The 140,810-nt window shown below is 47.4% G+C and overlaps 7 protein-coding genes and 2 long non-coding RNA genes across 24 annotated transcripts in view; 4 read left to right on the forward strand and 5 right to left on the reverse strand.

Moving 5' to 3' along the window:
• Positions 1 to 21,357: 21,357 nt before the first annotated feature.
• Positions 21,358 to 34,554, reverse strand: MATN4 (matrilin 4). 4 transcript variants are annotated; one of them, XM_028827425.2, is made up of 11 exons: positions 34,164 to 34,531; positions 33,323 to 33,429; positions 32,042 to 32,611; positions 31,204 to 31,326; positions 29,158 to 29,280; positions 28,939 to 29,061; positions 28,724 to 28,846; positions 26,024 to 26,437; positions 25,772 to 25,924; positions 21,796 to 21,903; positions 21,370 to 21,713 (listed from the first exon to the last, which is right to left on the reverse strand). In XM_028827425.2, the coding sequence occupies exons 2-11, from the start codon at positions 33,393 to 33,395 to the stop codon at positions 21,655 to 21,657; spliced, it is 1,869 nt and encodes a 622-aa protein (XP_028683258.1). In that variant the 5' UTR covers positions 33,396 to 33,429; positions 34,164 to 34,531; the 3' UTR covers positions 21,370 to 21,654.
• An 86-nt stretch (positions 34,555 to 34,640) lies between these two features.
• On the forward strand, positions 34,641 to 47,638 carry RBPJL (recombination signal binding protein for immunoglobulin kappa J region like). 7 transcript variants are annotated; one of them, XM_077951856.1, is made up of 12 exons: positions 34,641 to 34,795; positions 35,991 to 36,099; positions 37,385 to 37,510; positions 39,411 to 39,481; positions 39,651 to 39,766; positions 40,036 to 40,210; positions 41,259 to 41,396; positions 41,831 to 41,940; positions 42,209 to 42,361; positions 44,146 to 44,301; positions 44,436 to 44,539; positions 44,645 to 47,638. In XM_077951856.1, exons 1-12 carry the CDS (start codon positions 34,774 to 34,776, stop codon positions 44,916 to 44,918), a joined length of 1,554 nt encoding a protein of 517 aa, XP_077807982.1. In that variant the 5' UTR covers positions 34,641 to 34,773; the 3' UTR covers positions 44,919 to 47,638. The 7 variants fall into 7 exon arrangements, 6 of the variants coding, with proteins under 6 accessions (XP_077807982.1, XP_077807981.1, XP_015004432.3 ...); XM_077951855.1 differs by having other exon boundaries at positions 40,070 to 40,268; XM_015148946.3 differs by having other exon boundaries at positions 44,436 to 44,546; positions 44,645 to 44,914.
• A 693-nt stretch (positions 47,639 to 48,331) lies between these two features.
• On the forward strand, positions 48,332 to 49,099 carry LOC144332179 (uncharacterized). The gene is made up of 2 exons (XR_013399985.1): positions 48,332 to 48,462; positions 48,936 to 49,099. It is a non-coding gene; the product is annotated as an uncharacterized LOC144332179 (long non-coding RNA).
• A 4,431-nt stretch (positions 49,100 to 53,530) lies between these two features.
• Positions 53,531 to 75,242, reverse strand: SDC4 (syndecan 4). The gene is given in 5 exon segments (NM_001257434.1): positions 53,531 to 54,568; positions 57,531 to 57,729; positions 60,173 to 60,219; positions 62,679 to 62,817; positions 75,153 to 75,242. Coding segments are annotated over 5 exon segments (597 nt in total). The 5' UTR covers positions 75,213 to 75,242; the 3' UTR covers positions 53,531 to 54,416.
• A 9,369-nt stretch (positions 75,243 to 84,611) lies between these two features.
• LOC107000389 (uncharacterized) lies at positions 84,612 to 90,160 on the reverse strand. The gene is made up of 2 exons (XR_003720139.2): positions 89,809 to 90,160; positions 84,612 to 86,600 (listed from the first exon to the last, which is right to left on the reverse strand). It is a non-coding gene; the product is annotated as an uncharacterized LOC107000389 (long non-coding RNA).
• SYS1 (SYS1 golgi trafficking protein) lies at positions 89,840 to 100,980 on the forward strand. Of its 3 annotated transcripts, none has more exon segments than NM_001194746.3 (4): positions 89,840 to 90,056; positions 90,270 to 90,434; positions 92,049 to 92,116; positions 93,307 to 94,516. In NM_001194746.3, coding segments are annotated over 3 exon segments (471 nt in total). In that variant the 5' UTR covers positions 89,840 to 90,056; positions 90,270 to 90,272; the 3' UTR covers positions 93,548 to 94,516.
• On the reverse strand, positions 99,981 to 104,781 carry TP53TG5 (TP53 target 5). Its single transcript, NM_001194416.2, is given in 5 exon segments — positions 99,981 to 100,375; positions 101,405 to 101,918; positions 103,603 to 103,733; positions 103,930 to 104,004; positions 104,577 to 104,781. Coding segments are annotated over 5 exon segments (873 nt in total). The 5' UTR covers positions 104,625 to 104,781; the 3' UTR covers positions 99,981 to 100,270.
• Positions 104,782 to 129,842: 25,061 nt separating this feature from the next.
• Positions 129,843 to 137,370, reverse strand: LOC144331512 (uncharacterized). The gene is made up of 6 exons (XM_077949067.1): positions 137,233 to 137,370; positions 136,686 to 137,135; positions 136,149 to 136,252; positions 135,008 to 135,062; positions 133,942 to 134,097; positions 129,843 to 130,405 (listed from the first exon to the last, which is right to left on the reverse strand). Exons 1-4 carry the CDS (start codon positions 137,368 to 137,370, stop codon positions 135,050 to 135,052), a joined length of 705 nt encoding a protein of 234 aa, XP_077805193.1. The 3' UTR covers positions 129,843 to 130,405; positions 133,942 to 134,097; positions 135,008 to 135,049.
• Positions 136,500 to 140,810, forward strand: part of DBNDD2 (dysbindin domain containing 2) — a 4,471-nt gene continuing 160 nt past the window's right edge. The window contains exons 1-5 of one of the 5 annotated variants that reach the window (XM_015148945.3): positions 137,057 to 137,178; positions 137,307 to 137,433; positions 138,894 to 139,040; positions 139,235 to 139,372; positions 140,297 to 140,810. The exon at positions 140,297 to 140,810 is cut by the window's right edge and continues 160 nt beyond it. In XM_015148945.3, the coding sequence (XP_015004431.1) occupies positions 138,902 to 139,040; positions 139,235 to 139,372; positions 140,297 to 140,502 (483 nt within the window). In that variant the 5' untranslated portion in view covers positions 137,057 to 137,178; positions 137,307 to 137,433; positions 138,894 to 138,901 and the 3' untranslated portion in view covers positions 140,503 to 140,810. Of the gene's footprint in view, positions 136,657 to 136,805; positions 137,179 to 137,306; positions 137,434 to 137,929; positions 138,220 to 138,893; positions 139,041 to 139,234; positions 139,373 to 140,296 lie in introns of those variants that run through there. The other 4 variants (XM_015148944.3, XM_028828447.2, XM_015148942.3 and 1 more) reach the window with 4 other exon arrangements.

Here is a 140,810-nt window from a genome sequence, read left to right on the forward strand (position 1 = left end):
GAGATTCAAACTCAAGAATCTTAGGATGTGGCCTTCTGCTCCCAATCCCCAAGTAACCTGCACTCTCAGGACACCGATCAGAGGAGCTGGGGTAAAAGGAATTCTTAGGGAGATCCTGTGGTCCTGGTTTTAGCTGACTCCTCTTCACCCCATTGGTGAAGGAGGAATTTCTGACCTAGGGTTATAAGGATGGCCAACCACATGACACCCAACACTGAATAGATGAAGTCCATTGCCGTTTATTATTCACATCCCAGTCTGGGGGACAAAGATACTGCATGCCACCCAGGGCCACACGGAGATTGCACTTGGGAACCCCGTGTGCCACCAGGGGCTGTGAGAGGCAAGGTTTATAGTGTCACAAGGGTGGGATGTTCTCTGCCTCCCACAGGAGGGTATGACTGGCTTGCTTGAATAATCCTGCAGCCTGTCAGGAAACTGAAACCCATTCATCAGGAATAAGCAGGACCTGTAGCTGCTCCCTTAATAAGGAGGTTGTTTAGCTAGGAGACTTTTCCCATGGGAGTACAGTAAAGAGGGAAACCTGAGGTTAGAAAATTCCAGGTACCTTCTGATTTTATCAGATGTCACGGCAGCAGATAAGATTGAATTTGAATTTTAAATTTTGGACCACATCTCCTTGAACAAAATTGTTGAGATGATGAGAAAAAAACAGTGTTGAAGATAGCAGTGCCAGGCAGATACTGCCTCTAAGGGATAAATAAGCAGGTGACCTCTCTTATGGATGGCCCAGGGCACCAGCAGTTGTGGTCATAAGTGAGTTACATGAAGTCAGCCTCTCCTGGATTTTTCACAATGTGAATACATGCTTTTCCAAACATGCCCTTACAGTACTAGAATTCATCTTAGCACTGACCTTTCTTCTCACAGTTGTTTGGGGGTTTGGGCATCACATACTGGCCTCTGGTACTTTCAGACCTTCAGCATAACAAGAGAGAGCCAGACCATATGTCATCCCTGTCCCTAGGATTCTGCCCCACCACTTTCTGTGGATGCAATCAAGCCTAGGATTGCCTTCAGGAACAAGCAACCACCCTGTTGGCCAATGTTGAACTTTCCTTGGTAAGACAACCCATAATGTTAATCAGCTTCTGGTCTATTTGCTTCCATGGACTTGTAACCAAAGCCAAGTATCTTGTTCTATAGATGTTAATTAATTCATTATGCTCCATATTTCATGTATGCTTTAGAGGCAATCACTCACATCTTTCTTTAATTCTTTAAAAAAATTACTCTCCATACTCCAGCCCCAGTAGAGGTGAACCCTTAGCCAGCTCCCAGCTCCAAGCAAGTTTCTTTGGGAAGGGCAGGGGGTTCTTTCTTAAATGAGGCCCTTCTGGCTGTCCCCTGACTCCACTCTGAGGCCTTATTTCTCTATCAGGGCTTTTTAATCTAAGGTCCATACACCCCTTCTGGGATCCCTAAATCCCAGGAAATGATATGCCATTGTCATGTGCATTTTTCAGAGGAGTGAGTTCCTCAGCTTCTCAAAATGGCTTAGATCCCAAAAAGATTAAGACCCATTGCTGGAAGTCTAGTTCATCCCTCTATCACTTAACTTCTGATTTCCTTATCTGTTGGCTGCTCCTCTGATGTTCCCCAACCTTCTCCTTTTTTGCTCTACATTACATCTACCTGTTAATCTGTATCTCCCTGGACTGGACTGAGAGCCCTTTGAGAGTAGGGACTGTATCAATCTTTTTCACCTCTGTATTCATAGCAAACTAACACATACCCAGTACCAAATAACTAGGGATGCTAGCTCCATGAATGTAGGAACCTTTTGTGTTTGGTTCATATCTTTATCTTAGATGCAAGGCATAGGACCTGACACATAGTCAGTGCTCGATAAACATTAGATGCAGACAAGAACTTGTGGAATGAACAAATGAATGCATTCAGAAAGAAGCCACTTCGCTCTCCATCTTTGCCCATCCCTGGGACCCCTAAACAGTGTTTGGACATTTATGGTTTTCTCTGTTCCTAATTACAAGGGTCCTTTTAAAATGATAACTTATACCAAGTTGGGATAAAGGCACTGGCATATCACCCCCAGTCTGGGGTCAGGCAACTGGGTTGGTGGCCAGATGCCCTCATGGTAGTGTTGGCCACAGTGAAAAAAATCTCTGCTAAGCTGGATGACAAAGAGAAAGATTGGGAAATGAGGAAAAATAAGGAAAGATCAGATCATTCAAATCCTCCCTGATAATCAATGGGTGACAGATGACAGATGGGACTGCAACATCTCCTCCTACACAGATGACAACCGTGTGGTCCAACCACTCCCCAGCTGGGGTTTTCCCACCTAAACCATTCCTGACTTGTACTTGTTAAATTTCCCCCCGCCCTCAATGATTTCCCAGAATAAAATTCTATGTAGGCTGGTAAGAGGGTGCTTCTCCTCAGAGATGAAATCCCTACAGAGGGGAGCTTGAGGTCTCAGGGAAGATGAGACCTCGAACCTGAGGCAAAGACAGAAAAGGTTTGTGTTAGAAGATAGGGAAAGAGACTGGTAATGGGGGAGCTTGAATGAGTTCCACCAACAATCACCCCATAAATGATTTGTGTCAGAGATATACTGGGGCGTTTCTGGTAATCTCTCAAGAGTTTAGAGGAAGGCATCCCATTTAAGCAAATTGCTAATGAAGGAAGCTGCAATCTGTCATGAGGAATTGATGTTTGGAGCTCTGACAAGACCTTGAAAAAAAGATCATTGGAGATTAAGTGTCTGTCAACCAGAGCTGAACACTATCCACAAGAGAGGCCTGGGACCAGAGGGGGATTCTCTAAACTATTAAACCCTAAAGCACAAATCATTTTTGGTTCTATCATACATGTGATTTACATTCAATAAAATGCATGGGTTTCAAATGTACTGGTTGATGTGTTTTAATAAATGTATACACACATGTAGCCACTGCCCCAGCAAGAGACAGAATATTTCTATCACTCCGGAATATTTTCTTTATGTTCCTTTATAAGTAACTTTGCTACCCTCTAGGGAATAAATCCCTGCCCTAGGCAGCCACTGATCTGCTTTCTTTCACTATTGATTAGTTTTGCCTGTTCTAGAATATCAGATATATGCAATTATATTGTATGTAATCTTTTGTCTAGTTTTTTTGGTTAAACATAATGTTTTTGAGATTCATCCATGTTGTTGCCTGTGTTGACAACCTGTTCCTTTTTATTGCTAAGTAATATTCCATTATATGGATATCCACAATCTTTTTATCCATTCTCCTATTGACAGGCATTTGGATTTTTTCTAGTTTAGGGCCATTATGAGTAGAACATTTTTAAATATTCTTTTCAAATCTTTATATGGACACATGCTTTCATTTTTCTTGAGTAAATGCCTAGGAGTAAAATTGCAAGTCATAGGGTAGATGTATATTTAACTTCATCATAAACTACCAAAGTTTTCCAAAGTGGTTGTACCATTTTGCATTTTCAGCAGCAATGCATAAGAATTCTAGCTACTTCACATCCTCACCACCACTTAATATTGTCAGTTCATTTTGTCTTAGCCACTTTAGTGGGTACAAAGTAATGTCTCATTGTGGATTACATTTGCATTTTCTGGTAATTAACAATGTCAAGCATCTTTTCATGTGCCAATAATGACCATTCATGTATCTTCTCTTGTGAAATACCTATTTAAGTCTTTGGCCCTTTTTTGTGTTTTGTCTTTGTGAGACTGAGTCGTAGGTGCTCTTTATATATCTATATTATGTTAATATACGCACGTCCTTTGCATAATATAATCATCCATTGTCAGGTACATGTATTGTGAATATTTTCTCCAAGTCCTGGTGACTGACTTTCACTTTCTTAATAGTTTTTTTTTTTGAAGTGCAGAAGTTTTAAATCTAAAAATCAACTGCAGCCTGAAAAATAACAGCTCCCAAGGCCATCCAACTGGCTGTCTGCCCCAGGTACAAAAAGAAGATAGACTCTGACGTCAGAGTAAGCTGAGGTCCAATTCCACATGCTATCTCTCATTTAATTTTCACAGTAAATTTTACGAACTAGCTACTTTTATGGTCTTGTTATACCAATAAGAAAACTGAGATGTAAGGATGTGTTCCTATGTCACAGTTCAAGAGATATTTCAGACTTGAGGCAAAAGCAATGGTATCCATGGCCACTTCCATGGTCAAAGGAGAGGACTGTTGGGAGGGGTGTTGCCTGCAGTTTTCCTGAAGCAGATCTTGGAGAGACACACTTGACAGTGGCATTGTGTGCCAAAGCACAATGGTAGACAGTACTGACCATCAAGGGCTAAGGAAAAGGCTATTGCTCTGATTTGAAGGGTCCTAATAAACCTTGAGATTCTTGTAGGAGCCAATAGAAGTGGGAGAGAGACTCAATGATGTAAATGACTTATATACCACACCAGTAGGTGGGGTGGGGTAAGACAAGATTTAATTTAATTTAGAAAAAAATCAAACAAAACATTTCTTACATCCAAATATTCTAAAAAATATATATATAAATATATAATATATAAATATATAAACATAAAATATATCATATATATAATATAATATAATATATATCATATATATATATATATATATATATATATATATATATATGTTCCTTACAGGCACTTTCCAGTTCTCTTATGAACCCTTCATAAACATCACTTTCATACCCACATGACATTCCATCCAGTAAAAATGTCCACCACAGTGTACTTAGCCAGTCCCCAACTGCCTGTTCATGTTATTTCTAGCTTTCCCTATTATAAAAGCCCTAACATAAATATCATCTCATCATGCACAAAACTTTTTCCTAAATTTTATGTATTTCCATTGGTCCATATTTCCTGGGGCAGATGTTCAGAAGTAAAACTATGATGTCAGTGAATACCAATATTTATAAATTCCTTGGTGTTGATTGCAAGACTATTTTCCAGGAAAACTGTACTAATTTGCAGTCCCATCTGCATGTCTGAAGGAGACTCAGCAACATTCTCAGTGACTGATTGGGTTTTCCATGTACCGTAATAGAAGGAAGGGCAGGGGACAGGCTCCAGACCTCATACTTGAGTGTTGAGAACAGAGGTCAGGTAGATACTCCATGGAATAAATTACTAGGGTATGTTCCAGACTCTCTCCAGGAGTGGCAAGAACTCTGGGCTTGATTTCAGCTGACTTTGATTCTAGGTGTCACTTGCTAGTTATGTGTTCCTCAGCAAGTCACTGCTTCCTCTTTCAACCTCCCTTTAACTTATCTGCAAAACGGAGACAATAATGCCTCTATCTGGAGAGGATCGCAAAGAGCAAATGATGCCGTGTATGTTCCCACTGTGTTATAAACCACAAGCTCCTGTGTAGGCTTGAGTCTCCTCTGTACTTGGTTGATGCACTCCATTCCTAGAACATCAGCATCTCCAATGAAGCTGCTAAGATCAAGTTTGGGAATGAGAAAAGTTGAAGACTCAATCCTAGACCCGGTCAGGTGCAGTGGTTCACGCCTGTAATCCCAGTACTTTGGAAGTCCAAGGCGGGCAGATCACCTGAGGTCAGGAGTTCGAGACCAGTCTGACCAACATGAAGAAACCCCATTTCTACTTAAAATACAAAAATTAGCTGGGCATGGTGGCACATGCCTATAATCCCAGCTACTCGGGAGGCTGAGGCAGGAGAATTGCTTGAACCCGGGAGGCAGAGGTTGCTGTGAGCCAACATTGCACCAATGCACTCCAGCCTGGGCAACGAGAGCAAAACTCCATCTCCAAAAAAAAAAAAAAAGAAACCTCCTAAACTCAGGGGTTCCACCACAAAAGCCCAACATTTTCTGCTCTTAGCACAAACACTTCAAAAGTCTGAACTCAATGTTTCCCCCTTCCCACCTTCCCGCCTTGTGTGTGTGTGTGTGTGTGTGTGTGTGTGTGTGTGTGTGTGTGTGTGTTTGTGTAAAGAGAGAGAGAGCTCTGAGCACTGTCTACCCTGCACTCCACTCAGGATGCCCCCCACAGGGTGGGTGTTTCCATGTTAGTGCCTTTCTCCTTTTCTAATAGGGGAATGAGACAAGACTCACTGCTGGGCTTTCCGTTTTTCCTTACACTGCCCCCCTTAGCAGTGTTAGGAAGGAAGGAAAGGAAGGAAGGAAGGAAGGAAGGAAGGAAGGAAGGAAGGAAGGAAGGAAGGAAGGAAGGAAGGAAGGAAGGAAGGAAGGAAGAAAGCGGGCATTTTACGTAACAGGAGCAGGAGCAGGAGCAAGAGAGAGTAGTGTGGGGGTGGGGGTACTATACACTTTTTTTTTTTTTTGAGACGGAGCTTCAGTCTTGTTGCCCAGGCTGGAGTGCAATGGTACACTCTCGTCTCACTGCAACCTCCGCTTCCTGGGTTCAAGCGATTCTCCTGCCTCAGCCTCCCTAGTAGCTGAGATTACAGGCACCCACCACTACATCCTGCTAATTTTGTATTTTTAGTAGAGACGGGATTTCACCATGTTGGTCAGGCTGGTCTTGAACTCCTGACCTCAGGTGATCCGCCCGCCTTGGCCTCTCAAAGTGCTGGGATTACAGGCGTGAGCCACCGCACCTGACCACACACTTTTAAACGACCAGATCTCATGAGAACTCACTCGCTATCATGAGAACAGCACGAGGGGATGGTGCTAAACCATTCATGAGAAATCCACCTCCACGATCCAACTACCTCCCATCAGGCCCCACTTCCGACACTGGGGATTACAGTTCAACATGAGATTTGGTGGAGACACAGATCCAAACCATATTACCTCCCATCCTCTCTCGCCTATGCCTACTCCAACCAGTGTGACCCCACCACCATCTTCTCATCACTCCACCGCCAACGTCTTTGTCAAAGTTACCACTGTTCTCCAGCTTGCTAAGTCCATGGTCAGTTCTCATCTCTAGTCCTAGCTGGCCCACCAGCTGCACTTGCCATGGGTGATTGCTCACTCTTCCTTGAGTTTCTTTCTTCACTTAGCTTCAGGACAGCATGATGTCTTGGTTTTACTCCTTCTTCATGGATTGCTCCCTTGGTCTCCTTTGTTGATTCCTCCTCTCCTCCCCAAAGGCCAAATTCTGGGAATCCCTGGGCTCAACTCTTGATCTTCTTTTTTATCCATACTAATTTCTTTTCTTTTTTAACTATTATTTTAAGTTCAGGGGTACATGTGCAGGTTTGTAGTATAAGTAAACTCATGGCATAGGGGTTTGTTGTACAGGTTATTTTGTTACCCAGGTCTTAAGTCTAATACCCATTAGTTACATTTCCTAATCCTCCCCCTCCTCTCACCCTTCATCCTCAGGCAGGCCCCAGTGTGTGTTGTTCCCCTCTATGTGTCCCTGTGTTCTCATCATTTCGCTCCCACTTATAAGTGAGAACATGTGGCATTTGGTTTTCTGGCCCTGCGTTAGTTTGCTAAGGATAATGGCCTCCAGCTCTATTCATGTTGCTGCAAAGGACATGATCTCATTCTTTCTTTTCTCACCAGTATCATAGCTTCAAGTACCAGCTGAATGCTGATGACTCCCACATTTGCATCTCCAGCCCAGCCCTCTCACCTAAACTCCAAACTCAGATATCCAGCTGACTTCCTGATGTCTCAACATAGATGCCTCATATACATCTCAAACTTAGTAGATCCAAAACTGCATTCCTGAGCCTCAATTTCTTTGAATGATGACATCATCCTTTCAGTCACTCCAGCCAAAAATCCTGACATCATCTTTGACTCCTCACTTACTTTCACACTCCATATCCAATCCGTTAGGAAATCTAATTCATCCTATCTTCAAAATGTGATTATAAAAGTATATATGAAGTACCTGTAATTTCCTAAATTGGAATATTTTTAACCCACACAGTGGGGTAGGGGAAGGGGTCCACCTTTCCCTCCGTCTCTTAATATTAGGATGTAACACAAAGTGACCCTGGAGTCCTTCCCAGCTTGAATGCTGCCTGACCCCAGCACATGACTGTAGCACATTAGCCTCCAACCCTCTGAAGTTCTAGCTCTACCCCGCCCAATTTCTATGTCCTGTACTCACTCTGATGTGCCCTTCATTCCTGCCCCAGCCTGGGCTACCACCTCCCTTCCTGCCATTTCCTCCCTGTTCCTTTGCTCTTGGCTACCCTGGCTCCCTCCTGTTCCCACAATGCATACATCTTCCCATATACTTCACCTCTGAAATAGGAGGTGTCCCCAGCTGGCCTCTCATCCCAGATTATATGCCAATCTAGACAAACCTCCTTGAATTCTTTGCCACTGCCAGGTCCCAGAAAGTCTCTTTCTAAGACCTTACAAGCCAATGAGGTTGTCCCAGCTTCTCTTCTATATGGCTCCCATTTATCGAAGCTGCACCAAGAGGTGAGTTCAGGTCCTAGCTTTCACCTTCCTAGCTGTTTAATGGGGAAAATAACAACACCTACTTCATGCACCAATTCTGAGGATTAAATAAGATGTCTGGCACATAATAATCACGCAATAGGCATTTGTTGTTGTTACCTTGCTGTTACTACTGCCCTCTGCACCATGCTTCATTCACATGCATGCTCTAATATAATCCCTGCGCTGTGGGTTGAGATTTACAAATCAAGATGTACTATCATTTTTTTTTTAAAGAAATTGAGGCTCAGAGGGGTTTCAAATGAAATTTTTTTCCAACACACTGCAGCTAGAAAGTGGCAAAGCAGAGATTCAAACTCGGGTGGGCCTGGCCCTAAAGTGTTAGCCCTTGCTATATGATATACTGTATCCTCAAAAGGACTTTCTCTGGGGAAGAGCAAATCCATAAAATGTACATACATGCACACTCCTTCTAAAAAGTAATGAGAGGCCAGGCTCGGTGGCTCACTCCTGTAATCCCAGCACTCTGGGAGGCCAAGTCGGGTGGATCACTTGAAGTCAGGAGTTCAAGACCAGCCTGGCCAACATAGTGAGACCCCATCTCTACTAAAAATACAAAAATTAGCCAGGCATGGTGGTGCATTCCTGTAATCCCAGCTACTCAGGAGATTGAAGCGGGAGAATTGCTTGAACCCGGGAGGCGGAGGTTGCAGTCAGCCGAGATCGCACTACTGCACTCCAGCCTGAGCAACAGAGCAAGACTCTGTCTCAAAGGAAAAAAAAAGAAAGAAAAATAGAAAGTAATATGGAAATATGTACCAAAAAGTCTTACAGATGCTTGTACAGTTTATAAAATGCCTAAATAAAACAGTTGGAGTTATGTATAACAAGATATTATTAGTTTCTTGTTTGTGGAACTGCACGTGATGTTTTACAGTCAATTACTGTTTCTGCTATCTCAAGACCACTCCTGGCCAGACTCAGTGGCTCACTCCTGTAATCCCAGCACTCTGGGAGGCCAAGGCAGGTGGATTACTTGAGTCTAGGAGTTCGAGATCAGTCTGGGCAACATGGTGGAACCCCGTTTCTACCAAAAAAAAAAAAAACTAGCTGAGTGTGTGTCCGGAGCTGCGCGCCCCGGCCATAGCGAATGATAGCTGACGATTGGGAACGCCTGAGCTCTATTCATTTCCACCTTCTACCTCCTCCCTAGATTTACCTTTTTCCCTGTATTAATACCTCATAAAAGATGGCGCTCTTCCTGCTTCTTCTTCACCCATTTTTCCCGCGCCCGTGAAAATTACTACCTGACAGCGCAGGAGCAACATGACGTTCGACCAGAGAAACCAATACCTATCTGGCCACGCCTCCACTATGAGATCATTTTCGCCTTGGCCCAACCCCTTTCCCTCCAAGTGTATATAAGGCACTGCATTACCGCCATTAAAAGAGACTTGATCAGAGCACTGTCTTGTCTCCATTTCTCGTATCTCTTGTTCCCCAAATTCCCACCCCCTCCTCCAGGGCCTGCTTCGACTATCCCGCGGGCCGGGATAAGTGTGGTGGTGTGCACCTGTAGTCCCAGATACTCGGGTAAGCGGATCACCTGAGGCTGGGAAGTAGAGGTTGCAGTGAGCAACAGAGCCACTCCACTCCAGCCTAGGCAACAGAGTGAGACTCTGTCTCAAAAAAAAAAAAAAAAAAAAGATAAAAGACCACTCCTTTCTCTGGGTTGCATGGCATAAGAAATTACAATGGGTATACAAGACATCAAGGAACAAAGAGAACACACTTCCTCTGTATGCCTCCCAGGGGCGACATGACTCTGAAATAGATGTGACACCCTCTGGGGGAGGGGGACATGAACAATCTCTGTTGGAGAAAGTAACTAGGGTCTTAATTTTCTCATTTCTGTTGCAAAATGTCATCATCCAGAATTCTTTCCAATAACACATCAGCCCCTTTGAATTTACCTCACACATTTTTAAAGGTGGTGTTTGCTTACTGTTTTTTCCTTTCTACTCTCTCTCCTATCCTGTTGTTTCTATATTTGATACAAATATTTAAATTAAACATAGTCGAAGAAGGATGGTTTGCATTAGGGCTTCTGTTGCACTTGGCCATGATGCCCAGGGCCCAGGTGCAGGTCCCTCCAACAGCAAGGCAGACACCTGTTAGCCAGTGATTTTTTTATAAGAAAAATAATACAAGAACTTCTGATTAAAGATGGCAAAATGAAAGTGATGTAGCTCCACTTTCTTCTCTGAAACCCACAGCCTTCCTTCTTTGATGAAATTAGAAAGCAGTTTCAATCCTGGGCCGCAGTTGGTTTTGAAGATCTGGATGGGAGGGTAACAGGGAAACCCATTGGGAAGGGTTAAAGTGCACCTCAAGTGAAAACAACAGAGGTGAAAGCCCCAAGCACAGACCCTGGCACATAGTAGGTGCTCCATGACCCTTATTCATGAAGGACGCTTGTTTTCTTCAAGCAGAGGGACTTCTAAGCTTGAGCCAGGCTAGGAGGAAGGGTGTAGGGAAGAGCCAGCATGAGTGAGGGCCACTGCCAGGAGAGGTGCCTCTTTCTCTCACATACACACACAAACACACACACAACACAAACACACACCAAAACACACATACACATGGAAACACACAAACACAATACACACACAAATATACAACACAAACACAATACACACACCAACACACACATGGAAACACACAGATACATACACATGTACACACACACAAATACATATACACACACACAAACGCATATACACAACACATATGTATATACACAAATACACAGAAGCACATCACACACACACAAACACATATACATGGAAACACACACACACACTTTCTCCAAGAGAAGGAACAGAGTCCAGGCCAAACCCATGGAATCAGATCCTGGGGCAGAACCAGCCACGAGTCAGCCAGTGGGAGGGGTCAGGGAGATCTGGAGGACATGTGGATGACTTGGGGGGTGGCCCCCACTCAAACCAGACCCCTCTGTCTTCTGACATCCCCAGCCTTCAGGCAAACCCTCTGCCCGGCACCCAACCTGAGGTTGGAGAGAGGGTATGGCTGAGTTTCAGCCCTGACAAAGGCCGCACCTCTCTGCCAGCCACAGCTGTGGCCCATAGATCTCGGGCTGGGGCCCAAAAGGTCTGATCCCACCCAGCACAGTGATTATCTTGACATGTTAACTTGGGCAAGTTACTCTCCCTCTCCAGTCCTGAATTTTCCCTTCTGTAAAATGGGAATAGCCACATTGCCTTGTCTTCCTCCAAGGGGATGGTTGTGTGACTCTGCTGAACTATTCACAAAAGGAAATTGCTTTGCGACTCGCCCAAAACATTAGTCACTGTGATTATTAGCATCATCATCGTTATTGTTCCTCAATCCACATGCCAACTGTCCTCCACCCTCTCTCTCCTCTTGCCCTCTGGAATGCAGCTGAGTTGACAGTAGAAGGCTCTCCAGCACTCCCACGAGTCCTTCCCTGACTTACCTCTCTCCTCTAAGAACCTCCACCTTTTGCTGGCTGGTATTGAGTCAAGGGAAGGACCCTGCTTTCACCCCAAACATTCTCCCCACTACTGACCACCCTGATAAAGTGGGAAGAGCCCTGCCCATCAAGGGGCTCACTGATTGTTTGGGGGCACATCTCATCCTCTCTCTGACCTCAGCTGCCTCATCTGTAGAGGGAAAGTTGATGCAAACCTCACAGTGTTGGCATGAGCACTACACAGGATCATGTAAGATAAAGAGCCCATTTCAGGCCAGACGCAGTAACTCGTGCCTATAATACCAGTGCTTTGGGAGGCTGAGGTGGGAGGATCACTTGAGCCCAGGAGTTTCAGACCAGCCTGGACAACATAGTGAGATCTCATCGCTACAAAAAATGAAAAAAATAGCTGGGTGTGGTGGCATGCACCTGCAGTCCTAGCTACTCAGAAGTCTAAGGTGGGAAGATCACTTGAGCCTGCGAGAGCAAGGCTTCAGTGAACTGTGATTTTGCCACTGCACTCCAGCCTGGGTGACAGAGCAAGACCCTGTCTCCAAAAAAAAAAAAAAAAAAAAAAAAAAAAAAAGCTGGTGGGGATAGGGTGCAGGTGGGGGCTGGAAATAGGCTCTGAGAAGCTTGTCATTGCATTTGTCTGTGTAGTGTAGAATAGCTAAACTATCCAGATATCCATCAATAAGAAATGATTAAGTGAAATACAACACATACACAGAGTAGAATACTACGCAGCCCTTAGAAAGAATGGAGCAAGGCATGGTCAGACTTCTTGGTTGCAAGCAACAGACATGCCACACCTGGCTGATATCAGAGAGACCATTTCATAACTCCAGGGTGCACCATCCACACTGGGTTCCATGTAAATACCCCCCTCCTGCTATGTTTTTTGAAACTGTGCAACTTTGAAGCTTTGCAAAGATACCAAGGAATTTATAGAAATAAGGATGAGAGGCCGGGCGCAGTGGCTTATGGCTGTAATCCCAGCACTTTGGGAGGCCGAGGCAGGCAGATCACAAGGTCAAGAGATCGAGACCATCCTGGCCAACATGGTGAAACCCCGTCTCTACTAAAAATACAAAAAGTAGCTGGGTGTGTTGGCGTGTGGCTGTAGTTCCAACTACTCAGGAGGCTGAGGCAGGAGAATCGTTTAAACCTAGGAGGCGGAGGTTGCAGTGGGCCAAGATCACGTCCCTGCACTCCAGCCGAGAAACAGAGCGAGACTCCATCTCAAATAAAAATAAAAATAAAATAAAATAAGAAATAATGATCAGAAACCAAGAAATTCAGCCAAAGTCACTGGAAAGAATCAACTGGTCAGGATTTTTTCAGTGGCTCTCAATATCATCTCCATCGTAAATGACTTTCCAGCTGTTCCTGCACCTTTGCCTTATTCTCTCAAGACTATAACCCTGAAGAAAAGGCATAGAATAATTAAACCTCAGCCATGCATTGTATTTATTAACAGACACTCATGTTTGTACATACTGTACGCCAGGCACTGTTGTAAGAATGTTAAGTAGATTGTCTCCTGATTGCTTTATTTGAATTAATTTAATCTTCACAACAATTCTATGAGGTTGGTGCTATTATTAACTTCATTTTCTGAATGATGACACTGAGACAATTTGTCCAATTTATTTGACAAATAAGCAAACCTGGGATTCTAAACCAAGCAAACTGGTTTCGGAGCACTACGCTAGCTGCCTCTATAAGCATAGGAGACAACTGGAAGGAATCACAAGAAATCATTCTGTGGTAATCTCTAGGGAATAGGATTAACGAGAGCAGGGGATCTTTTTTTCACTTGATAGGTTCTATGCTACATAGGAGTTATTTGTTTATTTATTTTTTGAGACAGTCTCACTCTGTCACCCAGGCTGAAGTACAGTGGTGCAATCTCAGCTCACTGCAACCTCCACCTCCCAGGCTCAAGCTATCCTCCCACCTCAGTCTCCTAAGTAGCTGGGACTACAGGTGCATGCCACCATGACCACCTAATATTTGTATTTTTAGCAGAGATGAGGCTTCATCACGTTGGCCAGGCTGGTCTGAAACTCCTGAGCTCAAGCGATCTGCCCACCTCGGCCTTCCAAATTGCTAGGATTATAGGCGTGAGCCACTGTGTCCGGCCTAAGTTTTATTTTAATGATGACCCTGGATGGCTTGTATGGTGAAAATATTTCTAATACAAAGGTTTTATCTATCTGATTTTTTTCGTTTGTTTTAGTCTGTGTATGTGAAGCCAAAAACTGAGCTAGCTCTGAGGAAAGGAGGGCTAGTGTGCGCAATGAGCCACCAAGGAATTCTGCCAGGGTTGGAGTTGGAAGGACAATTTGTTGGGGGCCTGAGATGAGAAGGAGGAGGAGGAGGTGACTGCCGCCAGTCTTCTGCAGTTGCTCTTAAACTTGAGCCTGCATCACAGCCACCCGGAGGGCTTTTGGAAACATCGCTGGGCCCCGCTGCCAGAGCTTTGAACTAGTAGATCCAGGATGTGGCCCAAGAATGTTCATTTCTAACGTGTTCCCAGATGATGCTCATGCTGCTGGTCCAAGATCACACTCAGAACCACAGCCCTACCCTTATTGGCAGCACTGTACTTTTTTTTTTTTTCTTTTTTAGATGGAGTTTCACTCTTGTTGCCCAGGATGGAGTGCAATGGCAAGATCTCAGCTTACTGCAACCTCTACCTCCTGGGTTGAAGCGATTCTCCTGTCTCAGCCTTCCGAGTAGCCGGGATTACAGGCGCCTGCCACCACACCTGGCTAATTTTTGTATTTTTAGTAGAGACGGGGTTTCACCGTGTTGGTCAGACTAGTCTCAAACTCCTGACCTCAGGTGATCTGCCCGCCTTGGCCTCCCAAAGTGCTGGGATTACAGGCATAAGCCACCGCGCCCAGCAGCTCTGTACAATTTACAGAGCATGTGCATGTCACCTGCTCTCATCTAGTCCTCCCCACAACCCTGAGAGAAAAGGGGGCAGGCAAGGGCAGGGCAGCCATACCTGCTGTGTTGCTAAGGGGAACGAGGGGTGCCCACTTCGCCACAGCCTGCCATGCCCCAGTTATCCGGTCTCCACCACCCCTCCACCATCAGCTCCCACCACACTACCTCACCCACTAAATGCCAGCCCACAAGACTTCTCTCCGTCCCAGAACTTCCAGCTTTGTTTACCCCCGAAGGCCCTGCACTCTCTCCCCCCTGGAACAATGGAAGGCTGCCTCCTTCTCAGACCTCACTTCAAATATTGCCCCCTCAGGGAGTCTCCCCTTGACCACCTCACTTAATCACCTCTCCCCTTCCCAGGTGTTCTCTATACCTGTGATGAGTGACACAGTGGCCACAAACCACATGGGGCTATTGAAATTTAAATTCTCTAAAATAGAACTTAAAATTCAGTTCCTTGGTCACATTAGCCACATTGCAAGCGTTCCACATATTGACTGCTATGTTGGACAGCAAGGATATAGAACCTTTCCACCAACACGGGAATCCTACGGACAGCGCAGCTCTCTACCCTTACTCAATTTCATCATCTTCCCAACAATGCTCACTAGTTGAAACCTTATTCGTCTACTTATTTGCTGCCTGCCCTCTCCTAGAACACAAGTTTCTTAAAGACAGCGTAGGACTCTTTCACCACTGAATCTCCAGTGTTTAGCACAGTACCTCACATATTCCCAAAACAGGTATTCAAGAAACATTCACTGGAATGTTGGAGCAACTGCCAAGATTCGGAATTGGAGTCCTGTAATAGGGAACAGGGGTCACTCAGATTATCTTGTTCATCTGGGAGAAAATACACCTCAACTATTATCTGCATAGTGTAGTTAGTTAGTTGTTTAGTTTTTTTCCGTCTATATTCTCTATTAATTTCCATCCTCATCTCAGCTGCTGGGAAGAACACACATGCCCTGGCTGCCCAGAGAGGGATGAAGAGCAGCAGTTCCATTCACCACTTCAGGAAAAAGAATCATCTTGGACCTAGGAAAGAGCAGAGCAAGGGATGAGGTGGGCTGGAGATGGGATTGTCCAGGGCAGGATGAAGAACAGAAGGAAGCAGTGGCTCATGAATCCGGGTGTTTTAAGTGTGCTTGGGATACCCTAGAATGAAAAATCAGTGCCCAGCTCTGGACTGACACAGTCTGGACTTGAGTCTCTGCTCCACGGCTTATTTGCTGTGCAAATTACTTTCTGGGACTGGATTTCTTTGTCTGTAAATTAAGAAATAACAATGTATTTTTCTAATTAAGATGGTCATGGGAATTAAATGGGTTCTTCATAAGTCCTTAGAATGTCAGGCCCTTGGTATACATTCTTTTTTGTCACCCTTTCCAAAGCCCCAGGGCTGCCACTCACCTCCCATAACAAAAAAAATTGCTTCCCAGCGGTTGCTCATTATACCTCCCCTTCCAGCCTTCCCTTTCCTCTCCAGTACATGTCTCTGGACTAAAACCCTTGTGACTGAACCTGTCTTCTCTGCCCAGCCCCTGGGGACTCCTAACAAAGTTGTAATACTTGCCCTGGCATTCACATTTGCTTTCCCATTTGCTGTTTCTCAGCTTAGCTCCTCACATCTGCTAATTCGGGGCACAGGGTCTAGTACACGCCCACACTCAAGATCCTGAGACCCTAGTCTGCTCCTCTGCCTGGTGGAGGACACTGAGCCCTTGCCCAGCTCTCATGTCCATCACCAGAAGCTTTGTGTCTCCTTTCTTCCTCTGATCACTTGCACAGTGTCACCCAGGAGCTGGGACAAACAAAGATTCCTGGGCCCCACTGCAGGATGCTGCATTTTTAACAGGCCCTCAGGTGATTCATAAGTCCATGAAGTCTTGTGGGTTAGAGCCACTAACCCACAAGCCCTTGTCATGGGATGCAGCATGATCCACGTTGGGGACTGAGGGCGACTGTCTTCTCCAACCTCACCCTCCCCACATGCCCTTGAAAAGCCACTCGAGCCCTGTGCCCAGGAGCCCTCTCCTCCTTTATCGTCTGGGGAATATCTACCCTTCCTCGCTGGTGCAGCTCACTTGCCACCTCCTCCAGGAAGCCTTCTTGGGATCCATAAAGCTGAGCTGCTCATACCCTCCTCTGTATATTTAACAGCAATTTGCTTTTCATTGTGTGATATGGCCCAGCTTCTTCATTGGGCCTGGGGATCTGAAGCCACACCACTTCAAATGAGTGGGAGGGTGTGAAAAAAGGGCAAGTAATGGCCTGAAAAGAAGGGGGACCTTCCTGATCATCCACTGTGCATGTTCACATTCATCAATGACTTTGCTCTTTCCTTTTAACCTGTGAGGTTGGCATTGCCCACAGGTTGTTTGTTGTTGCTATTGTTTTGTTTTTTGGTTTTGTTTGTTTGTTTTTGAGACAGAGTCTCCCTCTGTCACCCAGGCTGGAGTGCAGTGCCACGATTTTGGCTCACTGCAACCTCTGCCTCCTGGGTTCAAGCGATTCTCCTGCCTCAGCCTCCTGAGTAGCTGGGATTCAGGCACATGCCACCACACCCGCCTAATTTTTGTATTTTTAGTAGAGATGGGGTTTCACCATGTTGGTCAGGCTGGTCTTGAACTCCTGACTTTGTGATCTGCCTGCCTCGACCTCCCAAAGTGCTTGGGATTACAGGTGTGAGCCACCATGCCTGGCCTGCCCACAGGTTTTACAAGAGGGAACACTGAGGCAAAAGCGTCCCGTGGAGGCTGCGCTGCTGACGAATGGCAGAGCGGCTCCTGCCATTCACCTGCATTGTATCTTGGAGCTTTGCTTTGGTCTGCTCCATAAGCTTCCTGAAAAAGTTTTCTTTGAAAAAGTCCAAATTTGTCCCTAATAACTGAAGGGTAGAAATGTGAAATGGGCCTACTCTGGGATCAAGACCATCTGGGTTCAAACCCTAACTTGGAAGCTCTGGGCCTTGGGCAACTAACTGGCCTCTTTCAAGTTCGTTTTTCCTCCTGTAGGTTGAAAGGTTTCAACAAGACAATGCAGATGAAAGGCACAGCCTGGCCCCCAGCATGCGGGCCAGTGTGGTAATTGATAGTTTTCTCTCCTGTTTCACTATCCTAGGTCCAAAGAGCCAGAAGAGGAGACTGCCCTTGGAGACAGCAGCTGTGCCAGCTGCAGAAATGGAGAGAGCTGTGAGCTAGAATAGAAGAAGAGAAAGGCCAAAAACCACGGAGAAACAGAGCCAGACAACACAGAGGTGAAATTCAGAAAGGGAGTCCAGCACTTGGCTGAAGTTACAGGCCTTTCCTGCCCTGCACTTTCCCACCCAAGGCCATATCTAGTTCATGCTATTAAGTCTAAGTAACAGCTTCAGAAGTGGCATCTTTGCCAACCACTAGGGAAGATATTGCCCTTTTTTTAATGATTCAAACTCTCCAGGGAACCAAGGGGGCTGAGGGCGCTAAGTTCCCTCCACACAGCTGGGCTCAGGACTCCCCCAATATGTATGTGCTTTGTTCCTGATTTTAATCGGCTCTGGGAGTCACATAAACCCCTGCTTGCCTGAGCACCAAGAGACCCAGGCCCGGGGGTCTTTCTTTGGGCTCAGTGCCTTCTGCATCTAAGCTTTCTTGGCAGTTTTACTCTCCTCACACTGTTTCTTGGGTTCTCACTTTCTGTTCTTGGGTTAGTGGATGTTTGTTTTCCTGAATTCATAAGTCCTTTGTAAGTCTTCTATCCCATGACGTAAGATGGGGGTATAAACAAAGAAGCAAGGGCTAGATGACCTTATGTGGGGCATGGTTAGGGAACAGGAATTCCATTATATCCAGCAGGGTAAAGGGGGTAGGAGGAAAAGGAAAAAAGTTCCCAAGACAGGGAACCAGCACCTGTCAACACCAACACACACCTGGTAAGTAGCAGGGCTGGTCTTCAAATCCAGGACTATGGGGCCAATGCATGGAAACAGAAGCAGCTTGTAGACTTCGGCGGTGGGGCTGCCAGAGTGGGGGAATTAAAGAAGGACAGGCTCTGCAGCCCAAGTGCCAGATGCCAAAGACCTGCAAAGGCTCTAGGACCTAGTTCCAAATCAGAGCTCCAGACACCATCCAGTGGCCACTAGTGAGATTGCAGGAGAAAAGAACATGAGAAAAGAATCCCCAGAGAAGCCAGTGTCGGCCACCTCCAGGGAGGAGGAAGAGAAGGAGCCTGGCCTTTGCTCTCAGTGCCCGCTATCAGTTGACTACCCTGCTCCAGTTTGACCTCCCCACCAGGTTTCTTCCTGGTGCAACTGATGTTTTCTCTCTGTGTGATCTTGGGCAGGCAACTCTGGCCTCTAGGCCTCAGTTTCCCCAACTGTAAAATGAATGATAAGGCAAGGTGAGGTCACATGCCAAGTCCATAGGTCTTTAGCTCATCTGATCCTCATGACCAAATAAGATGATCATTCCCATCCCGCCATACTCCAGACCCTCCTGACCACACATAGTTCGTGCTTCACTCACCTGTAAAGTCCTCCATGGCCTCCTGCAGAAATTCCAGCCACCATTTAAGGATCACCTCTCCAGGATTTCTCCCTCCTCTCATCTGAAGTTCCCTTTTTCTGCTACAGGTGTAGTCAGGTGGACCTCAGCCCTTCTAGCCCGGAGCTCCCTCAGCTCAAGAGTTTTTCTCAATCGTCAGTTTCTCCCTCTTCACCAAGCCTAGCAAGGTGCCCGGCACAGAGTGCTTAAGAGCAGCTGCTCTGAAGTCAGTCAGCCTGGCTTCAAGCCTCATGTGGTAGGCAGAATGGCCTTCCCTGCAAAGATGTCCATGTTTTAATCCCTGGAACCTGTGATTTCACCTCTCATGACAAAAGGGACTTTGCTGATGTGGTTAAGATAGAGAGCTTGAGGCCAGGCACGGTGGCTCATGCCTATAATCCCAGCACTTTGGGAGGCTGAGGCAGGCAGATCACCTGAGGTCGGAAGTTCAAGACCAGCCTGACCAACATAGAGAAACTCTGTCTCTACTAAAAATACAAAAAATTAGCTGGGAGTGTTGGCACACACCTATAATCCCAGCTACTCAGGAGGCTGAGGCAGGAGAATCCCTTGAACCTGGGAGGCGGAGGTTGCAGTGAGCCGAGATCACACCATTGCACTCCAGCCGCCTGGGCAACAAGAGCAAAAGCTCCATCTCAAAAAAAAAAAAAAAAAAAAAAGATAGCTTGAGATGGGACGATTATCTTTGATTATCAAGGTCATGCCAATACAGTCAGAAGGGTCTTTATTAGACAGAGACAGGAAGCTCAGAGTCAGAGAGAGATGTACTGATGGAAACTGAGGCTGAAGTGATGTAGGGCCATTACCCAAGGAATTCAGGTAGGCTCTAGAAGCTGGAAAAAGCCAGGAAACAAAAGCCTCCAGAAGGAATAAACCCTTGCCAACATATCTTAGACTTCTGACCTAAAAACTGTAAGGTAATAAATGTGTGTTGTTAGCCACGCAATTTGTGGTAACTTATTAGAGCAGCCACAGGAAACATCGTGGTTCAGCTTCGTACTGGTTATTTTACTGCTGGAAACTTAACCTTTCTATGCCTCGGTGTCATCTGTAAAATGGGGATGATAAAGGCAATAATTCTTATTTCCCAAGGTGGTTGCAAGTATAAAATGAAAATACCCGCAAATCAGTTACAATAACGCCCAACACTAAATATGTTAGCTGTTACTATAAGAATAGTTAATAGCTACCATTAATTGAGGGCCTGATAGGTACCAGGCACAATGTCACATGCCTTAGAAGAATGTCCTTGATTCTCCCCATCACCCTTGGGGTAAAAATTTCAATCTCCCCTTTGCAGATGAGGAAACAAACACAAAATAATTTTCCCCAAATCACTCTAGGACTGGAAGCATTTTAAACTTCGTGGTTTCTTGCATGCACCTGGGAAATGGTATTGGTTTGTGTTCTTTGCTGATAGAGGTGTTTTGGGAGGGGTTGGCAGGGTGACAGAAGGAAGGCCACAGGCTGGGCAGACAGGGGTCCTGATACCTCCTTCTCTTCCTACCTAGTACAGGAGGGAGTTAAAATCGGGCAAAGCTCATCTATCCACTTCCACCCCATCCATTTAGGGGTTCAATTACTGCCTCTCACTTTCCCACCAATGCCACCCCCACCCCGCACCCCCACCAGCGCTCAGTCCTAGCAGCTTTTGAGCCAGATTTGGGGGCACTATGGGATAGGCCTGGCCGGAGAGCGAAGCGTTCAATCCGCCGGGGAATGGGATGGCGCAGGCTTGCCCAGACCCCAAGGATTCCTGTTGAGCCCCCTCCCTTCCTGCAGCCTGCATAAGGAGCCATCTGTTCTCGGCTGAATAAACAAGCAGGGGGAAGAAGCAGCCCCGGGTCTCCTGCCCCCGAGCCCGACCCCCTCACAATGCGCCTTTCTCCAAGGAGACGCCGCCCGGGCGCCGCCAGAGTGCGCTCCGTCTGGCTTCCCCTCCCCCTGGCGGCGCAGCAAGCCCCAAAAACGAACCCTGTGGAAATCAGTTTTTTTTTTTCTTTCTTTTTTTTTTTTTTTAAGAAAACAAATCCAACAAAGAACTGAGCGCAGCACGCGGCGAGGGCATGCCGGTCTAGCACGTGCCCCTTCCGCCACCACCCGCTATCCCCCTGACCCAGCAGTCCGCCTAATGGTCCGGGCGAGGCCAGCTCAGCTCAGTGTCGGAAGCCCGCCAGCGCCTCCGCCCCGACAGCCCAAGCCCGACGGGCCCAGGTTCTGCCTGGCCCCGGCGCACTGTCCATGGTGCCGCGCCTCAGCCCGGGTCTGGGCCGCCCGTGGCCCTCACTTCTGGTTGGCCAGTTGGTTCTCCAGATGCTCCAGGCGCGCCGTCAGCTGGGCCAGTGAGCGGTTAAGGAGGCCGTTGGGGTTCGCCGAGGTCCCTTCACTTTCCCTCCAGCCCGCGCCACCAGCCCCAAAGGATATGGTTCAGCGTCAGGCTCTCGAGCGCCCCCAGAGTGCGGCCCTGGAACTCCACGAGGCTTTCGCATTCGCATGGGCTCCGAAGCTCTGTCCCTGCGCTGATGCCCTCCTCTGTAAGCCGGGCACAGACGGTCAGGGGGATGAGAAATTGCGCTAGCTTTGGCCCTCTGATTTCCCTGCACTGGGCCTATGGTTGAGTATATGGGCTTTGGATTCAGAGAGACCTGGGCTGAGTCCCAAGCTAAGTAGCTGTGAGATCCTGAAAAACTCATTAATCTTTCTAAGCTCAGTTTCCTCATCTATAAAATGGATATAATGAAAGAATGTATGCATTAGTGGCTTCGATGATTCATTCATTTGTGTGTGTGTGTGTGTGCGCGCGCGCGCACACACACACACGCGAAACTTACAAGACTGTTTATCAAATCTTAATGCTCATTGGAATCATCAGGAGAGCTTGTTAAAATATAGATTCTGATTCAGAATGGAGAAGGAGCTCAGAAGGTACATTTCTAACAAGCTCCCAAATGATGCTGATGGTCCTGGTCTGCGGACCACACTTTGAGTAGCACTCTCCAAATAAAATTTTATGCAACGATGAAAGTGTTCTACACCTGCCCTGTCCAAAGCAGCAGCCACAAGCTACATGTGGCTGTTTAACACTTTAAATGTGACTGGTGCTACTAAAGGACTAAAATGTATCTTATTTTAATCAATTGTAATTAAATAGATACTGCCTACCTTTGTGAAAAAGCACAGATCTAGAACACTGCCTTGTTCAAGTAAATACTTTACAGCAGGGGTCCCCAACCCCCAGGCCATGGACCAGTACCAGCACATTACATGGACCAGTATCAGTACATGGCCTGTTAGGAACTGGGTCGCATAGCAGGATGCGAGCAGCCAGCAGGCAAGGGAGCTTAATCTGTATTTATAGCCGCTCCTCATCACTCCTATTACAACCTGAGCTCCTCTCCTGTCAGATCAATGGCATTGTTAGATTCTCATGGGAGCACAAACCCTATTGTAAACTGTGCATGTGAGGGATCTAGTGCATGCAGCCTTCTTATGGAAATCTAATGCCTGATGATCTGTTTATTACATGATTGTATATTACAAAGTAATAATAGAAATAAAGTGCACAATAAATGTAATGTGCTTGAATCATCCCAAAACCATCTTCCCCACCACATCATGGAAAAATTGTCTTCCACAAAACCACTCTCTGGTGCCAGAAAGATTGGGAACCACTGCTTTATAGTGTATTTCAACTAGACCAGTGATTCTCAAAGTGTGGTCCTTGGACCAGCAGCATCAGCATCGTGTAGGAATTTATCAAAAATGCAAATTACCAGGCAACACCCCAGACTTACTGAATTAGAAAATCTAGAATTGAAGCCCAGCAATTTGTGTTTGTTTTTGTTTTGTTTTTTGAGCTCTGTCACCCAGGCTGGAGTGCAGTGGCGCAATCTCAGCTCACTGCAACCTCCACCTCCTGGGTTCAAGTGATTCTCCTGCCTCAGACTCCCAAGTAGCTGGGATTACAGGCGCGTGCCACCATGCTCTGCTAATTTTTTGTATTTTTAGTAGAGACAGGGTTTCACTGTATTCGCTAGGATGGTCTTGATCTCCTGACCTCGTGATCCGCCCACCTCGGCCTCCCAAAGTGCTGGGATTACAGCCGTCAGTCATCGTACCCAGCCGCAATTTGTTTTTAAAGGCCCACCAGGTGATTCTGGTGTGACCTAATCTTTAGGAACCAGTGACCCTGATCCAACTCTATCTCCCCACACATCAGCATCTTGGGGGTTGGGCAGGAGGTCTTACAATTAAAATTGGCACGTTTTTTCTTAGCAGTACATAAAATAGTGGTGAATCTTAAAATGAATGGTATCTTAGATTCACTGAAATTCTATAAGCATGTGCCATTGTTAAGATTACAGGGAGGCTGAGCGCAGTGGCTCACACCTGTAATCCCAGCACTTTGGGAGACCGAGGCGGGTGGATTATGAGATCAGGAGATCGAGACCATCCTGGCTAACACAGTGAAACCCTGTCTCTACTAAAAATACAAAAAATTAGCTGGGTGTGGTGGCACACACCTGTAGTCCCAGCTACTCGAGAGGCTGAGGCAGGAGAATCTCTTGAACCTGGGAGGCGGAGGTTGCAGTAAGCCGAGATCGCACCACTGCACTCCAGCCTGGGCAACAGAATGAGACTTCATCTCAAAGGAGAAAAAAAAAAAAGAGAGAGAGAGAGAGATTACAGGGAATAACGCAGAAAAAAAAATGCTACAACAAAAGTACCTTAGGAAAAAAAGAAAAAGGATTACAGGTAGTGAAATAATAAACACAATGCCTGCCATTTAACCTTTGAAAACACTGCTGTAATGATTTAAAAGTTGTGTCTTCATCTTAGTCTTATATGTACTATGAACAAACTGCTGTAAGTCTTGTTATTGATAACAATCCACAAAGACCCCTAACTTCACAGATAGAGAAACAAAGGGTTGGAGATGGGGAACAGTCATACCACCAATTGGTAAAGAGCTTTGACCACAGAACCCAGACTTCTCTTAGAACTCAAGAGCTACAGGTAACCTTGGACAGCTAGTGCCTCCCCTGTTACAGAAAAGTTAAGGTAGGTGTGGGGGTAAGTGACTTGTCCAAAGTCACACTGCAGGGCCTGTAAGAGTCAGCACAGGAAGAGCTCTGAAAGAGCCCCTAATCTGAAAGAGCCACAATAATTAGAATTAGCTGGGAGGCGGGAAGGGAGGAGAGTTGGGGAAAGGAGTGTGTGTGTATATTTGTATATGTATATACATGCACGTGCGTGTGTGCGCACACATACACACATATATATTATATAATACAGCACATATAGCATATTATATATACTTTTTTTTTTGAGACAGGGTCTCACTGTGTCACCAGGCTGGAGTGCAGTGGTGCAATCTCAGCTCACTGCAACCTCCACCTCCCAGGTTCAAGCAATTCTCCTGCCTCAGTTCCCGCCACCTTGCCCAGCTGATTTTTATATTTTTTGGTAAAGACAGGATTTCACCATGTTGCCAAGGATGGTCTCGAACTCCTGATCTCAAGTGATCCACCTGCCTCGGCCTCCCAGAGTGCTGGGATTACAGGCATGTGCCACTGCGCCCAACTCCACTACATATATTTAAAAAAAAAAAAAAAAAAAAGACAGATTCTCCAGACCCAGACCAGCCCTACTTAGTCTGTTTCTGGAGCTGGAGGCCAATAAACTGGAAGAAGAATCACATCTTAAGCCTGGGTTAGTGTCTAAAGTCTCTAGAGTAAAAGTTACCCTGGAGATTTCCCTATATCACCTAGAGCACAGTACACAGGACTCAAGAGCCCCCTTCTCCTCCACAAGTAGAGTTAGTCTCCTTTTCCTCTGCTGAGCACCAGATGATGAAGTAGAGGGATTGCACTTATGAGGTATGCTGTCCACATAAAAAAAAAAAAAAAGAAAAAGAAAAGAAAAAAACATGCCTTTGCATACTTAAAATATACCCAGTCCTGCCACTTTGCCAAGTTCATAGGGTTGAATTCTAACAAGTTCAGGGGATATATGCTGTGACTCCACTTACAAATGCTGTCTGCTGTGCCTTCAAAAAAAAATTCCCAAATTATTCTGAACCTCCACTGATTTGGGGGACTGGTAGCCTAGTCTAGGATTTCTTAGACTTTAATATGCTTACAAATCACCTGAGAATCTTGTCGAAGTGCAAATTCTGATTCATTCGGTCTGGAGAGCACCAGAAACGCCTCAGTTCTAAGAAGCTACTGGGTGACCGCCCTGCCGCTGGCCTGCGGACCACATCTGGAGTAGCAAAGCTCTGTCTAGTAAGCCTAACCTCTGGCTATAACTACAGAGGAGGTAGGGATTGAATAGGAAGGGGAGATATCAGAGGGCGGGCAACGAGAGAGAGGAGGAGCCCCGAGAGAGATGCGCTCACCTGGGCAGATGCTGCTTCTGAGGTTCCGCAGCAGGTGCGTCATGGTGCCGAAGTCCGGGGCGTAGGACACGTGCAGTTCAGCTGGCTCCGAGGCGATCTCACGCAGCTCCGCCTCCACCGCCTTGCCCACGCCCACGGCATACATGGCGATGCCTACAGGGCCGGGGACTCAGAGGGTGCCCTAGGCCTCGGGAAAGCTGCCTGCCCGCGTCTGACCCAACCCCAGCCCACTGTGTCCCATGCCAAGCCCACCTTCCTCCTTGGCACGCGCTGCCCACACCGAGATGTCATCCTGGGAGCGGCCATCTGTGAAGACCAGGCCAACGCGAGGCACGTTGAGGGCACGGGGCCGCGCACCCTGTGCCTCTGAGAAGCTGTGCTCCACCATGTGCCGCAACGCCAGCCCTGTCATGGTGCCGCGTTCCATGTACTCCACAGCCAGGACCGCCTGCTTCACCTCGGCTGCGGTGCCGTAGCGACCCAGAGGGAACTCGGTGCGCACGCGGCTCGAGAACTGCACCAGTCCCACGCGCGTGCCCTCGGGGGACACGTCTAGGAAGTCCACAATCTGGTTCACGAAGCGCTTCACCAGCTCGAAGTTTTGTGGACGCACGCTCTTGGAGCCGTCAACCAGCAGAACAAGGTCCACGTGGCCTTCCCGGCACCCTGCACAGCCAGAAGAGCTTGAATTGAGGGACTAGATTCTTGATTGGCAGCAGCTGTCTATCCATCTAGTCGTTCATTCGCAAACATTTATTATATAACAGATAACATTTCCTGAGTCCTTCCTGTGCCAGGCAGTGTGCTAAATAATAATAATTATCAACATTATCATCGTCATCATCATCGCCCTTGACATTTATTCAGTGCTTAGAACAAACCAGACACTCTGCTAAAAGCATCTTTTTAACAATCATAATGACCACAATAACTACCATTTATTGATCATCTACTATGTATCAGGCACACTTCTAAGCACGTACCAGTATTAACAATAATAATAACAAAACCATTATTTACCAACAGCTTACGATGTGCCAGGTACTGGGTGAAGTGCTTATATATATTCTCAATCCTCCCAATAAGCTTGAGTATTGTCCCCATTTTCTATAACCTGAGGTTCTGATGGATAAAGTGATTGCCCCCGATTTCATAGCTAGTACTGACTAAGCCAAGACATGAAGCCAGGTCCGTCTGACTCCAAAACCCATGCTCCTGAATGACTCTACAATGTCACCTCCCCTATTCCGAGCCAGGGAATTTGCTAGGACCAAAATGTGGTGTGTGTTGGCGTGGGGAGGTTTTGAAACGTTTTGAAAGAATTAAAACATAATCCTGATCCATGAGGACGGAGCAGAGCAAGTCAGACACGCCATATGCTCTGGTCAAGGAAAGTGCTAGAAGAGAAGAGCATTCAGGGACCCCAAAGTAGGAATAGTGCATTCTTCCTGGAGTTGTTAAGGAAGGCTGCATGGAGGTGATGGCATTCTATCTGATTTTTGTTATAAACTGAATGAGTGTGTTTTCCAAAATTCATTTGTTGAAACCCTATGTTTTAATTTTAGTCTTGGGAGGTGAGATCTGTGGAGGTAATTAGGATTAGATGAGGACATGAGGGTACAGCGCTCATGAGTAAAATTACTGTCCTTATAAGAATCTGAAGAGGTCAGGCTTGGTGGCTCCCAGGACTTTGGGAGGCCGAGGCAGGCAGATCGCTTGAGGTTATGAGTTTGAGACCAGCCTGGCTGAGATGGCAAAACCCCATCTCCACTAAAAATACAAAAATTAACCAAGCATGGTGGTACGCACCTGTAGTCTTAGCTACTCTGGAGGCTGAAACAGGAGAATCAGTTGAGCCCCAGAGGCGCAGGTTGCAGTGAACCGAGATTGTGCCACTGCACTCCAGCCTGAGAAACAGAGGGAGACTCAGTCTCAAAAAAAAAAAAAAAAAAAGAGTCTGAAGAGGCTTGCTTCCTGTCTTCACCATGTGAGGACACAGCAAGAAGACTGGTGTGTGTGTGTGTGTGTGTGTGTGTGTGTGTGTGTGTGTGTGTGTGTGTTGGCGTGGGGAGGCTTTGAAAGGTGTGCCATCTAAAAATCAGAAAACAGGCTTTCATTAGACGCCATATCTGCTGGCACCGTGGTCTTGGATTCCTCAGCCTCCAGAATTGTGAAAAATAAATGTTGTTTAAGCCACCTAGTCTATGGTACTTTGATATAGCAGCCTGAATGAACCAAGACAGTCTTGAAAGATCAGTAGGAGTTTGTCAAAGCAGTAAGGGACAGTCTAGAAGGTGGGATGCAGCATGTGCAGAGGCTTGGGATCTAGGGAGTTCCTGACACATCCAGGGAGGGGCAGGCCAGTAAGACTGAAATGTTCAAGTGTGGCAGGAGATGGGCAGATGGAGTTGGCTGAAGCTAGATCGTGATGACCTAAGGCAGTGGTTTCAAAATTTTTATCACAGCCCACAGTAAAAATAATAATAATGATAATACATCATGAGACATTTCACATAGAACTAAAGTTTCAGAAATAATATAACTCTACAGGCAGTAAACTCTATATTGTCTTCCATTCTTTATTTTTTTAATGTTGGTTGTAACCCAGAGATTTGATTTCATTATTCATTAATGTGGTTCTGCTCACCATTTGAAACACTTAGGAGTAAGTCATTTGATCTTTCTTCTGTAGGCATTGGTGAGCCATATAAGGCTTGTGCACGAAGGAGGAATGTAATCTAGTATGTATTTTTTAAATTAACATTGACAGCAGAATAGAGGATTGTAGAAAAGAGATGGAGGCAGGGAATGGCATACCCTCCAATGTCACCCCCACCACACACACACATTCACACCACAGCCTAGGGGCCACAGCAAGGGCAAAGTCAAGGACACTCTGAATGTGGGCAAAGGGGCAGAAGCCAATAGAACGCCCTCCCACCCGTTACTCACGGTCGCAGCTCTTGCCATCTGCCTGAAGTTGCCGCCCCTCGGGGCACAGGCAGCGGTAGGAGAGGCCCTCGCTCACACACTGGAACTCACAGCCATGGTCCACGCCATTGCAAAGGTCCCGGACTGAAGGGAGAGACAGGTCAGGATGAGTCAGGATGGACCCCACCAGCTAAGATCTCTTACCCCTCCCGCAAATGTAGGAGAGGCCGTCTCACCCTGACAGCTCCTCCCATCCGGCTGCAAGTCATGGCCCTCTCTGCAGTGGCACCGTGGCCCACCAGGGGTGCTAACACACTCATGCTGACAGCTATGGTTGCCAAAGCTGCAGTAGTCAATGGCTGGCAGGAGGGAAGAAACAGCAAGATGTTGCCTCTGATTGGAGCCCTCAGAGGCCACAGTCCAGGGTGTGGTGGGAGGGCGGGGGTGTTGCTCACCCCTGCAGCTCCTCTGGTCCTGCTGGAGTACAAAGCCAATTTGGCAGCGACAGAAATAGGAGCCCGGGGAATTGACGCAGTGGTGCTCACATCCATGGGTTCCTTCAGCACACAGGTCAATGGCTGAGGAAGAGATGGGGTCAGTCTATGCCCAGGGCTGCCCTTCTCAGCTCTGGTAGCACAACCACCTGCGGAAATTTGTAAGAATACCTATGCCTGGGCCCCAACCCCAATAATCCTGACCTAATTAGTCAGGGCCCCTGTCCTCAAGATGCTCTCTGACTTACAGAGGACAGGTTTGGCCACTTTACCTGCCTGAGCCTCCATTTTTCTATTTGCAAAATGGGAATATAATGGAAAAGAATGATTGCTATTCACAGCTTCCTTCTGTGGAAGTTGGGGAACTATTGCCCTGTTGAGCATCTTGATGGTCTGGACAGGTAAAGATGGCCGAGAGCTGGACTGGAGACATGATAATTACCCTGTATAAAAAAGTGAGTATTTGGGGTTCCTGGAAAGGAGATGAGAGTGGAGAGAGAGAGAGAGAAAAAAAAAAAAAAAAAGAACAAGAGAGCCAGTATGAAGATGAGTAACTCTGTGGGTTGAGGCTGCCCGTGAAAAATCCCTTGTACTGGGCTGACTGAGGACTTTTAGAAACAAAGCTGTCTAATATTCAATCATAATGAGTTTTTCTGTGTGTGTGTGTGTGTGTGCTATGAGTTACTTAGCACATACACACTTGTGTGTGCCCCTGCATACAAGTATATAAACCAAAGAAGAGGTTGATGAACATGCATGGAACAAGAACAGCATGTGCAGGGTTGAGAAATGAGAGAGGATCCATAAATCAAATGAATTTAGCAGAGGCTCACAGCAAGAGGTGACCACCAGAACGTAAGCACTTGGGGGATTTTCAGAGGTCTTGGAGAGGGATTTGAATGTTAAACAGTCATCAAATCAGAGTTCAAGCCAACTTTTAGTTTCTGGAAACAAGAAGACCCCGGCTGACATCTGGGTTATCAGGATTACATGATTTCTTTTCCCAGGTTGTTGTGAGGCTGAGAGATAATAATGTGTGTAATGCTCCTAGCACAATGTCTAATACTAACTTGGCACTCAGTAAAACACCCAATTGCATAAGCAAGGTATTCTGTGCCATAGCTTTTCAGAAGACAAAAATGAAGAACCAGCTCAGACCTGTAATCCCAGCACTTTGAGAGGCCAAGGCGGGAGGATCTCTTGAGCCCAGGAGTGTGAGACCAGCCTGGGCAACATAGCAAGACCCTATCTCTTAAAAGAGAGAATCTTGAAAGATTTTCAAGGGCAGAGGGGAGCAGCAAGGGCAGCTCAGGTAAGCAGCACACAAAGAGCTCACGGGCGGCATGAGTGGGGAGTCCCACCTAACTAAAGACCCCCCAACAGTATCTAAGAAGAGAAACTGTAAGGACGTGCCTGTAAGAAGACAGGAACAGCCGGGCGTGGTGGCTCATGCCTGTAATCCCAGTACTTTGAGAGGCCAAGGTGGGCAGATTACTTGAGGTCAGGAGTTCGAGATCAGCCTGGCCAACATGGTGAAACCCTGTCTCTACCAAAAATACAAAAAATAGCTGGGTGTGGTGGTGGATGCCTGTGATCCCAGCTACTTGGGAGGCTGAGGTACAAGAATCGCTTGAACCCAGGAGGCAGAGGTTGCAGTGAGCCAAGATCACACCATTGCACTCTAGCTTGGGCAACAGAGCAAGACTCTGTCTCAAAAAGGAAAGGAGAGAAGAGGAGAGGAGAGGACAACAGAAACAAGTTTGGGAGGAGAATTGGAGACTGGTCTGAAAACATCGAGAAAGAGGGTAGAAAGCACACTGAACTGTGGGCTCCCATCAGGGACTTGTGTGAACCCAAGCAATACCTTTCTTTCTTAGGTCTGTAAAGCGATGGATGTGTGCTTTTACTGCCAAAGGCCCTTCCAGACTCATTGGTCTGATGTTGGGGCAATGGAGATTTAAAGAAGGTTCAGGAGCAGTGAGATTGCAGGACAGGGGTAGCTCTCACCCAAACAGCTCTTGTTATCTGCTGCTAGCTTGTAGCCCAGGTTGCAGGTGCAGTGGAACGTGCCCAGGGCATTGACACATTGGTGCTGGCAACCATGTCCCGGCTCAGCACACTGGTCCTTCCCTGAGGACACACAGGACTAGAATCAGCAGGGAACAGATGGGCAGAAGTCTCCAACAAGAGAGAGCTGGATGGGGATGGGGTCAGAGGCAGGCATCACCTTCAAATGGCTTTCAGAAGTAAATAACTAATTTGAGAGAGGCCATACCAAATGGGAGGGCTTAGGGAAATAATAAGGCTTAAGGAGCCCCTGTGAGTAGGCTCAGAAGAGGAGGCACCCAATTAGACATGTCAGTGGGCTAAGACAGGACTACGCAGGGGCAGGAGTGGGTAGGAGGTGGAGAGGTGTTAAATCGAGATGGGCGGAATAAACTCAAAACGTGACTGGAACAGCTCTTGTAGCATTTGTGGGAGGAGCTAAGATGATAACGGAAGAAGCCATCCCCATGTGGGAGGGCCATGACTCTTTGGAACAGCCCATCTCTCTTAGCTTTGAGAATCACTGGTTCCTTGTGTGCAGGGGATTGGTGCTGGAGTTTGACATTAAGCCTGTGGTAAGCTGTGGCGGGCAGGGCAAGAAACTATAGTTTGCTCCTTGTTGATGGAGCCTGAGCAGAAGTGGTCAGCGCTGAAATCTGACACAGCCTGCGGTAGGTCAGAGCAGCTCTAACTGGAAAGCGCGGGGCCACCCCACGGGATGGGATTTACTGTGGTGGGAAAGGAATCCAAGCATTTGGATTAAGAGTTCGAGCTTCACTCCAGCACCCTCCTAACTCACCACACAGCCGGCTCTGGAACTGCAGGCCGAACTCCTGGATGAGGTCGAAGGACTCTACGAGGAAGACGTGCTCGTCTAGCGGGGGCGATGCCATGGCGCGCAGGGAGCCCACGTCCGCGCGCTGCACCCCCACCGCGTAAATTTCAATGCCGCGGGCGCGGGCCTGTGCCGCCACCTCGGCCACGCGGTCCTGGGGCCGCCCGTCTGTCACGATGACAGCGACGCGCGGCACACGTTCCTCTGGCGGGCGCGCGCCCTCGGCCACGCTGAAGGCCACGTTCATGGCGTACTGGATTGCCAGTCCCGTCATGGTGCCTTGCGCCAGCGGCACCAGGTCACGGATGGCGCGTTCCATATCCTCGCGGCGCGAGAACGCACGGAGAGGGAAGACGCTCTGCACTTGACTCGAATACTGGATCACGCCAACGCGCGTGGCGTTGGGACCCACGTTCAGGCCTCGGAGGAGGCCCACGAGGAACTGCCGCATGGTCTCGAATTCGAAAGGGCGCACGCTGCGGGAGCTGTCAATCACGAACACCAGATCCAGGGGCCCAGTGTGACACCTGGGACCTGCGGGGAGATCAGTGAGGACTCTCCTAGGTCAGCAAAGCCTCACCTCCGAGGAGAACCCCAGGGAAACCCAGAGGAAATGCTGCTATGCCGGCATAACAGCGCCCAGCACAGCAAACGCAGATTAGATAGATGCACGCACTCGGCATGTGCCTAGTACCTGGGCTAGGAGATTTCACAAATTCCCTCATCTTACAGCTCTGAGGGCTATTCTGAGGAGGTATTACCCATTGACGAGGGGGCAAGGAAGCGTCGCAAACTCAAAGCCTGCAGGGACCAGGCAGGGAACATGGATGAACTGGTTGGGTTAGGGTGGTGGAGACCCAAAGAGCCCCTATCACTCCTAATTGGGCAAGAAGCTCCATCCAAATGCTGCCATGCGCCTGCAAACTGGATGTTAGCAGATTCCTGGATTTTTCAAGAGAAGTACTAAACAGGGATTTTTATGTAAAATTTCCTGTTTTTTTCATGTTTTCAAATAATTTTTCCAAATTAAAAACCCAATGGGCAGTTACTGCATGTGCCCAAAACTAAGCCACATCCTACAGATGAAGAAACTGGGGCCCAGAAAGTTGAAGTGGGAAACTTAAACCCAGTCCCATATGTTGCAAAGCCCTTGCTTCCCTCTCCCCAGCAGGAGGAGCTGGCTGCAGAAGAAGGACCTGCTTCCGCTCCCCTCCTCCCACTGGTGAGGTCTGGGCCCCAGTTCACCTGCCAACTGGAGCTGGCTTTCCCAGGGCTGAAGAAGGAACAGCAACACGAGCCAGCAAAGAAGGCCTCTCATGGCGCTTGGGGACAGAGAATGGAGCTGTTAGAGCCTGGAGGGAGGAAGGAAAACAGAAAAGAAACATTATTTACAGAGCTCTTATTCTGGGTGATAGGCACTTGGAGGGGGAAGAGAGTTAGGGGTTTATTTTACTAATCTCTCTATTTTTGTGCATGTTTGAAATGTTTCAGAATTTAAAAATTCTCATCACAGTGGAATTGGTGGGAAACACAAGAGATTCTTTTTTTTGTTGGTTTTTTTTTTTTTTTTGAGATGGAGTCTTGCTCTGTTGCCCCAGCTATAGTGCAGTGGTATTATCTTGGCTCACTGCAACCTCTGCCTCCCAGGTTCAAGCGATTCTCCTGCCTCAGCCTCCCGAGTAGCTGGGATTACAGGCTCCTGCCACCACACCTGGCTAATTTTTTGTATTTTTAGTAGAGAGAGGGGGTTTTGCCATGTTGGCCAGGCTGGTCTCCAACTCCTGACCTCAGGTGATCCTCCCACCTCGGCCTCCCAAAGTGCTGGGATTACAGACATGAGCCACCGCGCTCAGCCCACGAGAGATGATTTGTGGAACTGCAGAATACTAAATAAGAATAGATACATAGATACAAATACAAAAATTCAACAAAAAAAAACAGGTCTTTCTTAAATGTCAGGCACAGTGTTAAATGCTCGTCACGCATTGTGGTATTTTATCCTCTCTGCAATTTTAAGAGTAAGGCTGTGATTGTCCCTATCATACAGACAAGGAAATTGAGGCTCAGAAAAGTTAAGCGCTGGTACCTAAAGTCATTCGGCCAAAAAATGGCTGCGACAGGACAGAATCCCACGCCTGCAGGTTTCTGTGAGCCATTCTGGGCGTTTGGTGCCTCTCCTCCTGCCAGGCGAATCTCTGCAGACAGAAGCCCTTCTCCACCTCGGCCCACTCCCCTACACACACAAGGTTCTGTGTGGCTGTCTTTGCAACTCGCCAACACCCCCACCCGCCAGACTCCTCCATACACACGAACACAGACACGTACTGCCCAACCGCAGGCGGCGAGGAGGGGCTGCGCCCTGTTGCGGAGGTTGAGCGCGGTGGCGCGGCAGCGAGTGGACCAAAACCCACCGCGCACAAGAACGCGCGGCTTGGCGCCTGTTTCCCGCCTGCTCTCAGGAGCGACCGCCAGGGGACGCCCGAGACGGCAGGGGGCGTGGGAAGCCCACATCTGCCCAGCAGGTGCGCCAACCCCGAGCAAACACGGGGCTGGGGCCCGGGGCCTTGGAGATAAGGCCTGGACAGGATATATCCCGCGCAGGAGCTAGGGAGCAGGGGTGTGCAGGGTTCCAGCCACAGCAGCACTGGACTCGTCCAGGGGTGACGAGTGAGCAGCTGGGGCCCCGTAGAGTCGCCATGGACACTGCAGGGGCAGCAGGTGAGCGCTCACCCTCCCGTGGCCCGCAGACGCCCCGTGAGAACTACGAAGGATCCCCCCCCCCACCTCGCCCCACTGTACAAATAGGAAAACTAAGCCCCAAGAAGGCAGCCCGCCGAGCTGCAAAAGCAGGATTAGAACCTAGGGCTCCTGGTTCCCCTTCTCCCTCTTGAGGCCCCCTGGCGCCTAGAAGTCACTAAACCTCTTTTCCTTCCAGTTCCTACCCCACCCCCGCGCCCCATGCTGAAGCTGTGTTAGCCATTTTTCTGTTGCTGTTTCCTGGCAGAGAGAGCCAGCCGCCCCTAACCCAACCGCAGCCCCGCCCCCGCCCCCCAATTCCGTGAATGCGCCTATTCTGAGCAAGGCCAGTGCCTGCTTCTCACTCCAGGCGACCTTCTCATCCTGGATTCTTCTCCCCTTTCCCCTCCCAGGCCTGGTAGAAGAACAGAAATCCCTCTGGCAGGGCCGGTCGTGGGAGGGTGACCAAGCAAGATGTGGCAGCACTGGTGGAAGTGGGAGGGCGGGGAACCCTTCTCTGGTTTGGGCCACAGGAGAGGCCAGCATCCCTGGGCAGCATGAGGGCTAAGGCACAAGGGGCCTCTGCCACCTCCCATACTTTCCCACCCGGAGATACCTCTGGGCCCCCAAATCTTGGTTAAGGTTCCCCTCATCCCATTCCTGGTCTGAGCCAACTTCTCACCTGGCACCCTGCCTCCACCCCAGGAATCCTAGAAAGTCACAACAGCGACTGCCTCGAAGTTCATCACCTTTCCAAACCCCTCATTCTACAAAGAAAGGAACTAGGTCCAGAGAGGGTAGTGTGTTGCTGAAGGGCACACAGCGATGTCTGGCAGGATTGACACTAGAACTCGGGATTCCTCTGAGGAATTAATCCTTGCATTAAAAAGAAAGATTCAGAGATGCCCTGAGGTGGGGCTGAGAGAGTGGAGCAGCAAGGGAGGAGAGGCCTGTAAATAATTTCTCAAATGTCCCTTAGGGACATTTCAGGGGGTTCCTGGAGGGACGAGAGTAGAAAAGGGATGACCCTATTTTGATGGCTTTGCTGGTGGGGGCTCGATTTGGAAAGGACCCTGCAGAAGTGGGGAAGGGCACTGCAGGTCAGACAGGGCACCATAGGCGGTGCCTCTGCTAAAATACAGTTGCCTGATCTGGCTTGATGCCTACTCCCCTGCAGACCCCTCAATGCCTCCCAACCCTTTGACTCACCTGAGCCTGCCGGACAGATCAGAGATGCAACTGCAGAGCGAAGCCGACAGGCGGAGCCTCCCGGGCACTTGGACCAGGTAACGATGTGGCAGCGTGCCCTAGGTGGGGACTGCCAGGCAGCTGGAGCACGCAGAGGCGGCGGCCGCATTTAACCCAGGGCTGGTGGGTGGGGAGGGGAAGCGCAGGCTGCAACCCCTCCCACTGGCAGGGAGGCATCCCCCCTTCCTCCTGAGGCGGGGCGAACCCAGCACCCCCTGCTCCTACCACCCTTGGAGCTGCAGACAGGGCTAGCTGCGGGCCAGGCTGGAATTCGGCTACAGCAGGAGACTGGGGAGACTGGGGCAGCCACACTCCGCAGCCGGAATTCATTGGAAGCTTAGAAGGCACTTCCCTAAGGAGAGCCCCACGGGGTGGAGCGGTTCTGGCTGTGGCTGCTGCCTGTCTGGCCTGGCTTTCGAGGGTGCGGTCCTACGCTGTCCCCTCCAGGAGTGAGGAGAGACTCCGGTCCTGCCAAGAGGATAAAGGGCTCAGAAGGACAGCCTCAGTTTTCATGGCTCTCCTGGCCTCAACCTGCTAACCCCCCAAATGTCTCCCACCTCCCCTCCTCTACTTACTCCCTGCAATTGCTTGAACCCACCCACCCACACCGCTCAAGAACCCCAGACTGAGAAGCCACCAGGCCTCTAGGCTCTAACCTGGCTAACTGCAGAACCAATGTCATCTGCCTTGACTTCTGTAATCAAGGGAAGGAAAGCCAACACAGCAACAGGTCACTTCTCATGGGAGAAAAGGAAGAATATGACTTTGGCCTCAGAAAGGCTCAGATTCCCCCAGGCCACCCCCCATCCTGGGGACAAGGTTTTGGGCCCTTTTCTGTTTGCAGGCAGGAGGCTAGAGAGCGCTCCAGGCCAGGAGCCCAACAAAGGCTCCCCCTTCCCCTCCCTGCTGCCTAGGATGGGGAAGCTTCATCTCTACTAATTCCATCAGCCCTAAAATACTCTTCTCCATCCCAAGGCCTGTATAAGTGTGGCCTTTGTGTCACAGCCACGTGTCCCTATGGCCCTGGGCTCCAATGGGCATGGTGCCAGACCCGCAGAGTGGAACCTGGGTGGTCCCGTGGGCTCCATGCAGGCCTCATTGAGCACCTCGCAGCCTAAATATTTAGCCTGCAATCTTCAGCCAAGTCTCCTCCTTACCTAATGCTTCCTCTTCCTGATCCCACGGGGGCAGAATATAGAGCAGCCCCCCCCCCACTTACTCTAACCCCCTGCCCACTTCATTTTACTCAACCTGAGTACTTGGACCCTGTGCCACCTTGACCCTTCTTCCTGTGGCCGGTCGACCTGCCTGCCCCACTCCCAGGTCATCCCCAGAGCACACCACCATTCTGAGGGGAGGCGTGCGCAGGTGCCTGCAGCAACAGTGTGAACAGACTGTGCGGATCGTGCATGCCAAGGTGGCCCAGAAATCGTACGGAAATGAGAAGCGGTAGGTGCCTCGGCAGCCCCTCCCAAGTCTCTGCAACTGTCAGCCCTATGCACCCCTCCATCCACCCATTGGGCCTCTTTTAGACCCAGAAGAGGCCTCAGGGCTGAAATCTCAGCTATTGGTCGACCAGGGCCTTGACCCTCAGCCATCATTAGCCCCCACTTTGGTCTATAGTTCTATAGCAGGAGATTTCCTGTGAATCTCCTGTCTCCATTCATTCACTCATTCTCCCATTTATTCACTTATTGATTCATTCAACAACTACTTACTGAGTGTTTATCATGTATGCACCAGGTACTGTGGGTACTGCTGGGCACTGGGCATACAGCTGAACAAGACAGAAACAGCCCCTGCTCCTTAGCCCACACTCTCACTCAAGTGTGGAAGAGACAGACAGTAAACTCCCCACAAATCAGTAAACAAGACACTTGCAGATTATGATGTGCACTAGAAGGAAAACTGGACAAGGCCATTTGACAGAAACTGGAGGCAGGGGAGACATTAGCTAGAAAGGTCAAGGAGGTCAAGAGACCTTTTGGGAGGTAACATTGGAACTGAAACTTGAATGTTAAAATGGAGCCAGACAGGAGAAAATCTGGGGAAAGCATGCTACAATTAGAAGGAACAGAAGGGCTGGGCACAATGGCTCACACATGTAATCCCAGCAATTTGGGAGGCCAAGGTGGGCAGATGACCTGAGGTCAGGAATTCGAGACCAGCCTGGCCAATATGGTGAAACCCCCTCTCTACCAAAAATACAGAATTAGCTGGGCGTGGTGGTGAGAGCCTGTAATCCCAGCTACTCAGGAGGCTGAGGCAGGATAATTGGTTGAACCCAGGAGGCAGAGGTTGCAGTGAGCCGAGATCATGCCACTTCACTCCAGCCTGGCAACAGAGCAAGACTCAGTCTCAAAAAAAAAAAAAAAAAAAAAGGCAACAGAAAATGGGAAGACCTTGAGGCTGTACCAACTAGGCCTGTTTGAGGTACAAAAGAAGTCACAGTGGCTGAAATCAGAGAGAGGAGTTGTAGGAAACAAGTTGGAGAGGGAAGCAGAGGTCAGATCGCAGGAGGACTTTTAATTTTTAGCCAGTGGAGGATTTTAAGGAGTTAACATGATTTGACTGACGTTTCTAACAAAACATTCTGGCCAGCCTGGTGGTTCATGCCTGTAATCCCAGCACTTTGGCAGGCCCAGGTGGGCAGATTTCTCGAGCCCAGAAGTTCCAGATCTGCATGGACAACATGACAAAACCATGTCTGTACAAAAAATACAAAAATTAGATGGGTGTGGTGGCTCGTGTCTGTAGTCTTAGCTACTCAGGAGGCTGAGGTGGGAGGATCAGTTGGGGAGGCAGAGGTTGCAGTGAGCCGAGACAGCCGAGATCAAGCTACTGCATTCCAGCCTGGGCAATAGAGCAAGACCCTGTCTCAAAAAGTAAAAAAAGAAAAAGAAAGAGAGAAAGAGAGAAACAGAGAAATAGAGAGAGAAAGAGAGAGGGAGGGAGGGGAGGGGAGAAGGAGGGAGCACTGTGGCTGCTGTGTGAAATGGGAAGGAGATAGAAACAGAACTTTCTGGAAATAAACCAGTTTGAAGGCTGATGTTGTGGTCCAGGCAAAAAGTAATGGCGGCTGGGATGAAGGGTGAGGTGGTAAGAAGCCAGTGGATTCTGAATATATTATATTTTGAAGGTGGAGTGGATAAGACTTTCTGATGAGTTGAATGAGGGATGTAAAAACAATAAGGGTTTGGATATGAATGGGGTTTACAGTCATGAAAAAGCGTGGGGAGGGGGGTGGGAGCGGGAGGAGGAAACGAAGGTTCTGCTGGGTTTATGCTACTACCTTGCGGTGCTTACAGGACAGCCGAGTGGAGATGGATGCACGAACTTATCTCCACAGGTTCTTCTGCCCCCCGCCCTGTGTCTACCTCTCGGGGCCCGGATGGAGGGTGAAGCCAGGGCAGGACCAAGGTGAGGGCGGACTCAAGGGCTGCCGGCCGCCTGCTCTGTAGGGAGAAGCACGAGGTTGGGCCCGAGAGAGGGGCGGTTCGCAGGCGCAGTTTCCCCGCGCCCTCTGGCGGCGAGCGTGGCACCTGCGTCCTCCCGAGTCCTTCCAGAGCCAGTTCGCGTCCCTTTCCAGCTCACCAGGCCGGGGAGACGGGGCCCACGGTCTGCGGTTACATGGGACTGGACAGCGCGTCCGGCAGCGCCGCTGAGACGCAGAAGCTGAATTTCGAGCAGCAGCCGGACTCCAGGGTGAGAGCGCACGGGAAGGGGTCCGATTCCTGCTCCCATCCCTGCCTCTCCTGGGAAAGGAGGTCTCCTTTATTACTCCCTTCCGAAAGCCAAGAGATAGGTGGGGAGACCGGGAGGCCAGGGTCCTGCCTTAAGGCAGAGCCTGAGAGTCTGGATGGTGGAGCTTCTGGTCACCTCCGACGGGGCGGACGTCCGATATCTGGGAGAGGTTGGTTCATCCGACAGGGGAGGGCTGGGATGAGACGGCCCTGTCCCCGCGAGCCCCCTAGGAATTCGGCTGCGCCAAGACCCTGTACATCTCAGATGCAGACAAGAGGAAGCACTTCCGGCTGGTGCTGCGGCTGGTGCTGCGCGGGGGCCGGGAACTGGGAACCTTCCACAGCCGCCTCATCAAGGTCATCTCGAAGCCCTCGCAGAAGAAGCAGTCGCTCAAAAACACCGATCGTGAGCAGGGCGGGGCCTGATGCGGGAGGTGCATCCAAGCCCAGAGCAGCTACCCCAGGTGGGGGTAGGCTGCACTATAGGGGTGGGGTCAGAGTGGAAAAGGTAGAGTGGGAGCTGAGAAGGGAAGGAGTCTGGATGAGAGGGTGCGGCCCAGGCCTGGGGATGAGAAGAGTTGGAGGATGAAAAGCAGAGAGGAAAGGGACAGATACCAAATTCCAGGTTGGGAGTTGGGGTCCCAGAACAGACAAAAGTTGAACTAGACAGAGTTTGAACTAGGCAGGGGGGTTGAATTAGGGACAGACTAAAAGTGACATAGGCGGGGCACAGTGGCTCATGCATGTAATCCCAACAATTTAGGAGACCGAGGTGGGCGGATCACTTGAGCTCAGGAGTTCAAGGATAGCCAGTGCAACATGGCCAAACCTTGTCTCTACCAAAAAAAGAAGTTAGCTGGGCATGGTGGCCTGCACCTGCAGTTCCAGCTACTTGGGAGGCTGAGATCAGAAGATCACTTGAGCCCAAGAGGTCGAGGCTGCAGTGAACTGTGATAGCACCACAGCAGTCCAACCTGGGTGACAGAGTGAGATGCTGTCTCAAAAAAATAAATAAATAATAAATAAGTTTTACTTTTGTTTATGAACTGAACGATGTCCAGGCAGCAAAAGGAGCAGGCAAAGGTTCCGAACCAGGACTGCAGCAGGCCCTAGAAAAATAGCTGTGAACTGGGAATGCCCAGTTCACATTGCCCAATGTGTCTAGGCCCATAGGCACATCAGCCAGGCCGGCACAGGGCCAGAGGATTGGAAACTGTCTGGAACATCCAAGGGACCAAGCCAGGGCAGGGCACTGATAGCACCAGCTAACCTTAACCCTCACCCCCTCCCTCACCCTAATCCTAACCCTTACCCTCACCCTCACCCTAATCCTAACCCTCACCCTCACCTTCACCCTAACCCTAACCCTCACCCTCACCCTAACCCCTAATCCTAACCCTGTCCCCTCACCCTAACCCTCACCCTCACCCTAACCCTCACCCTCACCCTCACAGTGTGCATATCCTCCGGCTCAAAGGTCTCCCTCTTCAACCGCCTGCGCTCTCAGACAGTCTCCACACGCTACCTCTCTGTGGAGGACGGGGCCTTTGTGGCCAGTGCGCGACAGTGGGCTGCCTTCACACTCCACCTGGGTAATGACATCTGCAGGCCCTGGGGCTGGCACCTCACATACATTAGCTTATTTAACTTCCACCACAATTCCTTAAGGAAGGTAAACTCTGCCCCATGTGATTAAGGCACAGAAACACAAAAAGACTGGACCACAGTCCCAATGAGCTGATGACTGTTCCAAGCTATTCTGACTCTGTTATCCATGCCCTTTCCCCTTATATCAACTAAATTGCCTGCCCCCAACCCCTGCCCCCAGGGCAGACATTTGTGAGGATGGCCTCAGATGGCCTCTCCAGAATTAAAAACTTCAGTGTTAGTGGCTCCCCTGAGAACCACCCCCTCCCGCAGGGCCCATGTGTGATGTGAGGAAGAGCCAGAGGCAAGAAGGCAGGGTTTAAGGCAGAAGCTTGGGGGCAGCTGAAAATCTTGTCTCTTGCTTTTTTTTGACCCCCAGCTGATGGGCATTCTTCCCAAGGAGACTTCCCACCACGAGAGGGCTACGTTCGCTATGGCTCCCTGGTGCGGCTCGTCTGCACGCTCACCGGCATCACTCTACCTCCCATGGTATAGGAAGGGAGGGTATGCCTGGAGGGGTCCCCTCAGATCTATGCAGACAATGTGGCACACACAGGCAGGGCTGGAGAGTGAGGCCCCAAGGCAGGGAGACAGCTATTCTCACCCAGTGTCGCTTAGGACCAGACAGAAGTCAAAGCTCAGCGGGAGTCTGCTAGTGCCTGTGTGGCTATTGGAGTAGCAGAGAGCCGGCTGGGAGGGCAGCCTCTGGATACCCAGGCTCCTTGCCACCACCATTCTTACCACTCTTCCATTGCAGATCATTCGTAAAGTAGCCAAACAGTGTGCGCTCCTCGATGTGGATGAGCCCATCTCCCAGCTGCACAAGTGTGCATTGCAGTTTCCTGGCAGTCCCCCAGGAGGGGGTGGCACCTACTTATGCCTTGCCACAGAGAAGGTGGTGCAATTTCAGGTAAGAAGCAGAGAATACCAGCACCAAGTGTCCTGGAAAGTGAGAATGCAGAGAACCACAGAATGTAAGATCATCACCTCACGATGGTTGCTACTTCCTGAGCAGCCTCCCATGGAACATTAAAGTCATAGACCCCAGGACAGAATCATAGGATGTAGAAAAATAGTAATAAGTAATAGTATGAAGTGATATTCCTTCCCAAAGAATTTTAGAGTCATAAAATAGTGGGATATAGCTAGGCGCGGTGGCTGATGCCTGTAATCCCAGCACTTTGGGAGGCTGAGGTGGGCAGAACACCTGAGGTCAGGAGTTTGAGACTAAGATTGGCCAACATGGTGAAATCCTATCTCTACCAAAAATACAAAAATTAGCTGGCCATGGTCGTGGGCGCCTGTAATCTCAGCTACTCAAGAGGCTGAGGCAGGAGAATCGCTTAAACCCGGGAGGTGAAGGTTGCAGTGAGCCGAGATCACACCATTGCACTCCAGCCTGGGTGACAAGAGCGAGACTCCATCTCAAAAAATAATAATAATAAATTGGGATATAAAATTGTAGAATGTAAATAAAAATCATGGTAGGTAATAGAGAGCAGAGAATTATTGAGCAAAGACTATTTGAAGCACAGATAAAGACACAGAATGTAGGAAATTATAGAATGTGGAAAATCATAATTATCATTAAGCAGTAGTACTCCCAAAAGAGTATTATCATAGAATGTTAGGAGATTGAATTATAATATGTGGAAAATAGCAAGTAATATTCCTTCCCCAAGAATATTCCTTCCCAAAGGAACAATATTCCTTCCCAAAGAATATTAAAATTGTAGATTATTAGAGCATAGAATTGTACAAAGTGTAAAAAAAAAAAAAAAACAAAAAAAAACAGAATTCTGGAATCCCAAGAAAAAAGACCCTTAGAAATCAACTATCCCAGGCCGGGCCAATTGTTCACACTTGTACTCCCAACACTTTGGGAGGCTGAGGCAGTAGGATCACGAGGCCAGGAGTTTGAGACCAGCCTGGCCAACATGGTGAAACCCCGTCTCTACTAAAAATACAAAAAAATGTATCTGGGTGTGGTGGCCGGCACCTGTAATCCCAGCTACCCAGGAGGCTGAGGCAGGAGAATCGTTTGAACCCACTAGGCGGAGGTTGCAGTGAGCTGAGATCAGGCCATTGCACCCAGCTTGGGTGACAGAGCAAGATTCAGTCTCAAAAAGTAAGGAAGGAAGGAAAGAAGGAAGGAAGGGAGGGAGGGAGGGAAAGAAAGAAAGAAAAAGAAAGAAAGGAAGAAAGAAAGAAAGAAAGAAAGAAAGAAAGAAAGAAAGAAAGAAAGAAAGAAAGAAAGAAAGAAAGAAGAAAAGAAGGAAGGAAGGAAGGAAGGAAGGAAGGAAGGAAGGAAGGAAGGAAGGAAGGAAGGAAGGAAGGAGAGAGAAAGAAAAAGAAAGAGGGAGGGAGGGAGGAAGGAAGGAAAGGAAAGGAAAGGAAAGGAAAGGAAAGGAAAGGAAAGGAAAGGAAAGGAAAGGAAAGGAAAGGAAAGGAAAGGAAAGGAAAGGAAAGGAAAGGAAAGGAAAGGAAAAAAAAAATCAGCTAGCCCAACAAGCTTACTTAACTCTAAGTGAGAGAACTTAAGGGCACTGTCCAAGCTGAGGGGACAAGTGAACCCCAGAGCCTAGGATTAGTATCCAGTTCAGTCTAATGCAGAAGGCCACGTGCCGTGCTGGCTCCCTAGGCTGGTGGCCACCATGAGAAGCTTCGGCCTCGTCCCCTCGGGTCTCCTCCCAGGCTTCTCCCTGCCCCAAGGAGGCGAACAGGGCTCTGCTTAATGACAGCTCTTGCTGGACCATCATCGGCACCGAGTCGGTGGAATTTTCCTTCAGCACCAGTCTGGCGTGTACCCTGGAACCGGTCACTCCGGTGCCTCTCATCAGCACCCTAGAGGTGAAGCCGGGCGCTAGGGGCGTTGGGCAGGGGGACCTTGCCTGCAGTGGAGAGTGGGAGTGCTAGTGAGTGGGGGGTATCAGGTTCCCACCCTGCTCGGTTCTCTCACCTCACCTGGTCCCACCCTCCCCCAGCTGAGTGGCGGGGGCGACGTGGCCACGCTGGAGCTCCACGGAGAGAACTTCCATGCGGGGCTCAAGGTGTGGTTTGGGGACGTGGAGGCGGAAACCATGTACAGGTACGGGGTGGGGAGGCAGCCTCCCTTGGGCCCCGGGGAGCTGGGGAAGGGGGCGCACGCGTCATCAGAGTCTCCGCAGTTCTCACCCTGGTGCTGCACCCCCAGGAGCCCGCGGTCCCTGGTGTGCGTGGTGCCGGACGTGGCGGCCTTCTGCAGCGACTGGCGCTGGCTGCGCGCTCCCATCACAATCCCCGTGAGCCTGGTGCGCTCCGATGGGCTCTTCTACCCTAGTGCCTTCTCCTTCACCTATACCCCGGAATACAGCGCGCGGCCGGGTCACACCGGCGTCCCCGAGCCCGCCACCAACGCCGACGCGCTTCTGGAGAGCATCCATCAGGAGTTCACCCGCACCAACTTCCACCTCTTCATCCAGACTTAGGCGCGCCCGGGAATCCCGGCTGCCCACCGCGGAGGGCTGTGCCCGAGCCAGGCGCGGGGACGTGTTTCTGGGATCTAGGCCCTGCTTCCTTGCCCCTTTGCTGTAGAAGGGCAGCTGAAGGCTCACCCTAGAAAGCGGGCCTGGTGGCTCTTACCCGGCTTACTCCCTCCCTCGTCCTTACACATACAGGAAGACACGACCTGAGTGGTGCTGTCTTTGTGTCCATGGTGTGTGGCTCTCCCTGTCTTCATCTCTTCTCACTCTGTCTCTAAACCTCTCTCTCCCCCCTCCCCCTCAGTACTTAGTCTACGGATCTATTTGTGTGGCCCTATCCCTCTGTCCTTTTCTCTCTTCAGCTCTCCCTGCCTCTCACACACAATTTCACATGCCCAGAGGAGCCAAGTCCGAGACATTTACCCTCCAGGCATCTGTGTCCTCTCTTGAAGAGAAAACACACAGCTTCACACACCCAGGCATGGGGGGCAAGCTCTTGGGGCACGAGGACCCTGGAGCACCAGGTCCTGCCCGGAATATTAGATCCACGTGTAGCACCGGGTCTCTCTGAGTCTCACCTGGGGCATTTGGTCCCACCTGGTACACCAGTTCCCACCTAGAGCACTGTGTCCTTCCCTGGAGCACAAAGACCTGCCCCTCCTGAGAATCCCTCTGACTGCAGCCAAGCATAGTACTCTTGCCTGTGTTTGCTCCCTGGCCTACAGCTTTGGTGGCTGGGCAGGTGCTGGGCAGGTGCCTGAACAGTGATGCCACCTTAACTGTCCCCCAAGTCACTTCTCCCACAGGCCTAGCAGGATGCAGTCCTGAGGATCAGGGTTTCCACGGCTGCATTAAAATTAACCCTATCCAAGGCAGAGTTTGGTCTGTATGAGCCACCTCCCCAAGTGTGCCTCCCCCAACCCTCGCACCCACACACACAAAAAGGGGACCTGCACAGAAAGAAAATAACCACAAGTCTGATGGAGCAGAGCGCCTACCTTTTTGACATTTTCTAGAGGAGGAACAGGGTGCAGAGGCAGCTGGCATCCTGAGTCCTCATCCCTGCCCTGGGGATGTTACCCTACCAGCTATCTCTCCATCCCAAGCAAGGGTGCACCCCAGGCCCAGAAGTGACCACAGGACCCTTTCGAAACAAAGCTTTCCCAGGATAGCCCTGGGCAGAACTCCTGGGATTGACTGGGCAATAACGTAGTTGAGAGAGGGGCCTCTCTACATGGGGCTGATGGACAGAATCACAATCTATTCCTGACCACCCTACCCACCCTCTACCTAGTCTGTGCTAGGTAGGGAAGAAAAAAAAAAAAAACAGGCAGAACACTGGCTTGGACTGTTGGAATCAAGGATACAGATAAGTATCATGGGTGCCAGCTACCTGTACTAGCCTCTGGTGGTGCCTGATGGGAAAACTGGTCTGAAATGTGGGTTCCAGGTTCTAACCCGCTGGGGAAGAACTTGACCTCCTAAGGAAGAGCTAATTTCTTGTAAAACTCCTCCCCCCCTCCCCGCCAGGGTATGGAAAGTCCCATGAGAAAAAAGCAACTAACAATACCCAGAGGAGAAGAAACAAGGTGTGTTCTTTAGCCTTCCCAAAGTCTTGACTAAATTCTGTCATCTGCGGTCAGCAGGCTGCAGCCCACTGTGAGAGGTGAGGAAGAAGTCTGTGGCCCCTGAAGGTGAATCTTGGCGGAGGAATGCAGCGAATGAGTTGAATGGGAAATATCCCTGAAATGAGTGCTTGACTCACCGTCCATGGTGGTGTTGAAGCAGGCAGCCAGGAGGAAAGAGGCTGAGAAGAGTGTCATAGCACATCACATGGGGAATTGGGGCTCAAGCGCTCATTGTCCAGCCCTGCCCCAAAGTCTTCCTCCACCACTCCTCAAGGCAGGAGTCCTAGAAGCCAACAATCTAGTCTGGGCCAAAAGCCGAGGCCCAGCCAAACAGCTCTGTCTTAGTCCTCACCCATCTCAGGGGATCCTATAACCTTTGGTGTCACCAAGGTATCCATCTGGAAGTCTGTGACCAAAGTTCCAGCCCTGGCCTACCTTCTGAGTTCCAGCTGCTGAAACTGTCCTTGGAGGTCTTCCTTGCACTGAGTCTGAAGCCATCTTATATCGAACCCCTTTCCCTCTCCACCTGCCTTGCAGCACCAGCTCTAACTCCTTCCCCCACACCACCCAGTCACCCAGGCCTAAGGATCCCACCTCCCCTTCCACACTACAATGTGCCTCCTGTTTTCCTCTCCCTCCACTACTGCCCTGCCCGGTCATATGTCGCCTCTTCCAAAATTTCCCAAACTACCCTAGGTAGAACCAGCTATATCATTTGTGGGCCCCAGTGCAAAATGGCCCCTTGTTCAAAAAGTATTAAAGAATTTCAATTTGACTGAACACAGGATGCAAAAAAAAGAAAAGAATTTCAAGACAGCCACAGGAAATGATGAAACCAAGTGCACAGCCCTTTCAAGCACAGGCTGCACACCCATGAAGCCAGCCCTGGCCCCAGGTTTGTTTCTTGTATTACCACAGAACCGCAGTGGGACCATGTCGGCTGCCCACTTTGGATCAAAGGTTTTATGTACATGCCGATTGTCCCCTCTAGGTTGTCAGCTTCATGGGGAAAGGAGCTTTTATCTCTGCATGACCTATAGGGTGCATCACAATGCCTTGCATGTTGCGTTGGTGCTCAATAAACAGCGATTTGCGTTACATGGCATTGGCAGATATTTAGATATTGCTAATGCAAAGTGAAACCAGCAGGTGGCACTGTTCTCCATCCAAGCATTAAGTTCTCGTTTTATTTCTATTTAAAAACTGGGCCTTAATTCCAGCCCTTTGGTAGGCCGAGGCGCAAGAATCACTTAAGCCCAGGAGTTCGAGACCACCTTGGGCAACATAACAAGACCCCCATCTCTACAAAAAATTTTTAAAATTGGGCCAGGCGCAGTGGCTCACACTTGTAATCCCAGCACTTTGGGAGGCCGAAGCGGGCAGATCACGAGGTCAGGAGATACAGACCAACCTGGCTAACACGGTGAAACCCTGTCTCTACCAAAAAATACAAAAAATTAGCCATGCGTGGTGGCGGGCGCCTGTAGTCCCAGCTACTCAGGAGGCTGAGGCAGGAGAATTGCTTGAATCCAGGAGGAGGAGGCTGCAGTGAGCCGAGATCACGCCACTGCACTCCAGCCTAGGCAGCAGAGTGAAACTCCGTCTCAAAAAAAAAAAAAAAAAAAAAAATTAATATACCGGCCATGCCATGGAACAATTCTATTAACATCTCTGAGTGTGGAGCTCAGGCATCTGTATTGTTTGAAACCCTCTCATGTGAATCTAGTGAGCAACCAGGGTTAAGAATCATGGCCCTAGTCAGTATTTCCTCCTCATTTTACAGATGGGGTAACAGGCTCCAAGAGAGGAGGCGAAGGTCACAGCAGATGGCAAAGCCTACAATTGATTCGAATCCTGCACTCCTACCGCTAAATCTGGGGCTCTGAGTTTCTCTTAATTCTCATTCTACCACGCTGCTGTGTGTAGGTGACATGTGTGTTGCAGAGGGTGAGGATGGGGCATGTAGTGAGGATAAGGCCCAAATCTCCCAATTTACCAGCTCTCATGCTGCCTGGTGTTCCACCATTATTAACAAGTTAGTTCCTCAGTTTAAGTACTGACCTTGGGGTTTCTCTCTTTCTTTCTTTCTTTTTTTTTTTTTTTTTTAACTTTTATTAAGTTATAACCACAACATAGGTAAAATTATCTGATAGCTTCCCCCTGGGTAGGGCAGAGACCTGTGAAGATGGCAAGGGAAAGAGGAAGTGGTTTTAAGGGAAGTGAAACCCATAATACATCTATAAGGTTGTGGCCAGGCATGGTGGCTCACGCTTGTAATCCTAGCACTTTGGGAGGCCGAGTCGGGCAGATCACTTCAGATCACTTGAGATCAGGAGTTCCAGACCAGCCTGGCCAACATGGTGAAACCCCGTCTCTACTAAAAATACAAAAATAGGCTGGGCGCGGTGGCTCACACGTGTAATCCCAGCTACTCGGGAGACTGGGACAGAAGAACCGCTTGAACCCAGGAGGCGAAGGTTGCGGTGAGCTGAGATCACACCACTGCCTTCCAGCTTGGGTGACAACAAGACTCTGTCTCAAAAAATAAAAATACAAAAATTAGCCAGATATGGTGGCGTGCACCTGTAGTCTCAGCTACTTGGGTGGCTGAGGCACAAGTATCGCTTGCACCTGGGAGGCACAGGTTGCAGTGAGCCGAGATTGTGCCACTGCACTCCAGTCTGGGCAAACACAGCAAGACTGTCTAAAGAAAGAAAAACAAACAAACAAAGCCATCTCTAAGGTCTTCCACAGACCAGCTCAAAACGGCCCCCTAGACAGGCTTGGCTCTGTTCCAGACCCTAAGGGACAAAGGCAGGCAGGGTAGCAGTGGCACAATAATGCATTTAGAGGGCAAAGTGATAAACCCCCACTACAGCTGGCTGCTTGCCACCAGATGGGCACTTTCACCTTTGCTATCTAATGTAACCTAATCACAAACCTTGTGGCATTCCATCATATTTACAGGTCCTCAAGGAGAGAGAATTACACAGGTTGTATATATCACAGGGCAGAAATCTTGCAGGCCATCTTAGAATTCTGTCTACTCCCCAAACAACATAGCAAATCATACGTAGGGGAGATGTGTTTCGCTTGTAGGCCTTTCCACACCCCATGCAGGCATTGTCCCATGGTTTTCTGCCTCCAAAGACTGGCAAGCTCATGAATAAAAAGTGGGCCCATGCCTGGTTTCTGTAATTTAGTGGTTATCACATTCGCCTCACACGCGAAAGGTCGCCGGTTTGAGACTGGGCCAAAACACGAGATTTCCCCCCTAAATTTAGTGAGTTTAATTGAGATTGGAAACAAACAGAAAACTAGTTAAACCTGTGCCTACATTTTAGCCAGGCGTGGTGGCTCACGCCTGTAATCCCAACACTTTGGGAGGCTGAGGCAGGCAGATCTCATGAGATCAGGAGTTTGAGACCAGACTGGACAACATGGTGAAACTCTGTCTCTACTAAAAACACAAAAATTAGCTGGACATCATGGCACGTGCTTGTAATCTCAGCTACTTGGGAGACTGACGCAGGAGAATCACTTGAACCTGGGAGGCAGAGGGAGCAGTGACCTGAGATCACACCACTGCACTCCAGCCTGGGCGATAGAGTGAGACTCCACCTCAAAAAATAAAAATAAAAAACAAAAAGTGGACCAATAGTGTCCAAAATCCATTTTGCATCCACTGCCCAATTCTCAGAAATAATATTATATATTTTCAGAAATAATCAGAGTTGGCTGTCCAGACAAAGCCCTATTCAAGGTTGACCACTGATAGGGCTATATCAGCCAGCATTTAAGATGGCTTCCAATGAGTCTTGTATCCAGGTGCTCCTGCCCCTGGGTAGTCTCTCACAATGAATAAGGCTGACCTGTGTGACACATGCAATATTATGGAAGAGATAGTGGGTGACTTCCAAGCTAGGTCATAGCTACACAGATCACTGTAGCTTCCACTTGGCGGTTCTCTTGGATCACTTGCTCTGAGAGAAACCAGCTGCCACATCACAGGGACTGGCAATCAGCCCTATGTGGGTCCACGCAATGAGGAACTGAGGCCTCCTGCCAAAAGCCAGCACCAAGTTGTCAGAAATGTAACTGAGCCATCTTGGAAGTGGATCCTCCAGCCCAGTCAAGCTTTCAGATGACAGCAAGACCTGGCCGACATTGACTGCAACCTCACAAGATGGAGCCAGAATCACCCAACTAATGCTCCTGAATTCTGACTCAGAGAAACAATGCGAGATAATATTTATGTCGTTATAAGCCCCTAAGATTGGGGGTAATTTTAAATATCGATGGATAATATGGGGGTCTTCTTAAACTAACGCTTTACCCAAAAAGATGGCACTGATGATGAAAACACCATATACTGAGCACGTACTGGGTGCTGAGCTCTGACTTACCTCCCGATAGGCTGTTGGAGCACAAGGTAACGGCTGGTAAAAGCTGAAACCCAAACCCAGAGGTCCTGACTCACAGTCTCACACCATCCAAAGCAGCCCTAACAGGAATTTCTGCAACTGGAAATGTTCTGTGTTTGCACCACCTGATACAGTAGCCACTAGCCACATGTGGCTATTGATCACTTAAAACAAGGCTAGTGCAACTAAGAAGCAGAATTTTTATCGTTACAATTGCAATTAATTTAAATTTACAATATACCACAGTGCCCAGTGGCTACCATAGTGGACAGCACAGATCTAACAGATGTGAGGGCCTTCTACAAGACACAAGTTACAAGAACAGAGACCCACTCAACCTCATGGGACTCAGAAAAACAGTGCAGCAAAGTCTCAGGAGAGATTTAAGCGGACACGAGATTTGAGACCAGACTCACTGGTTCATAGGGGGTTTGTGGGAGCATGAACAGCCCCCAGTGAAGGAGCCTTGAGAGATATGAACCCCTTGATAGGCAGTGCGGTTGTGAGCACTCTAGAGCCCGACTGCCGTGGTTCAAATCCCACCTCTACAGCTGGTAAGCTGTGTAGCTTTGAGCAAGGTATTTAACCTCTGAGATGTAGTTTCCCCATCTGTCAAATGGAGTTACCAATAGCAGCTACTCTGGAGCTCTGACAATTAAATGGGCTCTGGTATAAAGCCCTGAGAATGGGTTCATGGCCACATGGTGTGTATGCGAGGGTTTGCTCCAACTACCACCAATTCCTCTTTGCGTCCTTTCCCCAACCCCAGTAAAGTACTGGGCAACATGGTGCCAAAGGAAGACCACCAATGTCCAAGGACCTGAAATTAAGGTTCGACTCTCCAGACACACTAGGGGCAGGTTGGGTTGCCCTCTTGGTAACAAGGATCCTCCCCACCTCACAGGGTTGTTATGGTGGTCAAGAGAGATGGCCAATGCTATTTCCAGAGGCTGCCAGCCTGCCTGGCTGCAGCAGCGACCTGAGTGAAGCAGGCAGAGATGTTGGTGTGGAAAGCCCACATCTAGATGAGTGCCTGCCACTCAGAAGCTCTCTCTTGTTGCCCTGCAGGCCGACAGTCGCCAATTTTTAAATTTCTTTTTCCCAAGAAAAGTGAGAAATCTGGATTTTTATGAGAAACCTCCTGATTTCTATGGATGGCAACTGATGCAAAGATTTTTGTGTTTGCTATTTAAACACAGTGCCACCTAAACAAAACCTTGAAGTAGGGGTGATATGCTGCATAGGCCATCAGGGTGCATGTTCTGACGTCTTCCCTCCTCTCTAGGCCCCTTCCTGCCTTCTTACAGCTCTGCTCCCACCCTCTGCCCACCCCCGGCATGTCTGGCACCCCATGGGGATTTGGTCAGGGGAGTTTCTTCATGCTCCACTGAGATCAAGGGGATACACAGCCCAAAAAGGATGACTTGTTATGACTAAAATGACAGAGGCAGGAAGTTTAGAAAGTACCAGGTTTTATTATCTTTTTATCAAAAAAAATCAGTAACAGACAACAGTGTGAGAGGTGCCTATAGAGGACGTGCTCACTCCAACACAGCCCGAGGAGAAGGGCACTGGGGGCAGAAGAGGACCCAGCCAGCTGGGACCCTGGGTTGCAGTGGTGACGGGAGCTAATGGCCACTGGTGCAGCAAGGGAGGGTGGTTCCCCTCACCCCAGCCACTGGGGTCAGGAGGAGACATGACTGACCTGCCTGGGCTAAGCCACCAGGCCTCCCCTCTCAGGAGAGGGAGGATCCCAGACAACAGGCCCCAGCTGGGGCCTCATCAGCCCTTCCCCATTCCCCCTCCGCCTACCCAGGGAGACAAGGGTCGTCCCAGCACAGCTGAGGCTGTGACTCGTTAAGCCAGTTCAGTTCTCTAGAACAGTGCTGTCCAATAGATGGACATGCTCTCTGCTGTCAATACAGTAGCCATGAGCCACATATAGTGACGCCTCTAGAAACGTGGTTAGTGCAACTGAGGAAGGAATTTTTAATCTTATGTGATTTTAATTGGCTTAACTTTAAACAGCCGCATGTGGTTACTGTATTGGATAGCACAGCCCTAGAGCCTGAAGAAAGCAAACCAAAGAACACCAGCTGGGTCCCAAACAGAAGGCAGAAAAGGCAGAACCGTTCACCTCAACTATTCCAGCCCCATCAGAAGGCACCAGGAACAGGGCAAGAGAAAAAGGCAAAAACCCACCCAGCCTCATGAAAATTCACTCGCTCAACCACCCAGCCACATCAAACTGGAAATACCACACTCTTTCCTGAAAAAATAGATTTATCTATTTTTCTAGAACCAAGGAAGAATAATAATATATTATAAGAACACAGACACAAATATCCCACCATCCCCTTCATTATATTTTGGGATCTGCTAAAAAAAAAAAAAAAAAAACTACATTTCGGTACAAGCTATTTTATAAGAGGAAGCAGCTTCAGAAAGGGCCAAGGCCATGAGGAGCAGGGTTTAAAGTATTAAAAAAAAAAAAAAAACTGGGGAAGAGGTTTAATGAAAGAGAACAAAGAGAGAAGAGGGGAAGGGAGGCCCTATCTAAAGCTATAAATAGTAAAAAAAAAAAAAAAAAAAAAATTAATAAAAATCATCTCTCCAGCTCTTCTATCATTTTCAAGAAACAAACAAAAACAAAAACCATTAAATAGACACATAGCAGGTGCCGTGGAAATGTGCAAGAGAATGAAGACACCTCGGCACCTCCACGCTCTTGCCCAGGCAGAGAGATACACTCTGCACAAAGGAATGAACAGTAAAAAAAAAAAACGAACAAACACTAAAAATAGATTTACAAATATTCTGTAAATCCACTTCAGCATAAACTCTCAGCTCTTTTCCCCATCCTCCCCCCCAAATAAAAAAGATTGATTTCCAAAAGTCACTTGAAAGAGCCTAGAATGGCTCAAGGTATATACCACAGAGACTCCCGTAGTGTGATCACGAGTACCCATTTACAGAAACATCTCAAGGCGCGGGTGGTTCCAGTTCCTTCCCCCAGTTCCTGGCAGAGAGACCGGCTGTGAAAGGAAGGGAGGAAGGCCACTGCAGGAGGACCTCCAGCCAGGACTCCACACAACACCCGTTAGCCCCCTGGCTTCAGAGGGGCTCTGGATGAGGCATGGTCAGTATGGGCTTGAGGCCAGACCTAGATTCTTAACTGGAAGTTTGAGAAGTGATCCAATCCCAGGCTTGCCTTCAGAAAGGCCAGAAAGTTGAACCCATTTTTCTGCCAGGGAAACTGAGGCCCAAAGATCAAGAAGAACCTGGCAGAACAGTAGAAGACAATGTCTCTTCTGAACACTTCAAAGGTAATCAGAGCTGGAGATACTGACAAGTCAGTATTAGGTTGACCTCACCCTACTCTAATGTCCACCCTTCAAAATCCCCCGGCTTCCCTCCCTGCTAAAGTCCAAGCCAGTGCCCACAAGCAAGCTTCACGCGTAGAACTCATTGGTGGGGGCTTTCTTGTAGATGGGTTTCTTGCCCAGGTCATAGCTGCCTTCATCCTTCTTCTTCATACGGTACATGAGCAGGAGGATCAGGAAGACGGCAAAGAGGATGCCTACGACGCCACCCACAATCAGAGCTGGAGAGGAGGAGAGAGAAGAGGTGCGGGTGAGAGCTCCTCATCGGGACCTAGGGACCCTCTTTCCCCCACCGTCAGTTCTCTTACAACCAGACGTCCTCACCGTCACCACTGCCTGTGCCAGGCAAGCTGACGCCTTATTGAAGTTGACCTCATGACCCCAGTTATAAGAAGGGGCTTGTTGGCATTTTAAGTCACTGAAGACCACAGGGCTAGTGCCAAGGCCACTACTTTTTTGTTTTGTTTTGTTTCTGAGATGAAGTCTCACTCTGTTGCCCAAGCTGGAGTGCAGTGGCGTGATCTCGGCTCACTGCAACCTCTACCTCCCGGGTTCAAGCAATTCTCCTGCCTCAGACTCCCGAGTAGCTGGGACTACAGGCACATGTCACCGTGCCTGGCTAATTTTTGTATTTTTAGTAGAGATGGGGTTTCACTATGTTGGCCAGGCTGGTCTTGAACTCCTGACCTCGCCCACCTTGGCCTCCCAAAGTGCTGGGATTACAGGCGTGAGCCATCGTACTCGGCCAAGGCCACTACTTTAACCCACATCTGCCTGAATCTAAAGCCCAGGCTCTTTCCAAACACCAAGCAGACTGCCCTGCAACAGCCTAGCACTAACTGAGCTAGGAACAGGAGAAAATGGTAGGCTATGGCTATCCCTATAGACATATTTATCCTGCAGTCCTTAGCACAGGGCACTCTCTAGCTTTCCCTGTGTGCATATTTACCTATATAGCCTACCCTTCATGGACAAGTATGTGCATTCAAAGTGCACACATGCAGAACATACTAATTCCAAGCTCTTATGTTACAATTACATACAGAACTCAGTAGCTAAAGCCTGGTTTTCACTCCTACCTCTCCTACTTCCTGGCTATGTGATTTGGGGCAAGTTTCCTTCATCTCCCTATTGTAAAATGGGAATAGCCATACCTTTCTCATACATTTGTCCTAAGGATTAAATAAATTAATCCACTCAAAGTGCTTAGAACAGTGCCTAGTGCATAGCATATTCTCAAGATTCATTAACTGAAAAGGTTTGAGGTTTGTATCTGTGTCCCGAACCCCCGGAATCAGGTGTGCACAACAGGAGGTACTTAATAAATGACACGTTCAGGCTCTGAGAGGAGAACCTGCCTAGTGTCAGGCAAAGATGGGCGTCTAACGGTGAGTGGGTCTGGCCTGTCCACTCTGCCAGGTGGCCTGAATGACTCTTTCCTGTTTGCTAGGGGCGGGGATGCCTCACAGAATCCCTTCTGTGGCAGATTGAGTCCCCTAATTCGGTCTTACTCGGGCTAAGAAGATTAATTTTCCATCCCTGCACACACTACAAATCTATGTACACAATGGGGACAGAGTGGCACAGAGGAGTCAAGCAAGGTTCTTTCTTAGGTAAAATCCTATGAAAAAGCAACAATAAAGTACCCCCAGGAGGTGCCAGAGAAAGCACATGGAATATCAGGCATCAACCCCATTCTTGTCTCTATCATCTTTCCCTCTGATGGCCCCAGTTGCTCCATGAGGCCCTAGGTCTGCACTGGGACGACCCACAGGGTCAAGTTTCAAGCAGAGGCTCAGAAGCTGACTGTGGTCCTTGGTCCAAATGCCAGGTCTACCGCTTCCCAGCTTTGTGACTTCGCGTAAGTTCTTTAGACTCAGTTTTGTATTGTAGGGACTCAATGAGAGGCACAGGAATCGCACAGTATACAGCAAGCATTTAATAAAGCTCCTGGGTGCTGATTAAAGCTTCTGGAATGGGGGATTCCACCATACCAGCTAACAATGTCACTTTTCACATAAGGCTCTTAGGCTTGTATAATTCTCAAATGGAAGATCAAATAGATAACCTGGCTTCAGTTCTTTTCTTACTATGTGGCCCAAAGCCTGGGCCTCAGTCTCCCCATGTGTAAGAAGCAGGTGCTTGTATTAACCAGTGGTTTTCAAATTTTTCTTTGGGAGCAATAGCACCTTTAGTTAATTAGAGCAAAACCTTATGCAAACCCAAAGCCTTATGCAAATCTTTTTACTTCTGAAACAAAAGCAAAAAGAACTTTGGCTCCGATACCAGGAAGCCGGGGTCAGGGCTGAGGTGGGCCCAGTCACCTGGGGCTGTGCTCCCAGGAACCCTCTTTACAAGAGGCAGGTGAGACCTTTTATCTGTCCTGGATGAATCCAGGCTCTGTCCCTATAGCTCAAGCCTCTTCGGAGCTGCTCGCCCTGCTGATTCCCAGGAGACAGGAGCTACCCAGCATGGGCCCAGGGTGCCCACTTGCCGGGCCAGTTCATCCAGACAGGCCCTCAGCCATGACCTTGAGGAGTTCCCTCCATCCCTCTTGTCAACACCCTGGGACAAAACATTCCTCATGATGCACATTCCAGTAAAGAACTCTCAACTGAGGCCAAATCAGAACAGTCCTTTACAGTGTGCAAAGTTCTTTCATATTTTATTTTTCATGGACTCATTGTATCAACCCCAGGAGGTATCACTGTACCCATTTTACAGATAAGGAAACTGAGGCTGATCAAGTTCGAAAGCTTCTCAGCCAAGGTCACAAGGCTGCCAAGTGATACAGTAGCGGGAGGGGGAGCTAACCCAATTCGAAGGAGCCTCCAGACTTATAAGGGAAATTAACTTTTAATGATTAACTCCCAGATGCCAAACCTATACAGTGAAAGTCCTTTGAAAAATAAATGAGAAGGACTTAAGGCAAGAGAATGACTCAATGCCTATTTTCCAGAAGCCTTTGATAGGCACTTTTTCCTCGCCCTCCACCAGGCTGCACAGTCAGAGCCACCCCATAAGGGAGGTGTAGTCTTTCAATGTTCTAGAGGAACGTGAATGGGCAAAAGGAAGGGGCACCAAGGAGCCTCATGGGCTGGAGGCATCCCTGCCTGCAGGTGTTCTCCCCCACTGAGCCCCTTTCCACCTTCAGGGCATCTTATAAACAGCATGGGGCCTTACCTGCCAGGACCTCCGTTCTCTCAAAGATATTGCTGCCCTGCATAGTGCTGGACATGGACACCTTGTTAGACACATCCTCACTTGTTTCAATGGGTGAGATCCTCTTGGGAATAACCTCATTCTCCTCCAGTTTCTTGGTTTCAGTGGGGACTTGGCTCCCAGACCCTGCCTTCCCAGGGATATGGTTATCTAGAGGCACCTGGATGGGCAGAAAGGAGAAGAGACACTCAGCATATTTTGGAAGACTCAGGGCAAAGGGGACAGGGACATTCAGCCAGGCAGAGAATCTGGTTCTGCCATATTCAGCTGAACCATGTGGTCCTGGAGCAGGAATTGGCAACAACCTCTCCACAATTATGCTGCTAAAATGCTTATCCCCAATTTTTCTAGTATATCTGTCTTAAATGAAAAATGAATGCGACCAAGGGAACAGGGGAGCAGGTGCTCTCCTGCACTGCTGGCCACTGGTTATTCCAGACCAACCACCCTGGAAGCAGTTTGGCAAAACCTTAGACATCATTTGCGCTTTAAAGTAGCAGTTTTGCCCTGGAAACTCTATCTTACGGAGCTCTTCAGAGACTGCGTGTTAAAGATGCTTGCTGTAGCTCCTCTGCCTATGAAGTAGCCATTCTTTTATTCCTTTACTTTCTTAATAAACTTGCTTTCACTTTACTCTATGGACTCACCCTGAATTCTACCTTGTGCGAGATCCAAGAACCCTCTCCCTTGGGGTCTGGATCAGGAACCTTTCTGGTAACATCTTTCTGGAGAACCACAGAAGGGACGAGACGGACGAGACCCCGGAACAAAAAGGAAATGAACTGCAGCACTGATTGAAGGACTTTGGGTATCACCTTTTGTCAGAACTAAAAGTTATGAATGGCCCTCACCATACTGGCGCTTTCTGACTGAGCTCCTCCCTACAAGAGGCCCTAATAGTTAAGCAGGAATATCATCACCCTATTCAGCATGAAGAAGTTACAGAAGATGGATCTTTGTCCCGCTGCAACCTTTAGGATTAAGGGTTCTCTTATAAAAGGGAGGGGGAAAATGTCAGGTGTTTGAATCAGAGTGCCTACATCTTGAATAAGGGCTGGGTAAAATAAGGCTGAGACCTGCTGGGCCACATTCCCAGTAAGTTAAGCATTCTAAGTAACAGTATGAGATAGGAGGTCTGCACAAGATACAGGTCATAAAGACCTTTGTGATAAAACAGGTTGCAATAAAGAAGCCAGCTAAAACCCACCAAAACCAGGATGGCAATGAAACTGACCTCTGGTTGGCCTCACTGCTCATTATATGCTAATTATACTATATTAGCATGCTAAGAGATGCTCCCATCAATGCCATGACAATTTACAAATGTCCTGGCAAATCAGGAAGTTACTCTATATGGTCTAAAAAGGGGAGGACCCCCTAGTTCTGGGAATTGCCCACCCCTTTCTTGGAAAACTCATAAATAATCTTCCCCTTGCTTAGCATATAATCAAAAAATAACCATAAAAATGGGCAACCAGCAGCCAATGCCACTGCTCTACCTACGGAGTAGCCGTTCTTTTATTCCTTTACTTTCTTAATAAACTTGTTATCGCTCTGTAAAAATAAAAAAGATGTTTGCTGCAGTGTTATCATTTTAAAATGTTAAGAAATTATAAACCATTTTTCCATCAATAAAAGGAATCAGGTAAACTATTATGCAGCCTATAAAAATGACAAGAGCATTAAATTATGCAGGCAAATACTCATGACCAGTCTAAGTGAAAAACACAGTTCACAGAATTATATATGTATACTTTTTTTTTTTTTTTTGAATGGGAGTCTCACTCTGTCGCCCAGGCTGGGGTGCAATGGCTCTGCTCACTGCAACCTCTGCCTCCCAGGTTCAAGCGATTCTCCTACCTCAGCCTCCCAATCAAGTAGCCGGGACTATAGGTGCCCGCCACCAGGCCTGGCTAATTTTTTGTGTTTTTAGTAGAGATAGGGTTTCACCATGTTGGCCAGGCTGGTCTCGAACTCCTGACCTCAGGTGATCTGCCTGCCTTGGCCTCCCAAAGTGCTGGGATTACAGGCATTAGCCACTGCGCCTGGCCTGTATATATAATTTTATATCAATGCTAGGAAATAGCTATAAATGTAGAGAAAAGGAGTTGGTGTTGATGGTGACTATCCCTGCAGGGAGGATGGCCTACCAGCAACCTGCAAAATGAGGCTGGGACCAGATTTTTTTGTTTGTTTAACAGTCTGGCTCTGTCACCCAGACTGGAGTGCACTGGCACAATCTTGGCTCACTGCAACCTCTGCCTCCTGGACTTAAGCCATTCTCCCACCTCAGCCTCTCAAGTAGCTGGGACTACAGGCACAATGCCACCACACCTGACTAATTTTTTTATTTTTCGTAGAGACAGGTTTCATCATGTTGCCCAGGCTGGTCTCAAACTCCTGACCTCAAGCCTCCCAAAGTGCTGGGATTGCAGGCCTGAGCCACCACGCCCAGCCCAGGGCCAGATTTTTAAAAAGCCTTCCCGCATAGTGGGGTAAGACCCCTCACTTATTCTGCCTATGGGGGCTGTATTTTCTGCCTCTCCTAATAGGTCTGCTGTAGAGGAGAAAAGTGGAAGAGGCAGAAGCATGTAGCTACTTACCAAGGGATGGATAACTTCAGGGCTGATCGTGGAGTCTTCCAAGTCATCTGTAAGGTCAGAATAGCTGTGTGAGTGTGAGGCCCATTACCCCAGGAAAATGACCCCTTCAGCCAGGGTTGGTGGTAGCTCCACCTTACAACCAGCCTCCAAATGCTCAATGTCCAGCAAGCAAGCTTCCCCACCCCTACCTCAGTCATCTCATCTGTAAAATGGGGCTCCTCAGACCCACCCCCTGGCTCTTTCACAGGAATGTGTGAGCTGGCCGCTGGGCAGAGGCTTCATTTGCTCTAAACCCTTGCTCTGCAAAGTGTGGATCCAAAAACCAATAGCAACACCTGAGAGTTGGTTAGAAATGTAGAATTTCAAGGCCAGGCACGGTGGCTCACACCTGTAATCCCAGCATTTTGGGCGGCCAGGGCGGGCAGATCACTTGAGGTCAGGAGTTCGAGACCAGCCTGGCCAACATAGTGAAACCCTATCTCTGATAAAAATACAAAACTTATCCGGGCGTGATGGCAGGCGCCTGTAATCCCAGCTACTCGGGAGGCTGAGGCAGGAGAATCGCTTGAACCTGGTTGGCAGAGGTTGCAGTGAGCCAAGATCGTGCCACTGCACTCCAGCCTGGGTGACAGAACAAGACTTTGTCTCAAAAAAAAAAAAAAAAAAAAATGTAGAATTTCAGGGCTGACTGAATCAAAATCTACTTTTTTTTTTTTTTTCTTTTGAGACAGAGTCTCTCTCTCTGTCGCCTGGGCTGGAGTGCAGTGGTGCCATCTCGGCTCACTGTAACCTCCACCTCCTGGGTTCAAGGGATTCTCCTGCCTCAGCCTCCGAAGTAGCGGGAACTACAGGGGTGTGCCACGATGCCCAGCTGATTTTTGTATTTTTAGTAGAGACGAGGTTTCACCATGTTGGTTGGCCAGGATGGTCTCGATCTCTTGACCTCATGATCCACCCGCCTTGGCCTCCCAAAGCGCTTGGATTACAGGTGTAAGCCACCATGCCCGGCCAAAATCTACATTTTAACAAGATCCCCAGTGAATTAACTATTGAGAAAGAAAACTCTAACTGCAATATTAAAACATTTACTGGATGACTATGTGAGATGATGGATATATTAATTAACTCCACTGTAGTAACGTTTTTACTATCTATATGTATCCCATAACATCATGTTGTATGCCTTAAATGCACATAATAAAATTTATGTTTTTATTTTTATTTTTTTTCAAGATGGAGTCTTGCTCTGTCACCAGGCTGGAGTGCAAGCAGTGCGATCTCAGCTCACTGCAACCTCTGCCTCGCAGGTTCAAGCAATTCTCCTGTCTCAGCCTCCCAAGTAGCCAGCATTAGAGGCACCCGACACCACACCTGGATAATTTTTGTATTTTTAGTAGAAACGGGGTTTCACCATGTTGGCCAGGTGGGTCTCAAACACCTGACCTCGTGGATCTGCCTGCCTTGGCCTCCCAAAGTGCTGGGATTACAGGCATGAGCCACCACACCTGATCATAAAATTTATATTTTTAAAAAACCAAACACACATGTACTGAGTGCTTGGTGGGTGCCAAAAGCTTTGTCAGTTCAGTCCCCACAACACTGATGTACTTACTATCTTTATTATTCCCATTTTACAGATTAGAAAACTGAGGCTCAGTTCACACAGGGTGGAGGCTTGAACTCAGGACCATGTGACTCCAGAGCTAAAACTTGCGATCATTAACACCTCTCTGCACATAGGAGGGACATTTATCAGCTGTCTGGCCTGGAGGCCTTGGGCCCTTCACCCACCCCACCCCCACTGAAGCAGGGACTTGTTCTTGGTTTCCCAACTACATCTCTGCCCACTCATGCCCCCTCCCACCCCATCCCCACTTCTAAACTGCTACTTTTCTTTCTTTCTTTTTTTTTTTTTTTTGAGACAAAGGTCTCACTCTGTCACCCAGGCTGGAGTACAGTAGCATGATCTTGGTTCACTGCAGTCCCAACCTCCTAGGCTCAAGGGGATCCTCCCGCCTCAGCCTCCCAAGTAACTGGGACTCCTACAGGTGCATGCCACCACGTCTGGCCAATTTTTGTGTTTTTGTAGAGACAAGTTCTCACCATGTGGCACAGGCTGGAACTTTTCCTTTCAGAGAAAGGAAAACATTCTATGGGTCCTCTTTCGCCACCCCAACCCTGTCCTGCCACCCAGCCTACCCTCACCCCACCCCCACCATGCCCTGCAGCAAAGAGAAGAGCCCATGAGGACAGGTTCAGGATGGAGCTCAGAAAACCCGGAGCTACCAATGACTTCAAAGCAGCACACAGCTTGTCCCCAGGGGCTCTCAGGGATGGAAAAGGTTAATCCATTACTTTTGTCTCCCCTTTTTTTGAGAAGGAGGAAGGGCATTCTAGGAAAAGTCCCACAAAAATCCAAGTCTCAAGGCATGGGCACCCTCCTGGTTGCTTAGGCCACCACTCCCTCCAGCTTTGTGCCTACGCCTGCCCACCACACCTTCCGTACCCAGATCTCCAGAGCCAGACAGCTCAAAGTCATCAGATTCCTGCCCGGGTCCCACTACATCCTCATCATCTGGTAGGGCTCCGGAGAAGTATCGGCCTTCTAGGAGGTCCTGGGGGTCGATGACCTCAGTCTCTCGGATCTAAGATAAAGAAAGGAGACACATCAGCCAACATCCCCAGTGCTCCATGACAGCCGATGCCCGAAAGCTAGTGAAGTGGGCATTCAAAAACTAAAAAGAGACCAGGCCAGGGCCTGGAGACCTGCGTCCTGGATCCCACTCTACCTCTAACTCGCCATGTGTCCTTAAGCAAGTCTCTTTCCCATTCTGGGCAAATAAAAATAGTACATGAGGCTGGGTACTGTGGCTCACACCTGTAATCCCAACACTTTGGGAGGCTGAGGCAGGTGGATCACCTGAGGTCAGGAGTTCAAGACCAGCCTGGCCAACACGGTGAAACCCCATCTCTACTACAAATACAAAAATTAGCTGGGCGTGGTGGCTTGCACCTGTAGTCCCAGCTACTTGGGAGGCCGAGACAGGAGAATTGCTTGAACCCGGGAGGTGGAGGTTGCAGTGAGCCAGGATCGCGCCGCTGCACTCTAGCCTGAGCTATAGAGTGAGACCCCCGTCTCAAAAAAAAATAAAAATAGTAAATGAGGTAATAATCAAAGTATTAATATGGCTAGGTATCATTTACCAAGCACTTGCTGTGTGCCGGGCCCTGTTTTAATAACTCTGGAGGCATGTTATTCACTTATTTTTACAGCCGAGAGAGTCATTTTCTTTTGGTGACACAGCTGGCGGATGGAAGAGCAAGGATTGCACACACAGGGCTGCCTGACTTCAGAGCCAGGAGTCTCCATGCACAGGGCCCTGAGATGCTACACTCCAGGGCTCTGTGATGCAGGGGCAGCTGATTCACACAGGACAGGGAGTGGGCTGCTGGTTCTGGTCTTGCCCAGTCCAGGACACTTTTCCCAGCTGAGTCAGTCTGGGCCGGGACAGACAGGGCTGCCTCACGCACACCCTAAGACAGCCTCAGGTCAGGGCGCTGCCCAGACCTGATGACTCAGGAGTGCACTCCTGGATTCAGTCTTGCCTTCCAAACATCTCCCACAGATCGGCTCTGCTGGCAGCACCATGCAGACACCAAGAGGCACAATCCTCACCTTCACAGACCATCCACTCCAGTACCCATAAACGTCACTCAGCCACTACCCCATGGAGACACAGCTGATCATGACAGAGTCTCAGGTCCGCTCCCACCAAACAGCTTGCCAAAGGAAAGTGTCAAAGGTCCCGGGCAGCCCTACAGTACATCAGGTACCCTGCTCCCATCCTGCAGCTCCACGGAGTGGGAACAAAGCACCCTCAAGAGCACAGGAAGCATTTGGATGCCCATCACCCTTCCTCCAGCTTCTGGGCTCAGGCTTCTGTTTGCCCAGAGAACAGCTGCTCTGAGCAAAGTTCATTATTCTATTAATTAATTCAAACATTAAAGTGCCTAGTATTTGCCAGGAGAGCTGGGGTTTTTCATTAAGTTCAATACACCATGCCCCTCCCGCTGCAAGACATTGCCATCTCCAGACCCCGTAACTGCGGGAGCTGGGAGTCTGCTTAGAATCACAGAATTCCAGGACCCAAGGAGCTCCTGTCCTCCTGTTCCACACAACTTGAATCTGAGCCTGGAACAGGGCAAGGACTTGCCCAAGGTCACACAGAGTGTTCGCTACATAACTCAGGATAGAAAGAGGTCAGGTCTCTGTTTCGGACATCCCAGCCTGTCCTTCACTCAGCTGAGACTGCCATTGACAAAGGAGGGGGTGTGAGAAGGAGCATCTGTCCCTGAGATAAGGCTACTGTCATTGCAGGAGAGGCCCAGGAAAGCTGCCTCGGAGCCACTCCTGTACTCTCCCCCTGGGCTTCCGGGGAGAGGCAGGTGGAGCCTGACCCTCATGCCCCTCTTCCACCCCCACAGTGGGAGGATGCTGGATTCTCGGAAGGGAGCGGGGTCAGGCTGCAAGAAAGGCAGTGGCCAGGAATCACTCTCTCCCCAGGGAGTGGGGAGAATCTCTGCTGAATGCTTGGCACCCGTGGGGGTGGAAAGCCAGAGAGGTTAAGTCCTGGTCAGAGATGACTTCATGACTCAGGAATCAGGAGCTGCTGGGCTGCTGGTGCTGGAATTCAAGCCCCCGCACATAGCCCGTGCCTGTGGCTTTGGTTTGGCAGAGCAGGAGGAAGGCTCCCCGTGGCTGCCCAAGTGCCTATACCTAAGGGCAGGGTCCCTGGGCTCCTACTTCCATCTCCTGCGGCAAATCCCCCAAGAACCCAAGTGACAGGCCTTCAACAAGCACACAGCCTCTCTAGGTCCTTTGAATAGTCCCTTTTTGCAGAGATGGAAACAAGGGCTCAGAAAAGTAAAGTCACTTGTCCAAGGCCACACGAGCAGGAAGTAGCCACACTGGACCAGAACCAAGGCATCACTCACCTGGATCTTTAACCACAAACACATAAACACACGCATGAACACATATGCACACGGGGCCACCAGCCTGCCCCAGGCTCCAAGGGAGCCCTGTTAAGTCGGTGGGGTGGGGGAGGGTCAAATCTAGTCGGGAGAAAGAAAGAATGGTACACTTTGGCCACTTGTTGACCAGGTGAAAGTCCTCAATAGGGGCTGTAGTTCCATCAGGAGATTTGTCTCAGGCTGAGAGACCTTTTCCCACTCCTCATTGCCCCTGGGAGCCACGGAATGTTGTTTATGCATCCAGCCTCTCTTCAGTATGTGAAAGTGCTAAGAGATATTTCAAAACAACCCATGGGATTAGCATGCCCATTGGCTGTTAGGAATTACCTCCGTTTTACATTAAAGAAATGAAGGCTATGAGCGAAAGTGGGGTGTGAAGATCTTGCAGCCAAGTCAGCAGCAAAACCAAGGCTGAAACCAAGATTTATTTCCAGTTCAGCCTTCTTTGTGGGCACCTGTTCATCCTTAACCTTTCATTTTTATATTCAGTTTTCAAAAAAGAAACTAGTCTAGTCTAAAGTCACCCCGGGGCTCCGTGGCATGGCCGGGATTCGATACTATTCCAAAGTTCTGGAAAGATGGAGTCTTCAAAGGCTGCATTTAGATGAGCCCAGGATTTCCCTCCTACAGCAAGTCAAGGGGCTGGGAAGAAACTTCTTTCAGCTCCCAGTGGTGATGGGAGGACAGAGGGAATTAAATCTCTCCTTCAGCTCTGGAAGTCCCCTCTCTGCCCTGTTTTGGTCCCTTCTCCACCCATGACCTCTGACAAGAAGGAAGGAAACTCCCAAGTGGGTAAGAGCCATTTAGGACTAGGCCAGCAAGACGGGACCAAGCCCTGTGGGATTGTGGGCAATCGCTCTTTTTTCTGTAAAGGTTGGGAAGTCACCAGCGGCCCTCCTCTCCTCCGCCCTCTTTTCAGATAAAGCCCATTCAGTCTGGGATGGCTTTGAAGAACCAGGCCACCCAGCAGCCAGACCCAGCCCTGACCAGAGATGGACCCCGCCCTGCTCCTGGCTAAGAATGTGGTCTGTTCTCCTCAGCTCACCCCACCTTTGCCCAGGCATGTGTGTTCATGTGTGTACATGCAAAGGCACCCTCTGGGCCCTCAAGTCTCCTTGTATCTTTGTCCCTTTCATGAACACACAACAGAAATTACCAACTAAATAAGACAGTGGTGGCTAGGCACAGTGGCTTAATCCCAACATTTTGGGAGGCCAAGGTGGGAGGATCACTTGAGCCCAGGAGTTTGAGATCAGCCTGGGCAACATGGTGAAACCCCATCTCTACAAAAATTAGCCAAATGTGGTTGTGCATGCCTGTGGTCCCAGCTACTCGGGAGGCTGAGGTGGGAGGATCACTTGAGACCAGGAGGTCAAGGCTGCAGTGAGCTATGATTGCACCACTGCACTCCAGCCTGGGTGACAGAGGAAGACCCTGTCTCCAAAAAATAAAAAATAGGGCAGTGGGCCTGGGTCCCACAGACCCTGCCGGCCCTGTGGCTGGTGGGGATCTGGGATCAGTGCCTGGGGTTTAGAGATCCTAGATTCTTCCCCAGACTGTTGGGGAGAAAGAAGGGAGGGCAAGTGCTCTTTTGTTCTATAGAAACTAACACCTGCCAACAGAAGGTATCTGATTTTATAACCTAGCAAACAGACAAGACGACAAGGGACTTTGCCAAGGTCATCCAAGCAGCTGGCAGCAGAGATGGACTTAGAACCCAGGTCTCCTGGTTCCCAGATTGGAATTACCTTCTCTCCCCTTCGAGGGTCTTGGCTGCCCCTAAGCGTCTCAGCAAATCCACAGGCAGCAGCTGTCATTACAGTTATACTCCCCATCTAGTCTTTTGGCTATAGGCATGAAGCTACGAAAAGATCCTATCCCAACCCTATCCCCAAATCCTATGGCTTCTGTCACTCCAGGAAAAGCATGAGTGACTAAAAGGAGTATCCACTACATGCCAAGCACCATGTTGGGTACTTCATTTATACGAGTTCATTTAATTGGCAAAATAGCTTTGCAAGGTGCTCTACCCATTTTGCAGACGGGAAAACTAAGGTTCAGCTGAGTCACTTATCCAATGTCATGCAACTAGAAAGCAATAGAGCTGGGATTCAAATCCAGATCTTTCTCAAGACCACATCCTAACCACAACTAGACTTCTCACTGCCACCCACTCTTCACTTCTCTCCAGCCTAACCCGCCAGTCCACAACACACTGCCTGGGCCAGGGCTCCAGGGCACCCCTGCTCCTGCCCAGGAGTAAACAAAGATGAAAGTGATATTGCTTAAACAAAGGAACAGAAACTTGGCTGGGGCACCAGGGAGGAGTTCAGGGTCTGGGCTTGAATAACTGTGAACTAATGAGAGCCTCCCCGCACCTGGCTCCTCCCCAGGGGAGGCAGGGTTGGGGACACACCTGACCCTTCTTTCAGGAGGCAAGACCAGAAGGGTAATAATTGGGTAAGCCAAATTTAGTGGGGAGAGGGGATGGCAAGTACCTGGGGCTCCAACACCTGGACCCACCAGAATGATTTCTGGCAGGCGACCCCCAGCAGTGTACACTAGTAGTAACTGTTCTTCCCCACCCCACCCACTTCTTTAAGGGCCAGACATTCCCCAGAATGGCTAAAACCTGGGGCCCACAACTGTGACTCTACCACCCGGAGTGGTCGTGCATCAAGGCAGATTCACAAGTGTGAGTTCTGCCACTTCCTAACTATATGAGCTTGGGAGTTTATTTCATCTCTGAAATCCTTGGTTTCTTCTTTTGTGACTAGGGCTGGTAGCACCTTGCAGGGTGATGAGGAGTAAGTGGAATGCATTTGTGTGTGCAAGGGACCCAGCACGTGGCCTGGTACACAGCAGGTGATCAATGAATAGTGGCTGTGATTAACCCCCACCTGCCTTCCTCCTGGCCAGTGGGATTAGTGCTCAAAGGATCAGAGGCCTGGGAAAACTTGCAGAGGCAGTTCTATCGCTGGAAGGAAGTTTGCCTGGGGACAGGGAGATGGTGCTTTGCAAACTGTAAAGGAATATAACCTATAATGGGTTATCATTTTGCTTCTGAGCCCAGAGACTTTTCAACAACCAGTCAGGTCCCTTCAGACTGTGGGAAAAAAAAGATGCAGATAGTCAGAGACCTGCCCAAGGTCACACAGCTTTGACCACCTGTCCTAAGCAGATAGAGGTAAAGACCATTTTTATTTTCCCCGAAGGTACAAATGACAGTGATCAGAAACACCTGAAATTCTACTTGGGGACCTGGGTCCCCAGGGACAAAAAAAAAGTATTTAGAAGGTAAAAAGAAACTACACACCAATCCATGGTCTGGTGCTCTGGTGCCTGCCTGAATGGTTAAACCAGGTCTGGGGTGGGGGTGGAGTGAGGGTTCAAATGTCGCCTTCAAGGTCGGGTTACTCTGAACACAATCACTCAGGAGACCATCAGGCCTGGCACTGCCAGCAACCAGCTTTTCACCAAGCCCCAAGACAGTCCATTCCCATAGCAAGAACTCCAGGATCCTAGGGTACCAGCTAGAAATGGGGGAAGGGTTCAGGAGCCTCTGGACGTTTCCCTGCCAGGAGCTGATCCAGCACCTTTGTTATCAACTCTCTGGATGATCGTGGACAATTCCCTTCTCTGAGCCTCAGTTTCCCAATCTGTAAAAGGTCTCAAAGAGACAAGCCTCCCTCTGTCCCAGCCCGGTAACCAAGCTGGGCATTGCTCCGATTACTGGTGGAGACAGCCAGGAGGGGGCTGGCTCCCTCAGGGCCTCGGAGACAGAGGTGCATTGAAGCTGGAGCTTGTAATCTAGGCAGCAGATCCGAAATCCCTGCTGGATCCGAGGGCTAGGGAGGCTCTTGGGATGTAAACAAACCTCCTGTGTTCTCAGAGCAGAGAACCCACGCTGCAGCCTTGTCTCAGTTGATTAGATCAGCCCTGGGTCTGGCTTCCTGCCTCTTCCCAGCCTCCCTCACCACCCCGCAGAGAAGCCATCCTCCAGACCAGGTCAGTCTGTCCCACAGACGGCTCCGGCAGGGCTTCCCCAAGGCGAGGAGTATCCCCACTCTGGGTAGCCGGGCCAGCCATGTGCCACAGCTGCCCCCACGCCCAGAGGCTGGAGTGACACCGCCAGTTCCCGCAGGCCGGCCACTGACTGCTGGGCTTCACCAAGTCACTGTTTCCACACATACCAGCCTCTCCCTGCCTCCCCTTTCCATTACCCCAGGTGTCACCTGACCAGCAGCCTCTTCTACTGTGCCAGAGAAAACTGGAGCAGCCGAGCTCCCTGGCCTGGAGGACGGGGGAGGGGTGAGACGCAGCCTGAAGGGGTGGGAGCCGCTGAATAGGAAGGTCTGGGCTGATGGTGGGGGTTGGGGGAAACGGGAGGCATGAACAAGGCTGGGAAGTGGGGGAGGGAGGAAGGATGACTGTAGAAAGGTCAAAGCCAGAAAGAACTGCTGAGATCAGAGTGACCTTTTAGGGAGTACTGAAGCCCCCTGAAAAGGATAAAAAGGTCTAAACCTCAATAACTGTAACTCTTAGTTTACATTTTCAACACATGCACAGACACCACCTCCCCAAAGCTAAACTCTGGCCAGGTTAAGAACCCTTGTCTAGGTGCTAGTAAAGCCAGAACTTTACAAGTTTGCCAAACACCGATTATGACCTTTGAGTGCCACAGGTGTTTTATAGAGGACACTGGGGTTCACATCAACAAAGTGACGTATTAACTGTGTGTGTCCCCGGGTGAGCAGCAGAGCTAGGACAGCGACTGGAGTTTTCTGTACCGTTTTTCAGTCACCCAGCCTTCAGCAGACAGGACCAGAGAGGCCCCAGTGAGGTTCAAGAATGCGCCTAAAGGTCACCACTGAGTTAATGACAAACCAGCCCAAGAAGTCAGGCTTGTTCTTCTAAGGTTAAATGAGACCCCAACTGTTGACATACGTGTTCTCTCTCCTCCCTCCCTAGGGCACCATGCAGTGAAAATATACGAGAAACTGGCTTTTCAGAACACTGTACCTTTTCTGTCCACCAACACCTCACCCCCCAAAGTGCTATTTGCAATTACTCAGCCTCCTTAAGAGTAGAAACTCTGCCCCTCCAGCACAGGAGGGTGACCCCAAGTCCTGGGCCGTGTCCAGAGTGGTCCGTTACCCTTGGCAAACCCCCTGCCCCCTCTCCCTCCAGGCTGCAAACTGTTCAGCACGAGGCTCCAGCAAATCCCAGCAGGAGAGGTGGGGCTGCCCAGAACTGGTTCTTGTTTAAACATAAACCCATTCAATAATTAGCAAACAGCCCACTTCTAAGATAAACAAATAGAAGATTCGGACTCCAACAGCCCCACCCTGGACTTCTCCCTTCCCACCTCCCAGTGTGGGGGTAGATAAGGGGGATAAGGGGAATGGGAGAAAGCTTTCCAGGAGGAGATAGGACCCCCTGGCATGAAGGTGGCCTGGGCAAGGAAGGGAACTGTCACTAAGTAACACCTCCTCCCTACCAGGCATGGTACTAGGTGCCTTTATTTACAGGCCTGTCGTCTCCTTTAAGCTTCGCCACACTGGTATCATGATCTTCTTAACAGACTGGGAGGCTGGGGCTCAGAGGTTGAGTAGCAGGACTGAGTTCATGTAACTAGTAAGAGGTGGACTTAGCACGTCTGGAGTTAGGTCTGCCTAACACCAAGCCAATGTTTCAATGCCCTCTGGCCAGCCCCAGGAAGCAAAGAGGGGTCATCACAAATATCAGAAAATCCTGGGGTCAAACCAAACCTGAACAGTACCAGCTTTTGCTCCATGAAAAAATGCAGGCCAGTTGCAGCCTCAGTTTTGCCTTAAAGGGGAAAACAGTACTACCTGCTCTGCAGAGGTCTAAAGCCCCATTTTGAGGACTGGCTGCACAACGTACAATGTCAAAGTCCACACGCAGGCAATGTACAATGTCAAAGCCCACACGTGAAAGTGCCAGCCCTAGTACAAACATTTCCTGTATGTCCCCTCAAGGCCCTGGACACTGAAACAATGACTCCCAAAGGACGAGGTAAAACTCTGAGCGCATTCCAACACCCCCACCACAGAGCTGTCCTATTAGCCAAGAGTTTGAAAGGAAATGGGTGACTCAGGCAGGCTACGCTAGCATGCAGTGACTCACAGCGCTCGGTGCAGCCCCTTACCCCAATTTTAAGCAATCATTTGGAAATCATACCTGCCTGTCCAGTCCGGGAGGTTGAAGGACAGCTAGGAGCCAACTTCTCCCAACAGGGAGCTGGGGCTGGGAGCCCAGCCTGGCTTCCCCAGCTCCCCATTCAGGCAAGCTTAGCACTCAAAGTCCTTGGAAAAGCCCTCTGTTTCTAGGAGCTGGGGATGGCAGGAGCCGAATGTCCCCTCACCCCCACTTCTCTTCTGAGACTGGGATTTGTTTAGACTTTACCAACGAGACCAGGAAAGGGCCCCTCCCCTCATCAATGGGCTCTCCGGGCAGGAAGGACCTTAGAAGGCAATGGTCCAGCCTCCTTATTTTAGAGTTGGGGGCACTGAGACCCAGAAATAGGGCATGTTTGCTCAAGGTCACCCAGCAATGCAGAAGTAGGACCTAAGGTATCTACCTTCAAACCCAGCAAATTTCCTCATCTGGAATATTCTGAGGACACTCAAACCAGACACCTTGCCCTATCAGTCGGACCTGATTCTGACCTTAGCAAGCCACTGCATTCCTCTGAGCATCCATTTCCTGTAAAAATAGAGAAAATAGTACCTTGCAGTACGGGGAGATATTCCTACTAGAAATAAATAACATTAATGAACCATTTAGAATAAAGTTACATGCATGAATTTATTCATTCATACAAGCATTTCCTGAGTACTAACTAGGGGACAGGTATTTCACAAAAACAAATAGAGCAGAGTTCCTGCCCTGGGTGTGTGGGGGTGGAGGGGGAGGGGATTCAGAATTTGGTGGAGTATGTTCATTCCTTCTTAATTCCTTCAAGAGAGAGACCTCTTTTGAATAGTAGGTACTTAAGTTATTAATCAAATTCAGAGATGGAAAGGACTCGAGGCCACCCTGTTCAAATCTTTCATTTTATGATGGGGGATGTCAACCCAGAAGGGAAAGAAGCCTCCCCCCAACCTCATGGAACCCTCCAAATCATGGCCCAAATATTTTCCTGGGTGTTTGATAACTCCCTGGGCTCGAGAAGTCCCAAGAGCTCTCACTGTTCACTCAAGGGTCCTAGAAGTCCCTCGGCTTCCGGCCCACCCCCGCTCAAGAAGAGGACGCTGTAGAAGACCAGAAATGTCCTTAAACTATCAAGTACACTTGATAGGTGGGGGACACTTCCCCAGAACTGCCTGGGCCTGGGGCCAAGTCAGTAGGCTGTGCCCCTGGGTAGAAACACCTTTGGGTGGAGGGGACTCCCTAAAAAAGGCTGCCTTTAATTGGCCTGAGAGGGAGTGGCAGGAAGGCAGATCAGGGAATGCTCCCAGCTGGACAGGAAGAACTGGTTTAGTATAGCAAGCCCAGCCAAACAGAGGAGAGGACAGCTGGGTACTGAGCCTGGGTTCCCTTCCAAAACATGGGGGTGGTAAGGGGAATGATGGAACAGTGGGGGGAACACCACTCACAATGGGAGGACTACTAGTCAGAGATCCTGGGGTCCTGGATGCTCTCTGCTAACTCAAAGTAGTACCATTTTACCTGTCACATTTGGAAAGTGGGCATAATAGAATCCCCATGTGATAGGTCTTTTTTGTGAGGATAAAATGCACCAGATCTGTCATACAAAAAGTACTCTATCAATCCTAGCTGCTATTAGCAAAGTCCTTCTCCCTGGGCCTCCTCACTTTTCTCTACCTGCAAAAAGAAAAGGACATGCTGGATCATCTCTTCAGTCCAAGCCAACTGTGACTAGGTCTGATTTTTCCAACCACAACCTAGAAAAGAGGGAGGGGATAGGCCAAAGGGGAAGCCCTGTGCCCCAGTTACAGGCAGGAGGTCTGTGATATTAGCCAGGAAGGAGAGAGCTGAGGTCAGGATGAGACTTGATACCTTTCTCAGGAAGCAGCTGCCCAGGGCTGATGTCTCCTCCAGCTGATGGGTCACCCAGGCAGGACTGACACAGTCCCCTTCCCCCAAACCACATCCTTCAGAATGTCCCCAGGACACAGCTGTCTGCTCAGCACCCCGAAGCACCTGCAGACTCACAGCCCCAGGAGGAAGCTGGCATGTGATTGGGCACATGGTGACCTCAGCAACCTCCTGGGTCCTTTCCTCTTTTTCCCTGTACTGCCCAGGAGGTATCCCTTCGGATGCTTCCCCAGTTGCTTGACCCCAACACATCCTTCAGGGCCTAGTTCAGAGCACTGCGCCAGAGGCAGAAGGCTTGGGTCCTCAGCCACTAACCTTTCAGGCAAGGTAGCCCTTGGTTTAGGTTAAGTCATCACCTCACTGGCCTTGTTTCCTTCCCACCTCAGAATTCCTTTGCCTTCCAGCCTAAAATCTCAACCTTCAGTTACCAAGTATGGGACGCTTGGAGTAGCACAAAGCATAGAAGCTAAAGCAGTAACTTGAAAGCCTGGCTGCCTAAATTTCAATCTGACTCACCGTTTATTGTTTATTAACTGTGTGACCCTGGGCAAGTTATTTAACCTCTCTAGCCTCAGGACCAGTTTAAGAACAATACACAGTAGGATTGTTGTTGGAATTAAGCTCCTTGATATACCCATTAGAAAGTTATTAGAACAATGTCTGGCCCCCCCACAAAGGCGCTAAATGTTTGCAATCATCATGGCATGCCTGGAATTGTGCTGAAGTATTGCCTAGGGTCTCATTCATTCCTCAAGAAGAGCCTGCAGGCAGAATCAACCTTCCCCTAAGTAAATTCAGAGGAATAGGAGCCCCAAGGCTTTCAAAGAAATTAACATTAGTGGTTAAACTGCAAGGACTCACTCTCTCTGAAAACTGGAGCTAAAGGGCACAAAAGGGGCACAAAGCTCAGGCACTGGGGGACAGATTGCCTTCACCAGTAATTCCCATGCCCCCAGTTTCCCAGATGAGATTGACCCCCTCCTCCTCAGCTGGCTGTGGGGATGGATAGAGCTTCTGCTGGCCCAGGGACAGTTATGACAGAGACCAGTGGGCAGTGAGAATGTTTCTCTGGGCTGATCGAGGCCTTCTCTCCCCCAACCCTCTTCACCTCACTCAAGGTGGATGCTTCAATTTTCTTATCTGCAATTGAGAAAAAATGAACACACTTCTTGCAGAAAGCAGAAGCTCAACTCCTGGCTAAATGTTGAGTCTAAACCATTCCTCTCCTCTGTCCTTGAAAAGAGCAGAGTCCCCAACTTTCTAGAAACCCTAAAGCAGTAGCAGTCCCCTCTTGCCCCATTCCCTCAGATCCGTGGTGCAGTATTGGGAAGAGATTCAGAAGGGCAGGACTTTGCCCTAAGTCACAAGTCAATGACAGAGCTGGGGCCACAACTGAGGTCAGGGCTCAGTTCTCGCTGGTGTGTGAAAGAGGGCCTCGCACAACCCTAAACCCCTCCCCCTTCCGAGTACACGCAGCCCCCGGATACCCAGGCCATCTCGGATCCTAAAGCTGTCCGCTCTGGGCGCCTAGAAAGCGAGGAGGGGATTCAGCGCTCCAAGCCTGCCCCAGGGTCACCAGGGAAGGGACGAGGGTGTGGGAGTTGAAGAGTTGACACCGGCTTAGTCACTAACGAGCCCGCAGGACCAGGGGAGGCGGGAAGAGCAACAGGCGAGGGGCGCACGGCGCGTGAAGCCATCCCGGAGATGGCCCGTGACCCCGGAGCAAAGTGTCCAACAAAGTTTCCCGGGCCCCGGTGTCCGGTTGGGAGTGGCGTACCGCTCCCCGATCCCACGCTCCAAGGAACAAAGGAGGCACCGGCCTGAGGCCCCCCCGCCCCCTCGGGGACCTCCAAGCACCCACCGACTCGGCGACTCCGCCTACGAAGAGCAGCAGCAGCGCGAACAGACGGGCGGGGGCCATGGCACCGCGGACTGGAGAGGGCGCGCAGGCTGCAGCAAGTGGCCCCAGGCGGGCGCGCCACCCATCTTATAGGCGGCCTACCGGCCCCGCCCCGGCCCGCCCCCGCCCCGCCGCCTGCACCCCGCCCGGAATTCCCCAGTGGAAGCGAGGCCTGTGGGGCACTGCGCCCGCCCGCGGAGTTGGAAACCCCAAGGGACCTACCCTGCCAGCGCCCCCCCACGCCCCCGGCTCCTAGTCAACCCCTAGTCCTACCCTCCAGGAGCTACAACCTCCTTTATTTGACCCACTTCTAGGCAGGTCCCCAGAGATCACTGCGTCTAACCCCATTTTACAGTTGGGGAAACTAAGGCCCAGGGACGGGAAGGACTTGCCTAGGGTGTCGAGTTTAGACCAGCCTTCAAACAGGGTGTGCTCCCCTCTGAAGATACAGAACTTCCCAAATGGGATGTGAACAGTGTTAAGACCGGGGACAGCAAACTATTCTGTAAAGGGCTAAATATTTTAGGTTTTGCGGGCCATACGATCACTGTGACAACTATTCAAACTCCAGCGTCGTAGCTCAAAAGCAGCCATAAATACTAAAGGAATGAGGGCGGCTAGGTCCTAGTAAAACATTACTTATAGACACCGACATTTGAACTTCATATAATTTTCATGTGTCACGAAATACTATTATTCTTTTAACCTTTTTCCCAACCATTTAAACATGCAAAAATCGGCTGGGCTCTACGGCTCGGGCCTGTAATCCCAGCACTTTGGGAGGCCAAGGAATAGGAGGATCCCTTGAGCCCAGGAATTGGAGACCAGCCTGGGCAACATAATGAGACCCCATCTCTACAAAAAGTTTTTAAAGAAATTAACCAGGCATTGTGGTGCACCCCTGTGGCCCCAGCTACTCTGGAGGCTGAGGTGGGAGGACTGCTTGAGCCGGGGAGATGAAAGCTGCAGTGAGCCATGATTGCTCACTGCACAGTGAGACCCTGTCTCAAAAATAAATAAATAAATAGATAAATAACATTTTAAAATAAAAATGCAGGACGGATGTAGCGAGTCATGCCTGTAATCTCAGCACTTTGGGAGGCCGAGGCGGCAGATCGCTTGAGCTCAGGAGTTTGAGACCAGCCTGGCCAACATGCTGAAACGCCATCTCTACAAAATACAAAAATTATCCAAGCATGGTTACCTGTGCCTGTAATCCCAGCTGCTCTGGAGGCTGAGGCAGGAGAATCATTTGAACCCGAGGGGCAGAGGTTGCAGTGAGCTGAGGTCTCCCCACTCCACTCCAGCCTGGGCAACAGAGCAAGACTCCATCTCAAAAAAATAAAAAATAAAAATGCAAAAACCATTCTTAGCAGTGGGCTGAACAAAAATAGGCAGTGGGCCTCAGCCACTCTGAGACCACTTAGTGACCACTGACGCTGGTCTCAGAGTGGCTGATTTCTGTTCTAAGGGCTTCGTCTTCCAGATTTTGAACTTTCTTAAAAGTTTGATCTCTCTGAGAACTGGTCTGCAAGTTTATTTCCATCCTTAGGTCAGCTTCCACTTTTTATAAGTGAAAATTGTGTGTCCTCCTTACCCGTCATCCTCCTAACAGTGCATTGGTGGGAGCAGGTTGGGGCAAGAAGTGGAGGGGGTTGCTATATGGAGACTGTAAAATTATCTGGGGCCCCAAGCACAGGTACTGTTGGAATTATCGCAGGGTGTGAAGGTGGGCATCCTATGATGATCAAAGTACAAAAGAAGCCTAACCCTGTTTCTCCCTGACTTACGTATAAATCTTTCTAAGGGTGTAACATAGCCTTAGAAGTAGGGCATTTTGGTCTCTGTTGGCATATTATGAAAGTGACTTCCCTTTTTCCACCCCTTGATTATCAAAGAATAAAAGTCTCTTGTGGCAGAGAACCTTGGCAGTAAAGCAAGCTTCAAATGCTGACCATGGGGTTTCCACAGATTTAAAGGTAAGCAATTACTTTCAGTGGTTTTTAACATGCTTCCCTAGGATTTGGAACAAAACTGAGAAAATGAAGAAATCTCATGCCAGAATAAGAAATCTTTTTGCAAGTTAAATGGTTTGCAGTCTTTGCTTTCCACAAAATTGCAGGGTGGCCTAATCTAGTTGTCAGTAGATAGATCATTAAATATAGAATAGATAACTATGTTATTTTAGTTATCTATTGTCACATTGTTGTAACAAGAGTTCTTCTGTTCCTACTAACTTTTATAAGTGAAGAAAGTTTCTCAGCACTTACAGCCAGCAGTGTGCTGGCAAATGTTTGACAATTGGCTAGGGGAAGTAGCAAGCGCTAATTTGCCAATTTCTGTAGTGTAAATACCACCAGCAATGGCTGGTTTCAAGCTACCAATGAGATGTCACTGAACATGGAGCTGGGAAGATATATTTCTACCACACAGATACAATAGGTGCAAATAATCTCAAAAGCATAGATAACAGTAAAGTGTAGTGAGATAATTAGTAAGTGATGAGTTTTGAGTATTTATTTCCTTTATGGTTTTGTTTTTGTTTTTGTTTTTTTGAGACGTAGTCTCACTTTGTCACCCAGGCTGGAGTGCAGTGGCGCAATCTCGGCTCACTGCAACCTCTGCCTCCCAAGTTCAAGCGATTCTCCTCAGCCTCCTGAGTAGCTGGGACTACAGGCACATACCACCATGCCCGGCTAATTTATGTATTTTTAGTACAGACAGGGTTTCATCATGTTGGCCAGGATGGTCTCGATATCCTGATCTCGTGATTCACCCACCTCGGCCTCCCAAAGTGCTGGGATTACAGGTGTGAGCAACTGCACCCAGCCTCCTTTGTTTTTAACATAATTGTATGTTCATATAATTTAGTTTTTAGCAATAGTTATATTTAACAACTGGCTGACATAAAAAAAAAAAAAAAAAAAAAAAACAGGGTCTCTCTCTGTAGCCCAGGGTGGAGTGCAGTGGCAAAATTATGGCTGACTGCAGCTTCGACCTCCCAGGCTCAAGAGATCCTCCCACCTCAGCCTCCTGAGTAGTTGGGACTAGACACACGCCACCACCCACAGCTTATTATTATTATTATTATTATTATTATTATTATTATTTTGGTAGAGACAGAATCTTACTATGTTATCCAGGTTGGGTTTGAATGCCTGGGCTAAAGCAATCCTCTCAACTTAGCTTACCAAAGTGCTGGGATTATAGGTATGATCCATGGCACCCAGGCACAAAATTTCTAAAAATTGACTTTCAGGAACCACTACAAGTTGGCTTTAGCACAACATGGTTTGACAGCTATAATAAATGAAAGATAGAAATAAAATTATTGCTAAAACCAATTTCATTCTAGCAATGTTCATTAAGGCATTTGTCTGTTTGTTTTTGACAGTCTCACTCCATCACACAGGCTGGAGTGCAGTGACACAATCTCTGCTCACTGTAACCTCAGCCTCCCGAGTTCAAGTGATTCTTGTGCCTCAACCTCCTGAGTAGCTGCAATTACAGGTGCACATCACCACGCCCAGCTTATTTTAGCATTTTTAGTAGAGATGGGGTTTCGCCACATTGGCCAGGCTCAAATTCCTGACTTCAAGTGACCTGCATGCCTCGGCCTTCCAAAGTGCTGGTATTACAGGCATGAGCCACTATACACGACCTCATGGAGGTTTTAGTGAGCTAATTGGAGAGAAAAATTGCCCCAGCCACCTAATTAAGACAGGTATTTCTTAAACAATTTTACTTTTTCTATTTAATAATTATTTACCAAAGTTTGTAGGACGGTTTAGAGAGTGATGTGATTTGGATGTTTGTCCCCTCCAAATCCCATGTTGAAATGTGATTCCCACTGTTGCAGGTGTGGCCTGGAGGTGACTGGATCCTGGGGCAGATCCCTCATGAATAGTTTAGCATTATCCCTTTGGTGATAAATGAATTCTCACTCTCAGTGCATGCTCGATCTGGTTGTTTAAGAGTCTGGGACCTCCACCTTCCCTGTCTCTTGGTCCTGCTGTTGCCATGTGAGATGCCTGCTCCCCCTTTACCTTCCGCCATGATTGGAAGTTTCCTGAGCCCCTCACCAGAAGCAAATGCTGGAGCCATGCTTGTATAGCCTGCAGAACTGTGAGCCAATTAAACCTCTTTTCTTTATAAATTACCCAGTCTCATGTATTTATAGTAACGCAAACAGCCTAATACAGCAAGCATATATTTACGTCAAATTGTATACTTTAAATATGTATAGCTTATTTTATGCCAGTTGTACCTTAATAAAGCTGTTTAAATTGCTGTAGGACTTTCTAAAAGAGTCATCAGTAGGCCTCTGATGCATTAAAAAAAAAACACACACACACACACATTATGATAAAATTTTGTGGTGGACCATGGAGCAGAAATTTGAGTTCAAATAGAAAAAGAAATGATACAAAATGTCTGATCCTTAGAAAAGAGCGTGTTCATCTATTTTTTAAATGGATGATTGTGGGTATCGAATTCCTAGGGCATTTAATTTAACTGGATACATTTAAAAGAGTGATGTAATTGTTTTACTTTTAAGTGTATAAATTTACAATATGCCAGAAATTACAACCTTTGCAATTATGTAAACTTTTGATGAAAAATGTTAAGCTATCAATTAAAAATTGTGCCAAGGAGTACATAGTCTTAAAATAATTATTTAGAAAGTACGCCAGCAAAAAAAAAAACAAAAAACATAAAACTGAAAACAGATTGTTTAGACAGTTAATGGAAGTTCTCCTATAAAACTATCTTAACCTCCTGGAATTAAGGATATAATTAATAATTTCTCCTTCCCCAAGTTCTGAGAATCTCTAAAGGGATGGAACATGTTTGAATATAATTATCTGTGGATGTATGGGTTTTTAACCTGGGCTCCATGACTGGGGGCAGAGGACACATGAATGGTCAGTACTCCTCTAGGTTATGTGTCTCTGCATACATTATTTTGGGGCAAGAAACTTCAGATTCTTTCTTTATATCCACAAAAAGAGTATGTTTGGGGGATCCTCCTTTTGGGTGATCCTGATCCCCAAAGAGTTAACAATAATTTGTCCAAAACCTGAGATTCTTTGAGAAGTTTTATTGGGTTCTTCTTTGGCCTCCAAAACACAAAATGCAGTAGTCAAAGGTTTGTAATACTGAATAGGAGTTCCCAATTTCCTGCATGGGGCTGAGGTACAAAAACCCAACCAACCAAACAAAACCCACAGTGTTTAGAGCCAGAAGTTCTTCATTAAAATCCTGTTTCCAGGACTTGCCAACTGGAGGAAAGTTTGTGAGTCCTTTGCTCCTCCCTAAAATGGAGATAATTCCCTCTTGAACTAATTAGGAGAATGGAGTAAGGTGAAGTGGTGAGCGCATAATACATACTCAGGTACCTATGTTGGGTTCAGCACCCTTTCTGTATATTCTAACCTGAGAGTGAGTGAGTCTGAGAGATGGCATTGGTCAAACACTTTACATCCTCCCCCTAGCTTCCTTTCAAGCAAAAGGAAATGATCCAAGACATCCACAGGCAGCCCCCCTCCCATGGAGCTACAAAATGAGCTGAGACCCAGCCTATAACAGAGGTGAAGGTGTCCTTCCCCCTTTTCTCAGACTTCCTAGCCCACAGTTAACCAAGGCTAGGTGCACACCTGGTACATCCAGAGACACCTTAAATGCTGCCTTCTCCTGGAAGCCTCCATCCTCTTCTTTTAGTTCTCATTTCTTCCTGCCTTGAGGTTTCTAGGACTCTATCTGTCCCACTCTTTGGGCAGGCATCCCTTTCTCACTCATGTTAGTTTTAGGTTAAGAGCAGAGTCTTCAAAGTTAGAGAGACCTAGATTGCAATCGTGACTGGCTGGTATGGAGCAAGACACTTTTCCTCTCTGTGCCTCAGTTTTCTCATGTGTCCCCCCATGTAATTTTAGGGTTATTATACTTCTTAACATCATAAGAATGTTAAGACTACAGTACTTAGCATAATATGGAGCATCAAAGTGTTATCTATTTTTATAATCAAGGGGGCCTCCCCATAAGACTCTTGATTTATTCCCCTCCCCAGCAGCTCCTCACACATGGTAAATAACAGGTAATCACATTACTGTTTTCAGAAAAGAAAAGGGATTGGGCCGTAGGGCTCTCTCCTGGAACGGTGCCAACCCTTTCTGGTCTTCCTCACTTTATGTAAATCTCTCTCCAGCTACAGATAATGACAGCCTGGAGTTTCCAGGGGCTATGGAATGTCCAGGCACTGCCTTGCATAACCACAGAAATTGAGAACACTAGGCCCAGAAGGGTCCTCTCAAATCATTCAGTCCAACAGTACCCGCATTGTAAGATAGGCAAACCGAGGCCCACTCAGTAAGTCAGCATCCACCACAGGCATTTTGAAGAATTCTAAAAATAACATCTCCAATTACTCTTTCCACTTGTTTTGCTTTTTGTCATCACATTTCCCTTACCTGCCATCACGCACTTATTCTTTTACTTGTTTATTTTCTGTTTCCTCTGCTAGGTGTAAGTTTCATGAGGGCAAGAACATTGCCGTGTTCACAAATGCATCCCTTGCACCTTGTCCAAGGTCTGGCACAGGTTTACATTCAGTGAATACTTGTCGCATGGATAACTGGAAGAATGCCATTTGGACATTTTCCCTTAGAGGCTCAGATGTAGCAATTCACTCACTTGGTCATTTATCCAAAAATCATCTGATGAATATCTTGTGTGTGAGAAGTTTTTCAATAAATCCTGGTGAACAAGATCTGTCCGTGTTCTTAAGCAGCTCTCTGATTAGTGGACAATAGCTGCCAGCTATACAGTAGACTGAGGATCTACTATATGCCAAGCTGTGGGCTGGTAACTTATATGCATCTTCTTGGTCTTAGCACAGTTCTTGCAATTGCAAGGAAACATGCCTTATTCAGGACTCCTTAAGAAAAGGCTTAGGAGTTATTAGGAGGGCCAGGAGGGCTAAAGGCTAAAACTGAAAGGGAAATATCAAGGACTGAGATGATGCCACAGGCTGGCTGCTCTTTAAGCCTGCTTGGTCTTTCTTTAAGAGTGTCTCTTCTTTTTCCTGGATGTGTGCTTCTCTCTCTTTTACTGACTTACTGGTTCTTTCTTCTATTCTAAATTTTGGGAGGGGACCACAAGACTCATTGGCTTGGCCAATGGCCTTCCTTATTCCTTAAGTGAGCATCTACAGCCCAGACCACTTTTTGGATTACTATTCGGCCTACAGGGTGAACATTTAGCTTCTCAGGTACCCTGAGCAGAGGGTATGTTTAATCAGAAGGGAGTGTTGAGCATCATCTTCACATGGATGCTGTGAAGTAAGTAGTTTTATCTCTGTTTTACAGATGAGAAAACAGGCTGAGCAAGGAGAAATGACAACAAAACTGTAACTGTAACAAAGTTGCCCTAACCCACCTGCAAACTTATGATTGAAAAATCCATTGCTGTTGCCCCTGAGATTTGTGGGGTGTTTGTTATGCAGCAAAAGCTGACTGAAACAAGATTCAAACGCAAGTGTCTTTGATTCTGTCTGTGTCACTATGCTGTCTCACTGAGCTTACAGCCCTGATTCCTGTTCCTGATTCTCAAGTGTCCTGTCCTAAATCGAGCAGAGATAAATATTGTATTCATCCATTTTCTGATGTTATAACAGAATCCCGCACTGTTGGTGTTCTGAGTACACTGACATTCCTTGATGCTAGATTTTATATTGTTGATTGACTTGTTTATCATCTCTCTCCTCTACGAGATTAAAATTTTCTCTTTATTCACTGTATTTTTATATCCATACCACCTGGATCAGTTTCTGGCACATAATAAATGCTCAATGAATATTCATCAAGTAGATGATTGAATGAATAAATGATGATAAAAAGGAAGGTGGAAAAAAACAACTTTTCGTCTTAAAACAAAGCCCTGAGTCCTTTAAGGTCAGAATAAAGAATAATTTCTAGGTAGGGACAGAAAGTTTAGTACATGATGGGGTCAAGAATCAAGGTAAGAAAACTTGAAGGTGTGAGGCTGGACAAAGTGTCTCATGCCTGTAATCCCAGCCTTCTGGGAGGCCATGGTGTGAGGATCACTTGAGCCCAGAAGTTTGAGACCAGCCTGGGCAACATAGTGAGACCCCTTCTCTACATAAAATAAAATAAAAATAGCCAGGCCTGATGGTGTGCACCTGTAGTCCCAGCTACTCAGGAGGTTGAGGTGGGAGGATTGCTTCAACCCAGGAGTACGAGGCTACAGTGAGCTATGATAACGCCAGTGCGCTCCAGCCTGGGTGACAGAGTAAGGACCTGTCTCTAAAATAACAACAAAGGCCAGCACAGTGGCTTACACCTGTAATCCCAACACTTTAGGAGGCTGAGGTGGGCAGATCACCTGAGGTCAGGAGTTTGAGACCAGCCCGACCAACATGGTGAAACCCCTGTCTCTACTAAAAATACAAAATTAGTCGGGTGTGGTGGCACATGTCTGTAAATCCCAGCTAGTCAGGAGGCTGAGGCAGGAGAATCGCTTGAATCCAGGAGGCAGAGGTTGCAGTGAGCCAAGATCACGCCATTGCACTCTAGACTGAGCAACAAGAGTGAAACTCCGTCTTAAAAATAAAATAAAACAATAACAATAACAACAATACAACAATGCAAATAATACAAATAAAAATTAAAATATAGTATCACAATTATTTACATTGTATTAGATGTTTAGAGATGACTTAAAGAATGTGGGAGGACTGCATAGACTATATGCAAATACTATACCATTTTATATAAGGGATTTGAGCTTCTCTGGGTTTTCATATCTGCCAGGAGTCCTGGAACCAACCCCCCATGGATGCTGAAGGATGGCTGTACTCAGAGGTCCTTCCACCCACTGTCATGCCTGGCATCATCCACCCTGCATAGAGAGAGGTTTGCGGAAAACCCCTGATCATTAGACACAGAATACAGAAAACCAGTTTCCTGACTCCTTCTGGTGTGAAGGAAAGAACAGGGAGGTTGGGATGGAAAGTTAGACTGGAAAGACAGACACTCCAGATATTTCTTAACTTTTGATTATTCCAGCTGACAAGACACGCCACACCTCAATGTGTACTGAGTGTGAGTCACTTCCTTCTCCAAGCCTCAGTTTCCTAATCTGTAACATGGGGACAATGTTTATACCTACATCCCTGGGGCTGTTGTGACAATAAGATAAGGTCAGGTAGATGTAAGCTGTATGTGACTGTAATGTCCAGTGCCCTTTTTTTTTTGAGACAGAGTCTCACTCTGTCAACCAGGCTGGAGTGCAGTGGTGCGATCTCAGCTCACTGCAACCTCTGCCTCCCAGGTTCAAGCCATTCTCCTGCCTCAGCCTCCCAAGTAGCTGGGATTACAAGCATGCACCACCACTCCTGGCTAATTTTTGTATTTTTAGTACAGACAGTGTTTCTCCATGTTGGCCAGGCTGGCCGAGAACTCCTGATTACAGGTAGATCCATCCACCTCAGCCTCCCAAAGTGTTGAACAGGCGTGAACCACCTCGCCCAGCCTCCAGTGCACTTTTTGTTACACACTGAAAAGGAATAGTGTGTGGAGTCAAACTGACCTGGGTTGGAGTTCAGCTCTACCACTCACTGGCAGCATGGCTTTGGGTAAATGCCCCTTCTCTGAGCCTCAGAATCTGCATGTGTTCAGTGGGGCTATTAATAGTTCTCAACTCACAGGCTTGTTTTAGAAATTAAATAAGGATTAAATTATATAAGTGCCTGTCGTACAGTAGATGCTCAGCAAATGTTCCTCCCCAAACACAGACACAAACAGCACTTAAAGCAACCTGGGTAACAAAGGGGTTTTCAGTCTGAGGAGAAAACAGGCAGCTAATGAGCTCTCTCTCCAGTTTCCTTCTAAGAGAGGAACTCACTGGCCAGAGTCCAGGATGGTCACCGATGCAGAGGACAGGCAGCCAACTCCAAGCCTCCCACGTGGGATTTCCAAAAAACTGTGAGCACAGAGTTGCATAACCTGTCCCTGAGACACGTGTTTCTACTGAAGTGTCTTCATCAAATATTCCCAGAAAGGAAACATGGGAGCAGGGCAGTAGGGCAGCCTAGCCAGGGAGGAAGGGAGAGAGGGAGGGATCTAGAGAACACGAGAGTAGGGGTGACAGGAGGAAGAGAAGGTACCACATTTAATGTGATCCTACTATGGGCCAGCCACCGGGCTTGTTTTGTCTGATACATTGTTAGATCCTTGCCATAAATCTGAGATCAGGCATTTCCGTTCCCACATTCCAAAGGAAGAAATAATAACAATCATATTATCATTGCTGATGTTAACATATCGCCAACTACACATCAGGCGGTGGACTAGGCACACGTTTGACCCTCAGGACAGCCCATAACATGGGTACTATTCTGAACTCCACTTTATAGAAGAGGAAACCAACTGAGACTCAGAGACATGAAGTAACTTTCCCAAGGTCACCCAGCAGGACAGCAAGACGGCTGGAGAGCCAGGATTCGAATCTGAGCAGGGCTCTCAAGCCTATGGACCTATGGGAGAACATTTCCCAAGGGATTTATGGGGGTGGATTCAGAAGGTGACCTTAGCGATTGTCCTTACATGCACGCAGTGGGGCCCCAGTGTGAGAGTGACGGAAGAGACCAAGTGACCAGAGGCACTCCCCTCCCCTCCACCCAGAGGACAGTTTGTCCCAGCTTGTGGCTGTTCGTCACTCTGCCTCTGACCTAAAGTTTAACATTTCATTCATAAGTTTGGAACCACAGACTTGGCAGCGTAGGAAGAACCCTTGGAGACCGGCTATTCAAATCCAAACCCCTCATATTACAGATGGAAAAAAACCCTGAAGCCGGAATGTGACTCGCCAAGGTCACAGAGCAGTCTTCTGTTGGACGAAGGAGCTGGTTTAGGGTCAACTACAGATCATCTTGTGCTGTAGTTACCAAATGTGGGTGCACCTCTGGATCACTTGGGGAGCTCTTTAAATATGCAGATTTCCACAATTCTGCTTTGGGAGATTTGGACTTAGGTTTGCAAACAAGGACTGGAAATTTGAATATCCAATATGTTCCTCAGGTGATTCAGATGGCACAGCTCCACCACAACATCTGCAAGTTGGAGTCCCTCTTCTTTCATTTGATAGTTTGGGATACTGGGACCCACCGGGGACTCGCCCAAGGTAACATAGCAAGCCAGTGGGGCTCTAGTTCAGACTCTGTGGCCTGAAGCAGACTGCTTGTGTTCAAATTTCAAGATGGGCCACTGAAGCTAAACAAGGGGGTTGCCATGATTTTCCCCAGCTCTTGGTTTCCTTCTTGGATCCAAATTAAGACAGAGGATGGTATGTATTTCTGAAGCTTGGCAAGGCGGGAATCCAAGAACTGAATTCCTGAAGGGAAAAGGAAAGGGTGGGAGGTTAGCTTGCACGCCCATTGGGGTTTGCCCAGAGGTGAGCTCCGGACTCCAGGGATGACATCAGACATTCCAACCAGCCCTAATGTCGAAAGCTACCTGTGTTTTCTAGTTCAGCAGAATGGGTAGGGAGGGCCTTCCCTATTGGGAGGAGATGGGGTGGAGTGGGCCCAGCTGTGACGTGAAGGGGGCAGAGTCCAGGAAGAGCCACGCATTCCAGCACCTGCAAGGAAGACATCGGCCCTGGCTATTGTCACCCTTTTCCTAAGCCTTTCCTAAGCCTTTCCTCCCATTTCTCCCTAATCCCTCACCTCAGGGCTAACTGAGCAGAGAGATTCACTGCCCCTTTTCCACTTCCTGCTACTCCACCACCTGACTATTTTACTATCTCCCTTCCTTCATCTCCCTCTTCCTCCCTCCCTTCCTCCCTTCTTTCCTCTTTTTTATTCTAAAATGGCATCTCAGCTGGACACAGCGGCTTATGCTTGTAATCCTAACACTTTGGGAGGCCAAGGTGGGAGGATTGCTTGAGCCCAGGGTTCAGGACCAGCCTGGACAACATAGGGTTACCCTGTCTCTACAAAAAAATAAAATAAAATAAACTGAAAAATTAAAAAAGTCAAGTGTGGGCCAGGTGTGGTGATTCATGCCTATAATCCCAGCACTTTGGGAGGCTGAGAGGGGCAAATCACTTGAGGTCAGGAGTCCAGACCAGCCTGGCCAACATGCTGAAATCCCGTCTCTACTAAAAATACAAAAATTAGCTGGGCATGGTGGCACATGCCTGTAATCCCAGCTACTCAGGAGGCTGAGGCATGAGAATCGCTTGAACCTGTGAGGCGGAGGTTACAGTGAGCCAAGATCATGCCACTGCACCCCAGCCTGAGCGACAGAGCAAGAGTCCATTTCAAAAAAAGCCAGGTGTGGTGGCACATGCCTGTGGTCTCAGCTATTTGGGAGGCTGAGGCTTGGGCCTGGGAGTTTGAGGGCGCAGTGAGCCATGACTGCACCACTGCACACCAGCATGGGTGACACAGTGAGACCCTGTTTCAAAGAACCAAACTAAACCAAACCAAAACTAAACTAAAAGGCATCTTGATGTTTGGAGTCAGTTGTCCTGAATTTGAATCTCAGCTCTACTCCCCGTGAGCTCTCTGACCTAGAGAGTCACACCACCTCCCCCATAGCCTAGTTTCCTCTCCTATAAAAAGGGGATAATAGCTGTATTTTCTGATTGTGAGGATTAAACAAGATCATGTAAACACTTAAGAAACAGATGTTTTCTCAGAAACACTAGATCATGTGCATCATCAGTGAACTAGAGGAATTTGAATACATATTTGTTGAACTGAATTGAGGTGCCTTAAAGAATGGTTGAGCTGGAAAGCACCTAAGAGATCTTTGGGCCTTAGTAACTCCCAAACTGGTGTCCAAGTCAACTGTTCAGGGTATTTCCAAATGATAAGGACAATCGCATACTCTCAATAAAGTCTCAGGTTTCTTTACTTTTGTCTGGAATTGTATCAGCTCAAGGTGATAACATGGCTAACACAAGCCGTTCAGAAATTCTGACTGGCAGTTACATGGCTCTTTGATAAGTTTTTTTTTTCTTTTTTTGAGACGGAGTCTCACTCTTTCCCCCAGGCTGGAGTGCAGTGGCCGATCTTGGCTCACTGCAAGCTCTGCCTCCCAGGTTCACGCCATTCTCCTGCCTCAGCCTCCCGAGTAGCTGGGACTACAGGCACCCACCCCCACGCCCGGCTAATTTTCTGTATTTTTAATAAAGACGGGGTTTCACCGTGTTAGCCAGGATGGTCTCAATCTCCTGACCTCGTGATCTGCCCACCTCAGCCTCCCAAAATGCTGGGATTACAGGCGTGAGCCACCACGCCGGGCCTAAGTTTTTTTTTAATAAGAAAATAATTACTGGAAGGTAGATTAAATGGTGGAAAACGTTAATCATGTCCAACTCCTCATTTCATAAACAGGGAAGCTGCGGTTTAAAGAAGGAAGTGGCTTCCTGGTCACACTGGGTGGCATAGCTGGCCCTAAAACCCAAATTCTTTTCCTGGAACCAGTTACTTCCCTTCTTTCCACTCCAGGGAGGGGGAACCTAGGATCAATGAAGTTGATGAGTTTTCTTCTGCTGGAGTAGGAATAAGTGAGTCATCGACTTGCTGTTGCTTTCTCTGTTCTTGACTCATTCAGCAAATATTTACTGACTGTCCACCATTCGGATTTGGAAGATAGATAAAATAGTCATGGCAGCAGAGAGGGTCAGGATTTACTCCTAGGTGCAACTTCAGAATCTGTGCTTTTTCCCATTTGGCACCCACATTTTAAAACACCCACTACTCTGCCTTCTAATGTAGTTCAACTGTGTCTCAGGGCAGGGACTGTCTTACATGTACATGTTCTAGCCTTCCTGCCACCCAGTGGGTGTGAAATCAATGTTGTAGTGTTGAGGAACACTTGAATTTAATTTACTTAATTTATTTATTTAGAGACGGAGTTTTGCTCTTGTTGCCCAGGCTGGAGTGCAATGGCACAATCTTGGTTCACCGCAACCTCTGCCTCCCGGGTTCAAGCAATTCTCCTGCCTCAGCCTCCCGAGTAGCTAGGATTACAGGCATGCGCCACCACGCCCGGCTAATTTTGTATTTTTAGTAGAGACTGGGTTTCTTCATGTTGGTCAGGCTGGTTTCGAACTCCCGATCTCAGGTAATCCGCCCACCTCAGCCTCCCAAAGTGCTGGGATTACAGACATGAGCCACCGCACCCGGCCAACACTTGAATTTTAATCCTTACTTTGCTACTAACTGTGTCGTTGAAACAGTATGTTGCTTTCCTACTCTGGCCATTAGCTTAACTATCCGTATAGCGGGAACAGTGGCAAACTCCTAAGTGGAGGAGCTTGCAGGTCCATTTCAAGCTATCAGACTCTAACTGGGAGAAAACACTGAGAATGTAGGCTGAAAATAGCGACACAGTTTATCACCTCGTTAATTCCCAAACATCATTACTGCGTCCTAATCCACCCCACCTCCCTCTCCCCAGCCGCCTTCCTTTAAAAAAAAATTTCCCTGTAGAGGGCGCGCAAGCTCTGCGGCCTTCGTTCCTCACTTCCGTTTGCCTTCAATCTTCCTTCTGCGCATGTGCTCAGTTCGCTATCCGGCTGCTAGTACCTTGTTCAGGCGGTTCAGGCAAAGGTTGCACCCACTACGCCTGCGCAATCTCAGCCCCGCCCCTCCGCAGCTTTCCCCGGAAACGCTTCTTTCCTACGGAGTCGCTCCCGCCGCTGCGGTCGCTGGAGCTTTGCCTCTCTAGGCCGGCAGCGCCTCTCCTCCATGGTCATGTCTGTCAGCGCTGTTTTGGGAGCCAGCGGGTGAGGCTGGGCCACGCTCGAACACTTCGATCGTCGAGTCTGTCACTGGTGAGTAGACCCCAGAGGAGCTCGTGTACGGGCGGGGGCCGCGCAGCCGGAATGGGCTGGATTTCCCCTCACTCTGAGAATGGGTCTGTCCGCCCCGCCTTCCCCCTAACTCTTGGAATGGGCTCACCCCTTGGTTCCAGTCCCTCCTCCCGGGCGGGGCGGCGTTGCCACGGCGACGGGCCGCTGGCTGAGGCCCGGCTGGTGTCCCTGCAGGGCATGGCGGGTCAGTTCCGCAGCTACGTGTGGGACCCGCTGCTGATCCTGTCGCAGATCGTCCTCATGCAGACCGTGTATTATGGCTCGCTGGGCCTGTGGCTGGCGCTGGTGGACGGACTAGTGCGAAGCAGCCCCTCGCTGGACCAGATGTTCGACGCCGAGGTAGGGTCCCCGGGCTGGCGCGGGTGGGGTCTCGGCCTCCCCGACTAGGCTTTGTGATCCAGCACTACTGTGCTGTAGACCTGGCTGGGTCACCTTCTTGCTTTGTAGCCCTGGGAAAGGGATTTCACCTTTCTGAGCCTCAGTTGCCTCATCCATAAAATGGAATGACAGCAGAGGCTGATTAGTACAAAGCAAAGGGCCTGGAAGTTAATACAATAAACACGTCTGTGTTCCAGGCAACTGTGATACATTTCCTTTCTGGTACTCTAGGAAAGTGACTTAACTTCTCTGAGCTAGGTTCTCAGGTGCCACACCGGAGAGAGGAGTAGATAAAAGAGCATTCATGCGGGTACAGTGGAAACTGCCTGGACTTTGGGGTCAGGACAGGCCTCCGTTTAAGATCCACTTACTAGCTGTGTGACCTGGGGCAAATGTCACGTCTGTGAACTTGTTTTCCTGTCTTCAAAACCATGAGACTAGTTGCAACGAGGTCGTGGACTGCAATATGCAATATAAAGAGCATGTGCGTTGGATTCAGAAAAGCAAGTGTTCAATCTAGGCCTAACCATATAATATTAGCTGTGGGACCTTGGGCAAGTTGCTTCCCCTTCTGAGCCTTTTCTGAAAAGTGGGCAGAATACGCCTGTCATGTCACCCTCAACAAAATGTTACAAGGCACAGAGGGGTTTAGGAATAAGAAAGTACTTCGTAAAGTGTAAAGGAGGCCTGTAAGTTGTTACGGCTAAGAGGCAGCTGTGGCGTGTGGTGGTGAGCACAGTTCTTAAAGCCAGGAGACCTGGGGTGGAGTCCTTGCTCCTGCTGCTTGTTCTCTGTGTAGCCTGTGGGCAAGTTATTGTCCAAAAAGTGATAAGAATCAAAAGAAGAATGGCTTTGTGAGGTTTTTTTAGGGATAATACAAGATTGTGTATGTCAAAGACCTTTCTTTGTCAGCTGAAAGTGTGGTGCAGATGTTTGGCATTTGATAGTATTGTGTTAGATAGTGGAGGTTGCACACCCACCATGTGCCTAGTTGTAGTGTCATAGGAGCCTCTATCCTCCTGGGAAGAGCTGTGGGAATGCTGGGCTTTGTTGAAGAGCCATCTGATGCACACCACCTGGGTTCTAGATTAGGGATCAGCAAACCTTTCCTTTAAGGGTGAAGTAGTAAGGATTTTAGGTCACAATTACTCAGCTCTGCCATTGTAGCCCAGAAGCTTCTATAGACAAATACATAAGTGAATAGGTATGGCTGTGTTTCAATAAAACTTTATGTACGGGAGTAGATGCCTGGCCTGTGGAGCCATAGTCAGCTGAACGCTGTTCTAGACTTTACTCTTGGTGTTTATTACTTTGGGCAACTTAACTTGTCTGAGCTTTTACATCCTCCTTTGTAAAATGAAAATAATCCCCTTCCACCTGCTGTGAGAAACAAATGAAATCCCATAATGGATGTCTATGAAAGCACCTAGTTGGAAATAGGCTGCCGTACAAATGAAGGGAGGTATTATCTTCTGTGCTCCGGGAAGAATGCTTGTTCCTTAGGAGGCTTGCTGAGATCCTGGGGCTCTGCCAAGTCACTTCTCCAGCATATTTCCATTTGTGATTCCCCCTCAGATCCTGGGCTTTTCCACCCCTCCAGGCCGGCTCTCCATGATGTCCTTCATCCTCAACGCCCTCACCTGGTGAGTATCACCAGTTTGGCTATCCAGCTTTTGGGCTCTTAGCGCTGGGACTAACTTCCTAAGTTTGAGCATGAGACAGGTTGGCACTTGTTTCTGGGGAGTGGTGGAGTAAGGTGGGTGACAGAGGCCAGTTCTGGGACCGGCTGTATCATGGGCTTCCTTCCATTGCTATTTTGACTTACCTGGAAAGCTCTTATGTCACTATGTTTGTGCTGCCTGCAAGACAACTTCCATCTCAGATAACTTCCCTGATGTGGAGTGAGCTGAGGAAAGGATTCGACCGAGAGGCAGGAGAGCTGAGTTCTGTTCTTGGTTTGTGTGCCATTGGCCAAGTTACCTGCCATGGGCCTCAGGCTTCTCTTTTGTCCATGAGGGGTTGGACTCGGTGACGTCTAAGGTCACACATAATCATTGCCTGTCTCTTAAGAGGCAGTTTAGCATAGTGATCAAGGTCTCAGGCTCTGGAGGCAGACTTATTTGGCATTGAACCTCAACTTTACCACTAGTCTAGTGACTTTGGACAAGTTAATCAACCACAGTTGCCTCATCAGTAAAATGGGGCTAATAATATTACCTACCTCGTAGTTGTAAGGATTAAATAAGTTAATTCACAAGAAGGACTTAGAACAATGCCTTGCACGTTATTATTATTCTTGTCCTTACACTGGAGATTGAAAACTGGTGGGCTGACTTTGACCTAAATTTGTCTTCCAGATAGGTTCTATTTGGCTTACATAGATGTCAGCCCACACATGGTGTTTAAAACATTTTTTTCACTTAGTTGAAAATCAGGCTATTTTATATAAAAATCCAGATTTCTGGCTTCTCTTGAATAATGGAATGACTGATTGATTCTAGGCCAACCTTCTAGCATGATAAGATTTGCCTAGATGCAAGTAACTACTGCCCCCACTTTAGCTAGAACATGTGTGCTTCAGGGTGTCATAATCCCCACCAATTCCTAGTATCCCCTAGTGACAATTGCCATCAATCATCAAGCTCATACTCAGTCAGCTTCACTCTTGACATTACCCGCCAGGTTCTTCCAGGCATCTAATATCATAACCCTTGCTTCACACTTACCTTGTCACTTCTGACCACTATGCTGCCATCCTAATTGTCCCTACCCTCCCAAATAACCTAAGACCAGGACAACCCAGTGACAACTCACTGCTGTCCTCTCCCCACAGTGCCCTGGGCTTGCTGTACTTCATCCGGCGAGGAAAGCAGTGTCTGGATTTCACTGTCACTGTCCATTTCTTTCACCTCCTGGGCTGCTGGTTCTACAGCTCCCGTTTCCCCTCGGCGCTGACCTGGTGGCTGGTCCAAGCCGTGTGCATTGCACTCATGGCTGTCATCGGGGAGTACCTGTGCATGCGGACGGAGCTCAAGGAGATACCCCTCAACTCAGCCCCTAAATCCAATGTCTAGAATCGGGCCCTTTGGACATCCTGCTGACACTTGGGCCCCTTAACACCTTGGGCTGCCCAGACCCTACAGATGAGGTCCAGCCCAGATCTGAGAGGAACCCTGGAAATGTGAAGTGTCTGTTGGTGTGGGAGACATAGTGAGGGCCTGTCAAAGAAGGCAGGTAGCAGTCAGCATGACAGCTGCAAGAATGGCCTGTGTCTGCTGAAGCCTTGGTATCTGAGAGGTCAGGAAGGGACCTCTTTGAGGGTAATAACAGAATTGGAACCATGCCACTTTTGAGCCACAATACCTGTCACCAGCTTGTTGTTTTAAGAGAGAAAAAATATCAAGGATATCTGATTGGAGCAAACCACTTCTTTAGTCATCTATCTCACCTCCCTGGGACAGCTGTTACCTTTGCATTGTTGCCAAATCACAGCAGTTATGTTGGAGAAACGCTTGGTTTCCGGATCCAGAGCCACAGAAAGAAATGTAGGTGTCAAGTATTAGGCTGCTGTCAGGGAGAGGATGGCAGATGGATGCATCAAGCACAAGGAAAATGCACAACCTGTGCCCTGTTACACGCACGTTCGTGTGCACCCAAGAACCTATGACTTTCTTCCAGTTCCTTCTGCCAGGTCCCCATCCTGCTGCCAGCTCTCAACATAGCAGGCCATAGGACCCAGAGAAGAATCCCAGCGTTGCTCAAAGTCTAACCATCATAAAGACACTGCCTGTCTTCTAGGAATGACCAGGCACCCAACTCCCACTGGACTCCAGTTCTTTTTCCTGTCTTATTTAGAATTCTGTGGCGGGAAGGATATGATGGGTTCCCAGAGACAAGAAGCCCAACCTTCTGGCCTGGGCTGTGCTGATAGTGCTGAGGGAGATAGGAATTTGCTGCTAAGATTTTTCTTTGGGGTGGAGTTTCCTCTGTGAGGGGCTTGCAGCTGTCCTTCCTGTGTATATAAATACAGTATTTTCCACGGTTCTGCCTGTACTTACTTTGTAATGCCATGGTTGAGATTGAGAGAGATCAGCGCAGCCAGGCAAGGGAACTTTAAAGAATTATTAGGCCACCTTCTCCCTTTCCTGGACCCCAGAGTCATTCCTCCATTTGGTTAAAATACTCAGTGCAGGGAACTCTTACATCCTGTCTCCTTCACTTGCAATGTCCCCTGCTATGCCTCAGGTGAACCACGTGATTCTTGAGTTTCCTTTCCTACTTGCTAGTGATTTCTGAACATGTTCAATGGAGTGGCACACAGTCTAGACCCACTTCTGCATTGAAACCTTCACTGTTCCTCTTTGGTTTCTTGGGAGCTTTCCCAAGAGAGCTGTCAGTGTTATGGTAACACAAATGAGTTTTGCTATCTCCCTGAGAAGCCCATCCGACCTCCTGGCTGTCAGCCCTACAGAGTAGGGAGTTGATACTGACAGGATGAAAGTTTAGGAGTAAATATGCCTGGGAAGAGACTGGGAAGGTTCTAGGGTGAGGCACCTCAGTAACTCATGGTGCCTTGGCCAAGTTGGAAGGAAGCAGTTTGTTAATGGGGCGCGGTAATCCTGGCTGTAGGGTCTAGAAGGTAAGACCAGCTGGGATGACCTTCCCTGGGTTGATCAGTTTCCCTCTAAACAACACAAACTGTACAGGCATGTGACTGACTTTGAAAGAACACCCATCATGTGGCTGCTGTCACCCTTGACCAGCTGTGGTGGTGGTTACTCCATCTGTGGTTGGAGCACCTCTTTGGGATTCACTTCAAGGTCTTGTGCTACTTTTTCTGCATATCTTCTGTGATGACAAATCTCTGTCCCCTGAGTGTTAATTTGATTTTTAGAAATGGCCAAAAGTCACGTGATCCAAACTTTTTTTCAGTTCTATGGAGACTGAGCTGCATGATAGTTGGGGATCAAAAATATGTGACCTTAATGAGATTTTTGTGATTTCTAAAGTAACAATAAAAGCAGTTTTTAGAGTTGAGTTCCAGAGAGGGCAGGGCAATGGCAGTGACATGTTTGTCATTTTAATAATAAATAACATCTATTGAGTACTTAAGAGGTGTCCAGCAGCATGGGGTGAGTGCTTTATGTCTCTTTTCAACATCTTCACAAGAACCCTCTGAAGTAAGAAGTAATGCATCTGTATCTTACAGATGAGGGAACTGTAAGGAACTTACTCAAGGTGACTTTTTAGGAGCTGGCAGAGCCAGGATTTGGGCTTTGATAGTGATATTAATAAGCTCATTTTGAAGAGGTCAATAGTTTTAGGGATGTATAAGTTCTGACTGGTTAAACAGTCTGGTTAAATAGTCTATCACCTTATCATATCATGTTATCCTGTCATATTTTTTTTAAATACCAAGGATGAATAGTACCTTATAAACAGTATTAGCTTTCTAAGAAAAGCTGATATGCAGTACATTAAATATAGCCAGACATTTCCTTTTTTTTTTTTTTTTTTTGAGGCAGGGTCTCACTCTGTCACCCAGGCTGGAGTGCAGTGGTGTGATCTTGGCTCACTGTAGCCTCAACCTCCCAGGCTCAATGATCCTCCTGCCTCAGCCCCTGACCCCAGTAGCTGGGACTACAGGCACATGCCACCATGCCTGGCTAATTTTTGTATTTATTTATTTATTTATATTTTTTTAGAGACAGGGCTTTGTCACTTTGTCCAGGCTGGTCTCGAACTCCTGGGCTCAAGAGATCCACCTGCCTTGGCCTCCCAAAGTGCTGGGACTTTACAGGTGTGAGCCACCAAGCCCAGCTGGTTTTTTTTTTTTTTTTTTTTTTTTTTTTTTTTGAGGCAGAGTTTCACTCCGCCTTCATTACCCAGGCTGGAGTGCAGTGGCCTGATCTCAGCTCACTGCAACCTCTGCCTCCCGGGTTCAAGCGATTCTCGTACTTCAGCCTCCCAAGTAGCTGGAATTACAGGTGTGCACCACCGTGCTTGGCTAATTTTTTTATTTTTCGTAGAGACAGGGTTTCATCGTGTTGGCCAGGCTGGTCTCGAACTCTTGGCCTCTCAAGTGATCACCCACCTCAGCCTCCCAAAGTGCTGGGATTACAGGCCTGCCTGAGCCACTGTGCCCAGCATTGGCCAGAGATTTTCAAGTGATCTTAGGAATGTGGGAAATCTATTTCCAAAGGATAAAGGGTGGTACCTAGATAAGAGAGTACTAGCCCACTACTGAGTTGGCATATCTCTTAACTCTCCAGGTGTCTGAAGTTGACCTCCCTTTTTCCCACCCACCACGTGAACTCGGGCCATTCAGAAAGAAAACTGGAGACTCCTACATAGCTGATGCTCAGAATAGTTTATTACCCTTAAAGGAGAACAGGAAAGGAAAAAGGGATGTCTGGCTCAGAGGGTACTTCTAACCCCTCGCTCTAGGCAGCCCTGTCCATATCAGTGCCAAATGAGAGCCAGGATGGCAGCCAGCAGACATCAGGGGGTAGAATCTGAAGCTCCGGGACTCCCAACATCCTGGAGGGTACACAGCTCAAACAGGCTCCCCTGGACAGGAATCCCCTTGGACTCCTTCCTCAGTGACTCCCAGGTCAGTAGCTTCCTTCTGCCAGGCCCAGAGGGCAGTCAGTGCACAGGTGTGGAACACCTTGTGCTGGCAGCCCAGGGACCACGGAATCTCAGAAGCAGGGCCCTGGGGACCTAGGGCAGGAGGAATAGGGATAGAATCAGCGTACAAGAGAACTCTTCTGTGGAGAGATTAAAAACCACCGTCTTAAGGTTTTCTGTTGGAAAGTAGTAAAGGGTGGTAGAAATAGCATTGAGGCAGGAGGGAGTAGAGGGAGCTGAGGGTTTTAGTCCCTGCCCTGCCACTACTTGGGCAAGTCACAGTCATAGGGGTCCAATGCTGAAAGGCTTTAGAGAGCTGCAGTGGAGTACAAAGTCCTGGAGTCCCATTACTACCTGTGAGATCTTGGGTAAGCTATGTTATCTCCCTTACCTAGAGTTCCTCATATGTAAAATGAGCATAATAATGGTACTTATTTCCCTGAGTTTTGTTTTGCCTTCTTTTCTGGTAAGTCAACACTTAATTCTATAAAATGGAAAAAGTGTTCCCTCCCTGGTTTTACCGTGAAGATGCAATGAGATGTCATGTGTAAAGCGCCTTAGCCCAGCACCTGACATGTAGGAAGTGATCCATAATTCTAGGCAATTATTAGGCTACCGCCCCCTATCCATTTTACAGAAGAGGAGACATTTTTCTTCTGAGCCTGTGTTTTCAAATGTTGGGGGATAGGCTTGCCAGTCCTCTAGGTACGACTACCAAGTATTGAGCTCCTATCTGGCATGTACTGCAAAGTGATTTATGTGTATTCTTACTCAGTCCAATAAGGTAAGCACCACTATTTCCCCCATTTTGCAGACAAACTGAGGATCGGGAGTAAACAACTTTTTCCTCGTTACAAAGTTGGTAGGAAACTAGGCCTGTCTGCCTCATCCTCTTTTCACATTCCAGTTACGTTTATGTGTGATCCAGACAATTGTGAGATAGACAGACTTAGGGATCTAGATGCCATATGCCGTATTAGCAAAAGGTTGTGAATGTAAACATACATTTGGCTTGTTAACAAGTAGATAGCTCCCTAAAGGTGGGTAGTTAGGTAGCTGCTGATGAGAAATGGAGCCAGGACTGACTGGCCACAGGGCTTTATGATGATGACCCTGGTGTGGCGTGAGAAAAGGCCAAACATTTGTTCAGTGCCCCACAAACTGGCTTCTCCTACATCAAGCTTGATTTGCTTAAAACCCCCTGAAACAGACATTAGTATCACTATTTTATAAACATGAAATAGGCTCAGAGAGGTCAGGTGACTTCTAAAAAGTCACTCAATATAAAATCAGATTCACACACTTCAATTTTTTCCCAGTTAACTGTTAAGCAGCCATTTCTGGGGTGGCTTCCTCTCCAAATCAGTGTTACTGGGCCCAGAGGAGGAGCTTTAGGTTGAAATGGTTAAACAAAGGGAGGTTGGTAGTGGGGAGACCCCGGTTGTGGAATTGTGGGAGGCAGGTGGCCAGAGGCCTAAGTGCCTGGGCAGGTGGGATGAGGTGGAAGGAGCCTACTGCTGGGATTCCTTCACTCCCAGGCCTGCCCCTTGCTGCCCTGGCCATGCTGGGTCCCCGCCTTCACACACAGCCCTCCCCTATACTCGGTGGCATTCCCAGTGGGCAACTGGGGCCCAACTCCAGCTCTCTGGAGCAAAGTGAAGTTGCCAGTCTCACTCAGGCCCACCCCAATCCAGCCTCCACTTGGGGCTCCCTGGGCAGGCCCCCATGAAGGCTAGTGCAAGGGGGCTCCCCAGAAAGGGTCGGGTTTTTTTAGCTGGGAGGGCGCTGTCTTGACTGTCGCTGACAGCGCGCTCAGGACAGAAGTTCACGCAAAGGTTGATGGAATGAAAGAGTGAGTAGAGATTATTTTCGAAAGTTGATGGAATTGAAAATACCCAGCAAGGGAACCGCAATGGAGACTGTTCAGGAAATGGGCTGGAGTGCAAGCTGGGTGGGAAGACCCGTGGAAGTGGAGGTTACTGGGGTGGAGGTGGCGCGGGAAGTGGCGGGGTGGTGGGGGCGGAGGTAGGCACCGTAGGGGAGCTCCAGGAAGATTGCACTGGGAGGTGGAGCTCGGGAGCGCGCAGCAGCCACTATGTGTGCTAAGCAGTCCCCGCACCGTGGCTCTGCCCAGGCTGGTCCGCGCGGCTGCTGATGCCCAGTAATAGTGGGGAGGAGTGTGTGAGTGGGCGGGACGGGGGGCGAAGTCCATCCAATCGTTCTCCCTCTCTCCCAAACTGGAGATCTATCTTCATCGCTGCCCTGACCCTCACCCCCAGAGAGCTGTGTGCCCCTCAATGGCTCCACTGCTCTCCCGAGGGCGCCCACTCCACGCAGCCTGCCTCTGGGGAATATGGAGGCCTTTGTCCGGAGAAAACTCGGGCTCCCTTGGCTTTCCTCTCCGCAACGTCTAAGTTAGGGTCCTGTGACTCCTACCGACAGAGGGTGACCCCGGCCAGATGGGGTCGACCAGGGCTTGGGGTTGAGGTCTTCGGATTGAGGGTGGACCTGCCATGTCATGCTGGAGCAGTAGAGATGCAGTACCAGCTCCTCCGCCTGATCCGGTGCCTTCTATGATCTGTGACGAAGGCACGACACATTTGGAGGCCCAGCTGACATCCACTTTTTGACACCAGCCGCAATGCAATCAGTTTTTGACAATCATTTTTTGACAATCAGGTCGCAATGCACGCGCATGATCCACAGGGTGCTGGGGCTATTCCTCCTGCCTCGTGACTTCTGAGCAGGCTGTCATTTCACCTTTTCCCTTTCTTGGGAAAATGGAATGGGGAGCAACCAGGAGCCCTTGCTCCTGCCACTTTCTAGCTGAGTGAGCCTGGACAAGTTACTTTCTGCCTCCGTGCCGCGGTTTCCTCTTGTGGGCTCACGGGGCGATTGTGAGGCACCTTGCATCCAGGAAGCACACGAGCGCCCTGACTTCATAGAGCGCACCACTCAGGAGACCAGCTCGTGGAGGTGGGGGAGGGGTGCAGCTCGCTGGCTTATTTGGTTCTAGACTGACCTTCGGGGCCAGGGGGTGGAGGTGGGGGAAGCCTGAAGTCGCGACACAGGCTCCCTCTACCGAAGGCCTCTTTCCTTCATCCTTCCCAGCCCCAGACAAACAGGCAGAGTAAGCAGTATTCATCTTAGGTGCCATATGGAAGATTTTATTTGTAGACTCGTGAATTTCGCCACCCATCCCTCCCCTTAAGCTGACTGCGCGATCTCCACCCTCTGCTCGCACCTCTGGCTCCCGTCCTGGTCACATCAACCTGCCAGCAGAAACCTCCGTGTTAGATGCTAAGACTGTCCCCAGGGGGCACTGGTCGTTTGGGGAGCGGGCGCAGGGACAAGGGTGCTGTGGTGTCTGTGGTAGGTTGGAAATGGCTTTGCTAAAAAGGAAAAGCCTCCCTTTAAGCTAGACCCGGTGGGCACTCACCCCCTTCCTTTCATGGGACTTTAATCCTCCCACGAAAGGGCTGGAGTATTTTCTTCTTTTTTTGCTAAGGAACTTTCTGTTCAGAGTAAATCTCTTTTTTTCCTTTCTTTTTTTTTAAGACAGGGTCTTGCTGTCTTGCCCAGACTGGAGTGCAGTGGCGAAGTCACAGCTCACTGCAGCCTCGACCTCCTGGGCTCAAGCAATCCTCCAACCTCAGCCTCCTGAGTAGCTGACACTACAAGCGCAAGCCACCACATCTGTCTAATTTTTAAATTTTTTGTAGAGACAGTGTCTCATTATCTTGCCCAGGCTGGTCTTGAACTCCTGGCCTCAAGCAGTCTTCCTGCCCTGACCTCCCAAGGTGCTGGGATTACAGGCGTGAGCCACCATGCCTAGTCTGTTCAGAGTAAATCTTATTTGAGGCATGAATAAATCAAACATGAATGGAGAGTTGAATTGATCTAAGAGGGAATGGGATGCAGCAAAGCCCTACTTGACCATCTCCCCCTCCCACATTTGGAAATCCTTAAACCCACTTATGTAGGCCTCTGACTGTGAGATTCAGAGCCACAGCAGTTTCCACCTCTGCTAAGGCCTTCAGGCAATGAAGGCTCACTTCAGTGCGCCTCCTTCCCCAGGTCTCCTAGCTGTATCCTGAGAGGCCTCAACCTAGTCACTACCCTGCTGTATGACGTTGGTCTAAGGCTTCCGCATCTCTGGACATGAAGGCGGAGCCTCCCAGCACTGCCATCCACACACCACTCAAGACTCCAGATCCTGAGCCCTGACTCTGGGCCCCAGATCTGGGCCTGGCTTGGGGCTTGCATCTCACCTAGCCTGGCAGTGTTGTTATCACACCCACCTTGTATGGATGCCACATAGGCATTTCAAGTGATGCGGAGCAGAAGCGGGTGCAGCGGCGCTTGACCCAACGCAGGGTGGAGGATCTGCACATCACCCGGGGTGCCGGGAGGTGGATTCGTGTGGGCAGCCCCTCAAACCAGATCCACTGGTCGGCTACATTCAGCTGCTTCATGTGCCCCATGGGAGTTCTATTGTGGTAGGGCTTAATGAAGATGACTCGGGGGCCCTCAGTGAGTAGTTGCCTCCCCTGGGCTCCAAGGTTCAAGCCATGATCCCTCGATGTCCTTGGAACCTCAGGCTCTACATGCTTTTCTTTCCATGGCATTGCCGCCGATGACGTTTTTGCCTTGTTACTCATCCTTGACTGCACCTGGGGCTTCCACTCCTTGTACTCTTTTTTCTTAGGGTCCCCTGTGGACTCTAATTTCTTGGACTTGAGTTCCTTCTTGGAGCACCCGATCTCCTGGAACTCTTCATTATTTTGTTTCGCTTTATTGCAGGCACTGTTTTCCCTGGCAGGGAGAGGAAAGGCAGTCAGCAGAGCAGGACCAAGGCCCTGGTTGCCTAGCCTTGCCCCGAGACAGTTGATATGTAGTCAGCTCAGGGGGGCCTGTTAATAAAGCTAGAGGGGCATGCAAAGAAACTTCTCTGTTGCCCAGAGGCCTTGTGCTGGTATGAGGGGGTGTGATGAGCACTGGCAGAAGGGATATGAGAGATTGGGAAGGTGAGAGCCATGACTAGTAGTTAAGGCCCCTAGGAATGGATATTGTCTACATCATCTGCCACTAGATTAGAATTCTGTCTCTCTGGACTTCAGGTGGGAGGGTGAACAGTCTAGTAGTTTTTCTAAATTGTGCTCCAAGAAACCTTAGGGTTCTGAGGAGGTGTCTCAATGTCACTTCCCCTCACCGAATGGGGGCAGGATACCTCCCCCCAGCCCATAACAACACAACTGGGGCTTGGGAATAGATATTTGAACAGAGGTTTCACTGCTTTAATAAAGTTGGGAAACTGTTCAAGACCAGCGTGGGCAACATGGTGAGACTCTGTCTCCATACAAAAAAAAAAAAAAATTAAGTTGGAAAATGATGGGGCTAGATGATCCTGATCCTTTTAGCTCTGTGTTTCCTGACTGCCTGCAACTAGAGGCCAAATGAGAAAGAGGAGCCCAGAAAGATGGCCTTGACAGAAATATTAAATGCTGAGACTTTCCCAAAGGGTGTCTGTAACAGACTGGGCCCCCTGCAAACCCCCCAGTGGCAACACCATCCTAGCCAAGGGTGTGGAGAGAGATGAGGCCTTGGGCTGCAGATAATGGCAATACTGTGATGATAATAATGGCTCCCGCTGATTGAGTCCCCACTCTATGCCAGACTTGGGATCCTTACAACTTGGGATCCTTACTACTTCTGTAAAGTAGAAGGCAGTGAAGCAGAGTGGCTTACAGAGCACAGATGTTGTTAGGTTCAGACAAACGGGCTCAGATTCTGCTTCTGCCTCTTACCACCTGTGTGATTTGGGCAAGATATTTAACCTCTCAGAGCCTTAGCTTCCTTATCTGTAAAACTTGGATAATTCTGTCTACCTGACAGGATTGTTGTGACGAATAAACTACCTGGGAAAATTCTTAAGTGCTTAGCATAGTAGATGGCACTTAGCAGGCACCAACCAATGTTAGCTTTCTTAGTACTCTCATGTGACTTACGAGCAAACGGTTTGAACTTGTCTCGGAGGCATGGTTAAAAAAAAAAAAAAAATATATATATATATATATATAAAGAAACTGAGCCTCAGCAAGGTTAATCCTCAGATTTGAGGGGTCAGTCTGCAGGTGACTGTCTGGGTTATATTGACTTGCAAGGGGAGGAGGAGGAGGAGGAGTGACCTGTCTCAGTGCCCCACGGTGGAGTGAGCACCACAATCGGATGACTACAACCATTGTTATGGCCACAGCTCTGATATCAGACAGGAATGGCTTCAAATCCTAGCTCTGCCACTTATCAGCTGAGTTAACTGAGTGAGACAAGTCACTTCACCTCTTGAGCCTCAGCTCTCTAAGAGTAAAACAGAGTTAATAAATACCTCTCTCACAGAGGCTTTGTGAAAATTAGACTTGTTCTCTAAATTCCTTAGCACAATGCCTGTTCCCAGTAAGACGGCATTTGGGTCCATTATGGGGGCCAGGCCCCAGCTTACCCAGAGGAGATTCGGAGAATCTTTGGAACACTGAGCAGTGAATGCCAACACCTTTTGGCCAGCTTATGCAGTTCTTGGATCCGGCGGTTCGAGCTCTTGAGTAGCTTCAAGAGCGACAAGTTTTTTAACACCTGCCGGGGTCGAGAAACCAGATGAATAGAAGCTTCAGCTTTCCTGGACAGCCTCCCTCTCCCCTGCCTGCCTCTAGCTCCGCTCAGCCAAGGGCCGGCCTGCTGGCTCCCCTGGGCCACTCAGCCTGGCAACCAGGGGCAGCACTGCATAAGTATACGAGCTTCCCCAAGCTGGGACCAAAACAGGGCATCTCACCGTTCTCAGACGGTTCCGCTCAATTACTTTGCTCAGAGGCTGCTCTGTCTTGTCCTGTGGTTTCTCATCTTGCATCTGAGGGACAGAGGATAAGAGAGAGACATAAATCCAGAGGAATCAGCCAGGCGTGGTACCTCATGTCTGTAATCCCAGTACTTTGGGAGGCCGAGGTGGGTGGCTCATTTGAGGTCAGGAGTTTGAGATGCCTGGCCAACATAGTGAAACCCTGACTTTACTGAAAAAAATACAAAAATTAGCTAGGTGTGGTAGCATGTGCCTGTAGTCCCAGCTACTCAAGAGGGTGAGACAGGAGAATCACTTGAACCCAGCAGGTGAAGGCTGCAGTCAGCTGAGATCTCGCCACTGCACTCCAGCCTGGGTGACAGAGTGAGACACTGGAGAAATCCTCCTGTACTCCTCCATGTGCCTCTCCATTTGGCCGAGCATGGTTTGACCAATCCTAGGCTGGGAGTTTTGTCATCTTGGTCTGGGGACAGAACTGGGAGACCATTTTAACTTTCCTGACCTCCCTTCACCCTTCACCTTTGCCTTTTCTCCCCTGCTGGAAAGTCCTGTCCTTGTCATGGTGATTCTTTGTTAAGGTCCCCTCTAGGGACTCACCCCCAGGGTCTAGTCCCAAGTCTGACCTTGGAAACCCTGCTATTCTTGGGCCTCTTCTTTGCTGATGGACTCATGCTGGGGCTGTGAGACCTCAGAGACGAATGGAGCAACACCAGTGCCAGGCACCCACCCTGCTCCTCTCAGTTCAGCCAGCACTCAGGCTGGGCATCAGATGGTGGTGCTGGCTCTGTACCACCTGCAGCTGTGACATCACTGAAATGTGACAGTAGCAGGGCTGGGTCTCCAAGGTGTGTATGTGGCAGAGGTGAGGGGTAGAGGGTGAGAAAGAAATACAGACAATAGGTGACAGACAGCTGTGTACATTGTCACTACCTCCCTGTGAGGTAAGAGGATTATCCCCTCTTTTTAAATGAGGAAGCCAAGGTTCAAAGAGGTTGAATAATGTACTCAAGGCCACACTAGATCTAACCCAGCTAGATTATAGTGGGCTGGAAACCTAACAAAGTCTGATAGTCAACCCATGAAACCAGGGATTCCCAAACCATGCTCATCCATTCAGTCATGTTGCCTGTTTTGACTGGGCGCCTGCTACATGCTAGGTGCTTTTTCTTTTTTCTTTTTCTTTTTTCTTTTTTTCTTTTTCTTTTTTTTTTGGAGACAGTGTCTTGCTCTGTCGCCAGGCTGGAGTGCAGTGGTGAGATCTCTGCTCACTGCAACCTCCGCCTTCTGGGTTCAAGTGATTCTCCTGCCTCAGCCTCCTGAGTAGCTGGGACTACAGGCACCCGCCACCAAGCCCAGCTAATTTTTGTATTTTTAGTAGAGATGGGGTTTCACCATGTTAGCCAGGATGGTTTGGATCTCTTGACCTCGTGATCCGCCCACCTCCGCCTCCCACAATGCTGGGATTACAGGCGTGAGCCACCACGCCTGGCCTTGCCAGGTACTTTTTTCTAAGTGCTAGAATAACAGAAAAATTCTTGCCCTCAAGCTTACATTCTCTAGTGGAGGGGAAACTGTGTGTGTGCTTGTAAATGTTTAATAATTGGCTCTCTGAAGCAAAATGTATATGTGTTTGTATTATAAATTTTACTGATAAAAACCAACAAATAATAAAGTCCTATAATACTCTTTATTGTAACTTCTATTAGTGAGTTGCTTCTTACAGTATGCTTTTCTTGGATTTTGCCTAACCCTTCTATTTGTAGCCAACCTATGGTTGTAGTGGATAAACAAGTATAATACCAAAATTAATGTTGGCATTTTCATTTACACTAAATAGTAAGAAGAAGGTGAAAAAGTGAAACAACAGAGATATTGAAATTTAACTCATTTATCAATGACTTCATTGACCTATTTGCTGAATTGGACCATAATTTTTGAATACTGGAAGTATATTTTTCAGATTCTTTTTGTTATTTACAATTGAACAGCTATGGACAGGACACTTGCTTACGTTTTCTCTTTTTTGTTGTTTTTGGGGGGTCTTTTTACAGATCTATATATGATTTATATATGATATATTTCTACTATACAGATATACAGATATAAAGAATTCTAAGAACATAGGTAATAGTAAAAGGTGGTAAAAAATAGAGTGACAAGTTTAAGCATGTTTCACCTTTGTTTTTAATGTCACATATTTAATTGGAAGTTGCTATAAATTACATTTTAATGATGGCCATGCCTAACAACCAGCCTGCAGAATTCCTAGAAATGTAACAGTAGACTTCTGTGAGCCCTTATGAGTCAGCTTCAGCACGCCAATGCTACGTCAGATGGAAATAAGTGCCTGGAGAACAGCAAACAGGGTAAGGGGAATAGGGAGGGCAGAGGTAGAGGGTTTGGTTTATTAAAAAGGTGGTCTAGGAAAGATTCATCAACAGGATGAGATTAGAACAAACACCTGAGAGGGAGAAGATGAGGCAGAGAGGGAGTTGTGGTGGGTTAGGCAGATCACAACAGGCTTTAAAGGGCGCTGGCTGCCCTGAATCCCTGGTGCCCAGCTGGCTGCATCAGAATAGTATGAAGAGCTTGTGAAAAACATTTTTGTGGGCACCACCCCATTCAGTAGGCCAATCAGATAACCAGTCAAATGTGGGACCCACTCCACACCCTTCCACTTCTAGTGGGGAGAGATGTACATGCACAGGGGGTGCTTAGCTCTGAATGGAGGGGTGAGGGGCCAACCCTAGGCTGTGGGACAGCTTCTCACATATAAATATCCTTTCTTATTAGAGTGAAGGTTAGGTAGTGGGTTAAACTGCTGCTGTGGCCTAGGGAAGAAAGCAATGTGATGATTTGGCAAGGAAGACACAGAGGGTACGCCCTCTCTCTCTCCTGTCTACCCCCATACTCCTTGGCTGCTCTGCCTGCTCAGACATTCCCTTCCTTGCACACAATTTCAGCTCTGATCAACTGGACTTCACTGAACAATGCTGCTCTGAGGCCCTGGTGCCTGGCGGGCTGTATCAGAATCACCTATACTCGATACTTATCTCCTGAGCTTCGAGGGCTGGGGAATCACTGTGTGCGAGGCACTGAGGGACAGCAACATTATAGGCAGAGCATGCCTCTGAGTTCACAGACCAAGGGGATAGGTACTCCTAGAATGTAGACTCCTCAAGGGCAGGTATTTGTGTCTGTTTTATTCATTGATTAGCCACCAGATCCTAGAACAGTACCTGGTGGACAGTGGGTGCCCAAAAAGTATTTTTTGAAAAATGAAATAAATAGCATTGTCTATGATATGGCTAATACTGAGGGTTGTGGGAGCACAGAGGTGGAGCCTCCCAACCCAGCCTGAGGACATCAGGGACTCTTCCTAGAGAAGGTGAGGAGGAATGAAGGATGAGTAGATGTTGGCCAAGCATAGGGGTATGGGGCCAGTTGGGGGAGGTGGGCAGAGCATTCTCAAAAGAGGGAATTTAAAGAATGTGAGTGTGGAATGGAATTATGTCATATGTTGGATGTTGCTGGAATAGAAAGTAGGGGCCAAGAGTGGCGGGGACGAAAACTGGAGAAGTGGGTAAAGAGACCTACCCAATGACACACAGCTGGTAAGCCTTGGGGACTAAATCCAAGGCTGTTGAGTGAAAACCTCCACTCTTTTTTAAAAAAAATATGGTATAATAAGATATGGATAACATGAAATTTACCTTCTAACCATTTTTGTTTTTGTTTTTGAGACATAGTTTCACTCTGTCGCCCAGGCTGGAGTGCAGTGGTGCAATCTTGGCTCACCACAACCTTCACCTCCTGAGTTCAAGTGATTCTCGTGCCTCAGCCTCCCCAGTAGCTGGGACTACAGGCCCACATCACCATGCCCAGCTAATTTTTGTATTATTAGTAGAGACGGGGTTTCACCATGTTGGCCAGGCTGGTTTCGAACTCCTGACCTCAAGTGATCTACCTACCTTGGCCTCCCAAAGTGCTGGGATTACAGGCATGAGCCATCGCACTCAGCCCTAACCATTTAAAAAAGTAGTTAAGTGACATTAAGTACCTTCTCTTTGTACAACCATCATGGATATCCATCTGTAAACTTTTTTATCCTATGAAATTGGATCTCTGTATCCATTAAATAATAACTGCCCATTTTACCTCCCCCAGCCCATGGCAACCACCGTTCTACTTCCTGTCCCTATAAATTTGACTACTCTAGGAACCTCATATAAGTAGAATAATACAATATTTGTCTTTTTTTGTGACTGCCTTATTTCACTTAACATGTCTTCCATGTTGTAGCATGTGTCAGAATTTCCTTCTCTTGGCCAGGCACGGTGGCTCACGCCTGTAATCCTAGCACTTTGGGGAGGCCAAGAAAGGTGGATCACCTGAGGTCAGGAGTTCGAGACCAGCCTGGCCAACATGGTGAAGCCCTGTCTCTACTAAAAGTACCAAAAATAGCTAGGCGTAGTGGTGGGCACCTATAATCCCAGCTACTTGGGAGGCTGAGGCAGGAGAATCACTTGAACTTGGCAGGTGGAGGTTGCAGTGAGCCGAGATTGCGTAACGGCACTCCAGCCTGGGCAAAAAACGAAACTCCATCTCAAAAAAAACAAAAACAAAAAAATTCCTTCTCTTTCTTTCTTTCTTTCTTTCTTTTTTTTTTTTTTTTTTTTTTTTTTTTTGAAATGGAGTCTCGCTCTTTCTCCCAGGCTGGAGTGCAGTGGTATGATCTCGGCTCACTGCAACCTCTGCCTCCCGGGTTCATGCCATTCTCCTGCCTCAGCCTCCTGAGTACCTGGGACTACAGGCACCCGCCACCACACCTGGCTACTTTTTTGTATTTTTGGTAGAGATGGGGTTTCACCGTGTTAGCCAGTATGGTCTCGATCTCCTTACCTTGTGATCTGCCCGCCTCAGCCTCCTAAAGTACTGGGATTACAGACATAAGCCACTGTGCCCGGCCAATTCCTTCTCTTTTTAAGGCTGAATAGTATTCCATTGTAAGTATAGGCCACATTTTCTTTCTCTGTTCATTCATTGGTGGACATTTGAGTTTCTTCTGCCTGTTAGCTATTGTGAATAATGCTACTGTGAACAAGGATATACAAACATCTCTTCAAGGCCTTGCTTTCAGCTTTTGTGTAATACCTAGAAGTGGAACTGTGGAAGTGCTGAATCATACGGTAATTCTCTTTTTAATGTTTTGAGGAACCACCATATTGGTGTTTGCAGTGGCTATACAATTTTACATCCCCACCAACCATGTACAAGGATTCCAGTTTCTCTATATCCTTGCCAACACTTGGTATTTTCTGTTTCTTTGATAGTAGCCATCTTAATGGGTGGGAGGGGGAGGTTCCACTCTTTTGTTTCCTCTCATACTTCGTTCTTTAATTTCTTTAGTTAGGTTTACTGGGGTATATTTTATATACAGTAAAATATGCCTTTTTTAGTATACAGTTCTTTAAGTTTCGATAAATGCATTCTAGTATAGAATACCACAGTCAATATATGGAATGGCTTCATAACCCCCCTAAGTTCCCTCAAGCCACCTCTTTGTAGTTAACTCCTCTTCCCACTCCCAGCTTTGGCAACAAACTGATGTGTGTTTTCAGTCTCCATAGCTTTGCCTTTTCCAAAACACCATATAGGTGGAATCATATGGTATGCAGCCCTTTGAATCTGGATTTCTTTCACTTAAGATTTGCACATGTTGGGTGTGTCAATAATTTGGGGTTTTTTTCATTGTTAAGTAGTATTTCATTCTATAAATATGCTACAGTTTGTATATGTAATCATTAAAGGACATCTGGGCTAGTTACTGGTTTTCAGTGATTATGAATAAAGTTACTAAATACATTTGTGTACAGGTTTTTGTGGGTATACAAGTTTTTATTTCACTTGGATACATACTTAGGAGTGCGATTACTCGATCATATGGTAATTATATGTTTAACTTTAGAAGATACTGCCAGAATTTTCCAAAGTGACTTTACCGTTTTATATTTCCACCAGCAATATATTCGAGGTCTAGTTGACTCACATTCTTGGCAGTATTTGGTACTGTTAGATTTTTATTTGTTTGTTTTGTTTTTAGCCAGTCTAGTAGGTATGTCATCATATCTTATAGTAGTGTTAGTTTGCATTTCCCCAATGACTAATAATGTTGAACATATTTTCATGTATTTATTTGCCATCTGTCTTTTTTGATGAAGTTTTTGTTCAAGTCTTTTGCCCATTTTTAAGTTACTTCTTTTAAATATAATTGTGTTGAGAGTTCTTCACTAATTCTGGATCTCTTTATCAGATATATGACTTGCCAGTATTTTCCACTAGCCTGTGGTTTATCTTTTCATTTTCTTAACTATCTATTTAAGAACAGATTCTTAATTTTGATGAAGTCCAGTCTATCACTTTTTTAAATGGGCTGTGCTTTTGGTGTCATATCTAAGAAATATTTGCCTAACCTGAAGTCACAGAGGCTTACGCCTATATTTTCTTCTATACATTTTATAGTTTTAGTTTTTAAAATTTAGATATTTGACCTATTTTTTGTTTAACTTTTGCGTATAGTCTAAGGTATGGATTAAGGTTCTTCTTTTGCTTATAGATATCCAATTATTTCAACAGGATTTTGTTTTGTTTTGTTCTGAGACAGTCTCTCTCTGTTGCCCAGGCTAGAGTGCAGTGTTGCACTCCTAGCTCACCGCAACCTCTGCCTCCCGGGTTCAAGTGATTCTCCTGCCTCGGCCTCCCAAGCAGCTGGTATTACAGATACGTGCCAACACAGCTGGCTATTTTTTATATTTTTAGTAGAGACAGAGTTTCACCATGTTACCAAGCTGGTCTCGAACTCCTGACCTCCAGTGATCCACCTGCCTCAGTCTCCCATGGTGTAAGCCACCATGCCCAGCCCCAACATGATTTTTTGAAAAGACTACCTCTCTCCTTTGAATTTTAAAATCAATGTACTGATTTCTACATAAAATCCTCCTAGGATTTTGATTCCCCTTTGGATTCATCGTTCTGAGTCATTCCTTCCTTTTCCTGTGCATTTGCCATTGAGTTGTTTTCTCAATTTGCTTCCTCCCAGTAGAATTTTGGGATGCAAAGGCCTCTTTTCACTTTTTAAGATTTTTAAAAAATTTGAAATGATTATCGATTCAAAGATGTTGCAAAAATAGAAAGGTCCTGTGTACCTTTCACCCAGTTTCCTCCAGAGGTAACACCAGACAAAACTAGTACAATATCAAAAGCAGAAAATAGGCAGTAGTACAATATACAAACCACATTGAGATTGAACCAGTTTTACATGCACTCATTTGTGTGTTTCATCACCAAAAAGATCTCTCTTGTGCCATCTGTACCTCTCTCCTCCATCCAGTACATAATCCCTGGAAACCACTAATTTGTTTTTTGGATTTTGTTTGTTTGTTTGTTTTTTGAGACGGAGTCTCCCTCTGTTGCCCAGGCTGGAGTGCAGTGGCATGATCTCGGCTCACTGCAACCTCCACCTCCCGGGTTCAAGTGATTCTCCTGCCTCAGCCCCCCGAATAGCGGAGACCACAGGCATGTGCCACCATGCCTGGCTAATGTCTTGTATTTATAGTAGAGACAGGGTTTCACCATGTTAGCCAGGATGGTCTCGATCTCCCAACCTCAGGTAATCCACCCGCTTTGGCCTTCCAAAGTGCTGGGATTACAGGTGTGAGCCACCGCACCCAGGCTGAAACCACTAATTTGTTATCCACTCTATAATTGTTGTCATTTCAATAATAGTATATGAATAAAAGCAAGTGAAGGTATTAAAAATGTTATATGAGTGGAATCATACAGTATGTGACCTTTTGAAGTTGGCTTTTTTCACTCAGCATAATGCTCTTGAGATCCAAGTTATCGCATGTATCAATAGTACTTTAAAAATCACAGAAAGTTTTAAAAAATATACATAGAGGTTTTGTGTACCCTTCGATCATTTTCCTCCAATGGGTGAGAAAATCTTACATACCTTTGGTATAATATCAGAACCATGTATAAATTCATGTAGCCACCATCACAATCAAGTATAGAACTGTTCTGTTATCCCAAGGCTTCCTCATGCTATTCATAGACACAGTCACCCCTCCTTCCTCTCACCCCAATCACAAAAAACCCCACCTCATTGCTATAATGTTGTCATTTTGAAAATGTTATATACATGGAATTATAGTATGTGACCTTTCAAGATTGGCTTTTGTACTGGCTTTTCCATATAATGCCCTTTATATCCACTCAGGTTGTATCAGTAGTTTGTCCCTTTTTTGCTGAGTGCAATTACATATAACACAGTTTGGCCATTCACCCATTGAAGAATGTTTGTTTCCAATTTAGGGCTATTATGCAGGTTTTTGTCTCCACACATAATTTTCATTTCTCTGGAATAAACTTCAAGGCATATGACTGCTGCCAAACAATTTTCCAGAACATCAGCAATGTTCATACATTGATACAGCTTCTCTGCATTTTGACTTACTTTTAGAATGGTCACTATTTTATTTTAGCTGTTTTAATAGGTGTGTAATGATATCTTACTATAGTTTTAATTTGCATTTCCCTGATGGCTATTGATGTTTAATACATTTTAGGCTGGGCGCGGTGGTTCATGCGTATAATCCCAGCACTTTGGGAGGCTGAGGCGGGTGGATCACTTGAGGTCAGGAGTTCGAGACCAGCCTGGTCAACATGGTGAAACCCTGTCTCTACTAAAAATACAAAAATTAGCTGGATGTGTGGCAGGTGCCTGTAATCCCAGCTACTTGGGAAGCTGAGGGAGGAGAATCGCTTGAACCCAAGAGGTGGAGGTTGCAGGGAGCCAAGATCACGCCACTGCACTCCAGCCTGGGCGACAGAGCAAGACTCAAAACAAAAAAACAAACAAAACCAAACAATTTTAATGTGCTAATCTGCCATCTCTATATCCTCTTTGGTGAAATATCTGTTCACCTCCTTTGCCCATTTTCTAATTAGACTGTTTGGATGTTTGTTCTGGAAAAAGAGTCTTGCTCTGTTGCCCAGGTTAGAGTGCAGTGGCATGATCATAGCTCACTGAAGCCTTGAAATCCTGGACCCAAGTGAGCCTACCAAGTAGCTAGGACTACCAGGGCTCGCCACCATGCCCAGCTAATTTTTTTCTTTTGAGACAGGATCTTGCTGTGTTGCCCAGACTGATTTTGAATTCTCTTGGCCTCAAGCCATCTTCCCACCTCAGCCTCCAAAGCACTGAAATTACAGGTGTGAGCCACTGTGCCCAGCCTGTTTGTATTTTTACTTTTGAGTTTTGAAAGTTCTTTATATATTCTAGATACGAGTCCTGTGTAAGATTTGTGATTTGCAAATATTTTCTTTCTAAATGTGTATGTCTTTTGTTTCCTTTTCTTCTCTTATTGTACTAAGACTTCCAGCACTACATTGAATAAAAGTGGTGGGAGCAGACATTCTTGCCTTATTTTTGATCTTGAGGGGAAAGCATCCAATCTTTCCCCATAAAGTATGATGTTAGACATACTTTTTTGTAGGTGCCTTTATCAAGTTTAAAGTTATCTTCCATTCCTAGTTTGTTGAGAGGTTTTATCCTGAATGGATATTGAATTTTCTTTAATGATTTTTCTTTATCAATTGATATGATCATGTGGTTTTTGTCCCCTTGGTTCATTAGTGTGGTAGATTATGTTAATTTAATTTGAATATTGGACCAGACTAGCACCCCTGAATAACCCCACTTCATTTTGGTGTATAATTTGTTTTATAGATCAGTGGATTCAATTGAATATGGGTCAATGTTTTATGGTATCTGCACTGCCTTTGAAGTGGTATAGTGTTATTTGAAAGTGGACTTAATTTAGTTATAAATGTGTATTACAGACTTTAGGGGAACCACTTAAAAAGTTTTTAAAAGTATACTTATAGGCTAAGAGAGAAGAGAAAATGGAGTCATATAAAAAGCTCAATTGAAACCAGAAAGGTGGGAAAAAAAGGGAAGAAAGAAAAAGAGACAAAGAACAAGCACAACAAATTTTTAAAAAATGATAAACATGATAAATATAAAACCAATTGTATCAATAATCACTTTAAATGTGAATGGTCTACATATACCAATTAAAAGAGCTTGTCAAAATGTGTAAAAAATACAAGACCCAAATATATGTTGCCTTTAAAAAAACCACACTTTAAATATACAGAGACAGATAATCTAGAAATAAAAGGATGGAGAACAGTATATCATGCTAACACTAATCATAAGAAAGCTGGAGTAGCTGTGTTAATTTCAGGCAAAGCAGACTTCAGAACAAGGTACATTATCAGGGATAAAGAGAGGCATTAAATAATAATAAAGGGTCCATTCTCCAAGGAGACATACAACCTATAATGTGTATGTCACTAACAATGGAGTACCAAAATATATGATGCAAAAACTGGTGGAACTCCAAGGAGAAATAGACAAATCCCATTATAGTTGAAGACTTCAACAACCCTCTTTCAATAATTGATAAATCAAGTAGGCAGAAAAATCAGTAAGTATATATTTGATCTGAATACCACCATCAATCAACTTGATCTACTGGCATTTATAGAGCACTCCGTCCAACAATAATAGAATACACATTCATATCTAGCTCACATGAAACATTCAAGAGATAGTACATTCTGGGCCACAAAACACACTTGAACAAATGTAAAATAATAGAATCATACAAAATATGTTCTCAAAACACAGTGGAATTAAACTAGAAACCAATAACAGAGAGCTGGAAAATCCCCAAGGGATTTATAGAATAAACAACACACTAGTAGGTAACACATGGATCAAAGAAAAGTCTCAAGAGAAACTTTAAAATATTTTTAACTAAATTAAAATGAAAAATATAGTTTACCAAATTTGTGGGATGCAGCAAAAGCCATGCTTAGAGGAAAATTTATAGTATTAAATGCATATATTAGAGAAGAAAGATCTAAAATCAATCTAAGCTTCAGAAAGAAGAAACTAGAGAAAGAGCAATTTAAGCTTAAAGTAAGTAGAAGGAAAGAATAAAAATCAAAGCAGAAATCAATGAAATTGAAAACCGAAAGATGATAGAGAAAATCAGTGAAACCAAAAGCTGGCTCTTTGAATTATGAACAAAATTAACAGATCTGTAGCCAGGTTAACCATTTAAAAAAAAATAAAGAAGATACAAATTACCAGTATTAGAAATTTGTTTGTTTGTTTGCTTGTTTTTGAGATGGAGTCTCACTCTGTCGCCCAGGCCGGAGTGCAGTGGCGTGATCTTGGATCACTGCAACCTCCGCCTTCTGGGTTCAAGTGATTCTCCTGCCTTAGCCTCCAGAGTAGCTAGGATTACAGGCGCATGCTACCACACCTGGGTAATTTTGTACTTTTAGTAGAGACAGGGTTTCACCATTTTGGCCATGCTGGTCTCAAACACCTGACCTCAGGTGATCTACTGGCCTTGGCCTCCTAAAGTGAGATTACAGGTATGAGCCACTGAGTCCAGCCCACATGTATTATTTAGAAATGTGGTGGGATTTTTGGATTAATAGAAGTGTATTTAAGCAGGAATACATATAGTCATCATTACTAGACTTAATATGAGATGTTAAATGTTTGACCCATTTTTTCTTCCTAGATAAGCTTTTCTTTCTTATCCCTACCAGTTTTGAAAACACCACCAGAAAAAGATGGATCCGATTCCACATAGAGCTATTGGACGAGTATTTGATAATGGGTCTGAAATTGGGATAGACATTTGCTGATCTTACACAAGTCCAACAAATTAAGCCAAGATCTTTGATGAGCCCTTGATGAATCATCATTGGTTAGGGTCATTGTGCTGAATAAGTACCCCTGTTTAAACCCAGATTTATGGCCAACTGCTCAGGTTGCAGTTTGTGGAGATATGTCATATTCAGCTGGATTGAGGGTCGTGGGCAGAGGGGCCAGGTGTGATGGAGTATACTTTGGGGGAGTCATCTTGGTGACCCAGTGCACAACTGCACCTTTTGACTCACATATTATTCAGAAATGCAGTGTTTAATTTCCATATGTTTGGAGATTTACCTATTATCTTTTTATTATTGATTTCTAGTTTAATTTCATTGTGATCTGAGAACATAAGCTGTGCGATTTTGATTTTTTAAAATTCCTTGAGGCCGGCTACAGGGGTTCATGCCTGTAATCCCATGTCTCTTGGATGCCATGGCAGGAGGATCGCTTGAGGATAGGAGTTGAAGGCTGCAGTGAGCCATGATCAGCACCACTGTACTCCAGCCTGGGCAACAGAGCAAGACCCTGTCTCTTTAAAAAAATTTTTTTAGTTGACTTTTATTTTGTGACTTAAGATACGGTCTTGGTGAATGTTCCATAGGCATTTCAAAAGAATGTGGATCTTGTTATTGTTGTGTGAAGTATTATCTAAATGTTAATTAGATTCTTTTAGTTGATGGTTTTTTAAAAGTTCTTATACATCCTTGTTGCTTTCCTGTCTGGTGTTTGTTTTCTTTTTTTGACAGTCTCGCTCTGTTGCCCAGGTTGGAGTGCAGCGGCACAATCTCGGCTCACTGCAGCCTCCCCCTCCTGGGTTCAAGCAATTCTTCTGCCTCAGCCTCCTGAGTAGCTGGAATTACAGGCACCCACCACCGCACCCGGCTAATTTTTATATTTAGTAGAAATGGGATTTCACCATATTGGCCAGGCTGGTCTTGAACTCCTGACCTCAGGTGATCCACCCGCCTTGGCCTCCCGAAATGTTGGGATTACAGGCGTGAGCCACCACGCCCAGTCTCCTGTCTAGTATTTCTATCAAGTGTTGAGAGAGATGTGTTGAAGTCTCCAACTTTAATAGTGGATGTCTATTTTTTTTTTTTTCAGTTCTATCAATTTTTGTTTCATAGATTTTGAAGATCTGTTGCTTGGTACATACACATGTATGATTGCTACGTCTTCTTTGTGATTTGGCCCTGTTATTATTATACAATGTCTTTTTTTGGCCCTGCAGTCTATTTTATCTGATATTGAAATTGCCAACTCTGCTTTCTTTTAATTAATCTTTCTATGGTGTGTCTTTTTTCATCCTTTTATGTTCAATCTACCTATGTCATATTTGAAGTGAGTTTCTTATAGAGAGCTTACTTTGGGTCATTTTTTTCACTCCATTTTGCCAGTCTCAGAGTTATAAATTATATTTATAGACCATTTGCAGTTAATGTAATTATTTGTTAGGATTTAAGCCTGCCATTTGATTGTTTTCTTTTTGTTCCCTCTGCTTTTCATTCTTCTATTTCTCTACTCTTCCTATGGGTTAAACAGTTTTTAGAATTTCATTTTTATTTATCTATGGTGAGGTTTTTTTTTTTTAAGTGTATTTCTTTGTGTAGGTTTTAGTGGCTGCCTTCCATATTACGTCATACATAACATAATCTATGACCATCTACTGGTATCGACACTTTTGCCACTTTGAGTGAGTGAGGGATAGCCACTTTGAGTGAGGGATAGAAGCCTGACCTCTATTTAGGTCCCTTTACCCTTCTCCTTTCATAATGTAATTGTCTTAAATCTCTTCATTACATAAATTGAATCCTCATCAGACAATGTTGTAATTTCTGTTTTAGCCCTCAAACATAATTTAGAAAATGCAAGTGAAGAAGGATAGCCCATCGTATTTATCCATATTTTTATTATTTCCATTGTTCTTTCTTCACTCCTGAAATTTCAGGTTTTCTGCTTTCATCATTTCCTTTATGTTTGGAGAACTTCCTTTATCCATTCTTTTACGGTACAGCAGGTCCTCAAATAATGTTATTTTGTTTAATGTCATTTCTTTATAATGTTGACAAGAAAAAAAAAAAAAAAAAAACCACCACCAACTGATTCCCAGCCATGGCCACTGTCTGTGTAGAGTTTGTATATTCTCCCCATGTCTGTGTGGGTTTTCTCTGGGTACTCCAATTTCCTCCCACATCCCAGAGATGTGCACATTAGGTTAATTGGTATATCTAAATTATCTAAATTATCCAAGTATGAGTGAGGGGTGTGTGTGTGTGTGTGTGTGTGTGTGTGTGTGCACGCGCGCGCATGCGCCCTGTGATGGAATGGCATCCTGTCCGGGGTGCCTTGCACCCTGAGCTGCCAGAATAAGCTTCAGCCACCCAGGACCCTGAAATGGAATAAGCAGGTTGGAAATGAAGAATAAGTGAATACGAATTATTGTAAAATAAAAATTTGTGAAGTATATAATAATCATACAAATGCATAACAGTAAATAATTTGGTATAAGATCACTTAGCCAGCCTGCCACATTTATTATTGTTTTTGAACTGCATGGTGGTAGAAGATACTCATTACAATTTTTGCTCTGCAAAGATTTATTCCTTGGTTAAACCCACCACGATGACTGCTGTCACTCACTGATTATACTAATCCAGCATGACCTCACTTTAATTACATCACCAACAGGTGAGTAAATAATTACCTTTCTTGTTTTATTCTTTCTTAAGTGTATGTATAGCTCACATTTATTTTAACATTTAATACTAGATGTGTCTGGGCATTTATTTAGAAGCACGGTGTTGTTTTTGTGACCAGAAATATACTGTATGGACTTACCTTGTTAATATAAATTAGTGTATGATAAACTTGATTTCATTATACATCATTTTGCTTAAAGTTGCAGTTTCCAATAAACTACTGACGATATTAAGGACTTACTATAGTTCTTCAGTTAACAAGTTATGTTAGTTTTTCCTTCACTTGAGAATGTCTTGATTTTTATACCTGAAGGATTTTTTCACTTGGCTTAGCATTCTGGGTTGATAGTTTTTTCTTTTAGTACTTAAACATGTTGTGCCACTTCTTTCTGGCTTTCATGGTTTCTGATGAGAAATCTGCTGCAGTTTAAATTGCTGCTCTTTTATTGGTAAGATTTATTTCTCTGCAACTGCTTTCAAGACTTTAGTTTTCAGAAATTTGTTTATGGTGTGTCTTGTCATGGATATTTTTGATTTATCATGCTTAGGGTTTAGTCAGTTTCTTGAATCTGTGTGTGTATGTCTTTCATCAAATTTGGGAAATTTTCATCCTTATTTCTTTGAACACTTTTTTAACTCCACCTTCTTTTTTTCTCTTCACCTAGGACTCCCATGACACAAATGTTAAATCTTTTGTTATAATCTTCCAGGTTCCTGAAGCTTTGTTCTCTCTCTCTCTCTTTCTTCTCTCCCTTCCTCTCTCCCTCCCTCGCTTCCTTCCTTCCTTCCTTCCTTCCTTCCTTCCTTCCTTCCTTCTTAATCCAGTTTCTCTCTTTTTCAGATTGGGTAATGTCTACTATTTTATCTTCAAATTCACTGATTCTTTCCTATGTTGTCTTGTATTAGTCTTCTCAGGCTGCACGTAACAAAACCACAGACTGGATGTCTTAAATAATAGACATTTATTTATCCTAGTTCTGGAGGCTGGAAGGCCAAGATCAAAGTGACAGCAAGATAGATTCATTCTGAGTCCTCTTCTCTTGGCTTGTAAGCATCTACCATTTCGTTGTGTGTTCACATGACAACTTTGTGTGCACACACAGAGTGCGTTGGTGTCTCTCGTATAAAGATACTCATCCTAGTGGATCAGAGTCCTACCCTTATGACCTCACTTAACCTTATTGCTTTCATAGAGTCCCCATCTCCAAATACAGCCACACTGGATTAAGACTTCAACATATGAATGAGGTGAGGGAGGACACCAATATTCTGTCCATTACACATTTCTATTCTTCTATTGAACCCATCTGGTGAGTTTTAAACAATTTTGGCTACTGTATTAGTTTCCTAGGGCTTCTGTATTAAAGGACCACAAACTTTGTGCCTTAAAACAACAGAAATTTATTATCTAACAATATGGGGGGCCAAAAGTCCAAAATGAAGATATTGGCAGGGTTAGTTCCTTCTGGAAGCTCAGAGGGAGAATCTGTTCCATGCTTCTCTCCTTGCTTCTGATGGTTGGCAACAATCTTCACTTGGCTTGTAGACACATCATTCTAATGTCTGCCCCAGCTCCACGTGTTCTCCTCTGTGTGTCTCTCTGTGTCTTCATATAGCGTTTTTATAAGGAGAGCAGTCATTGATTTAGCGATTATACTAATCCAGTATGACTTCGCTTTAATTACATCTGAAAAGACCCTATTTCCAAATAAAGTCACATTCTGAGGTTATTTCTAGGAATCTTTTTTCCTGAGATTTTCTTTTTTGTCTTCAATTATTTAAGAATGTTTGTGGCCGGGCGCGGTGGCTCAAGCCTGTAATCCCAGCACTTTGGGAGGCCGAGACGGGCAGATCACGAGGTCGGGAGATTGAGACCATCCTGGCTAACACGGTGAAACCCCGTCTCTACTAAAAAAATACAAAAAACTAGCCGGGCGAGGTGGCGGCCGCCTGTAGTCCCAGCTACTCGGGAGGCTGAGGCAGGAGAATGGCCTGAACCCGGGAGGTGGAGCTTGCAGTGAGCTGAGATACGGCCACTGCACTCCAGCCTGGGAGACAGAGCGAGACTCCGTCTCAAAAAAAAAAAAAGAATGTTTGTAAGTGCTGGCTTGTTGAAGCATTTTTGTAGTCCCTCTTTTAAAATCCTTGTCAGCTAATTCCAACAAACTGTGTTAGGATCTGTTGATTATGTTTTCTTGTTCAAGTTGAGATTTTTCTGGTTCTTGGCATGGTGAGTTATTTTCACTTATAACCTGGTCATTTTGGATATTATGTTATGAGATTCTGGATCTTATTTACGTCTTCTGTTTAACAGGCCTCTGCTGAAACTGGTAGTCCAGCCTTATTACATGGCCTCCATTGACACCTCCCTGTAAGGGAGGGTGGCTCCATTATTGCTAGGAAGAGGCGGAAATCTAGGCTTCCACAGTTGTCCTCCTTTACGTTGTGGGGAAAGGAATGAGCCTTGTTACTACTGGATGGGGATGGCAGCGCAGCTTCTCCACGTGACCTCCAAGAATATCATGGAGATGATGGGGAGAGGCACTCAGTTACTGCTGGGCAGTGATGAAAACCCAGGCTTCCCACTCAGCCTCTTCTGACATCACCTAGAGGTGAGTGGGAGGAATGTTTTGTTATCACCAAAGATTAAAGTCTAGCTTTTCCCTCTACCTGTGCTAATGGAGTTTGGGAGGGAGTTCCCCGTCTCCCACCCCCAAGATTGTGCTGGAGGCATTCAATATCAAAAGGCTTTTGCAGTCTAGGCATGGTGGCTCATGCCTGTAATCCAAGCACTTTGGGAGGCCAAGGCGGGTAGATCACTTGAGATCAGGAGTTCGAGACCAGCTTGGCCAAAAAGGTGAAACCCCATCTCTACTAAAAATACAAAAAATTAACCGGACGTGGTGGCACATGCCTGTAGTCCCAGCTACTCGGGAGGCTAAGGCAGGAGGATCACTTGAGCCTAGGAGGCGGAGGTTGCCATGAGTTGAGATTATGCCACTGCACTCCAACCTGCATGACAGAGTGAGACTCCATCTCAAAAAAAAAAAAAAAAGGAGGGTTTATCTTGCTAGGGCACCCCTTCCCCAGTCCTTTGACAAAAGAGAAAGCAATCTTTTCATGGGGACATTTCTGTCTGTACCTATGGCATTTCCAGGTTGTAGGCTTTGGAAAATAAAAAAACCCAGGGACTCACTGCTGTATCATTCCTCCAGTATGGAGATTTCAGGCTGTTCTGCCTTCTTATGCTTGTTTTATATATAATTCCCAGCATTTTAAATGTATATAGTGGCAGGGATAGAAAGGAATACATCTCCTCTATCTTGTCCAAAACTAGAAATCCTCTTTTTTTTTAATTTTTATTATTTATTTTTTGAGATGGAGTCTTGTTCTGTCACCCAGGCTGGAGTGCAGTGGCGCAATCTCCCCTCAGTGCAACCTCCAGCCCCCAGATTCAAGAGATTCTCGTGGCTCAGCCTCCCAAGTAGCTGGGATTACAGGTGTGCACCACCACACCCAGCTAATTTTTGTATTTTTAGTAGAGGCGAGGTTTCACCATGTTAGCCAGGCTGGTCTTGAACTCCTGACCTCAGGTGATCTGCCCATGTTGGCCTCCCAAAATGCTGGGATTATAGGCATGAGCCACTGCGCCTGGCCAAAATCCTCTTTTTATTTGTACTCTTTTTATCCCTGCAAATTCAAGGTGGTGATGTTTCTGGATATATAATCCTTTTTAAAACTTGTGGGTCACTTTGATCTTATTCAATATTATTCTGTTAGACAAAAGACATGCCCACAGATTTCTTTGCAATAAGCCCTTCTCTACTCTAGGCTTCTGCTAAGATGGCTAAGAGACAACAATCAGCCATAAGATTTCCAGAATCACTATTGTTTTGATTTGGAGGATCTGTGAGGCATATCCATAATTTGTTTAGACTCTTTAAATATGACCGAATAAGAGGCCAGGCACGGTGGCTCACGCCTGTAATCCCAACACTTTGGGAGGCCGAGGCGGGTGGATTGCCTGATGTCAGGAGTTCAAGACCAGCCTGGCCAACATGGTGAAACCCCGTCTCTACTAAAAATACAAAAATTAGCCGGGCATGGTGGCAGGCACCTGTAATCCCAGCTTCTTGGGAAGCTGAGGCAGGAGAATCACTTGAACCAGGGAGGCGGAGGTTGCAGTTAGCCAAGATTGTGCCACTGCACTCCAGCCTGGGGGACAAGAGTGAGACTTCGTCTCTAAATAAATAAATAAATAAATAAGACTGAATAGTATTCTGAGGCACTGCCTTAAGTCTTTCTGAGATGTTAACAAACTATTTTACATTAATATTCTTTTTGTTTGTTTGTTTTTGAGACAGGGTCTCACTCTGTCGCCCAGGCTGGAGTGCAGTGGTGTGATCTTGGCTCACTGCAACCTCCGCCTCCTGGTTTCAAGTGATTCTCCTGCCTCCACAGTAGCTGAGATTATAGGCATGTGCCACCACGCCCAGCTGATTTTTTGTATTTTTAGTAGAGATGGGCTTTTACCATGTTGGCCAGGCTGTGCATTAATATTTGCAGTTTCATATTTGGACCAGGCTTTCCTGGCAGTGCCCTGTACTTGAGTTTTGCTAGAAAGCCATTTTAAAATTTTACTATCCTCTGCTATTTGGAGAGGATAAGCATTTTCTAAATCATGAAGTCTTAGCTCTTTCATGTTTAACATTCTTTCCTTTTAAAAAGTTCAAGATTTTTCAACTTGAGCCCTATTGATATTTCAGCTAGGATAATTATTTGATGTGTGTGTATTTGGTGGGGGATTGGGGTGGTTTGAGGGGGGCTTCCTTATACATTGTAGGATGTTTAACAGCATCCTTGGCCTCTGCCAACTAGATGGCAGTAGCAACCTCGCCAGCTTTGACATCTAAAAATGCCTCCAGACATGGCCAGATATCCCCTGGGAGGCAGTATCACTCTCACTGGAGAGCTCTTGCTTTAGTTTATCCCTTTGCTCCTCCCTTTCACTATAGGCAGCAAGAAGAAAGCAGGTGGTGCCTTTAACATTTTGCTTGGAAATTGCTTTACTTAGATCATCCACTTCATTAGGCACATTTTCTGTTTTCCACTTTATTGCAGGCAACGGGGTTGCTAATTTTTGTATCACAGTATAGTTTCCAATAGTATTTACTTCACTTGGCTGGGCTCAGTGGCTTATGCCTGTAATCCCAGCGCTTTGGGAGGCCAAGGCGGGTGGATCACCTGAGGTCAGGAGTTCGGGACCAGCCTGAACAACATGGTGAAATCCCGCCTCTACTAAAAAAAAGCCGGGTGTGGTGGCATGCACCTGTAATCCCAGCTACTTGGGAGGCTGAGGCAGGAGAATCACATGAACCTGGGAGGCAGAGGTTGCAGTGAGCTGAGATCAACAAGAGCAACACTCTGTCAAAAAAACAAAACAAAACAAAAATCAAACAAACAAAAAGAAAACCAGAAAAACAGTATTTACTTCACTTTCCTGCATACCCTCACTGCACCTTATCTAAGGGCTGAGGCTTCTTTAACAGCTTCTTCAAGGCACTTGAGGTTTTTACCACACTCTTCTCAAAGTCCAATTCTAATGCCACTCCTACATATTAGAGTACTGTTACAGCAGTACTTTACCCAGTACCAAAATCTTTCTTTTCCCTTTTAAACATTTTTTTCTTTATATGTTCCAATGAACAGAATTTTAATATGTTACCTATTGCTGCATAATAAACTATCCCAGAATTTAGCAGCTTACAACAAGAAGTATTTACTATCTCAAAGTGCTTAAGTATCAGGAATCCAGGAGTGGTTTAACTGAGTGGTTCTGCCTAAGTTTCCCATGAGATTTCAGTCAAACTGCTGGCCAGGGCTGTAATTATCCCAAGATTTTACTAGGGCAATTTTATCAATTTCCATACTCAATCATGTGGTTGCTGGCAGGCCTCAGCCTTCACAGGCTCTTGGCCGGAAGCCTCCTTTCCTTGCCATGTGGGCCTCTCTATAGGGCTGTTGACAAAATGGCAGCTTGCTTCTCCCAGAGTCAGTGACCCAAAAAATAGAGTACACACTAACAGAAACTGCAGTCTTTTTTTTTTTTTTAATTTGAATTTTAGAAGTGACGTGCCATCATTTCTGGCATATCCTGTGGGTCACACAGAGAAACTAATGGTGGTGGGAGGCAGACAGGTTCCTAGGTGGGAAGAGTTGGGTCCCTGGTGAAACCCCACCTTCAAGCCAGGGATGGCCTGAAACCTGATGGCCAGGCCACCAGTTCTGGGTGGAGTCCACTACCTGGAGTGAGAACTTCCTTGGTGCCTTTCAGCCAATCAGACGGTGCTTTTTCCTGACCCAGCCAGACTCAGGGACTCCTTGGGACTACCTGCCTGCAGGTAGGAGCTACCCACTTCGGGTCTCCTCTCCTCTGAGAGCTGTTTGGTAACCCAATAAAGGTGTTCTCTGCCTTACTCACCTTCCAGTTGTCTGCGTAACCTCATTCTTCATGGATGCTGGACAAGAACTCAGGACCCGCCAAATGCGGGAGTGAAAGGAGCTGTAACACTTTCCTGGCCGGCTCACCGAGCTGCAGGTGGGAGCTAAAGGGGCGGTAACACGTTCCTGGGTAGCTCACTGAGGTGCAGGCAGTGACACGCTCCTGAACTGCCGGAGTGGAGAGTGGAGACCCTTCTGGAGGCCCAGACCTCGGGATTCTCCGAACCAGAGCAGTAACACACTAGTTCTCCTGCCCTCTGCCAGCGCCAGGCTGCCACCCAATGCAACAGGAAGCAGTGGCGCGGCCAGGCCAGCCCAGGAGCCGCAGGCCGGAGCAGGGTGGCGGGAGTGAAAGAGCAGTAACACAAATGGGCTGAAACACTACCCCCTGAAATACAGCGCCCCCAACTCGCAGTGCTGCTGCGGTTGATGAGAAATAGAGAAGAGCTACGGCCCTTCTGGGGGCCCAGATCTCGGGGCTCCCCAAGGCAGGACTGTGACATGCTGTAACACCCTCTTTGGGGCTCTGCAGTTCCTGGTGTTTCAGAGCTTTGGGGTGCCACTGCGTTCCCCTAATCCAGACGCTGGTGCCTACAGCAGAAGTCGCTTGGGGTAGGTCTGGTCCAGCCACAGCCTTGCATGGAGCCGTTGCCTGTGCCAGTGCCTGGAGCTGCCCACCTTGCCGCAGCAGCTTGTGTGCCTGGCTGTGTGCAGTGACTGGACCTCACACTTGCTTGGTCACACAGCCCCCACCACACCATGCCTGGCTCACCCTTGGCAGGCATGGGATCCAGGCTGGTAGCACTAGCCAAGTGCAACCTGCTGGGTGAGTGGGCAGAACGAGCCCAGCAGGCACAAGCAAAACTCCAGCAGAGGCACCACCAGCCACAGAGGTTTTGCGCTGACAAAGTGACATCCAAAGGATCCCGTGACATAACCTTGGTACAGTGTGGGAGAGGACTGCCCAGGTATAAATAGATGATAAGGAACATTGGGAGGTGTTTTGGTAGCTGACTGGCATTTCAGTTTTATTCCATCCAATATGTTTTTTCTTTTTTTTCTTTTTCCTTTTTTTTTTTAGACAGAGTCTTGCTCTGTTGCCCAGGCTGGAGTACAATGGCGTGATCTCGGCTCACCGCAACTTCCACCTCCCAAGTTCAAGTGATTCTCCTGCCTCAGCCTCCCAAGTAGCTGGGATTACAGATGCATGCCATCATGTCCAGCTGATCTTAGCATTTTTAGTAGAGACAGGGTTTCACCATGTTGTCCAGGCTGGTCTCAAACTTCTGACCTCAAGTGATCCATCCATCTCGGCCTCCCAAAGTGTTGGGATTTCAGGCGTGAGCCACTGCACCTGGCCATTTATTCTTCTTTCTTCCTTCTTTCTTTCTTCTTTCTTCCTCCTCTTCTTCTCCTTCTCCTCCTTCTTCTTCTTCTTCTCTTTCTCCTCCTTCTTCTTCTTCTTCTTCTTCTTTCCTCCTCCTTCTCCTTCTTCTTCCTTCCTTCCTTCCTCTTCCTCCTTTCTTCTTCTTCTTCTTCTTCTTCTTCTTCTTCTTCTTCTTCTTCTTCTTCTTCTTCTTCTTCATCGACTGAGTCTTGCTCTATCACCCAGGCTGGAGTGCAGTGGCATGATCTCAGCTCACTGCAACCTCCACCTCCTGGGTTCAAGTGATTGTCATGCCTCAGCCTCCCAACTAGCTGGGATTACAGGCATCCACCACCAAGCCTAGCTAATTTTTGTCTTTTTGGTAGAAACAGGTTTTCACCGTGTTGGCCAGGCTGGTCTCAAACTCCTGACCTCAAGTGATCCGCCCACCTTGGCCTCCCAAAGTGCTGAGATTACAGGCATGAGCCACCACACCTGGCCTATTTTATTATTTTTTTGAGATGGGGTCTCACTCTGTTACCTGGGCTACAGTGCAGTGGTGTGATCTCGGTTCACTGCAGCCTTGACCTCCCAGGCTCAAGCGATTTTCTTGCCTCAGCCTCATGAGTAGCTGGGACTACAGGCATGCACCACCACGCCTGGCTAATTTTTGTGTATTTTGTAGAGATGAAGTTTCTGCTACCATTGCCCAGGCTGGTCTCAAACTTGTGGGCTCAAGTGATCCTCCCAGTGAGTCTCCCAAAATGCTGGGACTACAGGCATTAGCTGCTGTGCCTGGTTCAACGTGTTTGTTTGTTTGTTTGTTTTTTGAGACAGGGTCTCGCTCAGTTGTCCAGGCTGGAGTCCAGGCATCTCAGATCACTGCAACCTCCACTTCCCAGGCTCAAGTTATCTTCCTGCCTCAGGCCTCCAAATAGCTGGGAATACAGGCATAAGCCATCATGCCCAGCTAATTTTTGTATTTTTTTGTAGAGACAAAGTTTTGCCATGTTGCCTAGGCTTGTCTCAAATTCCAGGTCAAGCGATCCACCCACCTCAGCCTCTCAAAATGCTAGGATTACAGGCTTGAGCCACTGCACCCAGCCATGTATTTTCTAATATCCCTTGGACTTCATCTTTGACTTATATTTTATTTCTAAGTATTGGGATTGTTTTTCCATTATCTTTGTTATTATTTCTATTTAATTCTGTTATGGTCATACAACGTAATTTAAATTCTTCTGAATTTGTTGAAGGTTGTTTTTATGGCCCAGAATATGATGAATCTCTCATTGAATGTTGTACGTGCAGTTGAAAAGATTGTTTATTCTGCTGTTGGTGGGTAAAGTGTCATGAAAATATAATTAGGAGAAATTAATGATAGTGTTAAGGTTTTCTATATCCTTGCTTTTTTTTTTTTGGTCTACTTATTTTATTGATTATTGAAAGAGAAGAGTTGAATTCTCTAGGTGCAATATAGATTTTTCTGTTTCTTATTTCAGGTCTACTGGTTTTTCCTTCATATATTTTTGAAGCTTTGTTGTTAGTATGTACACACTTATGACTGTTAAGTCTTCTTGGTGAATTGAACCTTTTATCATTAAATAATACCCCTTTTAATCCCTGGTAATAGTCCTTCTTAAACCTACTTTGTCTGATATTAATATTGTCACTCCAACTTGCTTTGATTCATGTTTGTATGGTGTATCTTATTCCATTCATTTGTTTTAAGGGTTCCAATTCCTCTATACATCCTTTTACTTTTAACCCATATATTTCTTTATATTTAAAGTGGGTCTTGTGGATAACATACTATTGCCTCTTACTTTGTTTCCAATCTGCTGATTTGTCTTTTAATTGGTTGTCTTTTTACTGTTATACTGGATTAAAATCTATCATCTTGTTATTTGTTTTCTATTCTTGCATCTGTGCTTTTTTTCTTTTTTTCTTCCTTGATTTGGATTATGTTTTGAAAAGGAAAACTCCCAATCTCATGGGTGCTGCAAGTAGACAAGATTTATTGCATCTAATTGAAATAGTTTATTATCCATAGCACAACAAACAATGTGAACATCAGCATAGTGGTATTGGTTCCCCTGGTCCTACATTCAACAGGTGATGCAGTCAGCCCAGATGCATGGTATTCACACAGTGGGTTTGCATTGTAGCTGAGGGACCTAGGCCCAGCACTTTTTGTTTTATTTTATTTTATTTTATTTTACTTTATTTTATTTATTTTATTTTATTTTATTTGAGGCAGGGTCTCACTGTGTTGCTCAGGCTGGTCTCGAATTCCTGGGCTCAAGTGATCCTCCTGCCTCAGCCTCTCAAAGTGCTGGGATTACAAGCATGAGCCACCACACCTAGCCCCAGGACATTTTTATAGCAAGCAGTAAGCAAGCCTGCCTTGGTCTGAGAAATGATCTCACCTCTCAAAACTCTAGCTGTACTAACAATCCTGAACAAGTACCCAGGTGATAAAGAGGTCAGGGCCTTGTGATCTTGACATACTCAGCAAGAAATGTTGGACACAAATGGCCCAGGGAGGAAGCGTCCCAACATTAGAAAAAATTATTATATGTACTTGTTTTATGTTCTACAGTCATTTTAAAAAATAAATTTTATTGTATATATTTAAGATATACAACATGATGTTATGGGACACATAGAGATAGTAAAGTGGTTACTATAGTGAAGCAAATAAACATATCCATCATCTCACATAGTTACCTGTTCCAGCATTTTTATGATTCCATTTTCTCTCTATTATTGGCTTGTGACTTACACCTCTCTAAAAAAATTTTTTTAGTGGTTGCTATTGAATTTACTATATCTTTAATTAATCAGTCTATCTTCAAATAAAGTCATACCACTTCTTATATATCATAAGGACCCTTTAACAGCATATTTCCCATTCCTCTGTCTCCTCATTTTAACTGTTGTTATTGTCATACATTTCACTTTTATATATGCTGTAAGGCCGCAATGCATTGCTTTAGTAAAGCAGTTACCTTTTAAAGTGAGTAAAAATGAGAAACAGTCTCTCTTATATTTACCTTTATTCTATCCATTTCCAGAGATCATCATTTCTTTATGTAGATCCAGGTTTCTCTCAGGTATCATATTTCTTCTGCTTACAGAACTTCCACTGCCATTTCTTATACTGCTGGTCCACTGGTAATGAATTTTCTCTGTTTTTGTTTTTGTTTTTTTTAATCTGAAAAAGTATATTTCCTTCATGTTTGAAAGATGTTTTTGCTAGGTATAGAATTCTGGATTGGCAGTTTTTTGTCTTTCAGCATTTTAAAGATATGACTCTATTATCTTCTGGTCATACAATTTCTGATGAGAAGTATTCTGTGTTTCTTATCTTTGTTCCTCTGTAGGGAGTGTGTCTTTTTCCTTTAGATGCCTTCAATATTTTCTCTTTATCTTCGGTTTTCAGCAGTTTGAATATGATACATTAGGTTGTGTTTGCATGTGCTTCTTTGTTGTGTTTGTATATTGGCATTTAATCTTTTCTGGATTCTGTGAGTTTCTTGGTTCTGTGGTTTGATATCTTTCATTATTTTTGGAAAATTATTAGCTATTATATCTACAAATAAATATTATATCTACATATATTTTTTGTCTCTGTTTCTTCTCCTTCTGGGATGTGAATCACTTATATGTTAGCGCTTGGATATTTGTTCTGATTTTTGTTTGTTTGTTTCACTCTTTTCTCTTTCTGCTTCAGTTTGAGTAGTCTCTATTGACCTATCTTCAAGTTCACTGCTTATTTCCTCAGCTATGTCGAGTTTACTGATTGATATGGTTTGGTTATGTCCCCACCCAAATCTCATCTTGAATTGTAGTTCCCATAATCCCCACGTGTCATGGGAGAGACCAGGTGGAGATAATTGAATCATGAGACTGGTCCCCTCATCCTATTCTCATGATAGTGAGTTAGTTCTCACAGAACTGATGGTTTTGTAAGGGGCTTCCCCCTTCCCTGGGCACTTCTCCTTGCTGCCGCCACATGAAGGACGCGTTTGCTTCCCCTTCCACCATGATTGTAAGTTTCCTGAGGCCTCTCCAGACCTGTGGAACAGTGAGTCAGTTAAACCTCTTTTCTTTGTAAACTACCGAGTCTCAGGTATGTCTTTATAGCAGTGTGAGAACAGACTAATACAGTAAATTGGTATGGCTAGAATGAGGTGCTGCTGTAAAAATACCCGAAAATGCGGAAGCAGCTTTGGAACTGGGTAACAGATAGAGGTTGGAACAGTGTGGAGGGCTCAAAAGAAATGTGGGAAAATGTAGGACTTCCTAAAGTCTTAGAGGGCTCAGAAGACAGGAGGATGTGATAAAGCTTGGAACTTCCTAGAGACTGTTGAATGGCTTTGACCAAAATGCTAATAGTGATATAGACAATGAAATCTAGGATGAGATGGTCTCAGATGGAAATGAGGAACTAGTTGGGAACTGGAGTAAAGTTCACTCTTGCTATGCAAAGAGACTGGTGGCATTTTGTCCCTGCCCTAGAGATCTGTGGAACTTTGAACTTGAGAGAGATGATTTAGGGTATCTGGCAGAAGAAATTTCTAAATGGCAAAGCATTCGAGAGGAAGCAGAGAATAAACGTTTGGAAAATTTGCAGCCCAGTGATGTGATAGAAAAGGAAAACCCATTTTTTCCGAGGAGAAATTCAAGCCCCTTACAGAAATTTGCCTAAGTAACAATGAGCCAAATGTTAATCACCAAGACAATGGGGGAAAATGTCTCCAGGGCATAACAGAGACCTACACAGCAGCCCTTCCCATCCTAGGCCCAGAGGCCTAGGAGGGAAAAGTGGTTTCCTGGGCCAGGTCCAGCACTCCCTTGCTGTATGCTGCCTCGGGACTTGGTGCCCTGCATCCCAGCCACTCCAGCCACGGCAAAACAGGGCCAAGGTACCGCTCAGGCTGTTGCTTCAGAGGGTACAAGCCCCAAGCTTTGGCAGCTTCCATGTGGTATTGGGCCAGCAAGTATGCAGAATGCAAGAATTGAGGTTTGGGAACCTCTGCCTAGATTTCAGAGGTTGTATGGAAATGAGTGGATGTCCAGGTAGAAGTCTGCTGCAGGGGCGGAGCCCTCACGGAGAACTTCTGCTAGGGCAGTGCGGAAGGGAAATGTGGGGTCAAATCTCACATAGAGTCCCCACTGGGGCATTGCCTAGTGGAGTTGTGAGAAGAGGGCCACTGTCCTCCAGACCCCAGAATGGTAGATCCACTGACAGCTTGCACCATGTGTCTGGAAAAATTGCAGACACTCAATGCCAGCCATGAAAGCAGCAGGGAGGAGGCCTCTACCCTGCAAAGCCACAGGGATGGAGCTGCCCAAGGCTGTGGGATCCCACCTCTCGCATCAGTGTGACCTGGATATGAGACCTGTAGTCAAAGGAGATTATTTTGGAGCTTTCAAGTTTAATGACTACCCTATTGGATTTCAGACTTGCATGGGGCCTGTAGCTCCTTTGTTTGGGCCAATTTACCCCATCCAATTTCTTCCATTTAGAATGAGGGTATTTACCCAATGCCTATAACCCCATTATATCTAGGAAGTAATTAACTTGCTTTTGATTTTACAGGCTCTTAGGTGGAAGGGACTTGCCTTGTCTCAGAAGAGACTTTGGACTTGGACTTTTGGGTTAATACTGAAATGAGTTAAGACTTTGAAGGACTGTTGGAAGCGCATAATTGTGTTTTGAATTGTGAGGACATAAGATTTGGGAGGGGCTGGGGCAAAATTAAATGGTTTGACTGTGTCCCCACCCAAATCTCATTTTGAATTGTGGTTCCCATAATCCCCACATGTCGTGGGAGGGACCTGGTGAAGACAGTTGTATCATGGGGGTGGTTTCCCCCATCCTGTTCTTGTGATAGTGAGTTACTTCTCATGAGATCTGATGGTTTTATAAGGGGCTTTCCCCTCGCTGGGCACTTCTTGCTGCCGCCATGTGAAGAAGGATGTGTTTGCTTCCCCTTCTGTCATGATTGTAAATTTCCTGAGGCCTCCCCAGCCCTGTGGAACTGTGAGTTAATTAAACCTCTCTCCTTTATAAATTACCCAGTCTCAGGTGTGTCCTTGTAGTAGCGTGAGAAAGGACTAGTATACTGATATGCCTGTCAACAACTTTCTTCAAATATGTTTTATATATATGTGTTTTTTTTCTTATTTCTAGCATTTCTCTATGTCTCTTTTTTTGTAGTCTTCATATTTCTGCAAAAATTCCCCTTTTGTTCTTTCATATTGTCTACATTTTCCACAAGAGCCTTTCATATTCACATATTACTTATAGTTGTCTTAAGTTCTGTGTCAGATAACTACAGCATCTGCATCTTGCACCTGGTCTTGCTTTCTCTCTCTCTCTCTTTCTCTTTCTCTCTTTAATATAGAAACAGGGCCTCACTATATTGCCCAGACTGGTCTTCAGACTCCTGGCCTCAAGCAGTCCATCTGCCTTGGCATCCCAAGGTGCTGGATTATAGGTATGAGCCACCACACTTGGCCTGCTTTGTCCTTGACAGTAGGGTTTTTTTGGTATTTTAAAATTTGTGTGTGTGTGTGTGTTGTAATTTTTTTTTTTTTTTTTTTTTTTTGAGATAAGAGTTTCACTTTTTTCAACTAGACTGGAGTGCAATAGCATGATCTCAGCTCATTGCCGAGCAAAACGTCCTTCTTTACATGGCAGCAGCAAGGAGAAGTGCCCAGCAGAGGGGGAAGCCCCCTATAAAACCATCAGATCTCATGAGAAGTAACCCACTGTCACAGTCAAACTGCAACCTCTGCTTCCCAGGTTCTAGCAATTCTCCTGCCTCAGCCTCCCGGATAGCTGGGATTACAGGCACCTGCCACCACACCCAGCTAATTTTTTGTATTTTCAGTAGAGATGGGGTTTCACCATGTTAGCCAGGCTGGTCTCAAACTCCTGACCTCAGGTGATCCATCTGCCTTGGCCTCCCAAAGTGTTGAGACTACAGGCGTAAGCCACTGCGCCCGGCCTGTGTTGTAATTTTTTATTGAGTTTTGGATGCAGTGTTTAGAATAATAAGGACTGAGTTCATTATTATTTATGCCTGGAAATTGTCATATCTCTTCTTCTCTTAGGCCATTAGTGTGGGGGATTTTTTTTTTCAGAAGTTGAATTAGGTTTGAGTTTTGTTGTTTCTATGATTACTTCAGTGTCTGTATCTCCTACAAATTCTGTACAGTCATGCTAGCTACACTGGGTCTTTAGTAATTCCATAAACATTTTGACCTGGCATGTTGTCTTACACCCATAATCCCAACACTTTGAGAGGCTGGGACAGGAGGATCACTTGAGGCTAGGAGTTTGAGACTAGCCTGGACAACATAGCAAGACCCCATCTCTACCAAATAATAATAATAATAATAATAATAATAAAATTAGCCATGTGTGGTGATGTGCATTTGCAGTCCTAGATACTTGGGAGACTGAACTGGGAGGATACCTTGAGCTCAGGAGTTTAAGGTTATAGTGAGTCATGACTGCACTACTGTGCTTCAGCCTGTGGACAGTGTCAGACTTTGTCTCTGAAAAATAAAAACATAAACAGTAGCTGAACTGTTCTTACCTACTTGCAAGGAGAGCTTGTCTTTCTCTTGCTACACAACTGAGCGAGTGCCTGCATCCCATCTCTTCTTGGAGGCTCCTGTCCTTCTTTAGAATGCAGGTTAATTGGTTGCTCTGCAACCTTAGGTCTCTGATAAGTTTGACAAAAGCTGTGGTTCTGTAAATTACCCAACAATTTTTAAAAACTGTTACTAGTTTGATAATGATGCTCTTCCCAGCTTTCTGTCCTAGGTGGAAGCCGGAGTCTCAAGCCATATACCTTTTCACAGTGCTATTCAAACTTTCGGCCACCCACTCCTAGTCTGCTGCTTGGGTCTTTCTTTTGGGTGACACCCTTCCAGCTTAGCCCCCTGAAATATTTTCAGGTTAGATGTTTTCCCCCTCTCTATTCCTTCTTTATGGCAAATATCTGGCAAAGAGAAGGGACAGAGGTTCCTGGTCTTTCTTCATCTTGGGCTCAAAATAATCCATGGATTCATGTTCTCAAGGATACATCTTGGCCGGGCGCAGTGGCTCATGCCTATAATCCCAGCATTTGGGAGGCTGAGGCGGGCAGATCACTAGAGGCCAGGAGTTCAAGACCAGCCTGGCAACAGGGCAAAAACCCGTCTCTACTAAAAATACAAAAGTTAGCCAGGCATGGTGGTTTGCACTTGTATTTCCAGCTACTCAGGAGGCTGAGGTGGGAGAATTACTTAAACCCAGGAGGCAGAGGTTGCAGTGAGCCAAGATCGTGCCACTCCACTCCAACCTGGGCGACTGAGTGAGACTCTTTAAAAAAAAAAAAAAAAAGATACATCTCTGAAAATGGGGACATGACTTTGGGAGTGAGCTAAGTTCTCATCCACTGTACTCCTGACTTGGCCCTCATTTTCTGTGCTAGAAAATTGGATGAAGTATCTACTCTATCCATTAATGAGAAATAAGAATCAAACCAACCCACTGAAATATTTCTTAGAAGATTAAAACTACAACAGGATAAAAGGGGATCAGACTGGGAGTAGTGGTTACAAGCACAGTCTCTGGAGGCAGTCTACCTGGGCTTAAATTCCAGGTCCATCACTTACTAGCTGTAGGGCCTGGGACAAGTTCCTTCACCTCTCTGTATCTCAATTTCTGTATCTGTAAAGTGGAAACAACAAGAGGATTAAAAGGGTTAATTTTTGTAAAGCACTTATAATAGTGACTGGCACATAATAAGCTCTGTGGAAGTGTTAACAATTAGGGCTTACTTCCTATAATTTCAGAAATTTGTGGAAGAGAGCAGTTCCCTCCCTTTCTCAGAGCCCATTACAATCAAAACAGCTAATGATTACTGAGCATTTCCAAAGTGCCCAAGTCCTGTAACTAAGCATTTTATATAAATTATCTCATAAGAGGGAGCGATTAATTATTCCTATTTAATAGGTAAAAGATCAAGGATCAGATAAGTGTTTACCCAGCTGACTAGAGGCATCAATAGTTTTACAACCCAAGAGGGTCTGACTACATTGCCTGTGCTCTTAACCATTGCATTTGTTGCTTCCCACAAACTAGTTTCCATGCTTATAAACTAGTGGGAAAGTTGCATGCTGTAGTTATCTCACAGGGTTGTTTTGAGATCCCAATAATGTTAAAAGGCAGTGCTTTAGATATTTGTACAGAGTGCTGGTCACCTGACAGGGAAACCTGAATGTGTCAATATTTGTTCACACTTCCCTCCCTCTGCACATGCCCTTCTCCCTCTTTTCTGCTTGTTGAACTCATGTCTTCAAGATTCAGCTCAGATATCAGCGTCCAGATTTTATTCTAACAATGGAGGAGTTTAGGCAACACCGTGTGGCGGGGGAGTGGGGGGGCACACCAGACTTGTGTTCTGAAATGACAGCTGAATTGCAATGCAGGGAATGGAGTGTAGCCGGGCCAGAATGAGTACAAGAAAACCAGATAGAAGGCTACTGCATTAGGAGCCCAGGCGGGAGGTGGTGGGGCAAACGGAAGGAATGGTGGACTGGAAAGATATTTAGGAAAGAATCGACAGGAAATGGAGGTGTATTTTAATATGGGCAGCGAGGGAGAGGGAGGTGGCAATGATGGCTCCTAGTTCCTGGCTTGCTCGTGGACGTTTGTCGAATGAATGATCCAGTGACCCCAAAGTAGAAGTATCTCAGAGAGATCTCCCCACTCCCCTCCCCGCACCCGTCACCACGCTGCTTTCGGAGCTCTGACCGTAAGGGGGTGGATGGAAGGGAGGAGAAAAGGAATGGCCAGGGAGTCTTGGTCCAGGAGCTGCTAGACTGGACACTTCTAGCACTGGTCTGAGCCAGGAGACGCTGCGAAAAGAGGGCAAACGTTTCTCCTCTCGCGGTTGCCGCCTGGCCCCTCCAACCCGCCTGGCCCCTCCAACCCGCCTGGCCAGCAGTGCAGCGCCCCTCTTAGCACCGTGGAGGTGCTGGCTCCTTGCCGGCGTCGGGGGGCGCGGCACAACGGCCCACCCCCCCAGCCCTGACCCGCCCGGCCGGCCCGGCGCCCACCCCGCCCTGTGTACTGGTAGGTTGGGCGGCGGCTCTGTCTAGTCCCAGAGCCAGGAATCAGGGGCAGCCGGGCGAGTCCCAGGGCAGGGGTCCTCCGCCGCCTTGCACCTGCCCTGCTGGGCGGCACCGGGTCAGTGCCCTGACACCTCCTGCGGGTCCCCACTCTCTTTCCCATCGTGCGTCCTCTGGAGAAGTGCGCGCGTGTAAGTGTGGCAAGTGTGGCCAAGGGTACCGGAGGCAGGATTAGGGCGCGTAGTCGTTGCGTGGGCGCTGCCCAGAAGGCGCAGAGCATGAAGTGTGCGTGGGCACAGCCGGCGCGGGTGCCCGCCGCGGGTCTGCGCGGGGCGGGGGCGCAGCAAGTGCATCTGAGCGAGCGGAGACCAGCGCACCGGCGTCGGCGGCGAGGGTGGTGCAGAGAAGCCCGGCTGGGCGGAGGGCGGAAGGATGCGTGCGGGTAACTTTTTGACTGCCTTGGAAGTACCAGTAGTCGCGCTCGCAGGGGCTGCCTCCGGCCGCGGGGCGAGCTGCGAGCGAGTGCGCCCGCCGCCGCCCCTCCCCCACTTCCGCCTCCCGCCTCTTCCTCGTTCCCGGCTCCCAGGGCCCGTCGGTCCCCCGGGAGCCCTGGAGGCGCAGCCCCACCCCGGCCGGCGCGGCTCGCTCCCACGCCCCCGCCGCCGCCTCGCTGGAGCGGACGGACTGAGTCAGCGGGGGCGCCAGCGCTGCAGGTAGGGGCTCCAGCGGCGGTGGGCGCAGGTGCCGCGGGGGACCGCGGAGGGGACCGGAGCACGAGGGGAACGGCCTAGGGGGAGCGCCCTCCCCCCGTCCTCCGCCGACGCCGCGTGTCCCTTTTTAGGGAATTTTTTCCCTCTTGCTGGCTCCAGTGCGGGTGGGGCTGAGACCGAGAGGGAGTTCTCCATTTCGCTGGCTCCTGCTCTGCCCCTGGCAGCCTCCTGCCCCCAAATCTCTTCACCCCCTCTCCAGTACGTATAGGTCGCGTAAACAACTCCCTTTCTCCAGCTCTGGGCTCCGCGACCCCCCGGGGGCAGCTCCTTCAGTCTCGTGAGATCGGTGGGGTTAGGGGGAGGGGAAAAAAGAGGGGGTGTCCCGGAGCCCCTTGGCCCGCGTCAGCTCCCCCACCTCGACCTCTCCCTCCCTCTCCCAGCCGCTGGAGCACGAGCTCCAGGGGCCCTGGGTATTTTTAGCGTTGTGACCTGGGCGGCAGCTCTAAGAGCCTTTCCCAGGAATCGGCGTCAGCGCCTCGCTCCTCCGCCGCCAGCCCGCGGCCGCACGGTGTCCCCACACTTCCGTGGCCTTGCCTTGCCCACTCGGGGTTGGGTCCCTCTTCACCTCCGCGGCGCCCGTGGAGCTGGCCAGGGTCTGGGATACGCTGGGTGCAGATGAGATGGGGAAGGCAGTCTGCGGAGGATGACGTCTGATCCTCAAGCTAGAAATTCCCCTGCCTCTGGTGATGGGCTCAGAGCAGAACGCCGGGAAGGAGATGAGTGAATGCACCGGCCTGGGCTGGCCCATAGCCCCAGTGCTCTGGCCGGCTCTCGGCTTCTCAGCCCTAGGGGTCAGGAGGCCTGCTCTGAACTAGACCCAGAACCCACCTTTCCAATTGCTCCTCACTGACTAATGGGGAGATAAGTCAGTGAGATGTGTCCGAGGAGGGGGACGGATAAAGAGCTGTTGGAGTTCAAAGAAAAGATGGTCGTCTCCTAAATATATTGCTCACCTTCACAAGCAGGGTCTTATATTTGAGGCAGGTAGGTCGATTATGCCATTTTCATATGGGGAGACTAAGACCAGAAAGGTGATTTCCTTAGGGGCAGAGCCTAGTCTGGAAGTCAGGTCTGTGTCTTCAGAGCAAGGGTTTGGGGTGGATGGCACACGCGTGTGTACGTGTGTTTGTGTGTGGAAAGGGAGGGGCGTGGGAGGGGTTGCTTCAGCCTTTGTCTGGGTTTTGAAGGATGGAAAGGGGTGAGCTGCAGCACTGGAGGAAGGGAACCCTCCATCCTAAAATCGCTGTCTCTATCCTATCCTGTCCCTGGCCTTCTGAGGCAAGCAGGGCCTATTAAGGGGAAAAAGTACCTCCTGGATTTGTGCTGAACCAATCCCTCCAACCCTTCTCAGGAGGACATGATACGGAGAGTTGGGCATTGGCCGTGTTCCCTGAATACAGAGTATCTCTCTTGCAGTGCCTGGAACTGGCATCCCCTTTGTGGAGCTAGGGCAAGCCCCGCCTCTGCATGAGACTTGGTCTGTGGGACACACTTGGTTTCAGGGAAGGGGAAAGAGGTCGCCAAGGGCAGAGGTGTCCAGGCTGGAGCCAGGGGCCCCACTGCTGGGACGCTGGTGCAGTGGGGCTCCCCAAGCCCAGGTCCCCCTTGTCTTGTCTTTCGACTTTGCAGCTGTACTTGTTTTGCTCCTCTACCCCTAGGAGCTGACATGGACCCAAATCCTCGGGCCGCCCTGGAGCGCCAGCAGCTCCGCCTTCGGGAGCGGCAGAAATTCTTCGAGGACATTTTACAGCCAGAGACAGAGTTTGTCTTTCCTCTGTCCCACCTGCATCTCGAGTCACAGAGACGTAAGTCCCAAGTCCTGAGAAGAGGGACTGGGGTAGGGTACGGAGGATGTCCTGTGGGTCCTGAATCTTGTGGGACTCTCTCCCCTCTAGTTTTCTTGGCCCTCTATGCTTCTAACTTGGGACCTGACATGTAACTATCACTGTCCTGGTGTGCAGCTTGGGTCCTCCTGACTTGCCCACTTCTTGATCCACAGCCCCCATAGGTAGTATCTCATCCATGGAAGTGAATGTGGACACACTGGAGCAAGTAGAACTTATTGACCTTGGGGATCCGGATGGAGCAGATGTGTTCTTGCCTTGTGAAGATCCTCCACCAACCCCCCAGTCGTCTGGTATGCCCCTCTGCTTTGGGGACTTCAGTGCTAGTCAGCCAGAGCCGAATGTCAGGCTCTGAAATGAGGCTGCAAGGCTGGGCTGGGGAAGTATACAAGTAAGGGCTGGAAGTGGCTGTTTCCACCAATGAGACAGCTGCCTGTTCTGATTTTAGGGAAGTTGACCCTGAGGGGGAACTGGGTTACACATCTCCAATCCAAAATTCTGGGAACTGTCTATCTCTTCTTTAATTTTACATTTGTTAAGTTAATATAATTAGTCACTATAATTAAAATAATGTAAAAATGTAATTAAGTAGGTTCCAATACTGTACTAAAGTACTTTACATATATTATCTCAGTCCTTACAATGTCCTGTCAGGGTAGGTGATATAATCCCTATTTTATAAGCAGGAAATTAGGCTCAGAGAAGTACATTGTAGCCAGAAGGTAGATAAACTGGAATTCATGTCTGTCCTCCTCCAAAGCCCATATGCTTAACTTGTAAGACAGATATTCTTTTAATTAAAACTGCTACTATTTATTGATGGCTTACTATGCCAGACATTTTATAAGCATTCTTAGATTTTATTCCCAAAACCCTTTGGGGATGTAGGTCTCCCTTTTATTTTGCAGAAGAGGAGCAGAGTCCTGGAAAGGGAAAGTGACTTGCTCAAAGCCACTCAGCAGCAATAAGTGATGTAGGTGGAACTTGGACTCTTGCCATTGATTGACCTGACTCTAGAACCCAGACATGGTGTAATGAAGTAGAAGGAGCTGGCAGTTAAGAGATGGTGATCTTAATCCTGGCTCTTTGCTGGACTGGCAAAGTCACTTTGGAAAAGTCTCTGCCCCCCTGTGGGCTTTAGTTACTCCTGGCCAGATAATCTTTAAGAGTTCTCTGAAGGCCTGTTTGTGGCCTGACCAGCTTTTCTGTCTGGGCAGGGGTGGACAACCATTTGGAGGAGCTGAGCCTGCCGGTGCCTACATCAGACAGGACCACATCTAGGACCTCCTCCTCCTCCTCCGACTCCTCCACCAACCTGCATAGCCCAAATCCAAGTGATGATGGAGCAGACACGCCCTTGGCACAGTCGGATGAAGAGGAGGAAAGGGGTGATGGAGGGGCAGAGCCTGGAGCCTGCAGCTAGCAGTGGGCCCCCTGCCTACAGACTGACCACGCTGGCTATTCTCCACATGAGACCGTAGGCCCAGCCGGAGCCTTTCGGGAGAAGACCAGACTCTTTACTTGCAGTAGGCACCAGAGGTGGGAAGGATGGTGGGATTGTGTACCTTTCTAAGAATTAACCCTCTCCTGCTTTACTGCTAATATTTTCCTGCTGCAACCCTCCCACCAGTTTTTGGCTTACTCCTGAGATAAGATTTGCAAATGAGGAGAGAGAAGATGAGGTTGGACAAGATGCCACTGCTTTTCTTAGCACTCTTCCCTCCCCCAAAC

The sequence above is a fragment of the Macaca mulatta genome, chromosome 10 (assembly GCF_049350105.2).
Source record: "Macaca mulatta isolate MMU2019108-1 chromosome 10, T2T-MMU8v2.0, whole genome shotgun sequence".
In the NCBI taxonomy this organism is placed as follows: domain Eukaryota; kingdom Metazoa; phylum Chordata; class Mammalia; order Primates; family Cercopithecidae; genus Macaca; species Macaca mulatta.

Excerpts from the sequence above, each read along its gene's own strand:
- SYS1 (XM_077948944.1), top strand. The coding sequence starts at position 90,273 with ATGGCGGGTCAGTTCCGCAGCTACGTGTGGGACCCGCTGCTGATCCTG. Across the intron at positions 90,435-92,048 it reads ACCAGATGTTCGACGCCGAG|ATCCTGGGCTTTTCCACCCC; the intron begins GTAGGGTCCCCG and ends ATTCCCCCTCAG. Across the intron at positions 92,117-100,665 it reads ATCCTCAACGCCCTCACCTG|GGTCTTGCTGTCTTGCCCAG; the intron begins GTGAGTATCACC and ends TTTTTAAGACAG.
- LOC144331512 (XM_077949067.1), bottom strand. The coding sequence starts at position 137,370 with ATGGAGAACTCCCTCTCGGTCTCAGCCCCACCCGCACTGGAGCCAGCA. Across the intron at positions 137,136-137,232 it reads GCCGTTCCCCTCGTGCTCCG|CGAGGCGGCGGCGGGGGCGT; the intron begins GTCCCCTCCGCG and ends CGTCCGCTCCAG. Across the intron at positions 136,253-136,685 it reads GCGCCCTAATCCTGCCTCCG|CGTCTCCTGGCTCAGACCAG; the intron begins GTACCCTTGGCC and ends CTCTTTTCGCAG.
- MATN4 (XM_028827425.2), bottom strand. The coding sequence starts at position 33,395 with ATGAGAGGCCTTCTTTGCTGGCTCGTGTTGCTGTTCCTTCTTCAGCCC. Across the intron at positions 28,847-28,938 it reads GGATGGGAGGAGCTGTCAGG|TCCGGGACCTTTGCAATGGC; the intron begins GTGAGACGGCCT and ends CTCTCCCTTCAG. Across the intron at positions 21,904-25,771 it reads CAGAAGCAGCATCTGCCCAG|AGGAGGGCATCAGCGCAGGG; the intron begins GTGAGCGCATCT and ends CCCGGCTTACAG.
- RBPJL (XM_077951852.1), top strand. The coding sequence starts at position 34,774 with ATGGACACTGCAGGGGCAGCAG. Across the intron at positions 39,482-39,650 it reads GAAGCCAGGGCAGGACCAAG|CTCACCAGGCCGGGGAGACG; the intron begins GTGAGGGCGGAC and ends GTCCCTTTCCAG. Across the intron at positions 44,302-44,435 it reads CTCTCATCAGCACCCTAGAG|CTGAGTGGCGGGGGCGACGT; the intron begins GTGAAGCCGGGC and ends ACCCTCCCCCAG.